Raw genomic sequence first — 136,018 nt, forward strand, 5'->3', positions numbered from 1 at the left:
GGGCATTGTAACAAAGCAGCTTTGCACAAGAAAAAAAAAGAAATTTATGGAAATGTGTATGAGAAGTGTAAGAAAATATATAAAAATAAATATAAATTAAAATGATCAGAATGTCCCTAATGAGCAAGGGTAAAACTCCCTGAGATGGCAATAGGAAGAAACAAGTCCTCAGAGAACAGCTGTCAGCATCAGTCAAGGCCAGGACCGAGGACTTCATGGTAAAACGGAACCATCCCCAGTCACAAAATGCATAATTAACTATCAACATAGCATAAGAGAGGGTTCATAAAAATTCCAGACACATATTGTGCTACATATTATTGTAGATAGTGTCTTATTACTATTAGTGTACAGTGTTGTTACGTGTGTCTGTACTTTTGAAAGTCATTTCAGAATCAAATTTCTTAGGTGTGTGAACATACTGTAAAATTGTAACAAGCAATAAACCTGATTCTGTTTCCGATTCTAATATTGTGGGAAAAAAACAACCAACTCATAGAGAAATAATAATAATAATAAAAAATAATAAAATAAAATAAAATAAAATATAATAATAATAATAATAATAATAATAATAATAATAGTTATAATAGTAATAATAATAAGTTAACATGATACATCACTGCAGGAAGAAATCTCAATAACAAATTTCTAATTACTTGTAACACATCAGAATGTGCTATTTGAGGAAAATTATCATTTCATATATATATATATATATATATATATATATATATATATATATATATATATATATATATATATATATATATATACAGGAATGATAATCTCAAGTGTGAAAAGACGAACAATCAGTACCATAGACAATCACCTACACAACACCAATCATGATATTACGCCCAGCCAAACTATGGGACTCACATTAATCCAACTGGAATAGATAAAAGCGCCTGACATTTTCCCAAATGTACTGGAAGAATCTCTAAATGAAAGTCTAACCTTTTACCAACAAAAAGAAAGGATATCTTTTATTCATTGGGAGTGAGAGAGATGTTGATTTCTAATCAGTCAGTATTAGTCTTCTAGCAAGGAGGACAGCAAAGACCAGGGCATCCATTTTAAGTTAAGTAGGTAATGGAACGAGGGAAAGACCTCAAACAATCCTGTAAGAGCATTTGGCTATATTTTCTCCAATCATTTCTGATAAGAAGTCAACAATTCCAATCCAGTAGTTGTATGGGGATGGACAGAGGCAGAAAATATGTAAAAGGTCTGCTGGAAATGTCGCCATAAATCTAAGACAGCCACAAAGCTTAATACACACGATTTTAAATTGAATAAGACCATGTCTTACAAAAATACAGGAATCATGTACATGCTTTAAAATTTCTGCCCGAACCTGCTCTGGTATTTCCTTCCCCAGATCCTCCTCCCAAAGGGCCTTCATGGAATTTAAGGAATCAATGTGTATAAGATTGATCTGATTATAAATATATAAAATTAAACCTTTCTGGAAATGTGGGAATGCATCTTGCAAAAGCAAGACAGAATATTTTAATTTACAATTTAAACCATGTAAATGTGGGCATTTAAAACTAGGTTTCTATTGTAGTCTGTTTTATCTAAAGTATTATTAGGTAAAAAAATCTATATGCATAACATTTTGGGTCACAATTTAACCTCAAGTTTTGACAGTTGTAATTTTAATTTAATTCCAGTTACTTGCCCAAAGACCTAGATTCATTGCATTTTCTGCTCATGTTCTGGTAAATTTCCTCCATTGTGAGTCACTGTTTTCAGATAACTTGCAGATATAGATAGACAGGAAAAGTCTTTTTATTTTTATTGCTGAACTCCTCCGCTAGTCCCAGTGCAGCATGTCAGTATGACTAAAAAGCCTTAAATAGCACACACACTTTTCATTGAAATTTGGCTTAAAAAAACAACAGCACACAAACTCTGGCTTTATATTTAGATTAATATTCATAATATTAAATGCAGTTGTTAAAAATAAAACAAAAGAAGGACTTTATGAGTGGCTTATTTTTTTATGGTCACATTTACTAATCAAGTGACCACACTCAGAAAGTTGTGATCCCTAGCTCAGGAAGCCCTGATATATATCTATATATAGGTGCATATTATTTGTAATTACTGCCTTTTGAGTGTACAGTCGAGGCCAAAAGTTTTGAGAATTACATAAATATTGGAAATTGGAAAAGTTGCTGCTTAAGTTTTTATAATAGCAATTTGCATATACTCCAGAATGTTATGAAGAGTGATCAGATGAATTGCATAGTCCTTCTTTGTCATGAAAATCAACTTAATCCCAAAAAAACCTTTCCACTGCATTGCATTGCTGTCATTAAAGGACCTGCTGAGATCATTTCAGTAATCGTCTTGTTAACTCAGGTGAGAATGTTGACGAGCACAAGGCTGGAGATCATTATGTCAGGCTGATTGGGTTAGAATGGCAGACTTGACATGTTGAAAGGAGGGAGATGCTTGAAATCATTGTTCTTCCATTGTTAACCATGGTGACCTGCAAAGAAACGCGTGCAGCCATCATTGCATTGCATAAAAATGGCTTTACAGGCGAGGATATTGTGGCTACTCTTCTGCAGAAAGTATGGTGAATGGACTGCTGAGAACTGGGGCAAAGTCATATTCTCAGATGAAGCCTCTTTCCGATTGTTTGGGGCATCTGGAAAAAAGCTTGTCCGGAGAAGAAAAGGTGAGCGCTACCATCAGTCCTGTGCCATGGTAACAGTAAAGCATCCTGAGACCATTCATGTGTGGGGTTGCTTCTCATCCAAGGGAGTGGGCTCACTCACAATTTTGCCCAAAAACACAGCCATGAATAAAGAATGGCACCAAAACACCCTCCAACAGCAACTTCTTCCAATAATCCACTAATTCTGACAAACTCCAAGAAGTGATTATGAAAGAATGGGTTGCTATCAGTCAGGATTTGGCCCAGAAGTTGATTGAGAGCATGCCCAGTCGAACTGCAGAGGTCCTGAAAAAGTGCTTGTAATTATATTTCAGTACATCACAGAAACAACTGAAACAAAGATCTAAAAGCAGTTTAGCAGCAAACTTAGTGGAAAACTAATATTTGTGTCATTCTCAAAACTTTTAGCCAGGACTGTATGCTGCTGACATCATTGCTTGGCTTTCATCCACTTCCTGGCGATCTGTTTTCTGGACCGTCGCCATTTTATTCATTCAATCCTATCGCTAGCTCTGTGACTATAAAACCATAAATGCCAGAGATGTGTTGTGCATCCCGAAAAGAAAAGAAAAAAAAAAAAAAACCCAGACAGCAGATCCAGGTGGAAATTATTATATTGGCCAGTTTAATATATCTAACCTGAGGGACTGCAGTTGACATTGCTCCACCTGCTTTGTGCTTTTAAAGGGTTCTTCTTGTACACTTTAATCCTGTGAACACTTGCTCTAGTGTCTAGTGTCTAGACATAGTTAATCCGCAAGCCTGCTGTTTGTTCTGCATCCTCACTCACTCACTCACTCACTCATTCACTCACTCACTCACTCACTCACTCACTCACTCACTCACTCATTCACTCACTCACTCACTCTTGAAAAACTCATGTAAACTCCGTGCACACAGACCCAGGGTGCGACTCAAACCTGGACGCTAGAGGTGCAATGCAACATTGCTAACCATTAAACCCCCATGCCACCCTTTTTTTGTTCTATTTGAAGTTAACTTTACTACTAAACGTGGTTATTTATGTAGATCAGCAAGGCCTGGGGTTCTTAACTTCAATATTGCAATCATTTTAATGCCAAATCCTCAGGGCTAAATCTAGCTGGAAGGCCAGTGAGCTGTAATTGCAGCATCCGGTCTGGTGACTGCAAACACTCTACACTCTCAGAGGAGGGGTTTGAACTTGTACCCAACTTTGTTTCTGGTGTGATATGCTGAAGTGTATATAATCTAGTGTTTGCAAGGGCCTAGTTTTGGGTTTAACATTGAGAGGATGATTTTCCACCCAGGTCCGAGGATGTTTCACATTTATTTTACGAGGAGACATAAACACTATTGCAGTTAAATAGCATAAAATCATTCACTTTGTATAAAAGGAACTAATTTGTGAAGTATTAGTTTGTTGTTAAGGCATTAGTAAATAGCATAGCAATTTATTATTACTTTGGGAACTGGTTGGTCCTTTTTTTTTCTAGTTGTGTATGTGCTTGTTGTTGGTCACACCTGCAGTTACTTCTGTGTGCAGAGGATGGGATAGATGCAACCGAGACTCACACAGGGATAATTATGGAATTATGGAATTCTTTGCTTACCGATGACATTGCACTGAGAAAGTTATTCACTTTATCATGTTTTATTATAGTTAGTTGTTTGAATTTACCATTATTATATAATATTTGAGGGCGTTGTACTAGGTTGTTTTGATTATATTGTTTATGCCTATTGTTAATTATGCCAATGTCTGTGTAAATAATAATAATAATAATAATAATAATAATTATTATTATTATGATCAAACATACAGTATATAGTGTACCTTTAAAAATTTACTGTTTTAAATCATTTTCAGAACAGATATCACAGCACATCTCCAGAGGGAAATATTAGGGTTAATGTTGTAAGATTTTCATGGAACCCTCCTTAACCCTCCCAAAAACCCAGTACTGCTGCTGCACCTGATAAACTTGTGATATACACAGAAATGCTGGATATGGACTTTTTAAACAGTGGTCCTGCTGAATACCTTCCTGAATGCAGGCCCTTTATTTATTACTTACAGGACAAACAGACACAAACAAGTAGACAGCTTAAGTTAATTTATTGATGTCGGTTCTAGTGAACAACCTGAAGTAGTCTGGAGTTTTTGGCTTTGAATGTGGCACATAAAGATACAGAAACAGGTACAGGAGTGACAAAACACTTTTTTTTTTAAATACATAAAGTAATACTCTTATTCTTCAGACCAAAGACACAATGTCATCCAACAAATGGACACTACAAATAAGCTTGGCAATTTCAGAAATTGCCAGTAAAGGGAATCAAGAGGAAACGTGGCAGATCAGAAAAGTTAGAAAGACATGAAAGAACATAAAAAAGGTGGAAATGGTATGCCGCTTTATACCATACAGGTAATTTCACTAAACTACATTATTATGGCATTGGAGCGCTCTCACATGGTGCATGTGCGTGTGAAATTTGAGTACAGTTTAGTGGCACTTGACTTGGTCAACTCATATCTAAAAGAACCACCTTGTTAGTGTTTCCTCTGTTTAAAATTTTAAAAGACAACAGGGTAGGATTTCTGTATTTACTTTCTGTCATGAAATACAGGAGAAATAAAAAACAATAAAACACTAATTCTACCAATAATATAATTAAATATTATAATCAGTCTGGGTTTTTTTTAACACATTGGCTAGTCATCTACAGTTTTTCCCAAAAATATATGGATTCAACACTTTACAGTTAAATTTGTGTAAATGAAGTTATGTCATTGAACAGCAGAAATAGGGTTTCAGTCAGCTGTCTTGGATCTTGGTTTATCTCTAGCCCTTGAAATGTACTGGAATAATTTGGATCAAATTCCTGAAGAGAAAAAAACCCTGTCAGGATCGTCAGATCACAGATGAATACATGGCATGTCTTAAACTAGGCAGCACAATATGGCAGTTTGCAAGCTGTTAATAATGTGTTTGAGATAATGATGCAAAAACTGGATGTAAGGTAAAACGAATACATATAACCGATACAAACATGAGTGGTGATTTAGAATAAAAAAAAAAAAAAGGTACCCCTGGATATTCTACTTAGCTATACATCTTTTTATCATTTTATATATATAAAATGATAAAAAGTGTATATATACTGTATATATACTGTATATATACTGTATATATACACTATGTGAGACATATCTTTGTGCTTCAGTGTTAATCTTTTAAGTAGTCATTAACTCTATACCAGCAACATTAAACAAAAACACATGGAATATATTTCGACTGAAATATTCAATTTCCCATTAGATACTTGCGACATTGCTAGGAAGTTACATTGAAGTTTAATAGAAGGATTTTTTTTTATTATTATATCAAACATAATGTGATAATTATAATAGTGATAATGATCCGGTTTTACTTTTATCACCTAATTAAGGAATAAAAATAAAATTCTTACTTTTCCTCTTTTTCAGTGAAATTCACTTTCATATCAATGAGAAATCCAGTGTAGAAGTAGAGCGCAGAGCAAATGTTGGGGGACGTGTACGACACAGTAAGCTATAGCAAAAATCAACTGGTCAATGTAAGATGTAAAAAAAAAAAAAAAAGACCTAAATCTTGGATGGAAATGTAATTCACATCCAAAATTTCCTCATACTGTATGAGGACATGACATTTCATCCCAACTACATAGACTTTATATTCGTGTAAGATCTTTATATGAGGGCTGGGTATAATTCATTTGACAACCTTCTTCCTGTTTGAAAACACTGATTAACTTCATAGTTATCAAGTGCTAATAAACGGAAACATAAAGGAAACATTACAAGGTACAGAACAGCAGAGTCTCAGGTGGCAAATTATAAAGACTAATATGCAAATTATGCACAGTGTACTTCTCATTGAAGAAATTCTAGTTGCATCATAGAGTAAAATGATTCTGGCTTCTATTTGCACAGGAAATACGAGACATGAGGGGTGTTCAAGTCAAACGGAACTCGTGATGAAATTTCTTGTGAATGAAGGTGTTCAACCGAAAGACATTTACAGAAGACTCCAAGCACGATACAATGATGAGATTCTTAACCATAGTAAAAAAGAAGGCTGTACGTCCGGAAAAGACCAAAGCTCACTGCAGTCGGTCACCTGAACATTCAGCGAGTGGAATGCCTGATCCTTTAAAAATCGACGGATAACTTGTCACCAACTAGAGAAAGAGGCGCATGTGTCTGTGGCAACTGTGGATACAATCATTCACAAACACCACATGCACATTACAGGAACTCAGCTGGAGTTATTGCTACAAACCCTGTATAGCCCTAACACAAGTCCATTTCCACATGTTTGGGACATTAAAGGAGTTCCTGGGAGGCCAGCGCTTCAAACATCAAGCAGTCTAATCCTACTGTATTTCCAGCGTACTGAGATAACTTTCTACTTTGATTGTATCTAAGCACTAGTGAAACACTAGAATAAGTGCATTAGTGTAGCAGGAGATTAGATAGAGAAATAAAGGTTGTTTTTACTCCCATAACTGTTTTGTTATTCTTCACAATCAAAAGTCCCAGTTTGAATTGAACTCCCCTCATATTTTTTAAAGTTGCAGATAAACCCAAGACCTTTATCTTGTATTGTCTGGATTCTTCATTGCTATAACAAGTTGATTTAAGCTACCATGTAAAGATTCAGACCTAGATCCCTTGTGCCATGACTGGGGATCTTATCTTTAGCACACACACATAAACCCACACATACAATTTTCTTTTTAATGAACACTAACTATTTATGCTGATTTAGAGCAAAGCAGCCTCTTTATCCAGGTGTGATGTTATTAACCATTTAAACAGATTTAACACAGAACGGTCTGTTAAAAAATCTGACTAATTATTCATGATACAAAAAGATGTATGAAGATGTAAAGGTAAATATTAAGGTGTAAGGGTAAATACCAGTGTACATAGGTGATTTTTAGTGGTCTTTAATAAATATGCACTGGGTAATATACAGGGGTACCTTGCTACATTAACGTAGAATAATTATTTATATCCTGAGGTTATTAGTGTCATCATTTTATCTCAAGCTAATATTTGGCATGACTTTCACTTATTCCATTTATCTGATCAAAGTGACTAAAAATATTGAAAAAACAAATGAATGCTAGATTAATTATTTTAAAAGTAAATTAAATGGCAACTTGTCCAAAAATAATGGGATGGTGCAAAAAAAAAAAAAAATCCTAGACCCTGTTAGCTTACTATAAATATTACAATTTCCTCTATAGACAACATGTACATCATTTGAAGGAAGACTCTCCTTGCTTTGTTAAAAGACCCTGAAGAGACCAAGCCATCCTCAGATCTCTTCTCAGTCACCGACCGATCATTACAGCCACCTGTGTACTAGACACAAATGCATCTTAAGAAGCTAGGACTAAAAGGCTTACCTGGCAAGAAAAAAACAGGAAATGTGTGTCTAATAGGTGAAATGAGGAGTTATCTCATTAGCTGGTGTGTGGTGTGTCGCTCACTAGGAGCCTGCTACAGCCACACTTAAGTTCATCACAGATTTAGAAGCAAAGTGTGGCTGAGACCTGTCATTAGGACATCAGTGCCATGCACCTAGCTATGCACATTTTATCTGTTAAATCTCATTCTCTCACAGCCTTCTTGTCCACTGTGTCAGGAGACAATGTCCTGCGGCACCGAGTGGCCGAGCTCTCGGGCTCGTTGTGCTCCGCTTCCTGAGGGCTCTCAGAGTCTGACTCGCCCTCCTCTTCCAAAGTCAGCTCGAACTGGAACTTTTCACTTGTGGACGCTCCGATGGCACCATTCGAGTCCTGTTCCTCAGGCGGAGGCGAGGGACTGTGCCGGATCATGCTCTGGTACCATTCGCGATTGTCCTCCAGAGTGTCCAGGATATCTTGAGCGTCCGGGTGGACGAGGTCAGCCCAGGTCTCCCAGAGGGGGTGCACGATATAGTCAATGAAACCCACCTATGCATGGAGGCAGAAAGTGGTTAGACATTTAGCAAAGGCACATCAGATCACCCAGACCAAAACTTTTTATTTAATATAAGTGCAATAGCTATAAGATACGGTATCTTTTATTTTGTGATGGAATACGGTACTTGAAAAAAACAGAAAGGCTTTTTATATTTATATTAAGGCACTTAACTTAATAATAAAGTACTGAAATAAATGTTAAAAATCTATAGGGAAGTTTGTACTCAAAAATGCACAGATTTTTACAATATCAGTGAAAAACACTTAAACACACCTTCTCCTTTAGTGTTTTTGTTTTTTCTGTTTTCAGTGCTTTATTTTCTACATTCTAGAACAATAATGGGATTTTAAAACTATGACATAACACATATGGAATTACGCAATTAAGCACAAACAGAAATGGTCTATTTTAAGTGCAATAATGGCACAATGAAAAAAGTTTTATATTGATGTCTATCTAAAGTTGTACTTGCGTAATACTGAGACCCACTACGATCAGATGATTTTACAAAACAATAAAACAAAAATGTTATTACACAAAAAACATAATTAAAAGAGTTATCAACCTTTGAACCTGACTATTAGGGCTGTATTAATGTAATTAATAAACATTTTAACGCATTACATTTTTTTAAACCTAAATGAATCATATCAATTAGTTTGACCCGATAAACATAATTTTATTTCCCATAAAAAACATAACCAGCGGTTACCCAGCTGTTTAAAGGTATTACGTTAAAGGTATTGATTTAATGTATTCACATGGGAGAGGTGGCTCAGGCGGCTCATGTAAGTATGAATGTATGTATGTATGTACATATCTATTTACAGTATCTATGTATCTATCTAGAAAGCTGTATATTAGAAATTATTTCTAGTATTGTTCCCACCATATTGTTTTGACCATAGACTCAGACCTTCCATCATTATTGCCAATTTCATCCTTACAGCCAAGGTGGATTAGTCTGCCTATAGGACACTTCTTATGAAAGATTTCACTTGTAATTGACTGATACTACTGTATAAGTCCAGCCTACAAATTAATCACTGGGCCGCTTGTGCTGCTTTGGTACCTGAGACTTCTCCACTGAAGCAGTGTGTTTGTCACACATGGGGCTAATCTCCATGCCTTTGTCTCGCTCCCGGTCACCCTGGGTAAAGTACTCCACCATGATGCGGTCTGTCCACTGCCTGTAGAGCTCCAGAGGCTTCGTGGGGTTGCTTAGGTCGGCACAGTGGACCATGTTTTGAAGAACCTGAAGCCAGAGGATAGTGAAACACAAGCTTTAATACGAATCAGTGGAAGAAATCTACAGATAATAAACAAACTCAGAAGCAGTATTCAGACCTGTATTCTGTCCGAGTAGTTGTCCAGCAACAATACTCCAAGACTGGTTACTTTCTTTGTCTCTACCATGGTCTTCAGGTCTGCTAGGAAATTCATGTGTTTGGACATGTCTGTGGCTAATACCTGTTGCAAAGTTAATCACAAAATAAGTAATAATGTAACTGTTAATTAATGGAAAGGTATGGTGTAAGAAAAAAAAGTTAACATCCAAATAATAAATCAGAATCTTACCATGTCGATGGCCATTGTGCGAAGTGACTGCTTCTGCTTCTTGCTCAGGTTCTGGAAGATGTCACAGTTTTCCTCCTGTAGTAGTTTAAAGCCCACGGCCAGGTGGTGATTCTCTAGTACAGATGCGTCGTTGTACATCAGAGCCAGCTCAGAGTCTGTAAAGATATAAATCAGGGTAAGTAAGTTGGCTAAAACAAGAACACACCAGAGTTGACACTTGTTAAATAATTGATCATACATAATAGATTGATAATAATTGAGCGTAAACGTACTTGTGTTGATGAGAAATTGGTTTGACACTCCAGGATGATCAACATCATGTATGGCACTAGCGAATAAAGCAGCCATGATTTCGAGGTCAGTGAAGACATCCTGGAAAGCAAAACAGGATATTGCTTATTATACTCATTCTTATTATTGTTATGATTCACAGCTAAAACCTCTCAGCTTGTTCGGTTTGCTTGAATAAGAGCAGAAATGAACCTCTAATGCAGGTGAGGAGAGGAGGACGTGTGTGGATTGCACTACATCAGCAGCATGGATGTTATTGTGATAGGCAACATCAGTGTGGTAGTGGCCCTCTAGGGTCATCATGAAGGTGATGAAGGTGTCTGCTGGGATCTTAAAGGACTTCAGTAGGTCTCGTTCCTACAGAAAAAACATAAAAGCGATATAATGATATCGAGTTAGTCATTATGTATAGAGATGCCAGTCAAGGTTCTCAGGATAGGGTAGGGATACATACCTGAAAAATTGTGTACATCATCACCGTCAGTGGCCGATTCCCTGAATACTCTGCTATCTTAAAGATATCAAGGCCCCAGCGATTGATGTCCTCGATTTCCTAGAATTAAAAAGCCTATGAAACATATGAACTCTCGATATATGCACGCACATTGTACTTGTGGCGTGGCTCTATGAGCAAAATCTTATATTAAAAATATATTGATTCCTATATTGATTTTTGGTGTTTATATGTAATGCACTAAAGAGTTTTATGGCAACAGTTGTCTTAAAATGCCTCAAAGTACGAAGACACAGATACTGAAATGACTAATCTTATTAGTATTTCAAATTTAGCATTTGAGGATGTTTAGTTTTGCTTATGTTTTTCTTATAACATAAATAATGGCCATTAAAAGCCTATACATTGATCAACCATGACATTAAAACCACCTGCCTGATACTGTATACGTTACCTTTGTTCTGCCAAAAGGCTCTGATGCCTTGAGGCTTGGACTCTACAAGAGCTCTAAAGGTGCACTGTGGTATTTGGCGCCAATAGCAGCAGCAGATTCTTTAAGTGCTATAAGTTGCAAGGTCTGGCGTCCATGGGTGAGACATGTTTGTTCAGCACATTCCCTGGATGCTCGATTGGATTGAGATCTGAGGAATTTGGAGGTCAGGTTCACAACCTTGCCTCTTAAGCACTGGATCTGGTACCTTTCTATCACAGCTAGCATTAACCTTTTTTAAGTAATCTGTATTACCTCGCTTTAACCTTTTTTAAGTAATCTGTGTTACATTAGCTTTTCGGTGGAATTGGATCAGATGGGCCACAGGAGCCTTTACTGCAAACAGGCACAGATGAGCCTTGGGCGCTCATGAACCTGTCACCAGTTTACTGGTATATAATGGATAATGCTATTTAGTTTACCTGGCAGTGGTTTTAGTTCATTCACTCAGATTTGTTAAAAGATTAGTTCTTTATAACATTATGTAGGTGATTTGGCGATTTGAAGTGCACTAGTCTGGTATATTAGTTAACTTCTACAGATGGAGAAGGATGGCAATGGAGAACATTGGATGTGGAAATCTAACTATACATTTCATCCTATAAAAAACTACGGTATATATTTCATTCAAATCTGCCATTAAAAGGACTGACAGTGTATTATTCTTTTTCTTTATACATCAGGCAAATTGTTTCTCTTAAGTGTTTTTTGCAACTGAGTGTTGTTAGAAATAAACTGGGTAATTGTAATATATGGTATTGTACATGCTTAACATTTTCAGTCTTGCTTTAATCGGCATCAATAATCGTGAAATATGACTGGACTGCTGTCATTTTGTTCATTAGTGCAAGAACGTATGCTTTATTTTTATATCACGTGGCATCGTGCAGTATTAGATATTTGTATAAAATCTTTTTTATGAGTCCAAAAATTAATATTGTGAGCATGATGTCATACCAGTATCGGTATCGGTGCATTCTTAATTTCTACTTTCACTTATTCTCACTGTATATGACTTATTATTTCTAAGACTATGTATTATTTGATACACTGTGCCATGTTAAAGATGGTGCTCTAGCCAGCATGTATGATGTGAGAAGTATAATATACTGTATATATGTGTATGATGCTGTAATAAACCTACACAAACATGTCATTAGCAGTCATAACTGCATTTAGATATTTAACAGAAAATCTTATCCATTTTTATGGATATAACTGAAAATTATGCCTTTAAATAACAAAGCTGTCTTACATTAACTTGCTTTCACCCTTGATAAGTAGTTCAGTACTACTTTGGATCTTAAACAAAACAAATCGCTTTATCCTTAAAACAGTCCAACAAATGAAACAGACTCTCTAGGCTTTAATTTTTGTCCATAATCTTTTGTGTGTAAATGGACTGACCTTGGCCAGAAAGCTCTCATGCTCGGTGTTGACCCCGAAGCGAGGTATGCGGCTGGGGGCCAGGCTCTGGCTGTGCGTCAACTTCTTTACCCCGCTGATCTGAGACATGAGACGCCGTTTCTTCTCCTTCTCCTTTGTCGGCGGAGACAGGATCTCCACATCGTGGGGTTTCTCTACACACATTAGAACGGTTATACTGGCACAAGTACTGCATCAACGTCTATAGTTTCATATACTAAGGTATTCACTTTTAAACATCGTTCACATAACTTATATGCCATTCCCGTACCCGAGTCTCATAGATTCCTCATAAAAGAGGTAAGATAAATATCAATAAAGTAACATCAGATGATAGTGTTTTTTTTTGTTTTTTTCAGCGTGGGTCCTGTTTCCCACAATACTACTGACGCACACTATGCAGCCCAATGGCTATACTGCAGTCCCCATAGCAACAACAGGCAATGTGTTTAGGATTGTTTCCAGCCTTCCTTTTGTTTTCCCATCTACATTCTGTCCATACTACTTACTGTTATACTCATAGGGTAAACTCATCTAAACAGCCATTATTTATTGGTAGGCAGTTCATACAATAGACAAAACAATTTCAACAAGAAGCATATTTAAATATAATAAAGATGCAATCGATATTTAATCATAATCCTTCCTTTATACACATTTACACCTAATCATACTCTAAGGGCAATATGGAAACTCCAATCAGCCTCTGCTGCATGTCTCTGGAGTGTAGGAGGAAACCAATACAACTCTACGTACAGACTGAAGGTGAAATTTGAACTCCCAGCCCTAGAGGCCCGAGGCGACAGTGGTAAGAACTAAGCCACCAGTTTTGTAATGTGAAGATGATTATTTGAAACACAACTTTTAGAGCAAATAATCAATGTAATGTACAATATGATGATCAGTGTAGGACGGGCTGAGACTTACCTAAAAATGTGCTTGCTATGAACTCTGACACTTGGTTTCCTGAGCGGCTCGTCTCTGACAGCTGCGTAAGTTCACGGTTCAGCATTCTTTTAAACTGCACACAGGACACACAACGGATGAGTTAACATCAATTAGTCATTTGGGACAACTTCTTAGAAAAGAAATACCTAGCGGCAATAATACTTACACTGCCAGTTTATTTCTTTCAACATTGCAAAACAATACTAAGGGCGTCCAAAATATGCAATAATCTTATTTGAACAGTTGATATTGAGATGTGTCTGCTATTCATGCTCTGTAAAGCCTTCACAATAGCTCTAATCTGAGGTGCTGTTCGTTAATTGGTGATTTTTTTGTGGCTTGTAATGAACTTTTCCTCTGCAGCAAAGGGAAGTTTTGGTTTTTCTTTCCTGGGATGGTCCCCATGAGAGTCAGTGTCATCATGGTGATTGATGGATTTTGCAAATGCACGTAACAACCTCTGTTCTTGCAAAAACTATTCCAGAACAGCTGACCTTCATGTCTTAAAAAAAAAACGACTGTAAAATAAATTCCTTAATAAATTCCAGTATTCTAGAATGTAGTAAATTAAGCCAAACTTGTGTCCAAACCTTCAAATAATACTGTAAATCCCAGATAGGAAAAAATGCATGTATGTATGTTTGTATGTATGTACAGTATGCATGGACGTTCAAGTCAAACTGGGAGTTGTGATAAAATGTCTTGTGAATGTCTTGCAAAAGTGGTTAAAACTTAAAGACTTCAGACACAGTACAGTGGTGATACTCTTAGCCGCAGTAAAACATCCCCTGTACAGGTCAAGCCATTTCCACATATTTGGGCCCTTAAAGGAGTTCCTGGGAGGCCAGCCTTTGAAGCAGGGTAGTGTACTGAGGAATCTTTGTACCTTGATGGTATCCAAGAACTAGTGAAACACTGGGATAAGTGCACTAGTGTCACGATAAAGAGCCTTTCAGAACTCTCATATGCATATCTCTTATGCACAATTAAAAGTCCCGGTTTGACTTCGACATTCCTGAACCTTCTATTTAGCCCACATTTCTGAAATATAAACAAGGGCAGAAATCGGAGTAAGACATGTACCAAAGTGTGACCTTACAAATCAGGGTGCTGTAGATTATTTTCTCTATAGTTTCATATCAGGGCGAGTTGTCATAACCTCCTTTTTTGACTTTTTTAATCTTTCATTTTTACCTATAATATTTATCAGAGACATTGCTTTTCTGGAGGTCTCGCTTCTGGGATAGACTCCAGGTTCCCGTGACCCTGAATACAGGATAAAGCGGTATAGAAGACGAGTGAGTGAGTGAGTATAAACATAGCATAATACTTGGGCAGGCAATCCTTTAAACTACTATCAAACTTTCTTTACATTAGATTAAACACAATTTTTGCCTAAGTCTTTATTTTGCCTAAGACTTCAATAAATCAAAACACAAACACAATGGAACACAAGCTTCATTCCATGACCACATAACAATTATATGACATACCTCATGGCTACAGGAAGTTGCCTGAACAAGTAACTGTTGCTTGGCATATTTAAAAAAATGAATGCAAACCAAACAAAGTCAAGATATCTTTTCTTTTTAAGAGGTATGAATGATAAACATTGCAGCAGTATATTGTATCTACTAGACTCTTATTAGAGTCATGTCAAGCCTTCATACTGACATACTGTATCTCACTTGACATAAGTTAGTTTTTGAATTTTTAAATAGTTTATTGCTTTTTTTGTTACATCATACAGTACTACACTTAATAACAAAACCTGTGCCTTAAAAACATTTCAACTCATTATGGGATCATTCAGAGATGGTGGATTAATGTCAGTTTTTACTCCAGAAAACCACCCAGATTGAGAGGTGGACAGTAACTAGGTACATTTACATCTTGACTGTACTTACATATTTCATGTACAGTATCTGAACCTTACTTTATTAAATAATACTTTTACTCCACTACATACCACAGCAAATATTTGTACTTTCTACTTCACTACATTCTGCATTCTGTTGTATTATATAAAATTGCATGATTTGACTTCTGTCCAATAAAGACTTAATCATGTAGCTACAGAAAGTATTTACTACTATGACTTTAAGGCTCGGTACTTTTGATACTAAATTTGAAGGTGATTGCGGTTTTACTTAAGGAGAAATTCCAATAGAGAACTTCTCCTTTTACTTAAGTATGTTTTTTTTTTTTTACCAAGAGTATTTCTACTTTTAGTCAAGTACAGGATGTACTTTGACCAGTGCTGCATAGAATACTGACTTACGCATGTGGATTCTAATTATGAAAAACTTTCCTGGGGTAAAATACTGACCTTAAACCATAATCTCTGAATGATCCCATAATGAGGCCCATTTTGAAATGATGATCCTGTCTTTTGCTTCTACTGCTGCTCAGGGCTGGAGCATGACAAACGGGACATACTAAGTAGCCATCGAAGGCGCCATCTAGAGGGTGGGCTGTTATACAGAGTATTCACTTTTAAGGGCATCGCAGGAGGAATTTTGCAAAGGAGTGAAGCTTTACTAGGTAGCCAACCTAGTGCACAATTTTAGAAATAGCTACGATAATCCCAATAGAAGAGACATAAACGAGCTGTTCATTTACTTTTCAACACTAGTAAATTCTCACATTAATATACATTTCCTCACTAGGATAGAAAGACGACTTGCATGTGACATGCATAAATATTGTATGAATTCTAAACCTGGCAGCAGTTTAAATAGCTAGAAGTGTGATAGGAGACGATAAGATATTCAATAGCACTATAGAAGAAAAAAGACACACATTGTGTTTTGCGGTTGCCTTGGCAACTCACATACACAGAGCAGCTATGTGTGGAGATAGGACCCTTTATTCAGACAGTGCTAGCGTCTTGGAGGACAACACCTGCTCAATGAAATCAGCGAGAGCCTCATGCATCTCTGCGGAGGCTGTTACGTAATGAGGCAAGTGTGCTATGAAAGAAAAGTCAAGTGAGACCACAATACACATGCATTGTGCTTGCTAACTCACGCACGCGACACACACATGCATGCATTTCTGTACACCAGTTTCCCCTTCCCTCCCTCATCTGTACAACATGGTAAAAAAACATCGCCTGGTCTGTTCCAGTTTTGGCGAGTCTCATTGTAATAGGGTCTGATGTGATCTTCTGTTGGGGTGCATTCTGAGATGTTTGCTGCTCACCATGCTTATAAAGTGTTACTGAAGCCTTCCATTTAGTCCAAAGTCCAGTTTGGCCCTTCAGTGCCTGCAGAACATCTACTGGACTTTTTCCTCCCACACTACTTTATATAAAGACCAGTTTATGTCCAAACTCCAGAAAATGAACCAGTTCAACTGGCCAAAACAAGCCCTTGTGGCATTTACAAGGTCATGGTTATTCCTCTGTCTCTCATGCCAACATCAATTTAACCCCATACTGGTGTTTGATATGAATATTAAGTTAAATTCTTGACCTGTGGCTCTAGAATGATATATTTTTTGCACTGCACTGCACCACTGCTACATAATTGACTTACTAGAGAATTTGCATGACAAATGCCCCTGATATATAGCTACAGATGTATTTAAATGCAAACATAAGGAAAGTCTTCTCATAACTGATGGTCACATTTTATATATCTAACCTCATAACTAACCTCAGAATCGCATGAGTTGAGCATACTGTAAATACACTTACCAGAATGACGGTCGCTGACATGAGAACATGTAGGAAGCCATACTGAGGTAGGTAGGTTTGCTACTGAGCAAATCTTATGCAAAGAAAAAGTATTATACTCCTTATCCAACACAGTCCTCAATGAAACACTGCACGCAGCAGCTTAGAATTCCACCGTAGTCTGACAGCACGCATAATCCGAGCGGAATAATTCCAGCTGCCCCATGCAGCAAAAACCAGAACAGAAACATACAAATACTACTAGCGGTGTATATACATACAGAAAGATGAGAGAGTACGATGCTTGTACAAGATGCATCCCCCTCCCCGGTTTGCAGCATGCGTTAGAACTTCCAATCAGCTACTCCTGACAACAGAGGTTGAGCTGATCTGATAGGCTGGGGAGCACGCAGGGAGGTGTGTGCATGCACATGGGGCAAGAGGTGTGTGTGCTTTGCATACCTAATGTGCATGAAATGAGGGATGTGCAAAAGGATAAATATGAGAAAAACTCCATTCATGATGGTGTAAAAGAGAAAAAAAAAGATTTGATGAGGCATGTTTATAATAAGATCAAGAACTTCTGAACTCCTTCAACAAGCTACATGTGAAATGATAAATTATTATATATATTTTTGCCATAAAATATGTATTATTAATATATATATGAATAGATATTATATGTATCTATTAAGCCTATGAAATAGGCAATTTATGACAATTACACAAATGATAGCCAAATAATATAACAAAATATATATATCAAATTTGCATTGAGCTCAACTGCAAATAAGGATTTAGCACGAATCCATGGATCTCAGGAGAATCTGTGTATAAGTGGCTTCAGTAAACATCTATGTATGTATTATCCTATACAGTTAATAAATTGCAAAAATCATGAAGATGCTAGTTGATAACATGCATTTCCATGCAGTGTGTTTCAAGAAGCAGGAATACATTGTAATCATGATATTGGCTTACTATTTATAGTATCAAGCTATATATAGCATTTTCAGTACTACATGCAGCTACGTCATGGATCAGTGATCTCCCTTGACATTAGCTCCACATCGGCACACGTTCACATTTTCAAGCACGCAACTTGAGAGAGAGAGAGAGTATGTGAGAGAGCGTGTCGAATACGTAAGCTTCACCAAATGCAAATATCACTTATTTAAATAATAATAATAATAATAATAATAAAAAATCAGCGCCTGACATTTTCAAAATGACTTAGTTTCCAGTGTTTTTATCTTATTTTTCCATTATGTTCATGTTAATTAGGTCATTTTCCCATTCCCACCCACTAACCAACCCTTCCCTATCACATGACCGCTACCGTCCAGGGGAGGGTGAAGACACCTAAAGATATTTCGCATTTTTTAACTGCTGTTCATGTGTCATCATTGAACTGCGCAACACAGTTGGAGAAAAGCGCCCTCTTTCACACACAGTTGCTCTCTTCATAGATGCCAACAATAGTTAGTATTGCAATGATTTATAGATTTAAACAAAAAAAACAAAAATATATTGAAAAAAATTTACCAAAAAGAAAACTTAAGTGTTGAACAGACATTAAATTGAGAGATGATACCTTATTAGAGGCCATCTCGCTGACTGAGTGACGTGTCTGCAAGGTCTCCAGTTGATCCAGACACCAGTCAAGTTCTTCCAGTGTCTCAATGGCCAACTTCTGGTATGTCTCATCTGCAATGGAACAGTTACTAAGCTCGGAACATACGTAAAATCGCTATTTGTAGTTATCAACTTGAACCAATGAAAATTCCAATGGGCTTTCCCTTGGAAATGAGAGTACACGTGTCACCACTGTGATGCAAAGGTGTATTTATAGTTCACATATGGGCCGATATAAAGTATTAGACCATGTACTGTAATTTAGCCTGTCATGCAAGACATCTTAATCCCCAGAACGTATTTGGACCTCACATGAGGAAAAACTAAGCCAATTTTATGGCATACAACATCATGAATTTACACAACCATCAATAAATTGATCAAAAATATATAATAACACAGTATACAATATGATCAACTATAGCTTGAAGTTATACACTGCTTGGCGGAAAATAAAAATGTTGCACACTAATACTTTATTGGAATACCTTTAGCTTTGATTCTGGTGCATTTTTGACAAGCGTATGCAGGATTGCAACATTTATTTATGGCCTTAATCTTTGGCTTAGATCTTACACTTGACAAGAACAGTTTAACCAGAGTTTAACCACTCATTAAAGTCTTCTCCAGCACATCCCAAAGACTTTCAGTGGGGTTAAGGTCAGGACTTGTTGGAGCCAAGTAAATGATTCCTTATGCTTCCAGAATCACTCTTTTGCAATTTGAACCCAATGAATCTTGGCACTGTCTTCCTGGAATATGCGAAAAAGAAACCCTCCATAGATGTGATACTTAGCCATTCAGTAGCCTACATTCAGGTCGTCAGCTGATTTCAGTTTATTGCCTCATAACGTTGCAGAGAATGGACTAGACCAACTGGAGCAACCCCAGATCATACCATTGCCTCCAGAGGCTTGTATATTGGCCAATATGCATGATTGGTGCATCACTTCATGTGCATCCTTTCTAACACTGATCCACCTATCGCTCTAGAATAGGGTCAATCTGACCAGAAGACCTTTTCCTATTACTCCAAACACAATCTTTATACTGCCAATCAGTTCACAGGATTTGGTTTAATCCAAATCCTGTGAATTCCCATCATACTGTGTATGTGGAAGTGCTTTTACTTTCACTTTTTAACATAACTTTCACTATTAACCATAACTTTGGTTTTCTAAAGTAAGTTTTCTTTATTGTGACATCCCCAAGTGTTTAAGTGATATCCAATCATATTTTTTATTCCAATCACATTTCTTTGATTCTTGATGTTACTTTTTCCCAGTTGGTCAAGTCTAGGCTCTGCAACCATATGTGACAATAAACTGAAATCAGCTGAAGACCTGAATGTGCTGGAGAAGACTTTGATGAGTGGTTTAACTTTTCTTGTCATAAGTGTATGATCGCAGCCAAAGATGAAGGCCATAAATAAATGTTGCAACCTTGCATACGCTTATCAAAAGTGCACAGGAATCAAATCTAAAAGTGCTCAAATGAATTATTAGAGTGTCCGACATTTTAATTTTTCGCAAGGCAGAAATTGATGGGGTATCCTTCTAGGTTTTAATACTGAGTTGACCTGCTTAACCCAGTTGTTGCCAGGTGAAATATAGTAACAATAATTACCCAATAAACACCCCAAAGTATTTGCTTATTTAAATTGAAATGGTGACTTGTTTTTAAAAAAAGCTGTGCATTACAAGCCATCTAGTCCATATAAAATTCATATTGCACACTATGCATTCAAGTCTTACAAAAAGCCAATTGGAAATTAAACAAGTCTATACTATTTCGAAGGGTGAGAATCCATAAAAATCCTTAAACATCTGATTCTAAATAAACATTAATGCACTAGAAATTTCTATTAGAACTCACAATGAGATTTCGGTTGAAAATCAATTGATTTTATGGGAATCAATCGGATCTCCATGATTATAATTCAGTGAGCTATTTGTATTCATCTGGAGTCATTTGGGGTCATACAAAATAAACCCAGTGTCCCTTTATCCAAGACTAAAGAGATAGCCACTGACCTGGCACACCCTGCTTGCACACCGAGGGTGGATTACTGACTGATGGCCGTCTAGAAAATAGAAACAAAATGCAGTAAGTGAAATGTATGAAAATTTTCTTTCATTTGTGCATTTTCTATAAACCTTATCTTGTGAATGGTTGAAGGGTGGCTGGAGCCCATCCCAGGGAGTGCAAGAAACAAGACAAGGTACACCCTAGATGAAGTGCCAACCCAGAAGTGGGCACAGCTTATCATAAAGGCAGTATGGTAAGAACAATCAGCCTACAGATCATGTTTTTCGGAGTGTGCGGGGAGGATGGAGCACTCAGTGGACACAGTTTAGAAGCAAAATCGGACCCCTCAACCCTGTAGCTGAATGAGAACACTGCTAACCACTGAGTCACCGTGTCCCTGTGGATAAAACATTTAAATAAAATCTAATAAAAAATGCTGGGCAAATATAAAACAGACAATCTCTCTTACTTGCAACTTCCCCGATCCTGTAGATGAGTCAATGCTGCAAAGTTGGTCCGTACTGTTCGCAAACTGGCCAGGACCTACAGTATGTGGAGGAATATCAGTAAATTGCATGTGCTCTAGAACCAACAAAACGCTAGACATGGTGGCAAATTTAATGGTATAAAACATGCCATAATTTTACTAACCTGTGCAAATGGTGTTACAATCATGTCTTCATGTCTGGAATTAAAGAAAAAAAATACTTCTTTTTGTTTCGGAGAAAGTAAATAAAAACAAATCCTAATTTCTCAGTATGCTCCAGCGTTTTCACGGAGAAGGCTCTTCTTAATACTGATTGGGGTAACACATTATGCACAACATTTTCCTGCTAATTTCACCCTTATGTAAATAGGGGACGTTTTTCTCTAAATCCAGTCAACTTATACAGTATGAGTAATTCGGCATTAAGAGAGCATGATAGGAAGGGGTCACGTGAGAAGAGAAGTGTCTAAACCAGTGTTCCCCAAACTTTTAAAAAAAAATCAAAATAACAAATACTGACCCAGTTTGTAATAGGGATTATTTATAAATCATGAAGTTTATATGTGTGTAAATGAATTTAATTGGTCAGGTTTATTGTCACATCACATTATTAGATTAAATAGTAAACCAACCATTTTTGGCGTCCTACAGTACATATGACAAATCAGCATGTCATGTACTGTACAGTACAGTATATGCATTATTGAAAACATGCTAATTTTTAAAGTTAACAATAGAAATAGACTTTACAAATAGTTATACAAATAAATGCATTTATACTGTAGGTGTTTTTATTTCCTCTACTCTCGAAATAACTGCGGGTGGAATTATGACAGAAACAATGACAATGGAAAAAAACTTAACTTAAGTGTCTATACATTTTTGACAGAGCCTGTGTCTATATATATATATATATATGTGTGTGTGTGTGTGTGTGTGTGTGTGTAAAACAATTGTTACATTGTTAGTTTGTTAGCTATTACTAGACACTTCCCAAATAGTGTACCTGTGTAATTAAATAACTATATGTACAGAAATCATTTGTCAATAAACTTCTATATATTTAAATATATAGCTCATGTTGCTTCAACTGGTGGGTCATGCAGAAAGACAAATCGTTTAACAACAGACAAAGGGACATGCATCACACTAAAATAAGTCCACATATCATCAAATTCGGGTGAGCCATGTGGGGTTGGGAAAAGGAGTGTGTGAGTGGGTCTGGGTGACCGGTGGGGATGTCAGTAGATGGGAAAACACATTATTAGAAACAATCTGTTAAAGGAAAATAGAGTTGCCACACGCTTATCTCACCGAGGCAGGCAACTGACTTCCCACTGTTTCAAGCCCTCTTCCCTTGAGGAAAAAAAAAAATACAAAACAAAAGGAGTCTCATGACCTCACTTGGATGTTTGTGCAAAAAGCCACGGACGTCAAACATGATGTCAACAACGAGGACGAATAGGATAACGAAATGACTATAAAGGACATCACAGTATGTTGATATTCATCATGATGGTCCTAAAAAAGTTTTCAGTCTATTATCAGAAACAGGAAACTCTGCAATACATAGTAATCTCATTCTGAGAAGTGTCAGTAAAGAACCAAGCAGAGTATTAATACTCACAGCTCACTAGCAGTGGAGGAATTTCGAGACATGGCCTTCGGTGAGATGTCAAAGTCGGAGTCCGAGCGGTACAAGAAAGACTCGCGTCGCTGGCTGTGAGGGAAGTTGCCCTGCAGGACCAGGCCAGAGCTCGGGCTGACCTGAGAGTCCAGCGCTCGCCCCACTGACGGTCCATTCTCCACATCAAAACTGAAACAGAACAGAAGGGTCCAAGACATAATTAGATAGCAATTAAGCACTACCATAAAATAATAGTAAAGAATGAATAAGGAATGGAAGAATTAAAAAAACAGCAGCACAATAATTAAGATTCTGGGCTTTACAAAAGTTCTTCTATTCATTTATCAGTAGAGTTAGAAATGGTAAAACCAAGTTATTTTAAGATCATCGTTGTTGTTGTATATACCACTTTATCCTGTAGGCAGGGTTGTGTGGGGCTTGGAGCTTATCCCAGGAGACTTAGGCCACAAGATGGGGTACACCCTGGATGGGATGCCAATCCATCGCAGGCATGTTACTGTATATAAAGATATTCGTTCAAATATTTGCTTAAAAAGTTTCCTAAATATGTGTATAAATATTCTCTAAATGATGTGGACTCCCACCGTCTGTTTAATCAAACTTTGCCTATCTATTTGATATATCTATTTTATTTCATAACGTTGATGAATTTATGAACAGCAGGCTGTGTCCTGTTATATTTAGCAGATTACGCCGCCTGACGTTATACCCAACTTTCTTTATATTACACTTGTGATGTAACTGTACACCTGTTTGTACGGTAAATATTTAACACCTGTATACATTAGATTAATAAAGTATTAATATTGTAGAATAATTGCAATATATTCTATAAAATCACACTGTGCTTTTTTGTTGTTAAGGTTGGTAAATCCAAAACTAACACGAAATGTGTTGGTTTGTGCATAATCAGAATGATCATCTGACTGAGGAAAGGGAAAGGAGCCAATGGGAACTTTGCATTTGGATTGAAAAGAAGTGACAGGAAGGCTGCTGGATTGGTCCAAGACAAAGACCATTTCCTTGTCCTACTCATCTGGCATTTAGAGGGAATAGTGATCTTAGAGGTGAAGGGATGAATATTGTAACAGTGAAGGTCACCTGGTCTGACTAGAGAACTATAAATAGCTTGTACAGCAGCTCAGGGTAGTTATACTCACTCAGGTGAAGCACATTACAACCCTATTTGCAATGCAGTACTGTACGTCTTCTCATGGCACAAACATCTCTGAATGCAGCTATATGTTTGCACACTCATCTTAAAAATCCACAAGGGTCCCTAGAGTATGGGATAAGCATTGCTGAGCATCTTTAACACTCCTTCCAACCACATCAAGGTTTGACATTTAGCATGTTTCAGATGCTTTTTTTCAGTTTCTGCAATCATGTCAGCTTTGTTGCACTATTTTGTAAAATAACAACTCTGGAAGACTCTGAACACAGTCGCATGCAAAAATCCCAGAAGATCAGCAGTTTCTAAAATACTCAAACCAGCCCATCTGGCAGCAACAACCATGTCATTGTCAAAGTCACTAAAATAACATTTATAACTCAGTCTTATGATTGATGTAGCTTTTGTTCTGTATATGAAATACTACAGTCCAACTACATTTGAGTGTAGTTCCACAAATTTATCTTCCTTGGACACCCAACAATCATGGCTACTTAATTAAGCCCCAGCCCATGGATTTAGGAAACTGAAAACCCATTTCCCAGCATCGTGTCTTTAAGGGTAATACCAGTCTAAAGACACCACTAAGTAGTGTTAGTCTGCGCTTCAACTTTTTACATTTTTATGATTTTTTAAAATTAGAAACCAAAATTAATTATTACATATTATTTATAATATTTATAATTTTGTATAAACACTATATGGACAAAAGTATTAAGCCGAACCTGTGTTTTAAACAGGACTCTTATCTTCAAGGAAGGGCAATCTTAATGCTTCAGCATCTCAGACAATGCTATCCTTTCAACTTTGTGCAACAGTTTGGGGGAGGCCCTTTTCTATTCCAACACGACAGTGCCGCAGTGCACTAAGCAAGGACTATAAACACATGGTTTAATGAGTTTGGTGTGAAAGAACTTGACTGAGCCCTGACCTCAACCCCATCGGGCACCTTTGACGCTCTACAGAATGAATGAGCACTAATTCCAACAGAAACATGGCATATAGAAACATAGAAACACAAATATCATGGACAGCCTTCCAAGAAGAGTGGAAACTGTTATAGCTGCAAAAGGGAGACCAAATTCATATTGAAGTAATATTGTCACTGCAGGTTGGGCCAAATACTTTTGTACTGTGTATACAGTACAAGCACAAATTTTTACAATAAAATATTTCTTTCTTATTCTCGGACAAATTCAGAATGTATTAAAAAATGCCACTGTAAATCAAACTAAATGATATGTGGCATGCCAGTGTCATTGCTAGCATTTTACAGCATACAACTAATAATGTTCCTCAAGCCTTTTTCTCATTTTGAATGTATTTAGACTGGATTTTTCTTCCCACTTCTCCTCCCAGTATCATGAAACCTTTGTGTCCATAATACAGCAGCAAAAGATCCAGATGTTTAAAAAACAAACAAAAAACTTTCAGCCTTTTTCAGACCATCTCTTACAGCAAAACCACATTGTACATGGGGGAATTGTATAGCTGTTGGAAAGCAAATAGCCCACGTAATTATGTCCTTCTTGATTTAGGAAAAGATGATCTATATGTTTGTGGCATCTTGCTTAGATCACTGTAAAGCAGGCTTGAGCTAAAATCTTTTCAGCTTTACACTTCATCCTCCCTGGGACATTTGCAATGACTTTAAAATACTGCTGCCTGATTAGTTGGTGGTGTAAAGAGGATCATATTACTCCAATTTTAGCTTTACTTCATTTGAGAGTCCACTGCAGTGTCAGTGTATTTATGAGGTCAGCATTGCATGTATTTGCTATTTATCTGCTTTATTAATAGACACTTGAGGTCTTCTGATCAGCTCTATTTCACCGTTCCTCTCTTATTAGAAAAATGTGGCTGGGATTTTGCAATTGTTGCCTTAAAACTCAACTTCCCTTGCACTGATATACATTTCTTTATTTCCTCCTTTGCAAAATCAAAACTTAAAACCTTTTATTTAAAGCATACTGTACATAAACACTTGTCTATGATTATATGATCAATTTACTGCTTAAATTACTCACTTACTCTCTTTCACTCAATATCACTTATACGGGGGACTCTGGGCACATACTGTACACACATGCACACACTATGGGGAATTTAGAAATAGCAATCAGGCTAATCTTTGGACCTTGGAATTAAACCGGAGTACCTAAAGGAAACCTACCAGGCACTGGGAGAACATGCTTGTGCTACAAGCATTTGTGCTACAGCTACATGCAAACTCTACTAACACAGGCCAGAGGCAGAAATCGAACCGTTGACCCGGGAGGTGCGAGGCCAAAGTGCTAACCACTATGCCACTGTGCCATCACATATCAGACTAACCTCCAGATGTGATTATTTTGAAGGCCTATTGTAATATGTATTTGAAATTGAAAATTTGCTCATATTTTAAATCTAAATCTTGAGCGGAATGAATACATGCTGAAAATGCATGCTGGTCAGCTGGTGGAAGTTCTGCCAGTGTGTACACACAAACATAATAATGCAATTCTAATGTCTAAAAATTGAGCATTGGGTTACTCACTGGGTGTGAAACATGGGTTAACTATTACTTGGTTACTGCTATGCAAAACTGTGTCATATAAATTTGCAAGTAGCCTGTTAGAATGATGGAAAGCCTTACTTCTTCTAATTCAGGTCAGATTTTTTAAAAATCAGATTAAAAAATGTTTACTAGCATTGAGTTAAAAACATGCTAGTTCTAAAGCACAAATATAAATTTTAACATTATTTTTAATAAAATGCCTATATGGGTTTTAATTATGTTCTCACCAAGAACATGCGAAAAAGACAAGACAGATCTGTCCAATACAACATTTAACTAATGTTACAGTATAGTTGTGCAACTAAAAAACGTAAAAAAAAAAAAAAACCACACACAAAAAAGTCATAAATATTAAAGTGGGTATGAATATCCATAAAATCTACAAAAAAGTCTCCAAAATTCCAAACATTTATTAATATTAATGATCAATAAATAAATAAATTATTTGATGGCATAAGGCACAATAAGGAAGGCATTTGTCAGAGAAGCAACCAACATTACAAGGTTAACTTTGAAGTGCCTGGAAACATCTGCAAGTTCAGATGGGAGCAGGAAAAAGTTCACAGCAGGACCTTAGCACCTGCACTCCATAATGTTGGGCTATATGGAATAGCAGTATGGCATATGAACTCCTGTTTTGAATTTTCCCAAACATTCCAAAACATCCACAACATTACTAATCACCTGGAGCACATTATGAGTACTGTGAAGCATCACAGATGTAGCATCATATAGAAAGTGCTATGCCTGATGCTAGAGTATGTGCGGTTACCTTAGAGCTACAGGCTAAATTACTGGGCTGACATATTCAATGCATATTGATTATGAACCCAAAGATCTTCAAATAGTAAATTTATGCAGAACAGAAGGCACATGCTTAATTCAGACTTGTTTCCAAGGCAATGTTTAGGACCAGACATGGGACATTGTGTACTATAGGAAACAAAACAGTTTGCCCATGAGGCCTTTTAGCTTCAACAATGACTGTTTTTTTTTTAATAGAAATTACTATTGCAAAGTTCACAATATAAAAATATGCTGTTAGACTGTGGGGATTAGGAACATAGTTATCTAAAAGTTTGCTCACATCACAGGAAGTTACACTACTGAAGGCATATTTCCTGTGCTAATGTTAGTGTGAAGCATTTTTTTCCAATGTACTATACACACATATAAACACAATTTGTGTTTTAGTACAAACTTTCTAATAAGTTTTTTACATTTTATTATAACACTTTATTATTAAGACAGAACAAAAACATTTCTGATTTTTAAACATCGGTATTCAACCACAAAATTAAAAGTTATAGAAAAATATTTTTGTGCCAGAAAAAAGCAGCACATTATATATCAACAAATTTTCGGGGGCAAATTTTTTTTGGGTAATTTTCTTATAAAGCTGCACAGATTGTACGTGGGACTAAAGCATCATCAAATCATGGTTGCACCAAATATTGACTTTGTTTTCATTAATTACTGCTTTTTGAGTAAAAGGTTCCAAATTTTCCTTTCATACTGTTTTTTTTCCAGCAGATTTATGTTAGATATGTCTATATTTGGTAAATGTAATATAATTGCTACTAAAGTCACCGTCACCAATTCACAGGAATCAGGTTACATCATCTGCCCTTTAAACTAACCACAAAAACTAAAGTTACTTTCCCCCTTTCCATATTACTCAGCAATTATTGCCATTGAACAACCAAGAGAGATGCTAGAACTGAAGCCTTTTCATATACAATTTGATGTAGCAGTTACATGTGGTATTTGTACCAGTCTTATTGTTGTGGTCTTTCGGCTGCTGCTGGCAAGGGGTCGCCACAGCGGAAACTTGGTCTGCACATACAAGCTTGGCACAGGTTTTAACCAGGATGCCATTCCTGACGCAACCCTCCCATTTTACCCGGGCTTGGGGCCGGCACTGCATCCAGTGGCTGGGGTTTGGGCACTGGGTAAGAATCGAACCCAGTCCTTTCGCATGGCAAGCGAAACACCAACCACTGAGCCACTAGGCCCACTTGTTTTAGTCTTATTAAACCTGTAAAAAAAAAAAAAATTACAGAAAGAAAACAGTTGTTGCATGACTGCTCCTTTCCATGAGCACATACATACTGCATGTGCAAAATACACCATTCCAATAGCTGGTAAAAACAAAAGCACAGTGAAACTTTCGAGCGTATTCCTTTTTTTCCATTTTTAGTTATAAACAAATCATCTTTTATTGGTAAACACTGATTTGATGATTTGATTTGATGCATTTTTTAAATGGTCATACATAGGTTATGTTATGTATAATAGTAATAAATTATTAGACTATGTATTGAATATATAAAATAAACTTGCTAAATACTAAAAATCTAATACAGTATATGTTAAAAGAATGTTAAAATATATAGTATAAAGAATTATTCTAAAACACATTTTTAGCCATTGTTTCTTTTTAATTCTAACAGTGGAGGATGAACAAGGGGAAAAACATGTTCAATAAGTTGCCTCCAAAAAATTCAACACTAGGCTACACCCTCAACGCACAAACCTCAACAAGTGTAAAATGTGTGGGGAGTGGGTGTGATGGCTCAACATTCCAGGTTTTACCATCAATACATGTGCTGCTGAGAGGCCCTTAAAGGCTGGCTATGCTCAATACAAAACAAAAATAATAATAATACAGTATAAAAAAGCAACCACATTTCCCATCAGCATTTCATTGTAAATTATTTCCAGGTACAAAAGATAAGCTAAATAACCTGATTTATAAAAAACACTATGAATTTTTATTTTATTTTATTAAATACTAAAAACTAAAATAAACCACCACCAAAAACTGGATGATGATTAAGACAAGACCATTTACCAAGGGGACCATTAGAGATCATTCCAATTCACTGCAAAGATGTTAATTGGGGTTGAGGTCAGGGCTCTGCAGGCCATTTAAGTTCTTCCACGCCAGCATCGCCAAACCATGTGCTCGATGTTGCTTTGTGTGCAAGGGCATTGTGATGCTAGGACATGCTTGGGGCCCTTAGTTCCACTGAAGGGAAATGGTAAAGCTAAAGCACACAATGACATCCGAGACATTCCAAGTTAGTTTCCTACCAACCAGTTGAAAGTGAAATACAAAAAAAAAAAAATGCACAAAGAGAATCAGCTTTAGAGAACCGTTTAAAAATGAGTCTGAATAGAGTATGTAGTAGATGCTAAGTCTGAGGACAGCAGAATGAATTGCACTAGCAGAGATAAGTCACATATAGTCTATGTGTATTAGGTATATGGCTAATGAAAGGAGTGATGAGATGGCGTAATCAATACGCTCTTCGGTGGTGGTCCGAGAAGACTGTTGCGCCGAGCGTGGCATAATTGAGGGTAGCGCTCCTCAAAATAAAAAACACACGGGGACTTGTCCAGAGCTCAGCCTCTCTCCCGGATCCACTATCCCCACTACTGGGCCTGATTAAGCTCTCAGCAGATCCAGGCTTTATTTGGAACGCCATATTGATCCCAATTGGACAGCGTGCATCACTTGCAGAGCAAAAGCAATTAAGTAGCAAAGCGCCTGGCCATGAAGGCTTAATGCACAGGCTGGGGTGAGAGTCAAGAGCAGAAGGGAGGCAAAGGGGACTGGTCTTTGATTTGGTCCACAGATGTGGGTTTAATAGGCACATTTCAATAAACAAGTGATTGCGACCTGGGGTGAAGCAGGTTCTACCGCTTCCCCTTTTAATTAAAGCGTTTACATGAAAAGGTGAAGTATTCTTAAGCTTCTACAAAGGTGGTTACATTGGAGTGCTTTTTTCTTTTTCAGTTTTCTTGTTTTATAACAGATAAATATTAATATAACAAAATCCAATAACAATTAATGGGTTTTGAATTATTTATGATCCTTTTAAAAGCATAAATAATTAGTTTCAGAAGATGTCATGTCTAATTGAAAGTAGAATAATTGAAAGCAGTTACATCAGACAAAAAAAACAGCTGTCAAAACAGCTTTCACTGAGCTGGAGAATGGTATAAAAGTAAAGTGTTTAGACAGTATATAACTAACAGTCAAGGACACTGGGTAAAGGTTACTTAGAAATGGAAAGAGAGAAATGTGAAATGTCTTTCAGTAGGAGGAGGTGTATGATTTTGCTCAGTGGTTTGTTGAAATATGCTGTCGAATTAGTTTTTTTTACTCATTTAAGTAAGATTGCCAGTAAAAATGATTAAACGTTATGAGTATAACTTTAATCCTTAATCGGGTAAGGAAACTTATTTGGTAACTTACAAGTTATCTTACAAGGAAACTCATGAAAAAAACTTTAGTATAGTTATATACAGTTTTGTGCAAAAGTCTTAGGCACCCTATTATATTCTGTAAAAATTTTGTTATATATGTTTATCATGTCTGCATAAATATGTACAAAATCATTCAGTATTTCTATATGTAACTCTATGTAAAATTTATAAATAAATAACATTACAGAAGAATATATGCATGGCTTTAAAGAAAAAAAAATATAGTACAAGACAGACCAGTTTTCAGATGGAAACAAAAAACCTAATGTACGCTCCTGAGATTTGCATAAAAATAGAAAGGAGCGAGTGTGACAAAGTTACCAGAAGAACTCATATTCTCCAGCAAGCTCAGTAAAACCTAACAGCTGTTTTCTTATAAAACTGCACAAATCTGTGTCTACAACCCCTGATTTAAGCAATGAGTTTTTACTCCAAATATTCACTGTTTATTTTATTACTCTTTATTGCTCTTTATAGAAGTTTATTTATAGAAGGTCACTGATTACAATCCTACATGACGCCTACGTAAATTCTTTATGACAACTTATGACATAAACCTAAATAAACATCTATAAAGACACTAAGATCGATAAAGACTAACTCCAACTCCAGGTGTCAGTTGTCATAAGGGTTGCGTTATAATATTATAATTTTTTTATTGAGTCATCGGGTATAGGTTTTGATTTAGAAAAGGTTGTGTTATGACTCTTTTGGGGTGTATTTTTTATTAAATGTTATGAACATTGTGTTTGTGGCTGAGTTTACTTCTGATTACATATAATAAAAATGATGGTGCCAAATTACAAAACTCAAAATCTGATTTAGACTAAGTGAGACTATACGTAAGTCTGGCACAAAAATGTCATAGGTTTTCATAAAATTAATATAAGCTGAAATATAAAATGCATAAAGACAAATATGATCTCACTTGGCAAGCTTGGCCTCGCTATGCGAGTCTGACATACCTGTAGTACAATAAGGCACATGAAAAAGTCACAGCATTTGTATGCACAGTACTACAAGTAAAATAGTTGTTTTTTATTCAGCAGCAGTGTACTGTAAATGCTTAACAAATTACACAATAAGACATCATAATGTTTTTGTATATCTGCAATGTAGGATCGTTTTTGTACCCTTTAGTTTAGCAACTACTCCAAGTAAATTAAAATATTGTATACATGTAACTTAATAGGTTAGTAAAAAAAAAAAAAGTTCAGTTAATAAACTACTGATTTTTATTTTATTTTATTTTATTTTGTTGTGTGTATGTGCTTTAGTTCAGTGTCGGAGGTGGTTGAATTGATGTACCCTAGTTGAGCCACTTACGGTGGCTCAGGGGGTTTAGGCTTTGCGCTCCAGATCAGAAGGCTGTATGTTAACATTTTGGCACCACCAAGCTGCCATAGTTGGATTCTTGAGCAAGACATGTAAGCTTCTGTTTAAATCTATATACTGTACGGATCGAATCAAAGATGAAAATGCATAACATATGGTCAAGAAATCTTCTAAGGTTTCATCATGACCTTATCAGATCATACCTTGTGTAAAAATGTTACTGTCCTGTTATGAACACAAATAGGAAGCATTTTGTGCAGTAAGGGGAATGCACACCAAGTAGGGGGATGCATGCATCAGTGCTCCAAGTAAATGTCAAGCTATTACCTAAGGTCACTGATTACAATCCTACATGACGCCTACGTAAATTCTTTATGACAACTTATGACATAAACCTAAATAAACGTCTATAAAGACACTAAGATCGATAAAGACTAACTCCAACTCCAGGTGTCAGTTGTCATAAGGGTTGCGTTATAATATTATAATTTTTTTATTGAGTCATCGGGTATAGGTTTTGATTGAGAAAAGGTTGTGTTATGACTCTTTTGGGGTTTATTTTTTATTAAATGTTATGAACATTGTGTTTGTGGCTGAGTTTACTTCTGATTACATATAATAAAAATGATGGTGTCAAATTACAAAACTCAAAATCTGATTTAGACTAAGTGAGACTATACGTAAGTCTGGCACAAAAATGTCATAGGTTTTCATAAAATGAATATAAGCTGAAATATAAAATGCATAAAGACAAATATGATCTCACTTGGCAAGCTTGGCCTCGCTATGCGAGTCTGACATACCGGTAGTACAATAAGGCACATGAAAAAGTCACAGCATTTGTATGTAACGCTGAAATATGTTATTTATTTAAGTCTGAAATATGCCATAACCCAAGGGCATTTAATACTTAATACATTTGTTTTATTTGTTTGTTTATAATGACCCGGAAACCCTCTGAACTCTGTCATGAGTAACTGACTGCATATACTTTAAATATGTAAATCTAGACTATATTAATAGACATACGATATTATAACCTACTTTACCTAACTTTACTTTCGCTCCATGAAATGGGGGAAGATGCCGTTTGTATTTTCGAATGATTTTCTAATGTTTTCAGCATCATATTAGATTATTACTATCATTATTATTATTATCATTATTATCATTATATACAGTACTTTGCCTATGATATAATGTTTTATAAAGAATGCTTATAATGCCATATTACAAGGCATGATAAAAGCTGTTCACTTTATAACAATAACAAGGTATATAATGCCTTAATAATGCATTATAACATGTTAGAAATGTGCATTTTACCTACAATTTATGTAGGTTTCAAATCAATTCTCTTTAAACAGTTATGCAAGCTTTTGTGTCCTTAAAAATCCATTTTGTCCTCCTAATTGTGTGACGTTCTAAGCAAAGGTGTGCAAAACTTTTGCAGGAAACTGCACCTTGTCTAAGCGTCCTCTTGTTAGTTTAGCTGTAAAACTCAAGGCAAACATAGTCTTTGACCAGCGGATTACTTTAAATGGTAGATTCAGGAAAATGCCTAAAACACTCAGTTGCTGCGGACACACTTTGAACACACACACAATTTTCTTTTTTTTGAAAAGTGGTAAGAGAAGCTGTGACCACAAACGCCTGTGTCACCATGCACAGCTCTTCGGTTGACGTCAGTTGTGGCTTGGTTTGCACTCCTATCAGAGATAAACAAGCACAGCAGCGTTGGATGTGCGTGAGATAAGAAACCTTGGTATCATAGACAATGTTTTAAATATTACTTCAAAACAACTCCAATGAGCCATCTGGATATTTATGATGGAATATTTAAGCTGATATCGAGGCGATGATTTATGCACATTTTCCGTCAACAGCTCTGCTTTTTCGAATGGTAGTGGCACAATAGTTTGCACTCGGCTTTGACCTCGTTTCAGCGGGTTGCAGCGAACTTGCACACGTGCATAAAGAAATTCCAGCAGGATGGCCGCAGACTGCAAATAAAAAGACAATTCCTGGTGCTCGTTCCATTAGTTTCCTGCCATTGAAAACGTACAATCACTTCTTAAGGAATCCACTCCCAAACGGCTCCCCTCAGTGTCATTTTTTTTTTGTACAGCTTGGGCATTTGCTTTTTCAACAACAGGAAATGACACAAATGCATTCACAAGAGTCTCTTATGAGAGACGGTATGCTGAATCATGGTAAAGTTTGATTAAAAAAAACAAAAAAAAACGTTTGCCCAGGCGGACCTGCTTTTACGTAAATATAAAGCATGTTGTACATTGTTTTGCAATTAAAGAAGAAGCAAAACATGGGTGCTTTAGAAACCTATACTATACATATAGCTGATTGAGTGTGTACAATGCTTTCAACAGATTATACATTATTATTATTATTACCAATTAGTTGTAATAAAAGGCATGTATTAGTATTATATATTTTAGAGGAAGTAATCCTATCAGGATGTCCTTTGGGCCACAAATTTGTAGCTCTGTTTTAAGAGACACACCAGAGCACTACAGTACACAACAAAGGCATCACTTAACTTGTGTTTTACACCTGTGAAAGGAGAGATGGTGTGCATGCCTGGAGAAAAGACTTAAACACTACACTTTGGTTCAGAAACATATTTGGCCATTTCAACTTCATCAACTCCCCACGAAACTTGAGGGTCTGGGTGAAAATCAAAAAACAGAAAAACAGACCCAATCCCTAAAACAGAACACCAGATGGACTTTGTGCAGAAAAAGACACAGGACAGGGCTGTAAAATCTGGTTAGAAACACCAGGATAAGTCTCACTTCCTGCTTGTCCCTGAGGTCCTAAATTATTAGCTTCTTTATTACCTTAATACAGTATGAACTAAAACAAAAGTACAGGGGGACTGTAACGTCTCCATCCAGTAAAATACATATAAAATAAGTATACAGTAAAATGCATGAAAATGTTAAGCATTTTGCTCCATATGTTGGATTTAGACCTTTAAGCAAAATGCACTTCAAATTTTCATGTACTTCGTACTTATTTTATATTGTATGTATTGGATCGGAAAGCCTTTTAAGAAGAGCATACTGAAAAAATTCAATGGTTTCAACATTCAGAAATGTGCATTTCCCAAATATATGGAGACTTTTATGAGACCCTGAATTATTATTATTTTTTTTTTCTTTAAATAAGTGACCATGTGTACTTAGGAACCTAAACAACCTGAGATAAAAAACAATCATAAAAATATAACTACAGTATGGTCTTTCAGTACTTAATATGGAGAATATCTTTTTTAATACTGTACACAAAACCATCAGGTGCACTTACGGTATTAAGAAACTTAACACACTCAACCCTTAATGTACAGACACGAGGTGTCCAGTGTTAAAAGATCCTGCACGGATAGCTTCGTGCAAGAGCACTGGCAGAAATGCCCTAAAAGCTCAGCTTCTATGTGACACCATTCACAAAATTCCGAACTGGCACAGGAACATGTGCTGCCACTGGTTGACAAACTGAGAACGGATCTTGGCAGCTTTAAACCGCACATGCATTACCCCCCCTGTGGTTACATTGAAAGAAAAGTAGGAAAAGATTTACCGCCTGCGTTTCTGCAAGATGTCGATTGGACGGTTTACCGCGCACGGCGATCCGTAGATATTCCCGTTCCGGACTTTGAATGCCCGGTCGGTAGGAGCGAGAAAGACACAGTTAGTTGGCAAACTCATAGTTCCCTGTATTTCGCTTTGTAGCACTTGTCCTCCGGTTGCACTCTTTAGCTTTTCCTTTCGTGTGCCCATGCCCTCTTGAAACCGCACATGGTTCCCATCTCTGACAAGTCACAAACCGAGGAGCCAAAGTCGCATGAGTAATCAACTCCCTTTGAGTCAGTCCAGAAGCGTTGACGCTGAAAGTCTCTCTCTGTTACAGCGTGCATCCCTCCTCTAGGAAAGCAGGTTGATACACACAAGCTCTTTCAGCTGTGCTTGATGTCTCGGAGCCGTGTGTGTGTCACATGTTTTTTCCTTCTCTTCCTGAAATTAGGCTTTTTGTGCGATTCCTGTGGTAAGCCTATTTTGCTCAGAGCACAGCCCACTGGTTTACATATGCAGGATGACACGCAGCGCTTTAGAGAACGATCTAACACCAACACCATCCAAACAGAGGGGGAAAAAAAGAAAGAACTGGCTTCCCTCTTCCCCTGTTAGTGTGTTGATCTGTACCGTTCTTGATCTTCACGCCATTTCCCCACTATTTCTTGCATCTCTTTTTATCGCTCTCTCTCTCTCTCTCTCTCTCTCTCTCTTTTTTTAACCGCACTTCTTATTCGAAAGACCCGCGTCTCCCCCTCATGCAGCTCAACCACGAGCTGACAGCTGAAGTCGTTTGCGAACCTCTGCCTGCCTGATATAGAGCGTATGTGTGTCTGTTTGCGGCGGTGCGCACGTGTTTTAGCGTTCTTGAACCGGTGCCAATTGAACAGTGAGGTCACAGCACTGAAACAGGGGGGAGGACCCACAGGATGAGAGGCTCCAGCCTTCCTGGAAAGTCTCCAGTGTTAACTCTTTGAAGAAAAAGCACCACTGGGTGAAAGAAAGAACACACACACACACACATGTACACACACACGTACTCTACACGAAGCCTAAACAACCTGCTTTAACAGAGTTAGTTTATGACATGGCTGACTGCTTAACTTGAATCAGTCATAAATCAATACCTTAATTATTATAAAAACTAACACCAAGCCAGGTCACCTTCATGCTCGGGCAAAATCGTTGACTGGCAAAGAGGGCAGGAGTCGTGTTTGAGGCTGACTGTTTAATTACATGATGGGACTTTAGTTCCCCCGGGCTGGAAATGGAGCCCTGCTGAAATTAGAATAAATATTTGCTTAGTCAGAAGTGTTACTGGGGACGTGAAGGGGTGTCTTTCTCCTCTGTGGCCGAAAGCCAAAGTCGTACTGGAGAGACAGAATAAGAAGGGAACCTGCAGATTAATATAGACACACGCACACCTTACATTGCACAATACCACAGCTCATGTAGATGTCACCAGAGTTTATTTACTGTACATCCTTCTTTTTTGTTCATCTCTCTTTCTCCCACCATCACCATTATGACCTATTTATATTTTTTTCTCTTTATATTTTTGTTATGCTTGTCATCTATGGCATTATTCTATAGGATTTCGTTACAGTAGGCTCGTACATATGATATTAATGTTTATGCGAGTCGTTCTGTAACTTACAGTAATAACGGATAGGTCACCGGGTTTAATGGGTCAGTAAACTGAGTGTGCGTGAAAAGGTGAAACTATGCAGCGTATAGAACTCGGTGTGAGCGTATACAGCACGAATGATTTAAAAGCAGCCCGTACTGACAAACTGTACTGATTGATGAGGATTGTAAAGTCTCTTTCGTGACCAGGGGAATAGCACCACCTAGTGTGTGTCATAAGTACATTATTTGTAGATGAGTCTGCAGCGGTGAAAATTTTACATCTAATTTTATTGTGAAATCAGCAAACCATCCAGATTGAAGGATTCAGTTGTAGACAAAGTCCATTAGAAATGTTCTTTGTTAAATATAATTAATAAGAATAAAAAGAATAATAATAAGAATAACAACAACAACAACAACTCCTTAGCAGGGTAAAGTAAATAAAAATTACGAACCCAGCCTCTTTGAATCATATCATTTCTTACTCACTCTCACTCACTCATCATCTATACCACTTTATCCTGTTCTGTAACTTACAGTAATAACGGATAGGTCACCGGGTTTGATGGGTCAGTAAACCGAGTGTGCGTGAAAAGGTGAAACTATGCAGCGTATAGAACTCGGTGTAAGTGTATACAGCACAAATGATTTAAAAGCCCAGGGTTGTGGGGAGCCTGGAGCCTATCCCAGGAGACTTAGGGTACAAGCCGGGGTACACCCTGACACCCTGGACTGGGTGCAAATGCATCTACACACATACAAACATGTTGGAGGAAACTGGAGAACCCACAGGCACAGGGAGAACGTACACACACACACACACACACACACACACACACAGACCCGAGATGGGAATCGAACCCACACCCTAGTGTGAGCCATATTATAAAAACACCAAGATTTTTAAAAATACTAAATAAATTTTAATCATACTGCAATCCCTCTCATAAATACTGATACATATTGATTGAAAAGCTGTGCTATGTAAACAAGTCCCACTTATGGCCCAGCAAATGAGATCTCTGAAATACTAAAAGAGAAAAAAATATTGAGACCAGGGATTATAAAGAGATTTAAAACCCCCGGAAAAAAAAAAAAAAAAAAAAACATGATTGAAATCATAAACAAAATCACTCTTAATTGTAAAAAACTAAAAACAATATTTCTATTCTTACTTTTTTCTTAATTTCTCCTATAAAATTTATCTCCATAATTTGTCGCGTCCTGTACACCTGACTATAGGAACATATGACGACATTTCATAGCCAGATTTCCGACAAAGACAGGGAATTCAATTTGGAAATGAGGTGGGTTGGGCACCAGCCTAGCGTGGACTACGTATACACACACCACCATGTCAGAACTTGTCATCCAGTGTGTTAAAGAGAACGGGAGGTAAAAAAACACACACACACACACACACACACACACCAATCTAGACATTTCACACTAGTGGGATGAATACTTTTTGTTTGTTTTATTTCTAAAGAAATCCGATTTCAGTAGTATAGTTCACTTTGGAGGATTCATGACAAATCCAAAATCTACCAGTGATGAACCAAATTATGCTTTATGGTAACTTCTAAAAGACTTGCAAGGTATTTCTGTATTGGAGGTTAATCTACATTCACATGGTGATATTTAGCAGCTGTCCTAATGCTATTCATTAGTATCTGTGAATACAACAAACACGCATCTTGGCTGCTTCCATCGAGGGGTCGCCATAGCAGACTATCAGATCCGCACACGAACTTGGAACAGGTTTTCCCCTGGATACCCTTCCTGACACAACCGGCCTGTTTTATCCGGGTTTAGGACCCGCACTGAATCCAGTGGCTGGGGTTTGGGCATTGGATGGGAATCGAACCCGAGCCTTTCACATGGCAGACAAAAAACCTACCACTGAGCCAGCATGACAATTCATTTAATAATTTAAGCAACTATGCTATTTAGAGCATTTCTAATATGGGAATTAAGATCGACTAATCTCAGAGTTCACAATCTCACCAGAAGAGGTCAGCCAAAGGAGCCAAACTATACTCATACTGTAAAACAAACAAAGAAACAAACAGAAAACAACCCTTCTTTTAAATTTTTTAACAACTTCATGTTAGTTAAATATTCAAAGCTACACCTTTCATGTTGTCTCCTTTAAAACTAAAAAGAAATTGACACAAGCTGCCGAGTGAAAGTCCTTGTGTGTGCTAAAAATGGTACGAGAGAAAGAGACAACAGAATAAATACTTTGTATAATGTGCATTGGATTTGTTCATTAGGGATCAATTGGGAGGTCAACCATGCGGTGACCCGGGATGGAGCATTGACGCAGGCAGACGCTGTAATCACACTGCTGCCTGCACTCTGGGAACTGTTCCAGACACTGAAAGATATTTTGGGACCAGTCACACACTCCGTTATCATTTTATTAATTGTCTCTCTCCTTTTTTCCCCCCATTACATGCAAAGTACAAGAAGTCATGCATCTGTGTCTGTGTATGAGCTCTTTGATGGTATCGGAGCATGTTGTGTAGTAAGTGATGATATGCGAGTTGGAATGCGGTCCGCTTATCTACTAACAATTCAGTCTCTTAAACATATACTAAGAGGAAAAGAGAGATGGTGGCGTGTCCTCTTGATCTTCGCTCACAATTTATTTAGATGACAGGAATGTCCTAAGGGCTCACGGTCGAGACTAGTGTGTACACTGGGACAGGTGTGAGTCAGATTGGAAGCTTGCAAAAAAAAAAAAAAAAAAAGGAGATCCTGTTTATAACTATGAACGTACAGCATTCATTCATCATTACTAACTGGTTGGTCAGGGATACAGTGGTTTACATCAAGCTTGTGATAAACAGATCTAAAGTATAAGAGTGTAGCACTGAAGTATAGTATATATATTAATGTATGCACAGACCAAAAAACTTTATATGAACAAAATAAATAAATAAATACACTAGGTAATAAATATGATCATAGTCGTACAGTAGATAGGAATAGTTGGAGAAATATCCCATTGCCAAATTTCTGTCTGTTTGTCTGTCTGTAGGCGGCACGCTGGCTTGCACCTTCGGGGTCTGGGTTCGATTCCCCCCTTTGTGTACATGGACTTTGCATGTCCTCCCCTTGCTTGGTGGGTTTCCTACTACAGTTCAAAGACATGCAGATTATGCTAATTGGCGTTCCCAACTTGCCCAGAGTGTATAAATGAGTGTGTATGTGTGTGTGATGGACTGGTACCCTGTCCAGGGTGTACCCAGCCTCATGCCCTAAGTCTCTTAGGATAGGCTCAAGGCGCCCCGCGGCCCTGTACTGTATACAGGATAAAGCGGTATAGACGATGAGTGAGTATGTGAGTGATGTCTGTCTGTCCAGACAGATTCTGTCCCAGCATGACGCAAAACAGGCTGGACAGAATTAAATCAAACTTTGCCAGTTCTTTAGTATTTGCCTCAAGTAAACCTGCACCATAAATGAAATCAATGATTTGATTGGTTAGAGAATGAGAGATTATGTGGCAGATTACGAACCGCAAGTTTGACAACATACTGCTCATGCGTCAAACTGTGGGTGCGTCTTAAATCGACTGTTGGACAGGTTATTAAAATCTGGAATTAGTTAATATTTTCACAGCTGAAATAACATGGCTGAAGTGGTATAAGTGAATTTAAAGCACTGGAGTTGTTCCGATCTACTTTTTCGATTCGCTCTCCGATTACCGAACAGGGATTGTATTTGCTGGAGGCTAAAGAAGAACAACTTAGCGTAAATAAGGGGGAAGATACTCAACCTTACAAAATTTTATTTCTTTGTTTTAATAAGTTAGGCATAGAGTTCTGCTGTACAGAAAGACAGACAGACATTTAATCTGAAATAATAATATAATCGATTACTTTAAAACTGATCAGCTTATTTTTAGCGTTAATTGTTTAAACTTTTTACCGTCAATGAAATGTACTTACCCTAGTTATTTAAATATTTTAAATGTATGTTTATTATATGACTATAGTAACATGGATTTTAGTTAGAAGACCAGAGCCTTAAGCAGCCTAAAATCCTAGCTCAATTTGTACATTACTACTTTCTACAAACTAAGTACAATTTCTAGTCATGACACCACCTGCCCCGCAGCCATCTATTTAAACGGTGTACCTAATCCTAATTAAATTTTAGAACTCATCCTTTACATGGAGATTTACTGTATATTTGCCAAACATGGTAAGTTCTTCCTTAAGTTTGTTAGCACTATGAGCATCTGTAGACCATCCAGTGGCAACTATCCAAATAAAGCAGAACCTAATGTCCAGGATGGGTTTTATCTGATGGAACAATAACCATGCAGCAGAAACCTTTATAAGGACAGAGCGAAGCAGTCAGACAACAGCGCGGGAGAAAACAGAGGCTGCTATCTCTCGACTGACTGCTATCTCTCAACCTAATTGGTCTCTCTCTCTCTCTTTTTTCTCTCTTTCTCGTTCTCTTGGGCTGCAATGATGACGTGAATCACTGTGGGAATTCAAACTAAGACCTTGAAAATATTCACTGAACTGTTTGTTCGGAAATACTTACGAACCCTTATGAGCTCTTGACTCATATCCAAGCCATATAAACCTCAATTCCTTTAGGCCTAAAGTGGGAAGGCCACACTAATTATCGCAGCATATTTGCTTTTCTCTCTGCTGGCTGTTAATTCTTTTTAAGGTATGGGACAGTTTTGTGTTGCAAGGTTGAGACTATGAATGTGGCAGCTCTAAAGGCATAGATGTTCTTTCCTTGGGTGGGTAATTAACTCAGAGGTTCGTCATGTGCAAGCCAATACTCTTTGAAGATTCTGGCTTTGATGCATTTATGTCTTTGACATCAGCACATCTGGAAGAGATTAGACAAGGAAACAGGATCCGGAGAGGGAAAATGGGTTGGCCTTTTCCTAAAAAAGGACACATCTAAGAATAACCCAGCTGGCTGTGGCCCGTTTTATTATTACATTTGCCTGTTTTACTTTAGTTACAAAGACATGGGTTTCCCTCTTGACTTCATTAACACTACATGCCAAGTGCTTTTGGGATGTCAGGTGGCCTAAAAAGCATGTATTTCTCTGACGTGTATAAAGTCAAGTTTCAAAGAATACTGTAAGATCTGCGTTTAAATGTATACACCAGGTTTACAGTGAGTCCAGCATGGCAGCATTCTCCAATTCAGAAACATTAACAGACTATCTAATAAACGTTCCCATGAAAATGGCTTTTAGTCATGAGTTGTTTCAGAATGCTAACATACCTCTTTCTGAAACAGATTCGTCTATGCGAAGTCTCAGATAAATCTACACAACTTAGCAATCCTGCTAAATACGGAGTGAGGAGTTTAAGGAAGACAACTGCTGCTAACAGGACAATAAAACACTACTGCCGATAACAAGCTAACAAACCATGCTACTCTTACGCTAATGAGCTTAAGATTTGCTAATCAGAGTGGGACATCCAAACTTCTAGCAAGTACTGCATTTCATTGGTCAAACATTCAGATTTGCATGAGTATACTTTTTTTGTATTTTTTTCCCCTAAAGTCATGAACTATACAAATGAAACTATATATTTTATATATATATATATATATATATATATATATATATATATATATATATATAATTTATTTATTTATTTTTTTATATATGCTAGCATATTGGTGCCCATAAAACTAAAGAAGAGGTACTACATATTTATTTATTTATTTGCATATAGAGCATATAAAGCAATTACTGTTACGTTACAGCAAGTCCCCTACATACGAACATTTGAGTTACAAACTTTTGAAGATACAAACGTGTTTACGCATATTCAGGTGCAGAAGTGTGATCACATGTCAAGCGTACATTGTCGCGTGAGTGCAGCGTGCATCTCAGGATGTCCGGAAGCAAACGTAAAAGCAGCAACGATGAAGTGGCTACTGATAAGAAGTGGCAAGCAATAACGATGGAGACAAAAGTGAAAATAAATAAGAGAATGGAATGAAGTAAAAAAAAAGACACTGCTCGTTCTTTTAACATGAATTGTTCAACCATGGGCACGATTTTAAAGAACAATCACAAGCACAAGATCATGAACAACAACATGTTAGTTTTTTATTGTTAGTATTCTAGTACCTAGACAATGTTTGTTGGACTTAAAAAAAAGCTCTATATTAATCTTTTAAAACCATATTTCCACTCACGTTGGTCAATAACCATGCCCTGACTTCTTGCCAGTTCTTGCCCTCAACAGCTACTAATCAGAAAGTGTGACAACTAACGAGTAGTTTCTCTGAGATACTTCAAGCCAGCTATCACATTATTTTAAACTTTGCTTCATACATTGTTACACAGTAGATGAACACACATTTAAAGGTAAGTGTTATTTGCCCTCTTTTACATGCACGACCTCACAGACTACTACTACTACTAGCGATGCTCCGATGGATTGGAGAGGCAATAAAACCATCCGTTCCCCCACTGTGGTCATGGATGTCTGTGGCATCATGATCTAAACCTGCAATCTCAATGTTGTATTATTTTCAAACGACTAGAAAACTCTTTACCAGGGGTGAAATAAAGGAAATTAAAATAATAATTTGGCAGATGACCGATGGCCGTTAGTGATGCTTTCTTGTTGCTACTTATTTCCTTTTTGTGCCAGGGAAATCTAATGTGAAAAAAGTAAAGAGAATAACAAATAACGAATAGCAAATAACCCCACAAGTTGGTACCCCTTTTTCTGGACCCAAAGACAAGAAGAGTGCTACGGTGCTGCTCTAATTAACCTTAACACTGATTTTTTTCCTCCATAATAAATCTTGTAGGGTACAACTGTTGTACTTAATATTAAAGTCATGTATGACATAGTAAATGTACTGTTTTGGATACAGGACTCGTTGACTCGTGTTGACTGTGTTTAATCGTGTCAGAACAAAGGTCCAGTGTAGAAATCCCTACGCAAGGGGATTATAGTCTCTCTATGCTAATTGGCTATCCTCGGGCTATTGCTAAGTACAGGGTCATGGCATTACAGGGTCGTGGCAAAGGGGGCTGTCTTTCCCAAAGGCAAAATACCGTCTGATACAGATGTACAGCTGATAAATCGGTGCATACCGTACGTACCCCACAAGTTGATACGTACCCTGCAAGAACTGCAGAGAAAAAACTAAAGAAATAATCTTAGATGAACAGTGCAGATAGTGAAATGCAGATAGTATTTAGGTAGTAAAGAAAACAAAGTCCTGTGCAGCCTACAATTTTGTATTTTTCTGCTCTTACATTTCTCAAAGTCAACTTACGAGAAAATGCCCAGTTCCTTCATGAGCTGATTGAGATCTAAAAAACAAATGCTTCAATTCTGCTGAGATATCTCTAGTTACCACATCTGACTAAACACTACTTGTTTTGCCAGATTGTGAAAATATTTCAAGCCTTTTTCTTCTCGTGCCTATACAAATGTTTTTTTTTTTTATGCATCGTTTTTTGCATAAGTTTGCATGTTCCTCAGAGCACAACTGCAGCACCATGGAAACGTAAAACAAGGCAATAGGACAACACTGTGCTTTGTGTCAAAATAGCACGAGCACTTATTCTCTCCAAAACTGACATCACTGTTGTTGTTGTGTTTTTTTTTCATTTGTGCCAGGCTGCCAGTGGGACGATGGTGCATGTGTCCTTATCCTCAGCAATCCCTTCCCCCAATACAGCCCTAGAACCACACACACTAACACCACAGGCGATGACAGCAGCCATGCATTGATCTCCATCTCCACTCAACCCATAAAGCAGTAGGCACACATGCAGACAAGGCAAACAATTTAAACTCTGATACGCAGATTCGCTGCCTGAAAATAGCTCAAAACTCTTGTAAGTACTCACATGTTTATGTTTCTCATTCAAACCCTACATATACAGTAAAATGGCTAGCAATCTAAGAAGAATTAGATATAGTTTTTACATAGTGTTAAACTAGCTGTGCATTCATTGATAGAATCATCCGTGAATCTGGTCCTGGGGTTTCCAACAAGACTCAAGCAAAACAATTAAAATCACAGAAGAAACCTACAACTGCATCTAATGAGAATGTGTCAGTGTAACCTCCTAGCAACAAAAAAGCTGCACAATGTCGGAACACAACCAGTAAATAAAAACATACCCAATGCAGGAGTGTCTTCTTCTTCCAGAACCGAAGTTAAACAGAGAACTTTTACGGAATAAACGGGGATCTTTGTGCGTCATTTCCAACTTTCAGATGACTACCCGGAGAGTTTTATTACCATGGGAGTAAAGACGTGCACTTCGCAGCACTTGTCTGATCAAGGCACATTTTGTGAACTCCTCCAAAAAGGCATGGATGATCCAAGAGAAGCACGAGGTCAAGAGAAGTCTCAGTCAGGTAACGTGTCCAAGTCTAGTCGAAAAAATCAAAGTGCTTCAGGTGCACTTTCTATTTTGCTCCAGGTTTTTCATGACGTATCCTAGGAAACACAAGGCAGCTCCATATCTGGGCAAAGCTTTACATCGTCTCGCAGCAGTGACAGGGAACTTTCTCAGTGCAGAGTCTTTTGCTTCACAAACTTGTCAAGATTCCTCTTCCTATTTTTCCATGAGCATGTGAAAGGGATGGGACGAAAAAGGAAAACGAGTTTTACGGAGCGTCGACCTTTTTCCTCAGCGCAGGGATTTGCACGATCCCAGGAGACGTCTGCTAGGGGTACGAGGTCCTGTTAAATTTCCATATTTGTTTTGCTCTGGTTGTATATCCAAAGTTGGGAAACAGCAAAGGCCTGGGATTATATAATGGCAAAGAGAAAAAGGAGAAAAGGCGACTATCTTGTTTTCATCCGGGACAAGTTGCACATTTTTGAGAGTCACTAAACTGAAGAAACAGTAAGTCTAAAGTACGGAGCACGGTCACAATGTGGCTGTGAGCATGTTTGTGTGTGTGTGTGTGTGTCCTGACTTGTCGGAGCCAGCACTGGGTGTCTCCTCTCTGCCTGCCTACACTGGCCCAGCCTAACACACTGGAGTACACTGCATCCCCATGAGACATTGGCAACACACACACATACACACACAAACTTTTGTTGCAATCCTTATGAGCGCTTTCCATTGATTGCAAATTAAATACTGTGTTATAGTACTGCTACTACTACTATAGTAATAATTCACCTAAATTAAAGTAAATTCCACACACTAATCAGCCACAACATTATGACCACCCGCCTAAGATTGACTAGGTCCCTCTTTTGCTGCTTACACATCACTGAGTTATCAACTCACCCTTTGAGCATGTGCTTTAATATCTAGTTCTAAACTGTCAGTAGCAGATCCTCCAGTCCGGTACAGTAAGTTGCGAGTTGCTGCCCTGAGGGATTGGACTTAGAGCATCATAACTGCCGCTGACGGCCCACCGTTTTCCCATAGTGCATCCTGGTGGCATCTGTTCCCTTGGTAAGCCATGCACACACACCACACACACACACACACGGCCATCCATATGATGTAAAAAAAAAAAACATGTGACTGGTCAGACAAGGCCAGTTTATTAAATTGCACCGTGGTCCAGTTTTGATGATCACATGCCCACTGTAGGCACTTTTGGAGCATGGGCTCCCTGACTTTGCAGATCATACTCAAACTCCCATGCACTGTGTTCTGACCAGGAACATCCCGTAAGAGCTGCAGTTTTAAAGTTGCTCCGACCCATTACATCACACATCACAATTTGGTCAAAGAACCATGTACCAAAGTGAAATAAGTTAAAAGAATTATTGCTTGATGTGTCCGCCACACTTCATGCATGCATGATTTGTCTGCAAAGAGAGAATATATAAGCTTTTGGCAAGACGCCCTGGATATCATTAGAACAAGTCGTTAACAAGTCAGTCATAGAGAGAGAGACCCGAAGACAGACAGACAGATAAAAGGAAACACATTAGCAATTTCAGGTTAGACAAAAGCGTTCCAGCAGACATGCATGTATATACAGTATGTCTGGATACGAGCTATACGAAGCGTTACCATGTAAGGAATCACAACGAGGGGGTTGTTTTATGAGCATAGAGGCATGGGAAAGTTCACATTATATTACAAAACCGTTTAGCTAGCTAGCGGATGAAATGCTGGTGGGAATTTTATAGCTTGCTAGGATTGCTACTGTAGATAGCTCGCTTAAGCTAGTTCTTTTAGGTTCCTATTTACATAGTTAGCATTCTTGCAAAGATGCAACATTATCGGTATAATGTCTTGTATAAAACATACAGTAAAATAATCTGATTAGCAAGGCATGTGGCTTATGCAGCTAGCTAATATATTAACTGTACGTATTTACACTGTCTGGATGCTGAACTGTGATATTGTATCATGTTGTGTTCTTAGGTGACACTACGGGACAGCAATGCAGTGTTCAATTCTTAAAAAATGTAAAAATAAGTAAGGTTTTAAGTGAATGTAATAAAGTAAATAATTGTGGTTTAAAAACCATTAAAAATGACCATTTCCACCCATCCCATCCACTTTTAACTCACCCCAACCTTAACTTTGCTAACCAACAGGAAAGATTTAAGATCTTTTTAAAGGATTTTTAAATAAAAGCAGAACTGATTAAAAAAAAACAATGCTAGTCACTTCGTAAAGAATAAACATAAAGATCTGATAAAGATGCCAAAAAATTAATCATCTAGGCTCTGCCTTACAATTCCATACAAATAGTGCACAAGCTTTCCTGTGACACAGTGAGGACACATCTCAATGCCCTCCTTAACCTCCATCTTACTCATTCCTTTGCCATTTCCCAACCCCCTCGGCATGATCCTGTTTTCAGGAACATTCCTCCTGTTTTAGTGTTTAACTCAACCACAGGTCTATTAGTCAGTTAAACAGAGGTTTGCTGATGAGCTCAAAAGATTAAAGCCTCATCTTATATCTGATGTACATCGGTATTCACAATCCTCCTCAGGAAAAAGGGAGTCACATACTCATCATAATCAGTGACTAAGCCGGACACATACGCACATTGCAGTAAGACATAAAACCAGCTCATTAAAAGGGAAACTTTTGCTCAGAACACAAAAGAAGAAAGGAAGTTGATATTAAAGGTGAAAATGGTCTTGTGTCAACATGTCCTAATTTAAAAGTACACAAGTATTTAAAAGTACAATAAGTACAAAGTAAAGGTTAATTAGAAGTCAGGATTGTTTGATGATTATATGTTTGTGTTGCATTTTGTGCTGCACTATTAATCTTATGAAAATTGAAATATGAACTATTTATTGGAGTATACTATCTATGGACTCTGTGGCTTATGCTAAATCTGTCCAATCAAAAGCCTAATTCATCAATGCATTTTATTTATTTTTTGCTTTAAACTGTGTGGTTTTAGTACATTTACATTTGGCCATTTGGCAGACGCTCTTATCCAGAGCGACTTACATTTTTATCTCATTACACATCTGAGCATTTGAGGGGTAAGGGCCTTGCTCGGGGGCCCAACAGTGGCAACTTGGTGGTTGTGGGGTTTGAACCCGGGATCCCCCGAACCGCAGTCCATTGCCTTAACCACTGAGCTACCCCTGGCTTTTAGTGATGCTGAAAGGTTAATTTGGGGCTTTTCGAGTATTATATAAATATAATTAATGAATATCAAGCACTTGCAGGCATCATGCTGCATGAGAAAAAGTCGAAGAGGCAAGAAAATCACAGATGCTGTCACAGATTACTTAGCGAAGGTCATGGTGTTGTGAAAGAGGGATTTCAGAAACTAATAAACACACGAGACCGGAAATCAAAGTTGTTCTCCTGCAACTACTTCTAGTGTCATTATTTTTTTTAGTCTATTTAAACACATTTAAATAATTAATAGTATATTTAATAGTTCAATATTGTAGTTTTTATTAAAAGTATAGTCTTTACACTTTTAAACGTCAGGACTGTAGGTTGTAGTTGGAGTCGAGACACTGTTTATACCTCTTCATCTGACCTCACGCTTATGAAATACTGCAAGATCCAGTGACTTTATCAGTGTTCATTTTAATTTCTATGGATTTTCATGAGCTTAGATTTACCAAGTAATTTTAATGACGTAAGAGAGCATAAGAAACCCTAATATGGGCCCTTCCCCATTTCCCTGTTCAAACCCAAACTGATGCAATCGCAAAGTTGTCAAAATTCATCAGAAATTTTTTAAGAAATCATCATCCTAGGATTCCCAAAAAAATGCTCAACAGCTTGAATTATAGTTGCTGAAAATCATAGGTTGACTGTAAAGGTTTGTAGATGCTTTGTAGGTGGTGCCCAAACATGCAGATAATATACAATAAGCAAAATGTACAATTCCTTGTTTAGTGTCCACATGTTCAGCTTTGGGGTGTCTCCACTGAAGCGCTCATGAAATATATACTCCAAAAATAAATAGTACGCTCTATAACAACAAGTATGATGATGTTTATTACAGAAGTGCACAAGTATCTTCTAAAACAGGGGACTACAAGTTGTTGTTATCTCAAGTGAGAGCTTTAGAAGGAGCTTTTTAAAGAAGCTTGGTGATTAAGGTGTTGACCAGAAGGTCCCCGATTCGAATCCGACACTGCCGAGCTGCCACCGTTGGACTCTTCACCCCGAAGTGCTCAAGTATAATCAGATGTCAAGCTGGCACAAGTAGCTGCCGCAGAAATGACGGATATACCTCTAGGAGTATCCATCACCAGATAGTCATCATCACTAGAGTGGACGGACCCTTTCACATTTCAGTGTATTAGTGGGGTTCTATGTGATTTGTAAGTACATATTAATATTTCATATTGCAGCTAATGCGGCTGAGTTAAATTTGTACTGTAGGTGATTTAAGGCAAGTGACGGGCAGATTTAAGGCAGAGTGGCTTGACCAAGAACTGGCAGAAATTTAAATTCAGAACAATTTTTGTTCCAGCAAAAAGTTTGGGAATGTGGGAAAGGACTCTAAGAATTTTTGCAAGGTTGGTTTGTTGAACTGTCTGTTGAATTCTTGAATCTGATATGTGAGATTGTTGTAATTTTCTAAAAGCCCAATTTAGTCAGTAGAGCAATCCTGCTGGGTCTGTGTGCGTGGAGTTTGAATGTTTCCTCTGGGGACTCCCACAGTCCAAAGACATGCAGATTAAACTAATTGCCGTTCCCAAATTGTGCATAATGTGAGAGTTAGAGTAAAAATATGTTGTTATTTAATAAAAGAAGTATAAAATGAACGATCTGATGAACCTTTCTGTAAGGAAATATTTATTTTACATTCATTAAAGGAGTCTCCATTGTTTGTATAGTCAGAGGTAAAGCTGTACTTTCTTCCACATGAAATGCTATAAAAACAAACTTTTAGGTAGACTCACATCATAAAATCTGATTCAATTATTTTCCTGCTACAGAACACCGTACTGTATTCCTTGCCAAAAACAAAGAAGAAGCAGAAGATACTGCTCTGGCAACCAAAAAAAACCCATATATTATATATTTTACAAGGGCTGAATAAAAATATAAGGTGTTAACATTATAAAGTTATTTTCATGGTCATGAATTACTGTATAGTAACAAAATTTGTTATTTTCACTTCCGTTTAAATTAATGTACAAAAAAGTACAACAAAACAGGACGTGTACGAATAATTATACTGAAAAAGTATATACAGTATGCTGACTATAACTCTTGCACAGACTATAATTCCTCCATGCTGCTATATGAAAATCGTCGGCTACACTCATTTGTAGAATTGCTCAGAATAGAGAAGCTGATTCTTTCTACAGCAACACTTTCCTCTTACAGAAGAAGAAAGTAGCCAGCTGCTGCAACACACAAATAGCAATCCTACAGGCATGTTTATCTTTAGCTGGCACTGTTTAAGTTTCTCCTTAAGACTCAAATGCTCTCTTTATCTTTTCTGACACTAGAGCTAATCACCAATAATGGAGACACTCTACATTGAGGAAACATGCTGTTTGAGTGCTTCTCTGGAATTTGTCTTTTTTTATTTGCTTCAGCACTTTTTTTATTATAGTATGATCTGTACACTGCCAATTCAAAATAAAAATTTACACACTAATTACAATTTTATTTGACCGCATTATTTTATTGTATTAAATTATTATTTAAACATGGTATGCAAAAGTGGTGGCCAGGTCACGTCATTCATCACCCAGAACCACTCTATGACAAAGTTCTGGAATATGCCGTGCCATCAGAGGAAAATAAATTCATAGGTTCATGGGTTAACCTGATCATTTGGTACTTTTTTTTAAGTCAGGTACTTGCTAAATCTGGATAATAACTGACTGCTTCTAGAGGCCTGTATACTGGGCACTAGACATGATGACATGATGGGTGCATCGTGTCTTATGCTTCCCTTTTACCCTGATGAGCCCATTACTCTGGAATAGGGTCAGTTAGAACTCATTAGAACACATGACCCTACTCCAAAGTCCAATCTATTGAATTGAATTAGACCCTAGTCAATTGAATCCTTTTTTTATTAGTCTCACTCAACAAGTAGTTTCCCCTTACTTTCAATATTAAGCATATAGCAGTTTTTAGTTATAGTAGATTTTTATGATGCAATATAGCCTTCCAAGGTCTAGATAGATAGATAGATACTGTACATAGGTAGATAGATAAACAGATCTCCAAGAAAATTCCGGAATTTTAATAATGCACTGCACATATTTTTTCCTGCCTTAATGTCGGCCAGTAATTTGACCCCCTTGAAATGAAGACTTTTAAAAAAATTACCATTAACTTAAATAGAACTCAAATAACTTACGTTAAAAGTGTTTATTTGTTTGCTTGTGTAAAATAGGGGTTGTGTTAGAGCCAGTTAATATAAATGCAGTACAGAGGCTATATTATTTCATAATATCTAGCACTCACTAAAATATAGCAATCTATGTCTTTGTTCATAATCCATAAAAAACATGGTGAAGTATTATAGTATTAAATACAATTAAATATGATAAAAGAACCTGATTGCATATTATACTGTGAATGCAATTATACAATTAAAATTGATTGCACTAATCTTCCTATTTAAAGAATAATAATATTAATTGTTCCATTACTTTTGCTTCACTTGTGCTCAAAAGAAGAAACATAGCACGAATTATCTATCTGGTGAACCCTCCACTCCACCCAAACTCACCCCACCCCTTGAAGTCTAATCCAGACATTCTTTGGCCACATGACTGAGAGAATAAACAAACAGTCTGAAATACATACATACATACTGTGGACCCGTTTCATTCGTCTTCAAATGAACTTGTTAATTATCCACTTACATTCTGTGAGTTCACAACTAAAATCACATTCATCTGACTCTCTTCACCAGTTCAGAATGAGATCTGGGAGCTGGAACGGTTAATGCAACACCGAATGGGGTTCCTCTAAATCCTTTGTCTCATGGTAGTTTCAGACATTTTTGTCCATGTCTCTGGTGACTAATGAGGACATTTATACATAGGAAATAGTGCAGAGTTGATTAGTGTGAGAAAAATTCAAGTGCTTAACAACTCCAAGATGATGTATAATCAAAAGCCACCAATTCCATGATGATAGAAAGTGTTAAACTTGTTAGGCCAAAACACACACACACACACACACACACACACACACACACACACACATTCTATTATGATACAGAGACCAGATAGCAGAAATGTATGTAAAACTGATTCAAATTATTAAAATAACCTATTATATTATTTCTTACAGTAGTGTATACTGTAGTTATCAAGCAGAAATATATTTATCAATTTTTAAAAGGTTGCTTTATAAATTTTCCTATAGTATTCTGGAATATTGACGGTCATGACCTCGGTGAAAAAAAATCTATTATGTAAGACTCTACGGAAACAGTTTAAGAGCATCCGAGCTATGGAAATGTTTATATGAGGATCAGAGACATGTCTGTACAATTGTACTCATCTGTAAACTCCATGAAGGGTTACAGTACACAGTCTCCAAAGACAGATTGATGGACTGCTACATTCATTGCATCATACTCAAAAGGTTTCCTTGATAAAAAAAAACCTTTAAATCGAGGGATTTAAAATAACGGGCCGTTGCTTAAAACCATCTTGTGTTTTATTCACAAAAATCCAGATTGGTGTCATAATTATGAATAGCGCATACATTAAAATACATTATATTAATCTGAGAAGTTAATAGAATCCATAATATTTCGGTAAATTATTTTTTTTTTAATACAGATGAGAGGAGCAACACAGAGCCTGCTAAAGGACTCTTCCTAGTGAGCAGTGAACTCGAACACCAAAAGGAGAAGAAAACTGCAGACAAAACAAAAGGCTCTTTTCTTTGCTCCTCAAAACAGTTTACTGCAGAAACACGTCTTCGGCGTTTACCAGCAGATTACCTAATCAGCACGACAGAGCCTTGTGTCTTGCAAGCTTCCTCGTGATGCTGAAAGTTGCATGATATGCAGAAGCAAACCGGCTATGTGACCCTGATCATAACAAAGGCCCTACATATTTCAAATCAAGTGAACAAGGTGATCATGCCGCAGACCTTTCACGTGAAGAACTTCTGCTCGGAGGGCAGCAGTTAGACAATACCTGGGTGTATAAGCCAAAGTGAAGCGCCTCTGGAGAACAATGCTGCGGTTCATCAGAAGTTTCCTGAACAGCAATGGTGAGTTACGTGGAGAGTTGCGTGGAGACTGTTTTGAGGTCGGGGATTCACATGGAGAACCTCCTGATGATCTTGGCTTCAGCTTGGTGGCCTGAGTTGTGATCACAGAGCTGTCCTCTTCTTGTGTCTCACTCATCGTCACAGGGTTCTTTGATCTCGTCCAGGCTGAAATAAGCTCAATGGATATCCAGCAATTCCTGATATTATCCACAGAAATCCCAGGAAGCCTGCATAAGCTTGCACAAGGGATTGACAAAGTGTCGAACAGGAATTTAGTCATTCTCCAGAGGTCCCATGTCAGACTCAGGATGATCTCACCTAACACACGAGCCGCTGAGTCGTTTTGACGGACACAGGCACAAGTGTATGTCATCACCCTCCCATCCATCCACGGTTTTATTTACATTACAAGAGTTCGCTCCCTCCCCCTGCCTAAATATGGCGAGATGAATTACTGAGAGGTTTAGGCTTGAGAGGCTGCAGGCAGAGAAAATTAGGGAGGAGAGATGGTGGACAAGGCGAAGGGGTGGCTTGGCCTGGAAGTGCACAAAGGACTGCATGGTCGGCATGAAGGGAAGGAAAAAAAAGTTCACTGCATAATCATTTCCTTTCTCAGACTGAGCGTAGATAAACACTAACCACCCTCTCTCCTATTTCTTCTGGGCCTGTAGCACTTCCAAAGTGCTGGTCTGTGTCAGGCCACAACACACACATTCTCCCAGACGATGTTCTGCCTTGCTAGCACCAGACACTCATGAGAAACATGAGAGTGGAAAAAAGAGAAAGGGCAGCTGTGGTGTACTACTGACAGTCTACTGGCAAATTTCAGTCATTTACAATAAGATGCCGAGTCCTAACCTTTATTTGTCCAGTATTGTCTTACTGACTCAGTGCCAATAATAAGCTTTAAATTGTAGGTACAGTAGCAATTATATATAAATCTATATATAAATATATAAATTACACCTTTTATACTTATATTAACATTGTATTTTCTAAAAAATAATAATTTTATTATTATTATTATTATTATTATTAATAGTAGTAGTAGTATTGACACTATCAATGACAATACAGGCTAAGAAACCACTATCCTTGTAAGATTATAATATTAAATCATTATATTATGTTTCTTTTAGCCCCATTTCCAACTTGCTTAGAGAACAAATGGAGTATTACAAAAACATATAAAATCCCTTTCTCATTTATTGCCAAAGTGCATTCTCATAAAATAAACAGATAGTGCATCCAGCAAAATTGTGCAACAGCCATCTAAATATTAGGATTAGTACCTTATTAAAATGTAAAATTAATTCGAAAGAAAATAAGAGAACACTTTATTAAAGAAGATATACCAAAAAACATAGATGAATGTGGAACATTTAGTAAATGTTAATTGTAATAATTTATTATTTTAAAGACAAAGAAAGTGTCTTACAGTCTTTTTCTGTGCTTTAAAAAAAACAGTTTAAGGTCTTAACATGCTGGTTAGATTTATATGACTTTTTTGTATTAAAAATAAAATGATAAAATTAATTTCTGAGACACCTATCACAACCCAGCGGTAGGCATGAATAGAGTGTGTCCACAGAGTGACAGACAGACTGGATCAAGCAGCCAGTCAGTGGACAGGGACAAAGTGTGTGTGAGACTAAATAAAAAAAATAAATAAATAAAAATAGTCAGTATAATATTATAAATGAAACATAAATTAGTCCTTGTTGATAAACCCTTGTGGATTTTGCACAAGGAGCGTTCAAGTCAAAGTGGGACTTTGATTGTGCAGAATAACAAAACAGTTATGATGGGAAAAAAAAATAATACTTATTTCTCCATATAATCCCTGCTACACTAATACACTTATCCCATGTTCACAGGAATGACTGCAGTGGGCACCAAGTCACCTCAGCTGGGATGATCATTCATACAACCTTTTTAAAAATATTTGCACCATCCAGATGTTTTCCTGCACCTGAGTCTTATCAATCGTACAGTGCTTTAAGTCTTGAAGTCAATCAGTCTCATCCACTTATTTATGAGAAGATTAATTATAAGTCCCTGTTTGACTTGAACGCACCAAGTATTTCGAAAAGCTTGTTTTGGCACCTGCAATTCTTCAGCTACAGTATGTTTTGTCTTCCTTCTTTACATATTGAAGAACAAAATACACAGATTAGATAACGCTGACAATACGAGTAATATACTAGATTGTAAATGTGCACTTTGGACATAAACAAATTTGATAGTTTTATTCTCTATGCTGTATTTTACATAAATAGCAAGTGTTAGTGAGGTAGCTTGCATTTATTAGTGCTGAACGAACAGTTACGCATGATGAAAAGTAAAGCATCCCTGTTTTGCATCAGTCACTCAGCGCTCATTTTGATTTATTTTCAATTCTCATATGACTTCTATAATTGTCCTCACAGTTATAAATACTTGGGCTGCATCCATAATCCATCCCTGCCTTTCTTAATACTGCAAAAAAATGTACTACATCATCAGTATCACTAATATTTATAGGTTTTAATGAGCATTATGCATTTTGAGACTTAAATTGACTGTATTTCATACAGTAAATTATCAATATAGAAAATCCATACAGAATATGTAAAGCATAACTAAAGCAAAGTCATGTACAGCATGACTGAAAAAGAAAAAGGAAAATAAATGTTTTGAATACATATAAAGCACTCTAGGGACATGGTGGTGATCAAAAAAAAGAATTTTCTGACGTCTTTACCTATTCAAACACAGCTGTCGTGTTAATGCTTGCCAAATCCAACCAGCAGATGGGGCTCCCAGAGAATATTCCCAGCCTTACATAAAGCCTAAACACGTAGGACAGCTCTCTGACTTGGCAGTGCGAGCACACACACACACACACACACACACACACACACACAATGAAATTTTGTGGTGGGGCAAAATTAACATAAATGCTTCACTGTCTGAACAGATAAGACGTTCAGCAATTTTAATTTCATGCTTCACCAAAACCTTGTATTTGAGGTATAATTATAGTGAATTTGCTTGAAACTGAACACTTGCTACAAACTGTAACATCAAGAGATTTACAATCATCCTAATCATAAAACACATCATTTAGATACAATGACCATATTATTACAGTACGTAATGAAATAATACACGATTTCTGTATAAATGATTTTTTAAACACTTCCTAGCTTGCTGAATATGTTATACTTGAAATTTTCTCTACTGCGAAAACTCGGTTAGAAAGACAAAAACATGAGGAAAAGGAAAATGTGCAATATATGTTAATAATTTTATCTAATTTCTAAATAAAATGATCTTATCTTATTCTGTAAAAATGTTGAGCTGCCCTTTAAGGAGGCCCAGGCCCATTTTACTTGCGAGTTTAGGTTTGAGTATGGATTCCAAACCACATAATAAGCAATGTCCTCTTCTGCCTTTTCATTTTATGTGACCCAAATACAGTCTAGTACGAACAGACCAGTGAAAAGCAACTGAGAGCTCGGTAACCTGAAACAAGAGTCCCAAGTCCATTTCTGTAGAAAAACATACTATTCTCTGTGCATGGCCTCTTAATTACTAATGGAAACACACTATAGATGGAAAACTACATGTAAATCGGAGCTACAGTTGCACTAATCCAAATATTTCAGTATTTATTTATTTATTTCCGTGAAAGTTATATAGTACAACAATCATTATTTATCAATAGTAGAAATCATAGAATTTTAGTGAACTTGACATGTAGTGAAACAGTATTCTTGACAGCTGTGAAATCTGATTGGGTATAGGGCCCAATTTAAAGCAGTTGTGCCATCTACCGAACCCTGTGACTTTTAATAAAAACTTTGTTACATGCTAGTCTTTTGGACAAAAAAAACAGAATGGAAGCTGCTGGGTTAAATCCTCAGATGAACTGTGGGTTGTTCTGCAGGATACTCAGTAAAACTTATCTAAATTCCTCCTTAAATTGCACAACTTGTACCTGAGAATAAACGGTCCACAAAGCATTGCTGTTTACTAGGCTTTAGATGTTTTTTTAAGGCCTCCTTGCCCTATAGCATTTATTTGATTCATGTACAGTACCTAAGACTTTTGCACAGTATTGTACATAATTAATAAGGCCTGGCCTGGCTGTGAACTTTCATTTGGTCGATTATCTTCCATAAGGTTGCCCTTATTAAACGGAGGACAAACTTTTTTTGTAATGACAAAAGTTAATACCGCTCTATGTCCATCTGTGACATATTAATGTTTCATTGTACAAATGAAAAACAAATTTGCAGCAATTATTGGAAAACACTGCCCTCTTGTGTGTGATTAAAGCTAAATCACATACAATAAAATGCCTTCAAGAACACTTGTGTAACTCTAAACCGGTCACGTCTCTTCCCTGTAGGTAGGGGGAGAGGAATAAGGCAGACCGAAATCTGTGCCGTGACAAATTTGCCGCTGAGAGCGAACTCTGCAATCAATTCCTCTCAAGCCATGACTTAACAAACAGCATGTCAGTATCTCTCAAGAACATCATGTTGACTGAAGTCAAACAGTGCCAGGGGGACAAATGACACATCACTCATCACAGTGAAGAAACAACAACAACAACAACAACAACACCTTGGAAGACACACACAAGGAAAGATGGGTATGTCTCTGAATAAAGATGCTTAGTAAAGGTTACCCTTGTCTGACATGAATATTTTGCCAGCTATCCAAGCATCTGTATCTCAATACAATACAATATTATACAAAGTAGTAATGTTTAAGATAAGAAATAATTTCAGCCTCAAGTATTGGACTCTATTAAAATCTATTAAACTCATTTTCTCTATAACGGTTATGATTATGATATTAATATCAGAAATTATTCTTATTATATAATTATAATTATTATTTTAGAAGCAGAACTGTTAGCTTAAAAAAAAAACATCTTAAGCAGGCATATTAAATCAAGGCAACCAGGACAACCAGGACTCATGAATAAAGGCAGAAAACCAACTGATATTCATAGAAGATTACGGGCACAGTACGATGATAAGATTCTTTAGAATGGTGAAAGCGTTCTAAAAAAGGCCTGGCAGAAGTGGCTCAGAGCCTGCTGTAAACATTCCCATAAACATTTTGCAAATGGAATGCCCGGTCCTTAAAAATCAATAGATAACTTGTCGCCAACTTGCAGAAGAGAATCATCTACAGTATGTTTGAGAACTGTACACATAATCATTCACAAACACCACTTTACAGAACAGTACAGAAACTCTGCTGGAAGTTAATGCCAAATCCTTCATACAATCCTGACCTAGCTCCAAGCCCACATGTTCGGTTTATTAAAGGACTTCCTGGGAGGCCAGACGTGAAGACGTTTCAGACGTGCAGCAGGCGGTCTGATCATGGCTTCGATGTACTGAGAAATCTTTCCACCTTGATGGTATCCAAGCACTAATGAAACGCTGGTATACGTGCATTAGTGTATCAGAGGAGATTTTTACTCACATAATTGTGTTCTGTTATTCTGAACACTAAAAAGTCCTACTTTTTCGTAGAAAAGTAAAGAACTTTTTAGGTGCATGCTACAGCTACAGACTTTATTCTCCAAGCAAGAAATAAGGTACAGTTAGAATTTGATGATTACCAATTAAAAATAATTCTAAAGATTGAAATTGTTCTTTAATTAATTGTGATTTTCTTTCATGTGGCGTAGGGACTAAAATGCATAAAAAAAAGAGTTCCTATTTTTTTGTACTTCCTTATTAGGATTAAATGCTTTGCTTTTGAGCAGTTAATGTGTTCTGCTCTCACACTGTGATTTAAAGTGCCTCCAGTGGCACCACACTGCCCAAAATCCTACTAGGCAGGTGCCCATGGTGACTATCCACTGTATATCAGTTGTCACACGACACCCACATGGACACCTTTCAGAGGATTCAAATGCTTGAATCTTTAGCGAGTTGGAACTTGTGCCGCTGTAACTGAGACAAGGGTGTGTCTCTTTGGTTTAGCCACAGACTGATACCTCAAAACGTCCAGGAATAGAGCTTGGTGGGATCTGAAATGTTAGGAACAACTGAATATATGTTAACATCTGGCTGATGAGCCAAGCTGTGCATGACTTCAGAATGCTGCATGGCTGGTCCTTTCTAGCTTCTAAATCCTGTTTAGCCCCTGGAGAAGGGGGATTATCCTGGAGGTATTATATAGGGTAGTTTTTGCAGGGTTGCCTTAGCCACAGATCCACTGTTTGGATAGATGGTGACGTGTGGTAAAGAGAGAAAGAGCAGAAGAGTGTCAAGAGAGTGCGATGGGCTATCGAAGCCAAAGCTTGCCAGGAAAACGCAACTCTTCGTGCATGTTAGAACACTTCTGTGCATGTTAGTATAACTGAAACTTTTTTAGAATCACTCAGTATACTGTACATTCACAGGCCTGCAGGTCACAGATGGATATGGAGATGGTGGGGGAGTGCCATACTGTTCAACAGAACTGAATTTTATATCAGATCCCATGCTGTACAGTCACTCCTTAACTCTGTGGAAGGAAGTGCCATTCTTATACACACAAACACGCAAACACGTATGCTTATGACTCTCATTGCCCCTGGCAGTTATGACAGGTGGAACAGACAAAACAGGTCTCTATTACAAGTAAAGCATTATGTTCTTGACTTCAAGTTCCAGTATCCACCAACATAGACCACTATTATGAAATGGGATGTTAGTTTTTTTTTTTATCTCAGTGTGTAAGACACAGTATAAATGACGGTGCTAAACATGATATTAAAATACTGAAAAATTCATTATTTATTCCAGAAATTATATACTGTAGATAAGGGCTTACTTTTGTGTTCTTGGATCAGACTGTATTCTGCAGGAGAAAAACTTTGTGAAGATCATCTGGGTTATTTAATGGGAGTACACGAGTTAATAGCTGAACACTGTGAACACGGATACACTCCTTAATGTGTATCAGTAAGCTGGGTATCATGGGAATTACTGTTTGGGGTTTCGCTTTCGGTTTAGCTCAGCGCAGAATGACTCTCTCTATCCATTTTTACAGGAGTTGCTTTCGAGAAAAGACTTTTTCTTAAGTCCTCAAAAGCAAGTGGATATTATTTGTCTATATTTAAGATAAAGTAGAGGATACATTACCAGTGTTGGGGGACGTTACCTTTTAAAGTAACTAATTACCTTACAAAATTACTGTCTTTCAGTTACATTACAGCGTTACTTTCTGATAAAAGTAACTAGATAGAGTACTTTTCCAATGCAGAAAATTAAAACTCCTTTGTGATTCCTCAGGCATGATGATTTAATCAAGACCTTTATAATTATTCTACATCACTCAGCAAAGTTTGACCCATAATCTGTTAACTACTAATACCCCTATCTCACTTACGTGGTTTCTTGCGGTGGTCGTAAGTACGGTTCATTCTGATTCACCGCGAGTTTTGGTGCCATGATTAGGTTTCCATCTTTCAGCGCATCGATCCTCGCATGGTCAAACCCCATAGGTGAGGGGGCGAGGCTTGTAGGACGACTTTCACACACGCGCACACACACACACTAACGGATTGAAAATGACTGCTGTCTTGCTCACAGATTACATAAATTGTCTGAATAACGGATTACATTTTTGAAAAAACAACTAAATAACTGAGTACTTAAATGGCGGATTACTCGTTACATCTAAAAGTGATCCAAGTACTCTAACGTGTTACTTTGTAACATGTTACACCCAACACTGTACATTACAATAAAAAATACATTATAATACATTATATATTACCAAAAAAAACCCTAAAATTAATAATTTAAAACACATGATGCAGGGCATAGAAATGAAAACTAAACTAATTTAATCTAAACCAGTCATATTTTTTAGTTGATGATGGAATATGAATGTCCGTTTCCTAACCTTGTAAACAAAACGAACAAAAAGAAGAACAAAATGAAGAAAATTATGTAAATGGCGTTTAACTCAACTCAACATGGTGTTTTTATTATTATTATTTTTTTTAAATAGCCATACATGTGTAACTTGTTGTGGTGGCTCCTTTCAGCGTTTCAAATGCAGTCTGATCATGGCCCCATCGGACTAAGAAAACTTTCTACCTTGATGTATTATGTATAATAAATATAATCTGTTTTCTGTTATTCTGCGCAATCAGAAGTCCCGGTTTGACTTGAATGCTCCTTATAGGTGGGAGGTCAAATTAGTTCGTAATATTTGGTATTTAATGTGAAACTTTTGTTTCATACAAAACTTTTGGAAAATTTCTAAGAAGAAACCTTTTAAAATGTGCATATTACATTTCCGGCCTAAGCAATCTGCTCGATCTCATAACATCTGTGAGAAAATAAAACATAATTTTGTTAGCAGTATAATGACCCATGTGTATGAGACCTACTGAGCAAACATATAATAGTGAATATTTCCAGCCGCAGAACAACCTATCATGGGAACTTTAAACTCATTTACATTTGTAAAATTCAAACTCGCCGCTAGCTAACAGTCCCACTATCAAAGTGAGAAATAACGGCAATTTAAATTTGGATTGCCACTAACTGGTGCTTTATATAAGCCCCCAAGGCTCTTCCTTTCCTAAACAGGAATGTCAGGTGTGATGTTGATTCATTAACACTGCCTGCTCCCGGAGACTCACGGATTGCTTTTAGCATTCCTGTCTGCACCATGTAGTCAGGCTTGTACTGCCGTAACTGCTGTGTTATCCACCAAAAAAAATGGATAAAAAGTACAGCAGAACAGGATACAAGATGTATTTACAATGGTTTAACTTTTATATAACCCTTATAACCTAATAACTGAAATTTGCAGATCTAAAGCATACTCATGACATTGGAATAGGAAATTGCTTATCAGGGAGCAATCACGTTAAAAATGTCATAAATATTCAACATTGTCTCACACAATCCAATATACTTGATATCATTGCTGTTTATTCTTCATAGAGGGAATGAATTTCAGTGCAATCCTATTTAGTCCTTCTTTAGACAGATGCATAATGTTTTAATATAAGGAAATGTTATAAAGTAACAGATTATTCATAGTTTGACGTGTCCGACAGGAAGCCTCTGATAATGTTTTTAAAAGTTTAGTTTTGGTTAAGGAGTCATTTGTCAGCCAACTGCTCTTAAACACTACAGAAGAGGGAAATAAACACAAATACTACTTAAAGCTACCGTCATTACTGCTGTAAACAATATAACATAAAAAAATCTGGTTTCTGCATTCACTTCAAATAATTCGCTGCTGACAAAATTCTTTCAAATTATTTTTCACTTTTGTAAAACCAAATGCAACAAATCTACCAATGATCTGGCCTACAGTCATGTTTAAAAGTTAGTACCCCCTATTTTAATTCAGTTGTGGGTTTTTTGTTGTTGTTGTTGTTGTAAAAAACATAATAAAAATCATCAGCTCAATCAGGCAATACTAAATACCCATTACTGCTCCCACAATATTAAAGAAGGTAAGGTACAGCCAGGTGCTGCTTATCATCTGCTCTTTTTTAACTCATCATCTTCAGATGTGCAGACCTCTTTAAAAGCAGAAGTTTTGGCAGTTTGCCTACAGTATCTGCTGCATTCAGGTGTGTGAATGCCAAAAGGAAAAGACATATGCAATGGTCTTGGAGAAACGATTGTTGCTGCACATCAATTTGGAAAGGGTTTATAAAACCATTTCCAAACAATTTTGAGTTCAACATTCTACAGTGAGAAAGTTATTTATTTAGTGGGAAGCATTCAAGACAGGTGACAATCTTCCCAAGAGTGAACATTCCAGCACATTCACCAAAATGTCAGAGAAGTACAAAATAAAACCACAAGAGTTACAGGAGAAGCCTCTAAAAGAAACATGGAAGCACAATTTGATTGTGATGATTTGGGTTTAGTTTGCAGCCACAGGACCTGTCAATAAGCCTCGGTATACTAGAGTTTTCTAGAGGCAAATCTGTCTGACAGCTAAAGCCTGGTCGAAATTCATGCAACAGGTCATGCAACAGGACAATGATCCAAAGCACACCAGTAAATCTTCATCACAATGGCTGAAAAATGAAAGAATCAAGGTTCTGAACTGGCCTAGTCAAAGTCCACACCTCAACCCAGTTGAAATGCAGTGAATGCTCTTAAGAGAGCTGTGCATAAGCGAATGGTCAAAATGAACCTCAATGAACTGAAGCAATGTTGTAAAGACGAATGGGCTAAAATTCCTCCAAAACAATGTGAGACACTGATAGAGTCACAGAGGAAACAATTATTTCAAGTTACTGATGCTAAAGGTGGATGTACAAGCTATTAAATCTTGGGTGTATTTAGTATTGACTGCATACTTCTTTCCTTTTTTGTTAAATTAATAATGGCATGGCCAAAAAAAAAAATCTGTGGTTGTATTTGCCTAATACTAAAAACTGCAACGATCAGATAATTTTTATTTTATTTGTACACAAAAACACATACAGTTAATAGGGGGTACTTTCAAACATGCCTGTATTTGCAATCACACATCATTTTCATCAGTGGTACTTGGGTACATTTGGGTTCATGTATTTTCGACCCAAGTCACTGACAAGTCAATGCCACATCATCATCATCATCATCATCATGATCAGCGCTTGCGAAGAAACACATGCAAATGATAGTCACAGGTGTAATGAGCGCAAATGAGTTGAATCACCCCCTCCTCCCCCACATGCCTGAGCTAAAAGTTGACATCCTGCCCATAAGCTGGGCAATCAAATCACACAGAAGCGCTGATCTCAGACACAGATTAAGGTTCTTTGGTTTGAACGACGAGTGTTTATACATTGCGAATGCGGTAAATCATAAGTGCAGCTGCCTCATGAAGAACTCATCTGTTTCCGAATGTATGATCTTGCCTCTGATTTTATGATCATCTCCTAAGATTTATTTGCTAAAGCTGGCTTTCTCTAAATTCCGTATTATATGAGCTTTTCTTAATTCTTGTGTTTTGGTGTAATGTGTCACTGATACTAAACGCATCAAGGTCAGAGATGTAAGCAGATCCAGCATTAGCCAGTATTAGGCCTGATTTCCTCTTATCCCTCCCTATTCATTTACTTCTTTCCTGTTCCATAAAATGGCATCTCCATAGTGAGAGTGAGCTGGTGAAACCTTCCTGAAGGATTCTTCAAGCACTGTCATTGTCAAGCTCACTCACTTACTGTACTCATCATCTATACCACTTTAACCTGTATTCAGCGGCCGGAGGTAGCTTAGTGGTTAAGGCATTGGATTACGGTTCGGAAGATCCCAGGTTCAAACCCCACAACCACCAAGTTACCACTGTTGAGATAAAATTGTAAGTCGCTCTGGATAAGAGCGTCTGCCAAATGCCTAAATGTATTTAGGGTCACGGGGACCTGGAGCCTATCCCAGAAGAGGGAACAGGCTCCAATTGACAGGGTGCCAATCCATCGCACACATACAAACTACGGGCTTTTAGCCAATTAGCCTAACCTGCATATCTTTGGACTGTGGGAAGAAACTGGAGTACTCTGAGGAAACCCACCAAGCACAGAGAGAACATGCAAAGTCCATGCACATAGAGCCGGGAATCGAACCCGGGCCCTGGAGGTGCAAGACGACAGTGCTAACCACTACACCATAGATATTACATTTTAGATACAAAACATGTGCCTAATACTACTTTGACGAATACTATTATGATTACTTTTAAAACAATGACTACTACTAATAATGTTACTTACGGTATTTTTAAATATAAGATAAAAATACTAATAATTCACAGTACTCATATTAGTCATCAGCAAATAAGTATAATGCTAGCTTATGAATCATCATAAAAAGCAATGCTTTTAGGAGGCAATTTGATGATCAATTAAAAGGAAAAAAAATTGGCTGTGGTTCTATTCCTGGAAGCCTATTAATAAAATATTGAAAACCTTTTTTAGGGTTCCACAGGTTAGTGTTCAATAGAACTACAGCTGTTATGCTTTAATAAACTTTTATATATTGGTTGTCACTGGGGTCAATCGCAGCATATCACTGGTGCTTGGAAACGCATCAAGGTAGAAAGTTTTCTTAGTATCCCAAAGCTATGATCTGACCACCATAATTACATGATCATCATGGTTCTCGTCTGAAACTGCCAAACGTGTAAATGGCTCGATGGTTTGGAGAAAGGTCAGGACTTGTGATAATATTCTGCTTTCTAGAATCATGTGTTTCACTCACTGAATGTCCACGGAAATGACTAAAGAGGGCTCTGAGCCAAGATTGTCATTCACCGACCTACAGTATGGCTTTCTTAAAGGCTTGCACCATTCAGATGTTGGCTAAGAGTCTTATTCGCGTACATAAGTCTGTTGATGTCAGTTGTTTTTTTTCTGTTTTTTCTTCCTCCTTCATTCAGTAGAAAGTTCATCACAAGTCCCGGTTTGACTTAAACGTCCCTCGTTATTAATGAATTAAACATAAAAATTCTTTTGTTTCAGTGTGTGGCCCATAAGCACTTCTCATGTGCCTGCAATAAAATACATAAAATGCACTTGGAGAATTTGGTGGTACCTTCCCGAAGTCAAGCAAGAACTTTTTTTTCTCAGATTGAAAAGGCTACAACAAGAAAAACATCAGAGTTCAAGGTAGTCTACACAGAAACAACCCACAATACAACTAGTTGCTTATCTGATATGAACTCCTATTTACCCATTTGTGTGAACGAATTGTGAAAAATGCCCTGCGTCTAAAGACATTCAGTCAATGTCATCACAGGTTCCAACTCCATTCATTATATTTTATATAGCTTTTGACAAATAATTACATTTATAAAAAGATAACAGGAGATAACAGATGTATGTATTTGGCAAGAAGGAATGAAGGAGGCAAGCTGATCTTCGGATGACAGGGTACAGCTGGCTCATTTAAATAAACTTGATCAGCTATCGAACAGAGCAGTAATGGATGATTATGTCATCAGTTTTGCCATTTCAGCCTTGGCCATGTATCAAAGACTCCTTATAAGAAAATAGACGAGAAATATCTTTTCAAACACACGACAGAGGCTGGCATGTTAGCTGATGCAGCAGAGGAAGAGGAAGTGTTTTTCTCTAGTGGAGGATGGGGATGTGGTACAAATGTTCAGATGATTATCTTCATTGCAGCATATATCAGTAGAAACCAGATACATTTCTGAAAACGATTATTCTTCTGTATTATCTGTCTGCGAGTAGCCAGCACAATATTGTATCTTTCTGATTTACAACAAAGTGCCTTTGCTTATTCTGTTATGGTTCTACTTCAGGGTGAGAAAATACTTTTATGGAAAGAAGGATGTCTGTGATTCAGGTCATCTTTATGACCATGAAGAACAAAAAAGTACAGTACAACACAAGTTAAAAATACGTACATTAAAAATAATAGAATACTGTGCTTTAATAAGGCTGCATATATCATTTTAAAATCAATTTTAACAGTACACTCACTGCTCACTTAATAGGTAAACATGTACAGATGCTCATTCATGCAATTATTCAATCAGCCAATCAGATAGAAGCGCAGCGGTGTAATGCATAAAATCATGCAAATAGAGGTGAAGAGCTTTAGTTAATGTTTTCATCAATTCTCACAGGGACAAACGTGATGTCAGTGACTTTAAATGTGGCATGGTTGATGGTGGTAGATGGGCTGGTTTGAGAATTTCACATACAACAGTCTCTAGAGTTTATAGGAAATAGTGAGAAAAACAGAAAACAGTGGCAGTTCGTGCTTTGGTCTGGCATATTTTGGGTTTGATGTGACTTTCTCTCCTTGTACAACCATGGTCTTGTGTGCAGAATGTCTTTGCTTAATCTACGAGGTGCATTCAAGTCAAACCAGGACTTTTGATTGTGCAGAATAGCAGAACATAGCTATGAGATTAAAATCTCCCTTTATTTCTCTATATAATCCACTGCTACACTAATGCACTTATCCCAGCCTTTCACTAGTGCTTGGATACCATCAAGGATAACTCCCACCCAAGTTCCTATAATGTCCCAGCCAAGTTCATAAAAGTGGTGACAAGTTATCTGTTGATTTTCTAGAATCAGGTGTTCCACTCGCCGAATGTTTACAGGCACGACTGCAGTGGGCTCTGAGCCACCTCATACGGGATTATTATTCACTGATGTGCGGCCTTCTTTAACACGTTTACACTGTTCAAATGTTTTACTGTAGCTCGTCACTGTGCTGTGTGTATGTAAATGACAATCATATTTACAGCTTCAGTCATGAGAAAGTTCATCACATGTCCCGGTTTGACTTGAACATAATTTTTATTAGCATGACTACATGCTTCATACAAGTTGCTGGCACATGTGTGCATACAGTATGTTCTTATTAAAATGACCAGTAAGAATAGCTGAGGCTGTTATTTGTTTATGACATTTTAAAGAGCTGAGGAGAAGACTCAATTCAACCAAAATCATGAAAATAATTCAGTAAAAAACAGCAGGGTGGAAAATGAATAAAAGGCAAATGGGCTTTAAAAATAAGTGTGCTTGTTTACAGAGCAAAATGTTCTCTCAGTCTGTTAAATGTTTTGCACAGACAAACATCAGACTAGCTGATGTGTGTGAGCTCAGTACAACAGCGGAAACATTACAAAATACACCAAATGTCTAAAAAAATGGTTCAACTGTAAGTACAGTTTTTCACAATTGACTGTGAGTAATAATTGCGTATTTAATTTTTTGGCAGTCCTCACGAAAGCTTGCAGAACCTCGAGTCAAACTGCATAGGTGAGATACAGGAGTTATACACTTTGACACAAATAAACACTACTTTGTCTCAGAGCTGTATTGGACTGTGAACTCTCTCCGGTTGAGGATTTTCCGAAATTAGAATAATTTACCACTGGGACAGCTTTACAAGACAGCCATTTTCTATCATTGTGCTCCCAGATGATTCATTGAAATTGGTGAGGCCGGGTAATTTCTCCCCACATACAAAAACATACAATATACCGGACTTAAGACATTTCATACATTCACTTACACACTAAGAAAATATTATATATAATTGTAAATATTGGTATCTGGTACACTGCAAAGTCTATTTTTGTACAATACACTTGAGCTACATCAGCGATGTGTTCGCATTCATTTCTTCGAAAAATAAGTAACTCGAATGTTCAGGGAATTACTGTACTGACAACTAAGTTAAGTTAAGTTAAGCCTTTATTTGTCACATATACATTACAGCACAGTGAAATTCCTTCTTCGCATATCCCAGCGAAACTAGGGTCAGAGCACAGGGTCAGCCATGATACAGCGCCCCTGAAGCAGTTAGGGTTAAGGGCCCAACAGTAGCAACCTGGTGGAGCTGGGGATTTTTCACATACACATTATAACTGACACATGGAATATACTGTATTATGGAAACTATACAATAAATTAGCGCTTTGTGAATTGCCTTAAAGTTGCAATTGTGTAAAACTGACAGTTTTTTGAGAAGTTGATTATATTAAGCACATGAAGGTCTTTGATTCAAAACATGGGAAGCATAATTAAACTGGAAGAGGAATAAAATCCTTCTTAAGCAATTCACGAAGATCTATTAAACGGCTCATTTAAAAATAAAACTCGTTTGACAGGGTGTTATATAAACTTTTTAATTAAGGACCACGTCTACTAGAATTAATATGCGGTCGTTAGCCCAAGGTGTTGGCTAAAGGTTTTTAAAAAAAAAAAAAATTATTAGAAGCAAAAAAAAAATAAAAAAAACGAGAAACTTAAACTAGGCTCCACAAGCAAGCCATTCCCTCTCAGCAAGCTTAAGGAATCTTTATAAATGCAATCTTTCTTTATTCACATTGGCCCTTATTTACTGCCGTATTGTAGAAACCAGAGCGCGACATCACAACATGCTGAATTTCAGAATAGAAGATAAATCTGCTTCAGCTACTGTATGTGAACGCAAGCTCATCTTTTTATTTTACATGATGTAAAAATGTAACGAATCAAAACCCTTGAAGATGTGCTAGGATGGTAATGTAATCACAGATGATCAAAAACGAACAACGTTCTTTAAAATCTTCAACGTGCTGAGTATTTTTTCATTATCCTCCCTTTTATTTAATCTTTTTTACGTTTTACCAACCGACTTCACAACCAGTAGAGAGAGACACACACAGACAGACAGACAGACAGACACACACACACGCACGCACATTCATGCATATTTACACACTCCCCGGACATTTCTATTTAAATCCCATTTCATCTCCACACTAAAACACTGAAGTTTTCTATATTTTTCTATATTTGTACAGATTTTTATTTCTGTATTTGTACAGCCAGGATTTTGTTTATTTTATATTTTTTATTTGTGCACTTAGGTTTTTCTTATATTTTATATTTTATTTTACCTTCTTTAGCTATATTTTCCTTAGCTAAAGTTTTTCTATATTTTATTTCTTATTTTATTCCATATTAATTTCCTATTAATAATCTTTTTTAATGTCATGGGTGGTCATTTAGCATTTCACTGCATATTGTACTGTGCATTACTGTGTACTGTATGTAACAAATAAAATTTGGAATTTGAATTTGACACATACACACAGCATGCATGGCATTGTCTGAAGGATCTCTGTGTTTTACTTATAGGATAGACAGAATTAAAGTTTTCAGCCAAAAATATATTTGTATCACATACATCTGTTGCCTCAAATATACAAAGCTAATTAACGTGTTCCGGGCAGAACAAAGGGAGAGAACATTTCTTGGACATGCGTCCGGACACTGGCTATAGGAAGTACTGCCATATAAGGAATGAGGAAGTGCTTGGAAGGATTTAACACCATCTATGGGGAATCTAAGAATACACAAACAGAGGATGAAGAAAGAAAGAAAAGTCTGGGAAATTTCACAGTCTAGGAAACGTGTCAGAAAAATCCTAACAGCACGCTCAAGCAGAAAAGAACAGTTTTACATCTTAGTTTGAAATGTAAAAAAGGCACAATCCTATCCAGTCTAAGTTTGGAGTACACATACACAAAGCTCCTGATGCACATCCTCGGCTAAACTCGTCTTGTACACTAATGTACCCATTACTCACTTTGCATGTTGAATCACATTCTCAAATTACGTTTTGACATTTAAGTGTATTACCTACATTGCATGATGATATTAATATCGATTTTGATTTTTAAACTTCTGATCATGCATCAATTAGGATCTCATTCTCAAGTGTCTTGACTTTGCTTGTACATATATGGCAAGCTCACTCAATCACTTACTTACTCCTCTATGTACCACTTTATCCTGTATACAGGGTTGCAGGGGACCTGGAGCCTATCCCAGGACATTTAAGGGGTGCGAGGCGAGGTACACCCTGGACAGTGTGTCAATCAATTACAGAATATGACAAGCTGTTTGTTATAACTTGATTTGCCATCAAATTTACACAGAACAATAAATATCAGGACATCATTATGGAATCAAGATGTCCTAACAGAACCTCACTTTATGTCTTTTTTTAAGTGATCACATTAGAAAGTAGATTATATTACAATAACTGATGTTGTCCTCCTAATAAAATATTGTTATAATGTCCATATTAAATCACAAGTTCTATGACTTCTTTCATTCTCTTAGCACAGATAAGAAACACATACAGAGGAGTTAATAGGAAATTGGAGATTTGCATTGCATTGCAATTTGCATTATTTCGGCTTTGTTCTCTATGAAGGGCTAAGAGATTAAACTATCTGTCTTGAGCTTATTTATACTATTGCAGGAATTCAAAATGTATTTTTCATTTTGATAAATCCATAAATAATTTATTTAACATATTCACCACTTGCTTTCAAATCTAATTTGTCTGCACTTGGCAAAGCAAAAGCATAAGACTTCTGCAATTTTCTTTTTTGGTTGTCTTTTAGTCATATACACATTATATTAAGCCCTTTTCTTTTAAATACCATCATGCTTAGCATAATTTTTAAATAATGTCACTTAATGTGGGGTAATGCTGAAAAATGGCATAATTTTTACAAAGATCTCATATTGTTTAGTTTATTTATCTGTTGTTTCCCCATCTTGATTTAATGAAAGCTATTAGTCTTTCTTTATTTATTGCTTAGAATAACAGCCTACAGGCATGTTTTCTGCATAAACAGAATAATATTTTCATCCTAAAATGATCTTTCATGAACGACTATTATTGTGAAATTATAATCTTCAATAAACATGATGCAACTATAAATAGTGTCTATGTATAAATGTATTTTCTATAACTATTCCTAGAAAACAGATGGGCTTCACATCCACACCACCTGTACCTGATCTTCGAAATATATTGCAGTGAGAGTTTAGTGAAGTGGACAAACGCAAGCTTTAGGGTTGACGAGGAGAGGGCTCTGGAATAGCAGGAGACTCGTATAAACCTGCCTGTCCGGAAAGTGTAGCCTCAAGTAAGGACCCCATGTGGCGTTACTGCTCGATATGTTATAGGATAGATGACAGCAGGGAACCAGGGGGCTCTTGTTTCTATAGTGCGTGATCTGAAAAGATCTGTGTTGCCCAACATGTCAGAAGAAACGTGGGGAGAGGTTGAAAAACTCTGATGCAGTGCTAATTCCCAGGATCGTTGAGTTCCAACAGAACAGTGCATTTAAACAAAAGAATGGAAAATTTATTATAATAAAATTAATAAACTGTTCATTTAGAACTATCTGCCTAATAACATACAGCCACCCCAAAATATTAATTCGCGCCAATATTGTATATTGTACAGTATTTTAGAGCGACTAAAGTGAGCTAGCTGATGATGCATTATACATATGTCGAATGACCTCAAATTGTTTCCCACACCTTGTCCATGTGAACTGAGTCATCTTGTGTGGGGGATATAAATGTCATGGGCCTATAGGAATTCAGCATTAATATATAAAAATAAAAAAAAGTACATAAATAAATGAAGACAGAGCACTGTGAGTCATGTTCATACACCTACCTCTGGCACTCTGTGATTCAATGCTATTCAAAACTCAATGCCAAACAAACGGCACTGGCAGGTTTCATCACATACTTGCAAAAAAAAAAAAAAATTTGCATAACCTGTATTTAATGGTGCGCAGATGCACTAAACTATTTCATGGGAAAAGGTAAGTAAAATTTGGCTTTACGTTGTACGGCATTACAAGTGTTACCAAAGAGAAAAATAATAAGCGGCACTTATAAACGTGTGAGCCACAAATCGAATTAACAGAAGCACTGTCTGGCAAAGCTAAATGGCAGCGGCTGGCACACGCTTCTATTATGCTCGCTCTCCTTTCCGCTATTGTCTTGTAATGTTCAAATATTGTCTCACTCTGTTATGATCACCACCAAATCCCTAGTGTTGAATTATCAGTCCCGGTGTTTGTGTCCAGCTGGATTTACACTCTCTGGAACAAAAGGGTTGTAGAGTTAATATTACTTTCCCTGGTCTCTCAGGAGGTACTCTACCTTCAAGGCTGTACCTATACAGCTTTCGAACATGGATATATGTTTTCAAATCAAATGATATTAAATTTTACGGACTGTACACAACTATACACATTATGACATGCAGTAAAATGCTTCATACAACTATAAAAAGGTATATAAAAGCTATTAAAAAAAGTATGAACTGTATTTGGTATAAAGTGAAGATATGTGCCATACAGGGTAATAATAATAACGGTAATGATGCTATTTAAATATGGCATATGATGCTGTGTGCATTGTTGTGTTTTACGGTGAAGTGTAAAGTCTTCATAACTTTAAACCTATAACAATAATAATAATAATAATAATAATAATAATGTTTTGCATAGCTGAATTAATTGTATTTTTAAAAATAATTTGCAGTAAAGGATACCCTAGTATAGGGTTTGTGAGGGATATTTTGAAATCAGGCAAACACAATTATCAATCATGCGAATCAGGAAATCCTGAGAGTGTAATAATATAACATTTAAGACATTTATACCCAAACAAGTGTTAGTTCAACATGTTGTTATTCAGGTTTGGGGGAAATTATAGTGAAAAGAGAGGTGCAAACCTCCTGGGTAAATTGATGCAATGATGGAATAGTGCAATAGCTCGTCTAATATACAGTAGCAGGTGGGTTTCTGTCCCTAACTAAAGACACAGGGTGTGTGCGCTGTAATTCTCTCAAGACTGCAAGCACCGGACAGTGAAGAATCATTTTACCGTTTGTGCAGAGATGACGGCCAGGACATGCGCGGCTTTTTGAGTCCGGGTCGGGGGGGCTCCACAGGTTTGTTCCGACCCAGGTAGCGCTCGGTGTCTGAGTGGTAGCGCTGTTTGATGCGGATGTGAGTCCGCGGTTGTCTCCACAAATGTTTGGGTGGTTTGGCGGAACCGGCGCCTTCGCGAGTCAGCGCCGCGCACTCCATACTCTCCGCACTGAGCTACACACACACACACACACACACACACACTCTCACACACTCACTGGCTAAATCTAGTTTGTGTTTCGGATGAAGTTAAATAGATGATCGCACGCACGGAGCTGTTCACACGCGGCTGGTGCTGAAAGGCGCGAAGAAAAAGTTGTCCGAAACTAAAGTCGAGCTGATCTCCAAACAAACACACACTGCGTCTAACACATATATATATCTAATGTCTCAGTCAGCGAACTGACTCAGCTGCTGTTCTGCTTTAGAGCTGAAGTCAGTCCTCCGGTCTGTAGGAGAAGTGCAGAGACTGAATCAGTCTGATCAAACTCACGCCCAGCCTGCATTACATCAGCGCACACACTAACCCCCAACTCCATCTGTGTGTGTGTGTGTGTGTGTGTGTGTGTTTGTGTTTGTGGTTAAAAAAAGAAAAGAAACAGCTCTCACTGCGGTGTGTATGCAGTGCATCACTGACATGCATTAGAAGCAAAACAGAGTGAGGGGGAAAAAAGTTAAGTGCAACACAGACAGGTTAAGTATAGTATAATAGCCTATGATCAGCCATGGTAATGAACACTACATGAACTCAAATCCTTGTAAAATGTTCTATAGTTCTATAGCATATGTAGAGCCCTACATACTGTAGCTTGAACACTGTCTTCTCTATCTAAGTGGAATCATTGTCAGAGGTCCTTTTTGAGGGGGAGATTTTTGAACCATTGAATAAATACCCTCAAGAAGCATTTACCAGGCACAAGGGCAAAACGAGTGTAGTTACATACGGCATTTTGTTCACAAAGCTGATCCTAAGAGCCTTAGATGTCTAGAAGCAAAAGCAAAATAAAAAAATAAAAATATAAAAATACTTACTCACTCACTCACTCACTGACTCATTCATTCTCTACACATCTTATCCTTGGGTGAAATACACCCTGGATGGGGTGTCAATAAAACTAATGTTAGATAAACAACTAGAAACAAAGAAACAAAAGAAAGTGAATAGATTTATGGATGTATAAATAATTCAAACAACCCTTTTCCCTAGGTCACAGTTGTCATTTTGACAAACATTACATTGTAGATTGAAAATATACGTTTTAATTGAAGAAGCATTTGGTCCCTGATGCTTTAGTCATATTTTGTCATAAAAAACAACAACAATTGAATAATTATTTTGGAATCGTTAAAGAACAACAACAACAAAAACTACAACCCAGGTCTAAAGAACCTTTTTCCAGCACCTTCGCTTTTATATCAAGAAATGTGGTTGTGGTTAAAGTAATGTTTTTGATGGTTTTAAAGGTTATTTGGAAGTTTGAGGTTTTTGGTTCTCCTTTAAATGTTCTTTAAATGCTTACTGAATTATTAAAGAGTCTTAGATCCCAAAAGGGTTCTCCTTTCCTGAAACTCTGTTCCATGGCTCTACATACACCCTTCTGTCCTCAGTAGTGGGTCAATAATATATATGAGTGGTTACAAAGATGATTAAATTTCAATATATTTAAATTAAGGGCCGAATTTTCACCCCAAGTAAAATATGTAAGTTAAACAAAAATAAATAGTGGTAAATAATTGTAGAAATAATAATAAGCATGTTTAGGGTAAATCCATGTAATAGAATTAATTTTAGTATAAAATAAGTATATTTACAAACTTTATTTATTTCAATAAAATAGACATAATATCTATATGTGAAAACTATACAAGGCAAAATAATTAATGAGTGCATTATTCAATAATAAACAAAAATTTCTAAACAACTAAATAAATGTTAAAGTATCATTATAAATATCCTTTTTAAAAATACATTAAATATACGGTATGCTGTTTGTCTTTTAAAACATATGTTAGGATTTGTATACTATGAAATAAAGATGCGAGAATGTACTGTACCCTGGTGATTTCGATCACTGTGTCTGGATTGATGCTGTTGCTATAGGAAAAACTAAACATGAACAGCTTCACAGTGAGTGAGTGGAGGAAATGCACCTGAAATGCATAGCTACCTTGTAAACTGTCTTGCTGACCTTTCTTCCACTTAATCTCCCTGCCATTTGATCCGACAAGTAATTATCATTCAGTTGAGTGGGAGGGGGCCCGGATAGAGAGTTATGAGAGCAGCTGCAAAACAAGCCATTCAGGCTTCCTGATGTGTGTTCTGATCTGGTATCTACATTGCAGACAGGCACTAGCCTTTGACTCCAGCATGGCTGCTTTGCGTCAGCGAATTTCGGCCATGCTGAGTAATGTGATGTATGAATGCATGCATAAAAAGCATAATAAAAAGGCTGATTTCTCATAATCTCTGCCAGCGAGAGAGACGGCACCAGTTGGTGGATGTAACCCAAATGCTACTTGGCTAATATTGGCATCAGCTACCATCTAGCACTGAGCTTGGTACTGAAATGAATAACTATACAGAATGATATTTGGATTTGTATTCAAATTTATGTGTTTATAAAATTACATTTAGAAAGACTGTATGAAGAGAACTGTCTATTGAGTGTATATCCTGAAAACCGATATTGGTTCTAGCATTCTATTTTGAAAACTACAACCTGTCTAAGTGGATAAGTTATAGGGTAAGTGAATTTCAGTGCCCCAGGGTTTTTTAAAGCAGAACCAGGGTCTGTGTTTTTATTCATTTGATTTCTCATTGATTCGTTCTTTCATCTTTGGTAATAGTGTTGCATCTCAAAAACACTACGTGCAAACAGAGAGTACACCCTGGATGGGATACAGTTTATCATCATGCACCACGCACACACACACACACACACACACACACACACACACACACACACACACACACACACACACACACACAGTCACATTGAATTTTGCAGAGTCAATTCACCTCAGGAGGTGAAGGAAAGTGGAGAACTCTGAGGAAACCAATGTGGACATTAAGAGAACAAAGTGAAACTCCAAAAAGAGTTAAAAACAAGTAAAAACAAGAATGACTGAAAATAATATAGATTTGAAATTGTGACTATAACCCATAACCTTCAAAAACCCCTAACAATTTTTTTTTTTATAATAATAATCATAAAACTGTACAATGCCACCATTTACTCTTTACCTCTATTTAAAGTTAAATCTACGTCTAGAACTATGGACAATCACTGACCTGGGTTCATTGATAATAACATTCGGATCTTGTGCCTCAAGGTTTGCCAAAGCTGATTTGTACAGGGCCTCGAGGTCCAGCAGCTTCTTGGTGTCCAGAATGGAGTGGCGACGGGAAAGTGGAGGCAGCAGCAGTGGCCCCGAGAATCTTCGGCGCACAGCATAGCTTGGCTTGGGCACCGACTCTGGTGCACAAAAGCCCAGAGAGTCACGCCGCCTCTGTAGATGAAAACAGATACACAAAGAAAAACAATGTGTATCAGGACTGTGATCCTAAAGAACTGTGTGTATAGCGGCAAAATAGCTTTCTGATTATATTATAAAAAAAGACTTGTTTATATGAAATACCTTAAATGTGGTTATTCTGATATAGGATATTTTATATAATAAACACTTATTCACAAATGTCTATATAATAATAAGATAAAAGTCTAACAGAGATGGTGAAACCATCAGTAATAAGACATTTATTTACCATTTATGGAATGAGTGTCCAGTGTCAGTGCTTTGTAACTGTCAGTTCATTTTTCACCCCCGAAGAGACCTTAGGTCAGTTTTATAGATCTATATTTCTATTACTTTATTAGAATATAAAGAAAAGAGGTTCCTCAAGGTGTCCATAAAAGGGTTTTATTCTGTACCATCTTTGATATGAAAAGCCTCAGTTATAGGCCTCTATATATACTAAAACCATATGAATTCCAATATGAAAGGGACAAAACAAAGAAACCTTTAGCGTTCTAGATTGAGCTTTGTTTAGGAATGCACATGAAAAAACTTCTAAACCTGAATATTCAGTCTCAGTCTTGTAGATTTGTAAGAATTAAAAAAATGCAGTGAAAAAGATCTGTGATAAAGATTAAGTTTATTCTTTAATTTGATAAAAACATAATAAAAAACATAATAAAATCTTTCAGACTGCTTTTCCTGTACAAGGTCATAGGGACATGAAGCTTATGCCATGATACTTTGGGCACAAGTACACCATGGACAGGGTGCCAATCCATCACAGGGCACACACAGGGCCTGGAGCCTATCCCAGAGGACTCATGGCACTATTCGGATGGGATGTCAGTCCATCGCAGGGCACAAGCACATACACTCACACACAACCGGCAATTTGGGAACACCAATTCTAATGGTTTTGGACTGTAGGAGGAAAAAAAGCAGGTATTGAACCCTGATTAGGATTAGTAAAGGAATATTTATTCAAATTTAAATTTTATTTGTCACATACACAATCATACACAGTACGATATGCAATAAAATGCTTAGACAACTGCTCGTGACCTTAAAATAAAAGACTATGAATAAGAAATAAATATGAAAAATAAAATAAAAGATTAATTTAACTAGGAAAGAATAAAATAAAATATAAAATTAAAGTTAAAATTAAATAAAATAACTGTACAGCAAGGCTGTAGCTTAATGACAAAAATATATAAATGCAAGTCATATACTGTCATATGATTAAATCTAACCAGAGAAGTTACACCTCTAAAGGAAACGCCTTAAAATGTAGAACTTTCCCTTGGAAAGAAATGTCACTGCTAATTAACACAAACCCCATAGGCGATTTTACATGATTGTGCTAGATAGCGCTCTTGGCAACCTGGGAAATATCTTTTGGGAGATACATCCTCCCATTATACACTTCCAAAGATATAATCTTGACCAAACATGTTGAAACTGGTCTACTGTCTTGTTTCGGCCCAACACCTTACTAATATACTTCATAGTGCTTTGTCCTTCTAGATAAACTCATGTAGCTATAAATATTTCGATTTCAGAACAGTGTTACTGAACATAGTAACACTGTCACTTTCACATATGACCATTAAAGACATTCTAGTTGTGTGTCATAATGTATTTATACTATATGACTGACATATAAGGACTGTAGACTGGAAGTGCGACTATAGAAATGGTTGGTTCAATATAAATAAATAAATAAATAAATAAATAAACAGATAATTAAAATGCTAGAATGCAACGTATGTATAATTATCATCAAAATTTAGTGACATTGTAGAATAGACTGTCATCAATGAGCACAACTCACAAATCTTTCTCATATGACTAACCTGTTGTTTTTTTTAAAGACATCTTATATGTATTGCTTGCAATAAACTGTACAGTTCTACAGAAAGAGCAATTAAATCCAAGCCCAGCCTGCCTTCATAAAAAACTGTGTGATCACAGTTTTCTGGAAATAAATAAAGCAGTTCCGACTGGCATACACACTCACACACATTCACACTTGCAGATACACACACACACTACGCTCTAACCTTCTCTTCCACATTGTGTCGTCTCTGTGGGCCTGAGAGGTGTCAAACTATTAGAAGTGTTAAAGCTACATTACAAACACATAGAATAACGAAACAATTAGAAAAACTAGACAACGACATGACGGATCATTTTCTTCAAATATTACAAAAGTAAATTTTACACTTTGTCTCATTTTATTAGCGAGATACTCCAGTGATGGATTAGCTGTCATCTAGCACAAGAGTGAACATGTCACATGCTGCAACTTCTGTCTGTTTTGTCAGTAACTTATGTTGTTCAAAGAAAAGTAGGTTTTAATTTTTCATTTCTTCGAATCAAAAAAACAAGAATGCAGGTTTCAAATGTGCCAAGCAAGCTGTGCGACCATATTTTGGCTACAGCTGGCATGTTGACATGTAAGCCTACAGGAGAGATCTGAACAGACTATGGTTGTTGTCAACCAAAACTAGCTTTATGAGGATCTTTCAAAACTTTTTTTTTGTTCTTTTTTATCTCTAATTGCAAGTCGGTATCCTGAAGTAGGCTAATCACTGGCTGTGAATAATTGCCTTAATCAGACATTTATTTTGCACTATAAGGGAACAGAAATTATCTGTCATTCAGTTCAGTTGAAGTGTATTAAGAACTGCTGCAGAAGAACATTCTTGAAACTCAAGGCTTTTCTATGCCATTAGATATTAGAGTTGCAATAGAAATAATATAATGGCAGAACAAATAATTATTGATGGTCATCTTAAAGAGCCAGTGCAGGTGACTGATATTAAAATTACATGTAAAAAATTCCATCTTTTTAAATCATAAACTCTTCTAAAACCTGCAATGATCATTAAATATTTCCATAAAACAAATATAAGCATTAATCTATCAGAAGAGCTCAGGTTATTTTTCATTAAAGTCTACTGTACACCCAATATAAAATACAAGCTTTTTAAAAATGGTCTAGAGGTGTGGATTTAAAACTCATAAAACAAAGAAAGCCCACATTGATTAACATAAAAGATTGCACCCATGCAGTGACAGTATTCATTCATTCATTCATTCATATATTCATTCATTCATTCATTCATTCTTTGAACCTGGCTAATCAGTTAATGTGGCTTAAAACGAAGTTATGTATTGTGGAAAACAGAACCATCCTTTGTTGTTATAAAACATTATAGGCAGGTTATGCCACCTAATATAATAACCCAACATTCTGGTTTAAGTTCAGGACATCTAACTTGATAGCACATGAGTTTACATCTCTGCGACCTTGAATGAAAATAACAGACTGCCTTGTACTTGGAGCACTCTCCCACATTAATTCTTTGACTGTGGATCTGCTTGTTAAATTTTTTTTATTTTGTTAGCCTTTGTCTACTGCTATTACTTTTGGTACGATCTAATTATTGTAATGCAGGGAATGCATTACAATAATTAGTAATTGGAATAAGTTTTTCCAGTACTAATCATCCAGTTAAAAAGAAAGAAAAAAAACAGACTGTCCTAAATCAGACATTATATTATATTATATCAGACACAATATTTAGGTGAATGTAAATACATTATCATATGTTTGTTAATAGTTTTCCTGCTCTGCATACTGAAAATTATTACCTGGAACATGAGTACCAAATCTCACAACCGTTACTTTCCGTTACTTCTGCAGGCCAACTGAGCTAAATCTAGTTAGTATCCTTTAAATGTTTAATTAAAGATCTTTAATCTATCAATCTTCTGGGGAAGGAAAGAAGTTCACACCAAACACACAGCGTAACTTTGGAAGACACCAACTCACTTTAGCTCAGTTGGATTGCAGAAGCTTTATATGCATCTTAGGTTAACTTCGGAACGCATTTTTGCATGGAATGAAGGTTGTGAAATTTGACCCCCTATTTCTTACTATGCACTCATGTTCCAGGTGACAAACTTCATAGGCAGGGTGCAGAGCAGGCAAAACCTATGTAATGTACTTACTGTATAATATTTTAATATTTTAATTTAAGACAGACCTAAAAAAAAACAAAAAACATCTGAACTATGAAGCAAAAAAAAAAAACTTAAATAAAAAATAAAATTTGACTAAACCTTTGAACTTGTATGTTGATACATTCAAATTTGAATACATTATTCAGAACGAACGGATGTCATCACAACATACCCCAAAATACTGTAGATAATAATAGGAGATATGGCTTGTTGTTGACATGGAACAAGACTTTTTTCCCCCATATGCAGTCGGATACAAATGTACATACAGTGCTTATTCAAATAATCAATAGACTTAAATAAATTAATTTAAATATATCATAGGCAGATACAAAAAAATATATTTGCATTGAGTTATATTTAGTTTAGACCAATAATACTAAAGAATTTTAAGGACCTTTTACTGTCAGTTTTTCCAGACTCATTTCTGTTGTAGTGTTTTCGATCTTCACTGAAACACTAAATAGATACAGATATAGATACAGATACAGATATAAATAGTGGATTTATGTTACAGCTCTTTATGCAGCATCACAGTGCCTCTGTCATGAAGCTTTGCAAATTGCATCCTACAAGCAGTAGATAACATTCGCAAGCTAGAACAAGTTGCTCATAAAAACAGCCACAAAACTAAGTGAAAACACATCTGAAAACATTTCATTAATTTCATTGAACCGTTTATTCAAAACACCAGTATGCTAATTAAGTCATTTGTATGTATATGTTTTAGCTGCATTTTTTTTATTGTTCACATTTGAGTACTTTTGCTAGCAAGTTATTAGCCAGTTACTTGGTTATGCTAATACGTGCTTGATTTCATCTCGCCTTGCCTTAATAACAACACATAATCCTTTCTGGTCAGAACGCCAGCCATGTCTCAGATGTCTTCCTGTCGATTTTCAGCCCACTCTACCTTTATCTGTACTCAGCTAGGGTTTCCCACCTGCTGTTAAAAAGACCTATGATTTCTATCGGAAAGCTCTGGTAAGGTCTGGTTATCTAAGAACACTAAGTCTCCTAGTGTTCATGTTCACTGAACAAATCGAACACAGATTTGCCTCTATGCACCCTACGGTTTGGACATAAAGCACTAAAAGGTAACCTCAGAGCCTGGCAAACAACTGATAATACAGTTTAATGCTAAATCATTAAATGTTAAATCTGTGCTGCACTGTAATTATAAATAAGATGTCAGTATTCGCATGAAATATTCAAATCTGACCTACTTTAATGCCTCTCTTCAGCACGATTTTCTGAAAGAATGCCTGCTGTGTAAGAGTCACTACAGAATTTGAGTAAGGTCTGACTGTGCCTCCATCTGCTCAGCAATAAGGCGCAAGATAAGGCAACATTCATTTCAACATTAACATCCATGGCTGGTTCTACTTGGGAGGTGGGGGACACAGGGAGGACACCTGGGGCTGCCCAAAAACAAAAAACAAAAAAAGAGGCCAACGAATAGAGCAAATCTGGATTTATTTTCAGAAGGTTGCTCCTTACAAATGTTTATGCTGTTGAATTATGAAATCTGATTGGTCACAAGCTGTTTTTCTATAACAACCAAGCCAGAGAGTCATGTTAATGTGCTTGTTCTAGTACATAGTCCTTTATAGTAGTAACAACACATTTACAGCATCAAAGGAACTTACCTTTTTGTGAATGACAAAAATGAAAGTTTACCTTTAACTACACCACATGTTCTTTTTTTTTTGTTAATAATTTTACTGTACAAAATGTATACTTTAAATGTACTCTTTAATCCACTGAGTCATGGAGGGATACTTAATGGACTACCAATGTAAAAGTACAGAACATCATACTCATAGACCAGACTCAAACAAATCATGAACATGATTGATGCATTTGTCATGCCATAATAACAAAGCTGAATCTAGAAGTGACTGGGGGGAACAAATTAATTTTATTTAATAAACCCATGGCTTACACAGATTAATACCAAATCTTAAGTGTGTTGAGTATGACTGGGTGATCAGTATATCGAGCAGGTCTGATTGGAACGTCAGTGTAAGGTGATCATGAGGACTTCATCCAGAAGCTTCATTTTTGGATATGTGCATCCAACTGGTATATTTGGAAATTAGCCAGATCATGACAACCACTGAGTCTATATCTCTGTAATAAAGTCCTATGGAGGAGATTTTCTCTTCATGATGGTTTCCCACCCATCTCCAAATAAAGGAGATGATTGAAAAGCAGAAAATATTTAGGCAGAATGGTCCTTTTTAACAGCATTTATTTTTCTAGATACCATATATTCTAAAATACCTAGACATATTTACAACACTATATGTGCTGAAGAATAGATAGTGTGGCAGTGGAGATTGTATCATCAGACACTGATGTCGCATAAGGAGACTTGGAGGTCAGTCCTCCTATTCATCTCCAAAGTATTCAGTGGGATTGTGATCATGTGCAGGCCACTAGACTTTTTCCAGTTAAAGAGGGAAAGACAGGAAGGCAGCAAGGTTCTGAACAGCAACACTGACCCACTATCACCAGTGCTTACTACTATTTTAAAGTCACAGACTCGGTCTGTTTTCCCTTCATGGGAATGCTTTAAGAGGTCCTCTATCATTTCTGTGCCCAAGTTATCCACTTCATCCAAGCTGAATGATTACTGTCCAGTGGCCCTGACCTCTGTAGTGATAAGATACTTCAAGAGACTCAGGCCATGTCCACACATAGCTGGGTATTTTTAAAAAACGAGATTTTTATCTGCCGGTTTCGTACTGTACACATGCCAAGGTAGTTTTGGTTATTGAAAATTCTTTGTAACTCTGTCCAACGTAAATATTTTCCAAAACTCCATTTCATTTCCTTTCTGTAACGTCTACAAGGTGCTTTCTGTAACATCACCTTGTGTGCCAATGATGTCAATGTCTGTGTGCTAGTCTCCTTGATTTGACATCAGCTTTGTTTATGAAAATATTGGCGTGCAGTAAACTAGTGACTGTGTTAATGTTGCCTATTGGACTTTTTACATGCGTGAACATACACGCGCAGTTACTCACACATTATGTTAACAAACAAAGGTGCCTGACTGTACTACGAAGCTCGTTGCTGCTACATACAAAACTCTGACGACTTCTACAAGGCGCAACCAGTATTGACGTTTCTGGCTTCTGATTGGCCCCCTGTTGATAAGGGATGCTCCTAGCAGCACTTTACAGGGCGTTTTGCGCTTTCAAGTGGACTAAAATATTTTCAAAAAGTATGTCATATGGAAAGATTATTTTAAAAAACAAGGTAGAAAAATCTCAGTTTTTAAAAATACCTGGCTACGTGTGGACATGGCCTCAGGAAAGACGTCTTTACTGAGCTTACTACATCCAATCTAGCTCACTAAATATTTAAATAGCACCATCTCCTATGTCCTACGCATGACTCTGGGGTCAGGTTTTGGACTTTTTAATTGTTCAGCCACAAGTGGAATATAGGAAGCTTTCCCTCCGACTCCCACACTTTCCGGGTCCTCCGGTTTCCTCGCACATTCCAAAGATATACAGGTTTGGTTAATAGGCGTTCCCAAAGTGCCTATAGTGTGTGAAAAAGTGTGTGAGTGTGTGTATGTGTGTGCCCTGCGATGGATTGGCACCCTGTCCAGGGTGTACCCCGCCTCATGCCCTAAGTCTCCTGGGATAGGCTCCAGGTCCCCGTGACCCTGAATACAGGATAAAGCCGTATAGAAGATGAGTGAGTAAGTGAGTGAGTGGCCTAAAGTTACTCAAAATCATGAAACTGGTCAGGTACAGGGACTGGCCTAAAAATGAGAGCTAAAGACTTGCCAAAAATAAAGGACTATTCCTTGAGACTACATTACCGAAAGAAAGTCAGGCCTTTTGAAAGCAAAACAAGGAGAAATAAGGACTGGCATCTTGTTGACACTAAACTTTGAGTATATGAGTACACAAGAAAAAAAATGTAAAGAGAGAAACAATGTTAGCATAAGTTAAACCTCAAAGAGTAGGCAGTGGAGCTTTAATTCAGCATAAAAACTGGAAAACAAAGAAACCCAGCTTTTTACACACTAAAGTAGGGAAGATATTAAATGTAAATAAGTTAGAATATCCATATTTAAAATTTAAATATTGACAGTTTTCTAATCGTTCATACTCGTTCTTGCTACTTGTAACCCAATAACTACTGATATACTCCACATCCAGGGCACTCAAGATGACGTGATGGAAACAAGAGAGTTTTGTACAAGAGAGTTTTAAACCCAAACACTTCGATAAACATGTATTTTGCATCTATTATTTTTTCTTGAGCCAAAAATGGATAAACAGACAGGGCCCGAATATGCAGTCCACTTATGAAGATAAACTACTGTTTTATTTATTTTATGAGTCAAATAACTCAGACATGACATCTCTATCTCCGTTTGAATTCAACAAGACAGTAAGTTGTCTCATGAACTCTGCTCCTCAGGGAACATCAGCAGGGCTCTTCATTAAATGTCCTAGTCAAAACAGATTTGATTAAAGACTAAATGAATGCCATTACAAAGTAGATTAACATTGATTAAAAACAGGGCTTATCAGTGTTTGATGATTTGTAATGATTATTAACAAAATATTCAAAGATATGCAATGTAACAACTAATTAACCTACATCAATCTGATTGTTTCGTTTGTTCCTCTGATATCAAGTACGGCCTTTCCGTGTGTGATTAGGCTACATTCATTATCCGCAGAGACATTTTTTTTAAGGATTAAGAAAATTACTGATGCTGATTATTCTGTACTTCGCTTGCACATTTCTACTGCCTTCATAATGGATTGTGTAGGAAATAAACCATAACAGAGCATTCTGTTGTAGAGAAATAATCAACAGCAAGACACAATTGTGAGTTATTGTAACCAAATTATTTTCCCATAAGAGCACATCTGGAAGTATTTCATTCCTCCTGTATTATAATGATTTGTCATAGTTTTTAATTTTATAGTTCAAGTTGATGTTGGCCAAAAAAAACAAAAAAAAAAAAATTCTGGAAGCTTTCCCATTAAAGAAAACTTGTTTCCAGTTACAATGAGCTTAAAGGGATGACTACTCCTATAAATGTTAAAGAAAGATGTCTTGACATTTACCAAAGTCCCTTTTTGGCTTGAACACCCCTCATAATACAGCTCCCAGAGACTAAGAGATTATTTTTAGTAAGAATTTTTTTTTTTTGAAAGACAATTAGCCTAATTGTTTAATTATTTGAATTAGTCTTGTTAAAACAAAGATTAATAGTTCATCCTATGGTTTTACTGCATACGCTTTTTTTAATGAAAGAACGCTTTTTACATTAGAAAGAATGTGCGGGATGGTGGAATAAATGCTGTTTATTACAACTTAGAAAATGCAAAATATGTCTGGAGCATCTAAAAGAAATTAAAGGTTGTTATAGTATCAAGCAAGCAAACAAGTTATTAGAGAATATTTAAAAAGGAAAACGTGGACATGATGTCATTTTAATAATTATCAATATTAATTCCATAGTATTCCACACGTACTTGAAACTGTTACTTATGACAGTAAAAGAACATCTACTGCACCTGATGCACTAAATGTGTTGTTAACACATCATAAATCTTTTCCTTCATTTTTCCCTAACTTGTTTACTTGGCTAGAATCAAATGACCTAATAATCTATATCTCCATTTACGCAACACCTATAAAATGCAAGTAGGTGTTGGCTGCTAACTTGAGACCTTTGACATAATGTGTAACGAGTGAGACTGTTCTTGTAACTGCATGTTCATATCACGTACGCATGACTCATTTCTCCTGAAGAGTGCATAAGCAACATATTCTTTCGAATCCGCTCTGTTCAACTTCCTGACACAGTGACAAATTTCCAATATGTTACAAAAATGAAAGCAAAAAGTTGCTGGCCAGACCTTAGAATCTGCTTAAGGATTTCCGCTGCATAATTCATCAGTTAACAGTTGGCACTTCTCCAATCGCTAATTATTCAGTGTTGACTTTCCTGACAACGCGACATATTGCTGATATTTTCTTGAAGTGTTAATTTCAGGTTAATTGATTCATACAATCTAGCAAGTTTAACAGATTGGTGTGTATGTGTGTGTGTCTGTGTGTGTGTGTGCGTGTGTGTACTCTGTACTGGTTTGTATGGAGGACGTGATTGTGTGTACGCCTCTAATATGTGTAAGATAAGCCTTTACGACAGCATGACACCCTCCTCCTACAATTAGAGAAACTTACATACATATATGTCTGAAGGAAAAAGTCGCTCTTTGCACTCATAAAAAAATTCTTTACTTTACAGTTTTGATTTTAGGTAGTAAAATGTTATTTTATTTGGGCAAAGTCCTACTACGTGCTTTATGTGAATATCTATTCCATATACCATTTTCCTCTATAAGATACAGTCATGATGATGACCACCTTCTATTTATTAAATAAACAATACAATAATTTATTTTTTATTTGCCAATCATTTTTTTTTAAAACCTCACTTTATCATTGTGCTTTCAGGGTGATTTGTATGATTGATAAATGGATCAAAATGGATTAAAGTCTTATGAGATGCACATTACCTCTGTTTGCAGACGGGAAGACATTGACATGGAATTCCTCCTGTATATTGTCTGGACTAAAAAAATAAAGGAAGAGTATGAATTACAGGAATAACCATGCATCACATCATAGAGGTCAGATTTTGAACATACAGCCAAAATGTGCACACCCAGCAAGGTTATATAAACACACTTTTATTGATGTAAAGAAATAAAGCGTATGAAAACACCTTTTGTAATAGTAACCCGTTGCATGAACTAAGGCCTTAAACTGTTATCATTTATCACTAGGTGTCATAAAGTACACTTATGATTTCGTTTGAAGTGTCCTGCACACTGACGCAGATTAATACTATTGGCTGGAGTAATAAAGAGGACTGATTCATAACAGACTCCAACTGCTTTAGAAAGTGAAAGAAGGCATCAATTATGTTATGTTATTTTGTAAAAAAATAAAAATAAAATAATAATAATAATAGTCATACAAATCAAGCAACTTGTTAAAAAAAAAAGGCACATTATTCAAGAGTAAAATGAACCACCAGACAAGACAATCATAAAAGGGTGAGCAGTCCTGTGAGACAATGCGATGTGAAAAATATTGAATGCACAGTGCTGTGCTCATCAAGGCAGCTCAATTAGGACACCGAATGAATAAGTGCTTGACCTGTTTCCAGCTTGCACTCACAATGTCTTCTAAATTGAGTGCAGTGATTTGGAACCTTTTATAGAGTCTTTGACTGAATCGCTTAATGGGCCTCCGTTAAACAGATACTTCATTACTTTTTCCATTATGGCAAGGTGCTGATATTCAGATTGGGAAAAATAAAAAAGCATTCACTTAATCTTTTTTTTTTTCTCCTCAATGTTGGCAAAAACAGCAAACATGATTGGAGTTAAAGTAAAGTAAATTCTTGTCAATATCATTTCCAGTGAATGTTTGAATATGTAACTACACACCAAACTACATATTTTGATAACAACAAGGTGATGCCTAGGATGCGTTTCTAAATGCTGTGTTGTTGTTTTTTTTGCAAATGAGGATGTTCTTTCGATGGAATTGATTCCAGCTTTCTCACTTGCACACTAAACAACCATGTTCATGGTCATAACATTCATGCATCACTCCAGATGTTGCACTGGGAGTGATTTTTGTGAATTGGCTAAAAGCTGTACACTTAAGGGCTGTTCAGATGGTCTCCATTGAACATTTCTTAGAAAGGGAGTTAGACAAAGCATATTGATTTAGGAGTTCCCCAAGGATCAAACCAAATAAGGGTATAACAAAACAGGAATGAATGAAGGTGAGAAAGGAACAATACAATCACAATGCAATGAGAAGATATTTTCTAACTGGAAAGTTTTTATCGCACTTCTAATCAAAAGGAAATGTATTTCTAATGACACTAAATTTCAGCAAGATGAGTCAACCAGATCTGTAACATTCCGTTAAATAATACAACGCAAAGTTCAACAAAAACTTACTAACAACTTACTTTAAAGTCTTCCGGCTGTTTTTTTTCTGCTGTGATGAAAGCCTGAATGAAAGCAGCGCAACAGTTCGGTCGATTTTTTTTGTTTGTTTGTTTCTTTCTTTCTTTCTTTCGAGCCGCTAATTTGCACTCAGTCTATCTGGAAGTCACACGGAGTGAACAACAGCTGGCTACATTGTTACGCGCCGCGGTTCCTCGCTGTCAAACTTCAAACTCCGAAGCAAAAGTTCACTGACGCGAGAGTGTGTGGTCACGTGGCAGGAAGTGAGTAACTCCCGATGTAAACAAAGCGCACGCGCTACAGGGCGCAGATGGATGTTTCTTTTCTGGATCTTTCGCTGTTAAAGTTAAATCCAGCAGCAGCTCAGCGTTATGACATTACTTACGACAAGGGAAGCTACAATTTGATAGTCTTCTTTCCTTGAAATTTCCTTTTTTTTTTTTTTACTTTTCGACTGTTTATTTGGTGTGTTTTTGTGTCAAGTCAATTTAAATCAAGTAGGCTTTTATTGTCATTTCAGACATATACATATACAAACGTTCCTCCAGGACAAAGGTGCTACATACAAAATAAATTAACATAAACTAACTTAATAAGCTGCCTCACTCGGGTTGTGTGTGTGTGTGTGTGTTCGGGGTTTGATGGGAGGGGGGTGCTTTACCCTATCCCAGGAGACTTGGGGCAGGGTACATGGACAGGGTGCCAATCACACATGATCAAAGACTACAGGCATTTTGGAAACAGTTAGCCTAATCTGCAGCTTTTTGGACTGTGAGAGGAGACTCACCAAACAACAGGGAGAACATGCTAACTCCATGCACACAGAGACAGGAATTGAACCCAGACCCTGTAGGTGCAAGCTGACAATGCTAACCACTACACCACCGTGTCACCCCAATTAGCTGCCTATCCAGGAAAAAACAAATTGACACTATAAATTAACAAAAACTATTCATATATAAGCGTCGCTGGGGGCCTGGAGCCTATCCCAGGAGGCTTAGGGCACAACCTGGACAGGGTGCCAATCCATCGCGCACTCACACACATACTATGGGCAATTTGGAAATGCCGATTAGCCTAATCTGAATGTTTTTGGACTGTGGGAGGAAACCCATGGAGCACGAGGAGAACATGCAAACTCCATGCATACAGACCCGATGTGGGAATCGAGCCCAAGACCTGGAGGTGCTAACCACTGCGCCACTGTGCTGCCTTATCTCACTCTCATTTATCTTCTATACAGATTTATCCTGTATACAGGGTTGCGGGGACATGAAGCCTATCCCAGGAGACATGAGCCATGAGGCATATCCCAAAGCATGAAGCGGATTACACCCTAGAACGGGTGCCAATCCATCGCAGGCCACACACACACACATATGCTCACATGCTCATTCACACACTACGGGGAATTCGGGAGTGCCAGTTAACCTAATGCAATTTTTTGGAATGTGGAAGGAAACCCACCAAGCATGGGGAGAACATTCACACACGCTCAAAGGTCGGAATTGAATTCCAACCCTTAAGGCACAAGGCAACGGTGCTATTTTATTTATTTTATTTTATTTATACATTATTCCCCATGGCAGTGCCGATTCCAAGCCTGGATAAAATGGGAGGGTTGCGCCAGGAAGGGCATCCGGTGTAAAACCTTTGCCAAGTTGTTGTGGATCAGATGGTCCACTGTGGCGACTCCTTGAAGGAAGCAGTTGAAGGTTTACTGTTGTGCACTCTAAGATTCATTTTTAGCTCACCACTGTTGCATAGGATGTTTACTCAAGTTAAAGGTCTTTAAATCAGCTCAAACTGGCCAGTCCCCTTCGACCTGTTCATCTCATCAGCATCATGTTTCTGCCAATAGAACTGCCAACTGTTGGTGGTGGTGTTTTATTTTTCCTTAGACTCTACAGAGTGTTGGGTGTGAAAATCCCGGGAGATTCTGAAACTCAAACCAGCCCATCTGGCAGCAAAAATCATGCCACAGTCAAAATCACTGAGATCATGTTTAACACAGTTTTTTTTTGCGCATATCCAATTCAATTCAATTTTATTTGTATAGCGCTTTTAACGATTTACATCATCACAAAGCAGCTTTACACAATCAATATCCCAGGTTGTTAAAAAGGGTCACCCAAGATATAGCACCAGTGAAGCAGACAGGGTCAAGGGCCTTGCTTAAGGGCCTAACATCTGATCAGGAATCCAGAGCCCTAAGCATTGAACCAACGCTGCCCTTGAGAAACCACTTCCATGTCCCTAATATTAGATATACACATTAGCTTACTCTCCTTTGCAATGGTTTCATATGACTGGCACATGATTGCTTTAAATTACTTGGAATACGTATTCCAAGTAATTAAACACATGTTTAAGTGGCTTGTGAATATTATATATAGTTTCACTAGGCTTTCTTAGAAAAATTATACTGTTTTCTTGTCACAGGGATGGGTGTGAAAATGGGTATCTGAGAAAAAAGCATTGAAACATCATTTAACATGAAGTTTTATTCCAAGTTAAATATATTTTTTTAAATGGAGACGTCACAAAGCTACTTTAAAGAAATATATTATTTATAGATATAAATTAATTACTCGGATACATAATGTAATAAACATGCAAGTTGCTCTAGAGAAGTGTGTCTGCTAAATGCCATAAACATAAATGTAGTTAATTTTTTTTACTAATGAGCAAAATAGAGTAAAGAAATAATAATAAATTGAGTCTTGGTTGTCAATTTTAATTAGTCTAATCTGCAGGTATTTGGACTGTGGGAGGGAACCTATCAAGCACAGGGGGAACATGCAAACTTATAACATACAGGAGCATAGCCTTGATCCTGGTGGTGTAAGAACACAAGAGCTAACCACTACGCCACTGTGCTGCCAATGTGCTAGAGTGTCTATTTAAATGATTAGTATGCCCAGAAGAGAATGTAGTGTTTTTATAATAAATATCAGTCCTAGAGCTTACATAATATGCTTCCATTTTCCATTTGGGTCTCCAATTTATGCAACTATTCATTCATTCATTCATCTTCATTAAGCAGTGTATCCTAATCAGGACTGAAATGGAGATAGTGTCTATCTCAGGGAAGCTGTGTGTAAGGTGAGGATGGGATATTACATGGTGCCATGCACACACATTCACAATTAGGGGTTATGCAGAGTAATTGATCCACTCATTGGCACTTCTATGTAAGTTGGGAGAAAAACAGAGCCCCCTAGAGGAAGTTAATGTGCACAATATAAGAACATTAGAAACTCTGCATAGCTAGTGAACTGAAATCAGGGACCCTGGAAATGTCAGGGGGTAATGCCACCCTAAATAATGTATTGATTATTACATAATATACTGATTATTGATCATATAAGAACAATAGTTTCTTACTAGGTTTAAAGTACATAAAACTCATCAAAGCTACGGGGAAGCATGTGCAATATTATTTATAGTTTTATCACCTCTTGTACTTATAACACAAAATAGTTTCAAGTTAGTGAATGAACAGTAGAGTGGGCAAAAATTTAAGCCAAAAAAATAAAGAGAAATGACTCAGTTGTTAACCCACATGCTCTCCTACACATGCACACACCCATGCTTTCTCTCTTTCTCTTTCAAGCACTCAGATCATTTGAATTAATTAAACAGGCTTATTCAGATAATAAAATATCTTAAAATAGAATTTATATGCAATTGTTTATCTTTCTTAATTCATGTCTGATATGAAGTAGGGAATTTGGCACTCCATCCATAATGCCTGTTCCACATTGTAATGTCTTGTTTATTTTGGAGGGTATCGAGCAAATGGTGCATCCTCGTTCATCTTGTTCTAATGGGAGGGAAAAAAAATAATGACAAAATACATAAAATGAATTTGCACATTTGTGATATGTTTTAATGTAAGCAATTAGAACCTCACCATAGGAACCTCATCCAGCCTTTCAAACTGTGAGCTTTTTTGGCTGCTGATGAGCTTGGCGATCATAATCACACACAACAAAGCCAAAATTATAAAGAAAATGCATAGAATGGCCACAAGGCCTGGGTTCTTCGCCAAGCTGTCTCCTGTATTACTGGATGCTGTGTCAAAATATAAAGTTCGTAATACTTTGTTGTAGCAGCAATTATAGTCCACATGTTTTACTTTCACTATAGTCTTAATTAAAACTTACCTGTAACAGTACCTGAACTCTGGGTTGTATTCACTTTTTCTGGCGAAACAGGAGATTTACCAGGATCTTCAGTAGATGATAGGCTAGGTATTACTGAAACAAGTTCAGTTGACCTTAATGTAGTAGTTCCACTACTCTGACTGGACACTGAATCTGTTTTGGTTTGGTCAGTGCTGGTGATTTTGTCATGTGACGATGTGTGTGACTGTGAAGATGTGGATGTTGGATGGAGGCTTGTTTCAGTAGATGTCCTGCTTGTTGGATTTGTTTCAGTCGAAGCTGAAGTTGGTGTGCTTGCAAGAAAAGTCACGCTGGTAGAATCGGTGGACCTCGAAGCTGTGCTTGACGGGAGCTGCGTTTCGGTGGTAGATTTTCTTGTATCTGCCGTTGTTGTGCCAACTGTCGTTGTGATTTTAAAATTTCAGCATTATCTTGAGCAGAAATATGTGTCACTGAAGTGTATGATATAACAGCTATAGCTAAAGAGAAATGTTTTAATGTACTAATGAAATAGCATAATGTTGTTTAATGCTTTAACACAGAAAATGTAGCATCAGTTATACAGTAAAGTTTTCATGATTAGGAATGTTTATTTAACTTTAATGGAAGGATCCTCCAGTGTTTCTGCACAGAGATACATTTCTGTTTAATGTTAAAGACAAGCTGTTATGTGTGTTATTATCAAAAGAAAAAAAAGAATGAGATTCGTGAGGGGTTAGTTTATAGATATATACTTTTGATTGGTCAAAATTACAAAGCACAGTTATGAGTTTCTGTATATAATACCCTGATACACTAATGTACTTATCCCAGCATTACACTAGTACTTGTATACCATCAAGAATTTTTTCACAGTTTATTAGAGCCATAATTGGGCTGCCTACTACACATCTGAAACACTGGGCTCCTTTAATGGCAAAAACAATATGGAAATTGCTATAACGGAAAGTCTTTGGTGATCAAACCAAGCCTTTTCTTCCCTGAGATGTCCTGCTCCAGTCACTGCGCGTTTATAGGAATGACTTCAGCGGGCTTCGAGCCACCTCGACTGGGATTATCATTCACTTAAAATTAATTCTTTAAAATGTTTCCAACATTCAGATGTTTTACTGAATCTCATCACCATACTGTGCTTAAAGTTTTCTCTAAATGTAAATTGGTTTTATATGTATGTTATACAAAATACACTTCCACGCATAATCTGCTACTGTTTTTTTTATTTTCAATGTACAGTACTGTACATATCTATTACTTAATTTTCCAAATAATACTTGCTTATTTTCTTCATACAGATGATCTTTTCTATTATATCAATGTAAGTGTCAGTTTCATAGCATTATCTATTCTATAGATTGTGTAAATATTTATTGCCCATAGCCTTGTTCAAGGATATTTACAGTTCCGGTTTGACTTGAACGCCCATCATAGTTGCGATAAATTAAATGACTTCTCTTGTAGATGTCCATCATTAAACAAACCAAACAAATGTTTTAAAACATAAATTTCTATTATTTATAAAGTCAAAATTGTACTTGTTGACAAACAAATTGCTGTGGAATTAAAGTTATTTTTTTATTTGCAATATTTTGCAATGTGTTGCTATAAAGCCGGTACCACCCTGCAGTGATTTATTTTCTATAACAGCACACTATTTATGTTTTTCTTTCTATTTGTTGCCTATACTATCATTCTGTAAAATGCAAATCACTTCAAAAAAGAAAATTAGCCTGTTAAAATAACTTCACTGTGAGAGTAATATTTCCAATGTGGTAAATACTCTTAAACAAACGAACCATTTAGGTAAACCTAAATTGGTGAACCTTAGCAAATTATCTATGTAAAATATATTTTTACTATTTAATACACTGATCTTTTTGCAGTCAGGCATGAGATTATTGATTTGCAGAATTCGGAAACAGTAGAACAGTCACATGAACTTAAAAATAATTTCTCAGCTAGCTTACCTTGTAATATGTTGCAAGCGATTGTTAAAACTGTCATGATTTGTAGTATTTTAGCCATGTTGTTGGGTAAAAGTAGCTGATATACACTAGCAGCAGCAATGAAACAGATTGTTGGCTGATATGACAAACCACACTCTTAACAGGATGTGGCTGTATAGCAGAGGTGTGGTTTCTTCAACAGGAGCATATCAATAAGCTGGTTAGTCACTGTTTGCACTGTTACACTTTATATTATACGTAAGACAGAACATATTATTGTAATAGATCATGCTATGCAGGCCTGCTAAATACGTTTAAAGAGACATTTTTGGACAGTGGACATAATTTTAGAACACTGTTGATAAATCTAATCACAACAGATTTATATAGAAAAAAATCATGACATAATTTTTAATAGTTTGTAATAGTTAATTCCATACATTTATTTAGAAACCTCTGTAGTCGATCTAGGGACTGTGGAAGCCAATGGTGACCATTGTATTTATTCCCATTTGTACAACTGTGGTAGGACCTCTGGTCAACATCCACACACTACGGGAAATTTGGAAATGTCAATTAGCCTAATCTGCATGTTTTTGGACTGTGGGAGGAACCTGGAGAACACAAAGAAAACCAATCAAGCACAGGGAGAACATGCAAACTCCATGCCCACAGACCTGAAGGTGCAAGGTGACAGTGCTACCACCAGTAATTAATTGATTAGGACTAATTTAAACTCTAGATTTACTTTTGTGAAGTAACAACAACAACAATTACAACAATAACATACCCTGTGACTAAAACCATCACTGTTCAAGCAATGCAAAACTAAGCAGGCATACCTTGACATATACTGAAAACAATGATTTAAACTGCAAGAGCATGTAATACTTTAGCCAGGCTGTTGCGGCTGCACAATGAAACGGCATTGTCAAACAGAATAGCACACCTTCAACAGGATGTGGATATTTGCAGAGGACTGCACAGAACAAATACATCAATTCACCATAACATTAAAACCATTAACATTAAAACCACCTAGGTTCTCCTTGTGCCACTTGGGCAGCTTTGGCCCCTTGGGGCCTGTTTCTGCAGGGTCTCTTGGGCTGTGCTGTGGTGTCTGGCACCAGGATGACAGCAGCGGATCCTTTGAATGCTCTGGGTTGTGGGGTGGGGCATCCATGGATCAGATTTGTTAGCTTGGTATACCCCATGGGTGCTTCATTGATTAGGATCTGTAGAGTTTGGAGGCTGTGATCCAGTGATCTGGAGCTCTTTGCCTGTCGGGCCTTGTGCATGGAAGGCTGTAGTACAATGTTCTGGTGCGTATCTACCATGGAGAGCATTGATATTTTTTGTGAGGTGTGCTGCATTGGCCTTTCTGTGGGATTGGACTTGACTGGCTGTCATTGGGTCCCCGTTTGCATGGTTGGGCCTTGGGTGGCCGTGATGCTGTCACTAGTTGGCTTTTATATATTTGGTGATCAGTGTTGTTCACTTCACCTGGCGGTGGTGTTCATGTTATGGCTGATCCAGTTATGTGATTGACACTTATGGAGGTTATGTAGGTTCCCAAAATCCTGCCCCTAAGTGATGCAGGTACAATTAGGGGGTACAGTTAGGGGAGGTACAGCAAAAAAGCAAAACAAAGCCCAATAACTGGTAACAAACCTTGCATAGCAAGACATGCTCCTCTGAACAAAATGTTTAAAAAAAAAAAAAGAAAACACGCTACCCGTTAGACAAAACTTCTTTCAACATAAATAATTATACTGCAAAAATGGTTATCTAAGCAAGTGAAGGAAAGGTTATGTAATCATTCTCATTATGATTTTTGAACTAATAATACAACATTTATAAATCCATTAAGCTTATTTGTTGACGTAGTCACGTGTTAAAAAAAGTTTTGTTACATAATAACATTTATTTGCTTTCTTTGTAAAAAGAAATACTTGAAATAAACTAATTGCTAGATTTCTGCTAGAACTATACAACAAATTTAGGCCTAAATTTCTTTAGAAAAAAGTAGCAAAAATAAATACTTGCTATGAAATTTTGTGTGCGGGTATGCATGTGTTATAAAATAAAATGAAAATATAAGGAAATCTAGACTTGATGTACAGTACTAGTACTAGCAAAAAAATAGAAGCTAGTATAGTAGTAACAATAAATACATATTCATACATAATTGTTTATGATTTATTTACATTAAAATGTATTTAAATTGTTGTTAGTCTTTCGGCTAATAAGACTAAAAACCCAGTAATCATTTCCCAATATTCTGCCTCTAAGTGATGCAAGATAATGCCCCTCATAACTCATTAGACTGCTCGTGGACATTTTTTACCTACATTAATTGGTTAAAATATTTAAAATATATGTGGGTTATAGGGTTTAAAGCAGTGCTGTACAAGGTTTAATGTTCAGACCAAAGCTTCATTAGACATTTCCTGGCTGGTCAATTAAATCTACTCCTTGGTCTCTGGTCTTCTCTACAGTTTACTGACTCCCGAAAAGGTCACCATGTCATTGTGATGTGTGTGAACATTGTCTCTAAAGAACGTGGATAAATCTAATTGCTTCCTTTTTTCTCTGTACTAAAATATTCCACCTTTTTGGCATTCCTGAAAGTGCTGCATCAACTTCAACAAGTGTGGAAGGTGTTAATTAAATAAATTTATGCATAGAATTCCTTATAAGATGTGTACACTATTTCAATATGACACATTTTTAAAGAGTGGTAACTGAAACACTAAATTGGCAGTGATATTATATAGGTACTCGATTTTGCAACTGGATGCGGTGCTGGTCCCAAGCATGGATAAAATGGGAGGGTAGCGTCTGGAGGGGCATCCGGTGTAAAACCCGCGCCAAGCTTATGTGCGGACCAGATGGTTTGCTGTGGAAACCCCTTCTCTGGACCACCAACAAAACTTCTAAAATGTCATCAAGCAAAGCTAAGCTGTTTGCTTTTTTTGCCAAAAGTGTGGTGAAAAACTGCTGGAGAGCATGCCAAAACTCATAAAAGCCGTAATTGCAAATCGGGGTAATTTCACCACATACTGATTTCTTTATTTTATTTAGTTAAAGCATTACCACAATTTGTTTACAGATGATTTGCATTTTGTTTTATTTGAGTTAATAAAGCTCTGCAAATACTGCATGATCTTGCTAAGACCTTCAGAGAAGGATTTTCCACTTGTACATAGATGGCCTGTTTCACTTTTCTGTCAAACTATCCATCCTCTCTGTCCATGATTTGTACTTTATCTTTTGGGTAGATGAGTCTCTCTCTTAGTGTGTCGATGGGTTTGAAGTGAACTAGTGTGTGTTTTCCAAAAATCCTTTTTAGCTACTCTGACCACATAAGGGATGATAATGTTTTTCCTTTATTTGTCGATCTTAGCTGTCTCTGTTCTCCTTTTGTTGGATCTGGAAGCTATTTTGTTAAAACAGCCTTAAGAGCTGTGTTCAGATGCCTGTATTCCTTCTGTTTAGCTTCACTGGAGGTGGGATGTTTTCTTTTCTGTGGTAAAGCATGTGTGTGATGGAAGCAAATTCTTAAGCAGAATTTTGCAGCTGGTTCTGTAGTGTAGTGGTTATCACGTCTGCTTTACACGCAGAAGGTCCTGGGTTCAATCCCCAGTGGAGCCATTTGTTTGAAGAACAGATCAAAGAGTTGGAAAAGTTGTGTCTGCAGGGACAAACGCTAGAAGAGATTTTAGAATAGAAGTTTGTAGATGATTACGGGAACAATTCTAAGAACACATTACCAAGATGTAAAAAGAAAACACCACAAACCGCTTAAACTTTCAGGGTTGATAAAATTTAGTTTAATTAGTTTGTTTTAAAGACTAACAGCATTCTACCAATTGAGATTTATCCTTCCATCTAGGAACCACTGTAGAGGACAATGGTACTCCCATTGATTTCACTACAATTTGGGAATGCCAACTAGAGTAATCCGCATGTCTTTGGACTGCTAGAGAATCCAAAATAAACCCACCAAGAATAGGAAGAACATCCGAACAGACCCAACACAGGGATCAAACCTAGGACCTTCAGGTGCAGGGCACCAGTGCTAACAACTACAACACCCTGCCACCACTAACTGTCATATGCAAGTCATTATGGCTGATCAGCTGGTTTCATGGTGTAGTGGTCATTAAGTCTACTTTACATACTAGTTTTTGAAAACTAGTTTTTGAGCTTAACTGCTTGGGTACATTTTAGACATGGAAATTGTAGATAAGCAATCAAACAGTGTTGAGAACAGATCCATGAGTTGAATTCCACTTTTAGCATGATATTCAGTGATAAGGAAAAAATTTACATTTGGCAGATGCTCTTATCCAAAGCAACTTACTTTTTTTTTTAAATCTCTTTATACATCTGAGCAGTTGAGGGTTAAGGGCCTTGCTCAAGGGCCCAACAGTGGCAACTTGGTGGTTGTGGGGTTTGAACCTGGAATCTTACAAACCATAGTTCAATGCCCTATCCACTGAGCAACCTCTGACCCAAAGTCATCTCAAACTGAAACATCTCTTGAAAAAGTCATCTCAAACTGTTGACAATGAGTTGACATGTTCTTTACGGGTCTGAAAATCTTAAATCTTAAGGGAATGTTTTGATTATTTTGTAGAATGCATGTCATAAATAATTGAGGCTGTAAGAGAAAATGGAGAGCCTACCCAGTATTAGTACTGTATAGTGTTTCTAATAAAGTACTGAGTAGAAAAGTACTGAGAACAAAGTACTGAGTTGTGTGAGTCATAAAACCTTGTGACGTACCTAACATTGGAGCAGTTCCAAAATTTTCTATGGTCTGTTAACAGTATCTTGTGACATGTATCCACTTTCAACTTGCATAGTGTAGCAACTGCTTCCCTAATGTAATGATCATCATATTTACTTTACACGCAGAAGGTCCTGGGTTCAAGCCCCAGTCGAATCGATTGTTTATGAAACAGTAAAAAGAAAGAATCAGGGTGCTTGGGGAAATTTTGGGATTCATAGATGCATAAACCAAAACAGTTCTAATAAACAGATAACTAAATTATTAAAACAGAAGTGCCAGAACAATCTCACACTGTTGTGGTGATCAGATTTCTCGATAAAAAAAAAATCCAATAAATTTTTTTTTAAAAATAAACAGTATCCTATTAGCTAGGATTTTCACACACATTAGTTTCCCAGTCACTAGATCTAAATCTAAGAGAACATTCTGTGGTATGTGGTAGAACAGGAGAATGAAGAATTTAGGATGGTGTAAGAGCAAAGAGAGGCTGTACCCAGTATTGGTTCCTAATAAAGTGCAGTTGGAACATTGTATTCTTGATTGAAGTTGTGGAAGTTGTACCATTGATTGTGTGGTGGTCTGGTTTGTTTCTGTGTTATCAGAAGTGCAAAAATAGAGAAATTAGATAGAGTTAAAAAAAAAAAGTAGTTACAACCTCTGGTTCAAATGCAAATCCTGGATTCAAGTCATTTTTGAATCACATATTTTTTTCTGTATTTTTGAGAAATCTATGCCTTACAGTTTAGACTACAAAGCCACTGTGATTTAATCAGTGGAAAGAAGGAAACCCCTCCTTTTCCTCAGCCTGACTATCATGTTCTCTGCCATAATATGGCCTGATTCTACATTAGGGAGGAAAAGGAGGAGGAGGGCTAGAGGATATTACCTCAGGTCGCCTGCAGGGGGAGCAGGAAAAAAACACACATATAGACTTATACAATGCAATTAGTAAAATCACGCACACTACGAAATGTACTGAATACAAACTGAGTAAACCATAGATCATTCAAACACTGTGAATATGTACTGCACTGTTTCACAGGCATATTTCATTATTTTGTTCTGTGTGACATTATTAAGAATAACATATACCTCTGAGGTGAGATGGTTTTGTCATTGTCTTGACTCTTAATTAGGGTGTGTAATGTCCTCCTCGATGCTCCTCGAATTAACAGAAAAAGAAAGAAAAGGTCAAAGTCATTATGGTCACATTTTAGAAAATAAAGGAAGACAAGGGAAAAAAAGGTATGTATGCTGTTATCTCTTTATAATATAATGTATTTGATAAAATAGGACAAATATAACACTTATGTTAGTTAACCTGCCTTGCTGTTGGAACTTTGGAATTTCATTTCCAATAAATCATGTCAAAACGTTAGCAAAGTTAAATAATTTTTTTTTGTGGGGCACTGAAGGGGACGTTACCCAATTCACCATACTCACTAGATTCACTGCACTCTAGGACTGAGTGTTCCGCAAGACAAGCAAGTCTTGGTTTTGTGGGTAATCGTCTCTCTGTGCACGTCTTTACTGTTTACTGTACTGTTCCGTTAATGTGTGTGGAGAAAGATTTACTGTGCAAGGTGAGAAGGGGAAGGCTGATTCCTCCTCTTACTTCACACACACACAACACACACACACACAGCGCAGACAGAGTTTTGGAATACGAGCCCACTTCCGTAATGAATTTTGCTCGTAATCCAAGGTTTTTGTTCTTATTTATTTATATAATTTATTTACAATAATAATACATACATGCTATGTACATCTTTGTTACAAATCCAAACATATAGTATAGATATGAAAAATAATATAAAAAGTGTGTAAACCTCAAACTTGGACTTGCAGCAAAATTTCTAATGAATAAGGTGTAAAGCCAATTGTCGCCCACAAAAAAATTATTAACAAAAAGCTAATAACAGCCCTTCTCTGCTTTCCCCACCCCCTTTCCTTCCTATGCTATGCAGCAGAGCTCCATAGTGTAGTGGTTATCCTGTCTGCTTTATGCGCAGAAGGTCCTGGGTTTGATCCCCAGTGGAACTAAGTGTTTAATAAATACAACAAAAGATCTTGTCTTTGTGACTCATGATAAGTACCAGTTCAGAAATAAAGCTTGTTAAAGTAGTTACAGTTGCAAATTCAACCTGTCTAACCCTTAACACTAGAACTACCAGGTTTTTCTGACCCCTCCCCTCCTCCTACCAGAGGTAGGCCAAATGGCCCCTTGGTTTTAAACTATCACCGACAATTGACTCCCATTCATTTGTAAATGGGTGGCCGATTGGAATGTGTCACTCCCCTTCCCCCCAAGAAGTGTACTCTAAAGTCCTTCACACATGGCTGTGGTTTGGATGACTGTGGGCAGGGCTGTGAACTGATGACAAGCTAAACTTGAGAATAAAAGGGATAGTTTACTACATGCATTCACAATCTTCAAGAACTTATAGGTACGAACAAGCTGCAAAGATGCCAAGACATTACACTGCTGCTGAAGCTTTGGCTCTGCTGCAAAACATGGACTCTTGTGACTCGGATGGTGGGGAAGTATCCATTCACTTGCAAGAGAGTTCCGACTCTGACATGTCTTCAGGTGATGAGATGTGTTCCGGGTTAGAAAGTAGAACTCCTCTTAAGAAGAAAAGTCGGCTGGTGACACAGACCACACAGAAGAATTCCAGCTATGAGACGGCAAAAGATGGCACAGTGTGGGTTGAGGAAGAAGTAGGTAGGCCGCTCCCTCACGGCCGACTAGAAACATATACATGTGATGGAGAGCCAACAGAAGAAGTCAGAAGAACCATCAAAAATCGCTTGCAGAGCTTCTTGTTTTTGGTGAGTTGGGACATCCTTCACACTATAAGAAAATGTACAGTTGAGTATGGCCGCAGGATGGAAGCAGATTGGGACATGTCTGTCTATGAACTGATGGCGTTCATCTCCATCCTTCTCTGGAGGGGGGTGATCAGAATTCCGTCACTGGCTGATGCATGGTCGGCAACATTGGGGATCTCGCACGTCAAGAGCACGATGGCCCGAAACCGCTTCCAGGACATCATGAGACACCTACGCTTCGATGACAAGGACACACGCACTCAACGGGTAGCAACGGACAAGTTCGCAGCAATCTCGAACATTTGGCAGATGTTTGTTACTAACTGCATCAAGTCTTACAACCCGGGCCAGCACATCACTGTCGGCGCGCAACTTTTTCCAACCAAGTCTCGCTGTCCTTTCCAGCAGTACATTGCCACAAAACCTGACAAGTTTGGAATCAAGTTTTGGGTTGCATGTGACTTGAAGTCAAAATACATGTGCAACGCTATCCCTTATCTTGGCAAGGACCTCAGTCGTCCCTCTGGGGAGAGACTGTCCGAGAATGTGGTCATGAAGCTGATGGAGCCTTTCATGGACAAGGGAAGAACTGTTACCACTGACAATTACTCCACTTCATTGTCACTTGCTGGACGACTGCTCAGCCGGAAAACTACCCTTGTTGGCACCATAAACAAGATTCACCGTGAGCTTCCACAATCAGCCAAACAATCTTCGGACCGCAACGAATTCACCACACAGGTATGTTGTCGTTATTTTAATCTATTTTTATATAAAGCGCTGTATTATTTATTTGATCTATATTAATATAAGCATTTATATAAGTGCTGTGTTTTTTTCTTTTCTATTTTGAACCTAGAGCAAGAGCTCCCAATTTCATTGTGCTATTATACTATATATAAAAGTGCAATGACTATAACGTTTTATCTTTTCTTATCTTACTTATCAGGTGTTTTCAACAACTGGCACTACACTCACAGTTTATGCACCCAAGCGGAGGAAAACCGTCTGCATCCTCAGCACCATGCACAACTTAGTTGAGATTGGGAATAACAGAAAGAGGAAGCCAAACACAGTGACTGACTACAACACCATGAATTGTGGCGTGGACATTATGGACCGGAAGGTTCGACAGTACACCGTACGGGCAGGAACACGGCGATGGCCAGTCGCTGTGTTTTACAACTTGATTGACATGGCAGCAATGAATGCTCATGTGCTGTATCAGGCATGCACTGGAGTGAAGGAGAGAAGGGTGGATTTCCTGGCGCAGCTTGCAACTGAGCTTGCTGAGCAGTTTATGCAAGAAAGGATGGTGGACAAGGAGCAGCTGCTTAGGCAACAACCTGCCACACCACACCCAGGGAAAAGGGCCAAGTGTCAGGTGACCCTCCAGTGCAATAAAAATAATGCAACCTTACGCTGTGTAGCCTGCTACAAGTACACATGTGGAAAATGCAAAAAGGAAACTGAGTGGCAGTGCCAGATATGTGCCAACAGATCACACCAATGAACTGCTAAAATACTGGTCACTCACACACACATACACAAACACCAGATGTTGCACACTTATGTAAATATATATTTTTCTATTAGTGGTAGTAGTTTTTATGCTGGGAGAAGGCTACGTGGAGATAAATGAGTGGAATTTACATACCATTTGTCTTCAGTTTGCCTCTTCTATGCTTTTTTTAAATTCTATTTTATTGTGTTTTCTTATTGTGTCAATTTGTTGGGCAGTCGTGCAATACATTTCACTTCATGCCGTACCAGGTATATATGTGAATGTGACAAATAAAATTTGAATTTGAATTTATGTTGTGTGTTTTTTGTTTAAGAAAATAAACACTTTGAACTTTGAATTTTTTCTACACCAATTGTACCCTTGGTATGGCCCCTTACATATTGCTCCTAGAAGACTGTGATCCCTGATTGTAAAGTCAATAGCACCTTGTACGTCGCTCTGTAAGTAATTACCACATTTACAGAACAAAGGCAACTTTTCACACGTGATTAAGGATATTAGGTAAAAACAACCGGGCCAAATGGCCCCTCTCTGGTAGTCCTAGTGTTAAGGGAAAAAACCCATGACACAACTCAAGTTATAATATATAAATTCAAATTCAAATATTATGTCACATGCACAGTCATACACAGTACGATATGCAGTAAATTGCTTATCAGTACACTGATGAAATGCTATATATATATATATATATATAGAGAGAGAGAGCAATACCCTATATACGAGGGGCGTTCAAGTCAAACTGGGACTCATGAAATTTGGTGTAAATAAAGGCATAAAACTAGTTGACATTTACAGAAGACTTCAAGCACAGTACGGTGATAAGACTCCGGACGTGTCCACACATAGCAGTGCCTATGATGTCCTTGTCTATGTGCCAGTCTCCTTGATTTGATGTCAGGTTTGTTTATGCGAATATTTTGTGTGAAGTGGCGGACAAATTGTCCTCATTGCTGACGTACAGTAAACTAGTGACTGTATTAACATTGCTTACTGAACTTTTTACACACGCAGTTACGCGCACATTATGTTAACGAACATAGGTGCCTGAATGTACTACGAAGCTTATTGTAGTGACGTTACTATAATAGCAAAAAAACAAACAAACAACTATGACAGAAGCTCCAAAGCTTGTATGGACAGAAGGGGGCGTGTCCAAATGAAGCCTTGCTTTGCTTTGCTTTGTCCCCGAGAGTCACGTGACCAACGACAAACGAAGCCTCGCGTTTGCCGGAATCACCTGACCAACTTGTTCGGCGCTGAAGTAAAGGCTCGTGCAAGATTTAGAGATGTTGATTATTTGCATGAACATGTCCTTAAGCAGTGCAGCTACACGTACATCTTAATTGTGTTGCTTGTGATGTTACAATCTAGTTGCTACAGAAAATCTGTCCACTAGATGGCAGTACAATGAACCTTTTGGTAAAACTATTGCCTCGGAAGCCTTGACACTTAAATGAGGCTTCAACTGGCCCTCACTAGTTCACTTCTGCTACATACAAAGTTTTGCCAACACAGAACTTGCAGATAGCGACAGCAGTTTTGGACGAGACCCGGTCAGGTTTCTACTGGCGGAACTGGTGGTGATGTTTTGGTCTAGGCTCCTGATTGGCCCCCCTGTTGATTAGGGATGCTCCTGACACTGAACAAGTTTGATCATTAGAATTTCAAAAACACTCTCTTATGCACTCTGGTAGTGTAAAAGCCTTATCTTTATTATTATTATTTTTAACATAACCATACATTCTGCTAAATGTATCATATTTATCTTTACTCTATAACCAAAACTGATGGCCTTTGGTAGCTACCGGAGGAGCACAAACAAGGTGTTAAAGTTGTAGTAGTCCTGGAGGGCCTGGGAGACTATGCTGCAGTTTTAGGAGTGCTCTTTGGTCAGGTCTGTTCTCTGTAGGCTGAATTCCAACAGAACTGGACAGACAGCCATTCAAACCATTTCTATTGGACTTGGAGAGGCATGCTTCCCTCAGATTTACATGTTAAGAAAAGTCTTGTTGCCATTGACTTTTTGTTGTGTCTGACACATGGGGCGGGGGGCTGTTTATCATAGCTAGTTTTGGTTATGATATTGTAATATAAAACAATCAGTTTATCAGCATCTGGTGTTATGCAGGTATTTTGTTAACCTTTGGGTGGCTCAGTGGTAGGTGTTTTGCCTGCCATGTGGAAGGTGTGGGTTTGATTCCCAGCCAGTCCCGAAACCCTACCAGTGTGAAACCTGTGCTAAGTTATTGTGCGGCCAGGATATTCTGCTGTGAGTAGATATCCCTTGCTGGGAGCAGCGGAAAAAATGTAATACTTAAGTAACATTTTTGTGTTTAAATTGCTGTGGCATTTGGGCTATTAGGTTTTATGCCAGTTAGTTTTAGACTTAAATGCACTTTCAAGGGACATTTGTAAAGTTGGTTCCATAGTGTAGTGGTTATCACATCTGCTTTACACGCAGAAGGTCCTGGGTTCAATCCCCAGTGGAACCAAGTCTTTTAAGAACACAACAAAAGGCATGAAAAATTACCTTGACCCAACTACATCAGTACATTAGTGGTCCACAATGGGAGACAGCATACTGTTTGGAGTAGATGAAAAGTTAGACTAAATCACCCTAGGAAAATATAATGAATTAAGCCCACAACCAATACTACTTAGTTGAGTAAACTAACAAAAACTGTGGAACTCATTACTAAACTTTTTATGCTGAGAATTAGTTTTTTTGTGTGTGTAACAAAACCTCAGTAACTTCATTTTTGAAGCTCTTTTATTGATGTAGTTGGTTCAAGTAAAGCAGCTAATGTCTTTTGCTGTGTTTTTTTATATACTTGGTTCCACCGGGGATCAAACCCAGGACTTTCTGTGTGTAAAGCAGACATGATAACCACTACACTACGGCACTTGTCAATTTTTTCTTTGATGTGCATTTAAGTCCTAGGATACGGTTAATTGGCAGTCAACTGAGAGAGTCTTGACAAGATTAAGTAGTTACTGAGGTTTTGTTACACAACAAAATAAAAATTAATTCTCAACATAAAAAGTTTAGTAATGAGAAAAATTTCACATTGCTGTTTAGTTGGCATGACATGTACTGTACCCAATTCAAATTCTTAAGTTGACTCAACTTGTAATTCAAATATTTAAGTCATCTTAAGTAGTATAGGTTGTGAGCTTAACTCATTATTATTCTCTCGGGTTGACTTAGTCCAACTTTTCATCTAGTCAAAACCACACTTTGTCTTCATTGGGGCCCACTGATGGACTGATGTAGTGGGTTTAAGGAAAGTTTTTCATCTCATTTGTTGCGTTTCTTAAACATTTGGTTCCACTGGGGATTGAACCCAGGACCTTCTGCGTGTAAAGCAGACGTGATAACCACTACACCATGGAACCAGCTTTTCAGGTTTTACTTCAATGTGCATTTAAGTTCTAGGATATGGTTAATTGGCAGTCAACTGAGAGAATCTTGACAAGATTAAGTAGTTACTGAGGTTTTGTTACACAAAAAAAAAAAAACTAATTCTCAACATAAAAAGTTCAGTTATGAGTTCCACAGATTTTTTAAGTTTACCCAAATTTCAGGGGAAATTTACATTATATAAGTATTATTGGTTGTGGGCTTAATTTATTATATTTCTCTAGGGTTGATTTAGTCCAACTTTTCATCTACTCAACGGTATGTTGTCTTTTATTGTAGCCCATTGATGTACTGTAGTTGGTTCAAGTAGGGTTTTCATGTCATTTGTTGTGTTCTTAAAAGGCTTGGTTCCACTGGGGATTGAACCCAGGACCTTCTGCGTGTAAAGCAGATGTGATAACCACTACACTATGGAACCAGCTTGTCAAGCTGAAGTAGTTAATAAGGTTTTGTTACACATTAATAATAATTAAAAAAAACTAAGACTCAACATAAAAAGTTTAGTAATGAGTTCCACAGTTTTTGTTAGTTTATCTTCATCTTCATCTTGACTGTCATTTCAAGACCTTTGCAGAGGTCAGAGGTTATTTTTTATCAATCAATCACAGTCCTTGAATTGCTGCATCATCCCTAGCAACGGGGTCAACCACCCCTTCTTACTAAGATAAAGGTTTTTGTACTTTCCTTAGTGAAAGTTGCTTTAAAAAGTTTTCTAAATCACTTTTAGTCTAGGACTCCCAGCTAGGACATTTTATGCTAAGATAGGAGATCTCTAAAAGAATTCTAAGAAGCTTTGTGAATACTTTAGGAGTGATCTTTGGTCAGGTCTGTTCTCTGTAGCCTGAATTCCAGAAGAACTGGACAGACAGCTTTGGAGTCATCCAAACCGACTGTTTATCATAGCTAACTTTGGTTATGATATTGTAATATAAAACAATCAGTAGGTCACTTATAAGCATCTGGCTACTACTTAATACTAAAAACTTAATTAACTACTTAATCTTGACTGTCAATCAACCATACCCTAGGACTTATATGCACATTCAAATACCTCTTGACAAGCTGGTTCCATAGTGTAGTGGTTATCACGTCTGCTTTACACGCAGAAGGTCCTGGGTTCAATCCCCAGTGGAACCAAGCCTTTTATACACAACGTATACTACTTAAGATGACTTAAATAATTGAATTACAAGTTGAGTCAACTTAAGAATTTGAACTGGGTACAGTACATGTCATGCCAACTAAACAGCAATGTGAAATTTCAAAAACTGTGAAACTCATTACTAAACTTTTTATGTTGAGTCTTAGTTTTTTGTTTATCAATGTGTAACAAAACCTCATTAACTACTTCATCTTGACTGTCAATTAACCATACCCTAGGACTTAAATGCACATTCAAGTAAAGCTTGACAAGCTGGTTCCATAGTGTAGTGGTTATCACATCTGCTTTACACGCAGAAGGTCCTGGGTTCGATCCCCAGTGGAACCAAGCCTTTTAAGAACACAACAAATGACTTGAAAACTTTACTTGAACCAACTACAGTACATCAATGGGCTACAATAAAAGACAGCATACCATTTTGAGTAGATGGAAAGTTAGACTAAATCACCCTAGAGAAATATCATGAATTTAGTCCACAACCAATAATACTTATGTAATGTGAAATTTCCCCTGAAATTTGAGTAAACTTAAAAAATCTGTGGAACTCATTACTAAACTTTTTATGTTGAGAATAAGTTTTTATTTTCTTGTGTAACAAAACCTCAGTAACTACTTAATCTTGTCAAGACTCTCTCAGTTGACTGCCAATTAACCGTATCCTAGGACTTAAATGCACATTAAAGAAAAACCTGCCAAGCTGGTTCCATAGTGTAGTGGTTATCACGTCTGCTTTACACGCAGAAGGTCCTGGGTTCAATCCCCAGTGGAACCAAGTGTTTAAATAACACAACAAAACACATTAACTGCATTACTTGAACCAACTACATCAATAAAAGATCTTGTCAAAGTATGTGAAGAACTTCAAAAACTTAGTTTAAGTATGTATAGCTGCAAATTCAACATATCTCACCATAGGGGATGAAAACCCATGACATAACTCAAAATTATAAAGTTTAAAAAAATTTACTCTGATTGGTTGATTTGTACCATTCTACTTAGACTACACAGTGTAGTTGTTATCACGTCTGCTTTACACACAGAAGGTTCTTGGTTTGATCCCCAGTGGATCCAAGTGTTTAAAGAACACAACAAAAGACATGAAAACTTTACTTTAACCAACTACATCAGTACATTAGTGGGTCGCAATGAAAGACAATAGCCCGATTCAGACGGGACTAGTTTAACAGGGGGTCATTAAAGAAATTTCTGTTTCACAGACGTACTTTGTGATTTTAATTCAGTCCGAATCTGCCATGTCTGTCTTCATCTCACACGAATTCCAGAGCAAATTACCAACTGTTTTTCAGCAAACTCGGAGGTCCTCTGAGAAATCTAATCCCGTCCGAATGCGAATGTCTGTGATTGCCGATTTCAGCAAGGAAGAGGTGAAAGTTACAAGAGATTTTTTTAATTCATTTTTTTTATTCATTGTTTTTTATTCATTTTTGTTTATGAATAAAAAACTTTGCATTCAATATGATAAAATTAACAACAAATTCGGCAGATGGTAGCTTTGGGTTTTCTTAATAAAATATAATATCCTTGAGGTCAAAGGTATGGGTCACATTTGTAAGGTTAGAAACATAAGCACTTAAGTCAATCCATAATTTTTTAGTAATACCACAATCAAAAAACAGGTGAGCAGCAGTTTCCTCCACAATTCCACAAAAAGAGCAAGACTCATCAACATCAGAATATCTAGAAATGGTCGAATTAACTGGATAAATTTTATAAAGAATTTAAAAGTGAATCTCCATAACTTTGTTAGAAATACAAAACTTATTTGGTAACAGCCAGGCCTTTCTCCAATTTACATTTGTTATAAATTAACCCCAGTAAAATTTCCCTCTTGGAGTAATTTTTCTTTTTAACTGAAAAATCTTGCGAATATGTTTATTGTTACATTTTCGATCTAAAATATTAATTCCATCCAAGCGTAAAGATGGATAAGCAATGTTGCCTTTATTAAACTTAAGGTAATTTTTAGTCAACTGAATCAAGCCAGTTGGTATAGCTTTCATTAAGGTATTATATATCTTCGGTGGGACTGGAAAATTATGAAGATTTATAAATTGCTCATAAGTTAAGATGTTACTGGAATCATCAAACACAGATAGAATACAATTAAAGTCGTTATTAAACCATCTAGGGGAAAAAAGAGACCTATTTCTGACAGTTATATCTGCATTATCCCAAATTATGGAAAATTTGGAATATGGGGGGGGGGGGGGGTGGGGGGAAGCCATGATTAAATCACAGTTTTCATGAAAGAAGGCATTGCTGATGAAAATTGGATAAGGAAATAGGTAATTTACTGGTTGCATTTTAATTGTTACGTCCCCTAGTGTATTTGTTGTTTTTGGTATTGTTTTGTTTTTCTCTATCTGTTTTTTTTGTCTTCTCTCTTTAAAGTATACTGCAGGTTCATCACATTGGTTGTCCGGGGTTCGCCAATCCTCCAATGAGACCAGAGCTGTCGTTATAAAAGAACCCTATTTTTTTGTTAATAGTAAGTAGGGAGTGACAACCACCTTTTGTATTTCTGTTTTATTAATTAGAGTAGTTTAGTTTGGGCGCCGCATGCGCCGAAGCTTTCGGTTTCTTTTCTACATTCTTTGTTTGGTAGTTAGAGTATTTGGGTTGGGGTTTAGTTCTCAGAATTCCTTTTGCTTTTAATAATTTCTTTGTTTTGGTGTCACTCAGTTTTCTCCTTTCCTTTTAATTTCTCTTGTTTCACATTTTGAAATTGGTTAAAATTAAACGGCTGTTATCCTTATTCACTTGCCTCACGGATTTTCTTCATGGTTTACCCCTGTGGCAAAAACATCTCACTTAAATGTTACAGATCATCCCCAATAACATCTAACACGTAACATTAATAAAAAAAAATTAAAAAAAAGGTAAGCCACCAAGTTGGTCAAAGATCTTATTTGGAATAAAAAAAACATACAGACATTGGATTTTTAAGGCATCTCTTTAGCCAATTTACTTTAAAAGTATTCACTGAATCAGCAAAATCCAAAAAATCCTGACCAGCTTCACTCCTAGAGTTAGCAAGCACTTCTCTTTTTAATTTGTATGGTCTATTTTTCTAAACAAAATCCAAAAATAGTTTATTAATTTCCTTTATAGTTTCATCGCTGACAAATAATCACTGAGCTATTAATACCCTTGTAAAACATGGTAACAGTCTCAATAAAAGCTTTACCAAATAATTCTAAAGTATGAAATATAAATTTGTTCTATAGAGTCAAAAGCTTTATGAAAATCAAGAGTATGAGACCATCTGAACAAATTGAGTTGGAATAATCCAGCAAGTCTAATACTAACGGCCTTTCATAAAACCAGACTGAAATTCTGAAATAATGTTTCCTAAACTATAGCTTAATCTTTTGGCATACACAGAGGCTAATATTTTAGAATCTAATATTAACAAAGAAATGGGCCTCCAATTATGGATCATTAAAGGATCCTTGTCTGGTTTAGGTATAAGTGAGATGACTCCCTGTTTCATAGTATCGGTCATTTCTCTCTGACTAATGCATTCCTTGTACATATGAAATAAGGGTAATTTGATAAATTCCCAAAAATGAAGATAAAATTCAGCTGAAAGCCTGTCGGGATTTAACTTTTTTCATTTTATGTAAAGCTTGTTTAATTTCATCAATATTTAAAGGTGAATCACAAATTTGTCTGTACTCTAAATCAATATCTTTAATATGATATATTTAATTAAATCAATAAATTCTTCAGAAATATTATAGTTAAAATTAGAGGTATAAAGGCCACCATAGAATTTAGCAACAAAGTCTGATATTACTCTTTGGTCTTCTGAAATGACTCCATTTATAATAAGTGCAGAAAGAGTCTTCCTCTGACCATTTCGTTTTTCCAGGGTAAAGAAATATCTAGAATTTCTTTCCCCTTCCTCCAGCCATTTAGCACGAGATCTTGTATATGCACCTTTGGCTAAATCTAAGTAGGCTTCATCAAGTGCAGAAAGAGTCTTCCTCTGACCATTTCGTTTTTCCAGGGTAAAGAAATATCTAGAATTTCTTTCCCCTTCCTCCAGCCATTTAGCACGAGATCTTGTATATGCACCTTTGGCTATATCTAAGTAGGCTTCATCAAGTGCAGAAAGAGTCTTCCTCTGACCATTTCGTTTTTCCAGGGTAAAGAAATATCTAGAATTTCTTTCCCCTTCCTCCAGCCATTTAGCACGAGATCTTGTATATGCACCTTTGGCTAAATCTAAGTAGGCTTCATCAAGCTCAAAATTTAGCCTATTTATTTCTAAAGTATCCTCTTCTGTATTATCACTTTTAGCTAGTAAAGAATTAAGTTTATTAACCAACTCCAAATCAGTTTAATGTTTACTCTTTTTAATTTCTTTACTTCTTTTAATTGCTATATGTCGAGCTTTATATTTAAAGAACTCCCATGCTTTTTATAATCTTCAATTGAAGGTTTAGTGAATAATTCTTTAATAAGATTGATAATACCATCATTTAATTTTTTTCTATCTTTTAACAAAGTATTATTAAGTTTCCAAAAGCCCCTAAGTCTTGGGTTATCATGGATGTCACTCAGCTTTAAACAGACTAATTTATGATCTGATAAAGGGGCAATAGCATGAGAAATATCTTTTACATAACTGACGATGGAAGAAGAAATGAAAAATAAATCAATTCTAAATCTAAGAGAACAAGTATTATTTGACCAAAGAAAATCTTTAGTATAAGGATTATAGAATCGCCTTGTATCAGTCAGAGAGAGAACCGTACAAATCTAAAAAATTAAGTCATTACTCATCCCACCGTGGAGTCTAGGGGGATGTCTATCCAAATAATTATCTGTACTTTCATTAAAGTCCCCTCCTAAAATAAAATAAGCATCAATATATTTTTTATTTAAATTCTGAAGTTTATCAACTAGGTGAGAAAACATTGCTCTATTGGATGTATTAGAATTATAACCATATACGCAGCAAGTTATGAAAGTGGTATTATCTTGTTTGATTATAGCTATAACCCATCTGCCTTCTTCAGAACTTAAAGTTTCTAAAATAGTACCTTTAAAACGGTGTAACATAATTGCAACTTCAGCTGAGTGATTGCTACCATGACTAAAGAAGATTGAGTTTCCCCACTGATTCCTCCAAGAGCTAACATCCGTAGATGATAAGATCAGCTGCACTTTTTTTTACAAAATAAAAAACTAGCTTTTCTTTTCAAATTGTCCCGCAAACCTCGAACATTTAGTGTTACAATAACTTCGATTGCAAAATTTTCTGAAAAGTCTTATCGTGTTTTAAAGCCAGTTCGCAGATTGCAGCAGACATCTTCATTACCATTACCACCGACGATAGATTCCGCACCTGGTTTTTGAGGAGTGTCTGTCAGGGCAGCAAGAACGAAAGTCTGGACAAGTATCAAACCATCATGATTCTATATCTCTCTGTGACATAAGTTCAATGTTATTAGAGGCCGAAGCTGAATCTTCAAAGAGTTCAACCCCATCAGACGCGCTTGAAGCCATGCTGTCAAGCGCTTGTTTAACTTTCTTCTTTCCTATTTTTTCCCATGCGTAAGTATGTCAAAGGGAATTATATCACTTTTACAGTTATTGTGTGTGCATTATCACCAATTTAAACAGTTGGTTATATCACCACTTCACCTATATTTCCCCGAAGAGCAAACACACAACCGCCTACATCCTATGGAAGTATATTAGTGCCAAAATTCTTCAAAGCAAAATAGCAGGTTGAATTACATGAACTGAAATAAAAAAAAAAGTGTTGCAATAAAAATGTTTAAATTTTTCTGCATTGCAATTTAATCTGAATTGAAAAAGAAATCCATAGAACATTTACAGTGTTCGAAATTTTTGCCACTGCAATTTATTGTGGTTGTATATTTCAAGTGAAAATGTAATTCAAGCATTTACAATTCAGTGCAAAAATATTCAAGTTACTAAATTGCAGTTCGAAAATATTTTGAAGTGTTAAAAATACAATCTTCATTATTTTTTAATCGTACAAATTCAGGTAACAAAATTCAGGTTGCAAAAATTCGGGTAATAAAATTTAAGTCGCTAAAATTCAGGTCTTCACATCCGGGATATCACAGGAAGAGCAGTGGAGTGCCGCAGTGTACTTTAAAGTGTGCTTCTTGCTCCCTGTGCAGTCTACTTCTCAGAAACTACTTACCGGTCGGAACGCAGCAGTCTTAACTAACAGGCTGGGTTGCCAGTTGCACAATAAACGGTTAAAATGACCCCTCTGCCGTAAACGCTATATTCAAAGCAAATTCCAGATATCCAGCAGCATTAGAGACAATAACAGTAAGACAGGTTATAAACTGCACACTGTATATCTTACATACAGTCAGTATACACAGGGTAATGTGAGAACTGACCAGAGTTACTAGTGCAATGATGGACAAAAACTATAAGATATATAAAAAGGATATAAATAAAAATATATATAAATTACAATAAAAAAGAGAAATAGGGTTAATTGCAATGCAGCCATAAATGTACAATTTTATATGTGACAAAGTCACAGTGCGACAGGTATTTTGTAACAGGCAGTTGTTTTAATATTAATAGTAGCGAGTTTGTTACTGTTACGGCTGGCTCGTGAGTCGTAACATAAAACAGGCACAACACCACATTTTTGTGGGAAAACTCTATTTATTTACCCCAAATGAGAAAAGTTTACATAACAAAACGAAACGTCTAGTGGTGTAAAATAAAATTATACACGCGCGAGTATTTAATGGGAAAACTAAGAAGAGAGGGAGAAAACAGACAAGCACATACAAAACCTGCTCCCCGCACCAAAGGCAAAAAAACAGGTTGTTATACATCGTGACCATCCCAGAGGCTTAATCAGTGATTAATATCACCTGTTGCCCAGCCAGCGATTGCACTTCCAGCAAAGCCAGCAGAGGGGGCAATAAACAGGCGTAACAGTTACACATACAGTATACAAAAAATATTAAATCAAAAATCACTCATGCACACACATATGAAACGCTTGCATCAGGGGCGTAGATTTCGGTTGGACAGAGGGGATGTGTCCCCACCAATATCCTGCGACCATTGAAATGTCCCCACCAATAATTTAATCCAAGTAAAAAAAAAAATCGTGCTGTCAACATTAACCTAGACACGCAGAAAGGGATAAATCACGTTCTCTCCTTGAGTCCTCCCGCCCCCAAAACACATAAGAACATTTTGATTGGCTGTGCCTTTCCCTGCTATCATGTGAGCGGCTATGGCTGCGTTCAGATACAAGCAGCGCCAAATGCAGTGGATTTCTTTTTCCCGTGCAACAAGATGTGTTGGGTGATGTACTTGTGAGGATGGCGGCAGCAAAAAAAAAAAAAAAAAAAAAAGCTGGACATAAGGAGCTTTTTTTTTTTTTTTTTTAAAGAAAAGTGTAAGTCACTTTTAGTGAATCTATCAAAGTCCATCAAAGTAACGAGAACAGTTAACGTTAATACTAGTGGGTTTGACGCACATTCATTATAGCAGGACAGGCTATAGTCTGTGAACACGGACTTAAAACTAACAGCAGATTAAACAGCTAACTGTAAAGGTATAAATATGATCCCTGTCAGTTCTCCTAATCTAATGATGACTATTTGTCAGAAATCAGTCTTGTGAAAGAAATTGATATGCTACATACTAATATTGCCATGACTAGAATATTGTAGACAGTTCACCAATAGACAATCCACTTAGCACAAATATTTTTAAAAACGCATTCACTGACTTGGCAAACATTAATGATATGATTCGAGATTTGCACATTAAGACTTAGAAAAAGTGAAATAAAATGATTGCTGTTTAAATGGCATGTGTTTATCCTGTTTTGTCAGGTGACAGAACCTAAACACCTGTAATCTACTTTTATATATACTGATGTTTGAGATGTTTCATTTGCACTATGGATAAGACTAAGAATAGTCTTCTATCTTTTTGTCAGTTATTAAACATTCCTTTAACATTACACTATTCCCTAATTTAACCTAATGAATTGCTTTCGAGTGAAAGAATACTAATTAATACTAGCAATCGAAGCAGTGCCAGGCAGGGGATGGGTGGGTGGGGGACGGGGGGCTTGTGGAGTCATAGGTCCCCACCAATGTCCAGAGCAAATCTACGCCCTTGGCTTGCATACACATATATGAAACAGTCACACATACATATATACTACTAACTGCTCAAACAACTACATAAAGACTTATGACTTTATACTAAATAATAAACTGAAATGTTGTAATTGCGTTGCATAAAATAATTTGTGACCAAAAACATTTTTTATTTTATTTTAATCAGACTGACATTAAACCGTACTATCCACAACTTACGTTTTTCTTAATTACAAAGTTTTTATGGTTACCTTTATTTATAAGAAATATAAATTTAACAAAGTGTAAACAGCATGTATGTTGTTTCTGCTGCTGAATAAATTAATCCCCTCTCGTTACTGAATGTGACTGTAGTGTACATTACCGAGCTCAGGGGCGGGAAACCCATCGCTCTCGCGTGTGAATGAAAGCTTTGCTTTGAATATAGTGTTTACGGCAGAGGGGTCATTTTAACACATTACATCCTTTATTGTGCAACTGGCAACCCAGCCTGTTAGTTAAGACTGCTGCGTTCCGATCGGTAAGTAGTTTCTGAGAAGTAGACTGCACAGGGAGCAGGAAGCACACTTTAAAGTACACTGCGGCCCGGACAGCAGCAATCGGCTCTCCACTGCTCTTCCTGTGATATCCCGGATGTGAAGACCTGAATTTTATTACCTGGATTTTGTTGCCTGAATTTGTAAAATTAAAAAATAATGAAGATTGTATTTTTAACACTTGAAAATATTTTTGAACTGCAATTTAGTAACTTGAATATTTTTGCATTGAATTGTAAATGCTTGAATTACATTTTCACTTGAAATATACAACCACAATAAACTGCAGTGGCAAAAATTTCAAACATTGTAAATGCTCTATGGATCAATTCAGATTAAATTGCAATGCAGAAAAATTCGAACATTTTTAGTACAACACGTTTTTTTTTTCAGTTTATGTAGTTCAACCTGCTATTTTGCTTTGAAGAATTTTGGCACTAATATACTTCCATATACATCGCCACAATCTTGGCCCTTTACGGAGATGTTAGTCCCGCCCCAATGTCTACATGAAATGACAGACGTCATCTGAAAAAACTTAAACGTCGTTTGGAAAACTAGTCCCGTCCGAATAGGGCTAATGAGTAGAGTAGATGGAAATGAGTTTGAGTAGATGGAAAGTTGGACTACGTCAACCCTAGAGAAATATAATGAATTAAGCCCACAACCAATACCACTTAAGATGACTTAAATATTTGAATTACAAGTTGAGTCAACTTAAGATTTTGAACTGGGTACATGTCATGCCAATTAAACAGCAATGTGAAAATTCTCTAAACGTTGAGTAAACTTTTTTTTTTTAACTGTGGAACTAATTACTAAACTTTTTATGTTGATGCTTAGTTTTTTTTTTATTGTGTAAGTAAACCTCAGTAACTACTTAATCTTGTCAAGATTCTCTCAGTTCACTGCCAATTAACCATATGCAAGAACTTAAATGCACATTAAAGAAAACCTGATAAGCTGGTTCCATAGTGTAGTGGTTATCACATCTGCTTTACACGCAGAAGGTCCTGGGTTCAATCCCCAGTGGAACCAAGCCTTTTAAGAACACAACAAATGACATAAAAACTTTACTTGAACCAACTACAGTACATCAATGGGCTACAATAAAAGACAACATACCGTTGAGTAGATGAGAAGTTGGACTAAATCAACCCTAGAGAAATATAATGAATTAAGCCCACAACCAATACCACTTAAGATGACCTAAATATTTGAATTACAAGTTGAGTCAACTTAAGAATTTGAATTGGGTACAGTACATGTCATGCCAATTAAACAGCAATGTGAAAATTCTATGAAAGTTAAGTAAACTAACAAAAACTGTGGAATTCATTACTAAACTTTTTATGTTGAGTCTTAGTTTTTTGTTTATTAATGTGTAACAAAACCTCATTAACTACTTCATCTTGACTGTCAATCAACCATACCCTAGGACTTAAATGCACATTCAAGTAAAGCTTGACAAGCTGGTTCCATAGTGTAGTGGTTATCACGTCTGCTTTACACGCAGAAGGTCCTGGGTTCAATCCCCAGTGGAACCAAGCCTTTTAAGAACACAACAAATGACATGAAAACCCTACTTGAACCAACTACAGTACATCAATGGGCTACAATAAAAGACAACATACCATTGAGTAGATGAAAAGTTGGACTAAATCAACCCTAGAGAAATATAATAAATTAAGCCCACAACCAATAATACTTATATAATGTAAATTTCCCCTGAAATTTGAGTAAACTTAAAAAATCTGTGGAACTCATTACTGAACTTTTTATGTTGAGAATTAGTTTTTTTTTGTGTGTAACAAAACCTCAGTAACTACTTAATCTTGTCAAGATTCTCTCAGTTGACTGCCAATTAACCATATCCTAGAACTTAAATGCACATCGAAGTAGAACCTGAAAAGCTGGTTCCATGGTGTAGTGGTTATCACGTCTGCTTTACACGCAGAAGGTCCTGGGTTCAATCCCCAGTGGAACCAAATGTTTAAGAAACGCAACAAATGAGATGAAAAACTTTCCTTAAACCCACTACATCAGTCCATCAGTGGGCCCCAATGAAGACAAAGTGTGGTTTTGGCAAGATGAAAATTTGGACTAAGTCAACCCAAGAGAATAATAATGAGTTAAGCTCACAACCTATACTACTTAAGATGACTTAAATATTTGAATTACAAGTTGAGTCAACTTAAGAATTTGAACTGGGTACAGTACATGTCATGCCAACTAAACAGCAATGTGAAATTTTTCTGAAAGTTAAGTAAACTAACAAAAACTGTGGAACTCATTACTAAACTTTTTATGTTAAGTCTTAGTTTTTTTTTTATTAATGTGTAACAAAACCTCATTAATTACTTAATTTTAACTGTCAATCAACCATACCCTAGGACTTAAATGCACATTCAAGTAATACTTGACAAGTTGGTTCCATAGTGTAGTGGTTATCACGTCTGCTTTACACGCAGAAGGTCCTGGGTTCAATCCCCAGTGGAACCAAGCCTTTTAAGAACACAACAAATGACATGAAAACTTTACTTGAACCAACTAAAGTACATCAATGGGCTACAATAAAAGCCAACAAACCGTTTTGAGTAGATGGAAAGTTGGACTAAATCACCCTAGAGAAATATAATGAATTAAGCCCACAACCAATAATACATATATAATGTTGTAATGGCGATCTACTCGTTTCGGTTCTCTGGCATTTCTATAGGGGATCGGCACAAAGGATTTGACGCGTAAAACCACAAAACTTGTCTTGTAAAAGTTTACTTTTCGTTTGTCAGGATACAACACAATCCAACTTTAGAACTATTTACACTTCTTCAAGCTTCAAATTAAATATGGTTTCAAAGAACAGTCAAAAGACTGTCTAACATCAAGCCCCTTCCTTCTTCTTCCCCGGACCCTACGTATACGTATTACGTATGGGACTAAATCAACCTATGAAAAGTATGCACTACAAAAATAACAGAATATGTAAAATATATTAAATAACAATAACAGCCATTCTTAATACAAATAATCCTGTAGAAAAATATTAGAAATCACTTGGTTCCTTATAGCTCTAACAAATGTAAAATTTCCCCTGAAATTTGAGTAAACTTAAAAAATCCGTGGAACTCATTACTGAACTTATGTTGAGAATTATTATTTTTTTGTGTGTAACAAAACCTCAGTAACTACTTAATCTTGTCAAGATTCTCTCAGTTGACTGCCAATTAACCATATCCTAGAACTTAAATGCGCATTGAAGAAAAACCCAATATGCTGGTTCCATAGTGTAGTGGTTATCACATCTGCTTTACATGCAGAAGGTCCTAGGTTCAATCCCCAGTTATAAGCCTTTTAAGAGCACAACAAATGACATGAAAACTTTACTTGAACCAACTACAGTACATCAATGGGCTACAATAAAAGACAGCATACCATTTTGAGTAGATGGAAAGTTGGACTAAATCACCCTAGAGAAATATAATGAATTAAGCCCACAACCAATAATACTTATGTAATGTAAAATTTCCCCTGAAATTTGAGTAAACTTAAAAAATCCGTGGAACTCATTACTGAACTTATGTTGAGAATTAGAACTAGTAGTAGAATGTAGTGGTTATCACGTCTGCTTTACCCGCAGAAGGTCCTGGGTTCAATCCCCAGTGGAACCAAATGTTTAAGGAACACAACAAAAGACATAAAAAAAACTTTCCTTAAACCCACTTCATCAGTCTATCAGTGGGCCCCAATGAAGACAAAGTGTGGTTTTGACTAGATGAAAAGTTGGACTAAGTCAACCCGAGAGAATAATTATGAATTAAGCTCACAACCTATACTACTTAAGATGACTTAAATATTTGAATTACAAGTTGAGTCAACTTAAGAATTTGAACTGGGTACAGTACATGTCATGCCAATTAAACAGCAATGTAAAAATTCTTGAATGTTGAGGCTTATTTTTTTTTTTAAAATTTTTATGGTTAATTATAACTAGAACCAGAAAATCTGATCACATCATATCAGTCCTCAGGTCCTTACACTGGCTTTCTGTAACATTTAGGATAGATCTTAAAGTACTTTTAATCGCTTATAAATCACTCAATGGCCTAGGACCTAAATACATTGCAGATATGCTTACTGAATATAAAACTAACAGACCACTTAGATCGTTAGGATCAAGTCAGTTAGGAATACCAAGTGTTCACACAAGGGGAGACCGCTTTTAGCCATTATGCTGCTCGCAGTTGGAACCAGCTTCCAGAAGAGATCAGATGTGCTAAAACATTAGTCACATTTAAATCTAGACTTAAAACGCATCTGTTTAAGTGCTAAGTGCATTTATTAAATGAGCTACGTTCAAATTGACTGCACTTTATTTTATGTTTCTTATATTTTCAACTGTTTTATTTTGATTCTAAATCAAATTTTAAGTAGTTTTCAAAAGTGCCACTACAAACTGTTTTTGTTTTTTATTTTAAGTCAAATTTAAATAATTTTAAAAGTCTTAGTGCTTTCATTTTATTTTTTCTCTCTTTTATGTTAAGCACTTTGAATTACAATTGTATATGAAATGTGCTATACAAATAAACTTGCCTAGTCATGCCTAGGCTAAATTCCAGAAGAACCGGACAGACAGCTTTGGAGCCATCCAAACCATTTCTATTGGATTTGGAGAGGCATGCTTCCCTAAGATTCACATGTTAAAAAAAGTCTTGTTTCCAATGACTTTTTGTTGCGTCTGACACATTGGGGGGGAAAAAAAACTGTTCATCATTGCTAGTTTTGGTTTCGATCCCCAGTGGAACCAAGTCTTTGAGGATCACAACAAAAGACGTGAGCACTCTTAAAAACAAAGATTAAGTATTTATAGTTGCAAATTTAACATATCTAACCTTAAAAGATGAAAACCCGGTGCAAACATTTTAAAAACAGTCATATGTCTATGATTGACAATCCCGGCAGAGATGTCTTTTAAAGCACACTGCAGTCATTCCTGGAACTCCTGCTCCTTGAAAATTGATAGAAATATTTTTCAGCGACTTGTGTAAGAGACAAATCTTTCTGAGGGAACTGTTCACACAAGCATTCACCACCACTTGCACATTGACAATAACTGCCAGCCAAGTTCCTGTATATTCCTCATATACAGTAGTCCTGACCTAGCTTTGAACTATTTCAACGTCTGGGCCATTAAAGGCGTTCCTGGGAGGCCAACGTTTCAGACATGAAGCAGGCAGTCTGATCACAGCTCCAGTGTACTGAAAAAATGGTCTATCTTGATGGCATCCAAGCTTTAGTGAAATGCTGGGATAAGTGCATTAGTATAGCAGGGGATTATATAGTGAAATAAAGGACGTTTTAACTTTCATAACTGTATTCTCTTATTCTGCACAATCAAAAATCCTGGTTTGACTTGAATGCCCTTAATAGTTGTAAGCAATATAATTAAACAATGATGCCATAATTTGGAAGAACTTTTAATGATAGAAAAAACATTTTAAGGAATTAAATGAAAGTCCTAAAATCACATTTACATTATATAATTTGTTTATTTAATTATATTTACAATGGCACAAATCTTTGGTAAAGCACAGCTTCAACCGTTCTAAAATTCTGATTAAAATATTCCTGTAAACAACTTTAAACACAGATAAACCAGTGCAGAACTAGTGTAAAGATAATTACTATTTGGACTGCTTTGCACATAAAGTACAGGACAGATATCTGTTAGTATATATGCTGTAATTAAAAAAGGAAACAAGAAATAATAATAATAATAATAATAATACAGTTTAAAAATGAATCATTTCTATTTAATGTCTTAAAATAAATAATTTCTAATAAACGTTTTTCTGACTAGACACAGGTCAACGCACAAAGCATTTACAAACAGTGTCCAATTTAATAGGAACATTGCTATACCTGCTCATTTATGTAATTATCGAATTAGCCAATTACATGGCAGCGGTGAAAAGCATAAAATCCTGTAGATTTTATCAAGAGCTTCAGTTAATGTTCTTATCACCCCTTAAAATGTGTAACATGTGATCTCAGTGATTTTTACTGTGACATAATTGTTGACGAAGGACAGGATGGTTTGAGTATTTCAGAAACCGCTGACCTCCTGGATTATCACACGATTCTATAGATAGAATCACCTTGTTTATGAGCGAGATCTGAGAAGAATGGTGAATAGAATTGATCTGACAAGAAGACTATACTAACTCAATTGAGCAATCTTTACAACTGTGATGAACAAAAAAGGCATTTCAGCTTGCCAAATCCTGATCACACCTTTTTTTCTGTTATGGTGTATGATGTAACCATTAACTGAAGTTCTTGATCAGTGTCTGAAAGGCTGATTGGATAATTGAATAAAGTGAAGGTGTAAACATTGTATAAATTAAGGCAAAGGAGACAAATAGAAGCAAAAACATGAAAAAACAGCCATTTGCAAAAAATAAATCATTTGCACACAAATCTTCGAAAATACTACTTTACACTAACAATTTATGTAACTGTTTTGTCAACTGTAATAAAGGAATGATTGTTAAAAAATCAGCAAGGATTTGCAAAAATCCCTGAAAAAACTGACAGTTGTGGAGTGTTACAGGTAACCGAGAAATTCCTTAAAATTGCACAGTGTAACAGAACTACACTTCAGACAAAGCTCATTGAGCATGGAATATGATTTTACAATTCAAATGTTAAATAGTAAAAAAAAAAAAAAAAAAAATCACAGCTTTTTAACAGTTTGATTCATTTTACACTCTCAGTACCAGAGAACAAGTGATATGATTTAGACTTCTATAAAAGGGGATTCGCCATCTCGAGTTTTAATACTGTACACAGCATTAGTGTATATACAGTCTGCAAATGGACTGTTTTTATTTAATGTTCAAACATTAATTTAATTTTTGTGGATGTTGCCAATGCTGCTACTCTCACAGTGTGATTTAATCAAAATGTCTAGTGCAAACATCTATGTTGTTCAGTAGTCTGAATGGTAAGGGGTGTTTGACTCTCAACTATGTGTATAAGGCAGCATCAGAACAATCCACTGCACTGCTTTTTTGCATGTAGACAAATAAATTTGCTGGCCACTTAATTAGGAACACCTGTACTCTTGTCATGCAGCAATTATGTGCAGATACTGTTCAAGAAGCAAGACAGATCAAATATGGGAATAGGGTAAAAGACTTCAGTGATGTTAACTGTGGTGTGCTTGTTGGAACCTCATTGACTTGTTTGAATACTTTAGAAAAAAGAGATTCATAAAATGGTGCAAACAACCACCAACCAAAAAAACTAATGACTGGCAGTTCTCGGGCAGAAACATATTGTTGTGGAGAGAGGTGTTCAATATGACAGAAAGGCTACATTACCTTCAATATCTGCTCTTTGCAACTGTGATGAAAAAGAAAGCATTTCGGTATGCACATCATATTTAACCTTGATGTGGATTCTACAGCAGCCGAAGTTGACAAAGTCAAACAAGAATATAAAGCTACAGTGGCAGGGTCTCAGCCAAACGCAACAGCTTCTAAACTGCTAAAATGTCCAAGTTGATATAAACATGGATGAATGTACACATATGTGCAATCTACCTCTGACTTCATGGGCTAAAGTTTACTCAACTCATAATGCTGCTTCCAGCATGATAATTCATCATGTCACATTGTTATCTGGTGAAACTGGTTTCTTGGATCTTGGATAACACTTTTAGGATTTGGCAGAAGGGATTCACAACATGAAATTGCAAATGAAACCATATAAATGCACCATTTATATTTTATAATCATGTCAACATGGACCGCAATCTCAAAGGAATACTTCCAACATCTTCTGGAGTTCATGCAAAGAAAACCTAAGGCCTGAGAGCTGAGTATGTGCTACCCACTAGTTCCTAATAAAGTGGCCAGCGTGTATCATTCGCAAGCTGCCCTAAATGACACTGAAAACAGGTATAATTTCCTTCACTAGTAAAAATGTGACCATATCTAGAAATGTTTTGAGAACACCTGATAAGGCTCAGTACATGTGTATGAACTTGTTTACACTGACACCTTGAATAGAATTATGGAGTTAAATAATTTATTTATTCAATTAAAGGCTAAAGTATTTTAAGAGTTAAGTAAGAATATCTGAAATATGAAATTTAAGCTCACATTGGTGGGGCCCTATAGTTTATCATCCAGTGGTTTGCTTGAGGGAGGAGACATTGATGAGTCCTCTGGCTGTACATCAATTTGCTGGTCATCCTGTAAAGAAATAAAAATAATAATAAAATAAAATAAAAATAAAAGAGGAAAGAAATGCAGATAATACTGATTGGGGAAAAGCATGGAAGCACTGAAAAAAAAAAAAAAACAGCTGGAAGATTTATTTTCAACAGGTGCAGGTAAATAGTTGTTTATGGGACTGGAAAAAAAACAAAAACAGCCTAATAATTAGCATATCAGTTCCTAGCAGCTTGCTTGGGCAAATTGCTACAAATACCAAAAAGAGCACAGACACTAGCACATTTAAACTTTCGAACCGTGTACTGTATGTGTACTGTATAACCACACTTGTTCTTAAGTAATGGAGATTAAATGTGAAAAAAAGCACATAAAAGCACAACTAATTAATCTTATTTGGTCTTAGCAACCTTACCCTGTGCTTGAGATATGAGAGGTAAGTGTCCCATCCAAGTGTAACTGTATTTACGTACAACACCCGAAACTTAGCTGGCAAGAAGTAGAAGTTGAACACCTGTGCAGTTGGCCAGACACACCAGTCCGCCTAATGAAGAAACATAACATTTTTAAAGATCTGAGTCTCTGTCTTGGGTATTATGGTCTGTTTTCCAGCTCTTACCCTATAGAACTCCCAGAATTTCTCTTTAAACTCAGAGCAGCCATGGAGCAAGCCATGACCCTCCATCATGCCCATACCTGAAACATGCATACACATACATAAATAATACAGACTACAGTAGAACGAAAATCTCAATACTTTAAAAAACTATTCTACTTATGTACACATATACTTCAGTACTCGTTAAAACTGACATTAATACTGCTATTGATACTTATTTAATATTAAGCAATTGGGGACATCATGGTATACTCTATTTAGCTTTAGTTATGTTGGTTGCTGTGATATGCTGCTAGCAAAGGGAAAAAAAACATGCTGAGTTTTATATTTATGTAATATTGGCAATTAACAGTCTTTTTTATAAAAAGTGTGAATATCAATGAATGCTACGGGTGTTAACAATTAATTATTAATGCATTAATGATGCCTTGACTTTTCGGATTCAACTGATTAAAAATGCATTAATTGAATGTTTGTTTTGTTAAAGATTTCTTTGTAGCCACCATCTATTAACTTGTAATCCACACTTTCTAACTCCTCTGTGCACCCAGGTCTATAAAGGATAACCATAATATAACAAATATTTTCACCATCTTGCATTAAAATTGAACTTTGTTTTGTTTACCAATAATAATTAATAAGGATGTCATTAATAGAGTTGCCAAAAACTATCAGTGTAACCTTATTTATATGTCCTTATGGGTCAAATAAAAACAGGTTATTACTTTGACTGAGAATAAGACCCTGTCTCTAGAATGAGTATGGGTATGTAAATGTACAAGACATGTTCAAGTCAAACCGGGACTCATTAATCAAACAAGCTCCGTTTATTTCTCTATATAATTCCTTGCTACAACAATTCACCTTTTTCCCAGTGTTCTCCGTACACCAGAGCCATGCTCGAATCGAACTGTCTGCTTTATGTCTGAAACGCTCAGTACGTTCCTGTACTGTGTTGTTTGTGAATGATTGAGATTAAGTTAATTTTTAAGGGCCAGGCGTTCCACTAACTTAATGTTAACAGGAACAACTGCAGTGGGCTCAGCGTTACCTCGACCCGGGGTCTCATCACTATACTGTTTTAGGAGTCTCCTGTAAATGTGAATCCTTCATTCACAAGAAATTTCAGTTCTTGTGTTCAAAAGTCCTGGTTTGACTTGAACGGTCCTTGTACATTCATAACATGTATTAAAACAGGATTTTACACAAAACCTTGGTCCATACCTATGAAGTACCATGCTCCAAAAAGTGGTGAGGCAACAAGCTGGTCTATCAAGACTTTCTTAGCAACAGTCTTTATGATTCTTCCAGAATAAACCCTGTCCAACCACTGATACCAGTAGTGCAGAAACGGTCCCATGGTACATCCAACTGCAAACATTCGCCCTGCAGAACAGAAGGAGGATTGAGTATAGGCTAAAAACAAACTATATATATATAAACTCACTCACAAATACTGTATACTAAAAAATAACAGTTTCAATTTTCTGTTAAAAATAGTGAGTTTAAAAGGAGTTGCATGGTTTAATGCTTATACTGTGAGCAGACAATCTGGACTTGGGGTTAAAAAGACAATGCCAGTCTTTCAGTAATGAAAGTGTAAGACGCAATAACGTGATGTGACACTGGTGATGAAATCACGAGTAATGTTATACGAGTCGTGTCAAGTCGTTACCTGTGCGCTGCCAGTCCCTGGTCTTAGCCGGTGTTTGTCTCCTCTCTCTGGTCTGCTGAATGCAGTCCCCAACCGCGAGCATGCCTCCACTGCTGACAATGTTAGTCACTAACAGGTATTTCCCTGAAAAAAGCGGCTTCCAGTAGAAAGCTATCCGCACGAGGAAGCTCTTACTCTGAGGTATCATGACTAGACCGAAATGTAAAAAATCATTTATAATAAAACATTAAAAATATGAAAAAAATTCACCTCGCAAAAACTTTTAAAACACGAACTGTATACACAACATAGTCCGGATCGTGTCTTAACATCTGCTAATGAATGGTTCCTTTTGGAAACAGGAAGTGATAGTCTTCCGAGAGTTTGGTCAGGATTTCAAAATAAAAGTCTTTATAAACTTTGGTAATGAATAAAAGCGAATATATTCACTGTGAGAAGATTTGCAAAGAAGAATGGAAAGCCCCCAATTCAAACTTGGGTGCACGTTACATCCAAAAAGACTTGAATTGTTAATGATATGATGAACTGTACTGTATTGTATATATATATATTTTAGAATATATATACTTTCTGAATGCCGTGTATATTTCTCGATTAAGAATACTTTTATATATGAATGTATATCTGCAATAAACAGTGAATGAGAAGGCTTTTAAGACAGGAACTAAAATGCTAAAGTGTGTAGGGAAATTAATGTCAGCCCACATCCGCAGGATAAGTACAAGGAATCATTTAAGCCAAATATTTGAATACATATTTTGCATAGCATTTAGAAAAAGTCAGTTCAACTGTCGTTTCTCAACCTGTCACCTAAATTATGGCTCTGTGCCTCACATATGCGTAGAAAAAAAAGACACGTGACTGTTGACCGCTGGTGTGAATGCAGAGTCAAAGAAACTAAATGAAAAAAATAAATAAATAATAATAATAATAATTAACTTAAACACCTAAAGAAATTAATAAACATATTATATCATATGTTTACATGTTTGTATATGAAAATGTTTGTTTACTTGTTTCTGAAATGTTTTAGAAAGCTGTGCATCTGCATGAACAATATTGAGTTTTGCTCAAAACTACTGTCACACATTAAAACCAATACATGAGAAGTAGTGCTTATTTATCTGCTGGCTTGCATTACTTGATCATCTTAATGATGCACATGAAATCTGAAATAGGATAAGCATCGAATTTTGCATGAACTTACCGATGGTTTATGGTGTTTACTAAATAAGAATGAATGTTACATTGTATGCATTACACTTTAGATACCTAATCAACTAGCAATATAGTTTTAAACTGTATTGAGTAGTGTATGAATGTAATTATATACTAGTCTTGAAATAAGTATACCTTACTGTGCAGTGCATGGTGCAAAACATACAGCTATTCTTATGGTTTGCTACTGCTTACAGAATGATTCAAATTCAAATTTTATTTGTCACATACACAGTCTTATATGACCGCCAGTGACCTTAAAAAAGAGAATTAAAGCTTATGATAAGAAATAAATATGAATAAAATAATTATGATAGAAAATTAACTAGGATACAAAATAGAAATAAAAGTAGAAATATACTGTACATAAAAATAGAAATAAAAATAGAAATATACTGTACAATAGAACATGTAACTATATATTAACTGGATATGGGGGAAAGCTATCATCCCTGGTTTATCTACTAGCTGTTGTCGGCTTGTTTTATTAATGGCCAAAAGCAGTTAAAGCAGTTTTTTATATATTTAAAAAAAAATAATAATAATATACATAATATACATAATAATAAACATAACAACCCTATTTGGCTCCCAGCGTGTGGCAGAATTTAATACATCAAGGACATAATAATGACAGCACCAGTCATAGTAAAAATGAAGGATGTTTTTATATAACATTTTGAGATAAATGATACTGCTGTGATGCTGTAGTAAATGACAACAAGAGATTATAGTAATTTATTATAGTATTTGCACAGTATTTAAAATTACTGCAAATTATTGACATAATAAAAACATCACACTGAGACATGCCAGTCAATATTTTATATTATAAAGATCCAGAATTTAGGCTCTTTTTGCTCAACTACTAAAATGCAATACTTGTTTTTTTTTAAAATGTCTTCATGAAATTAAAAGGAGACCCATAATAGTGTTGTCGTAAAGACTTTAAGTTCTCTATTTGAAAATAGTGTGTGTGTGTGTGTGTGTGTGTGTGCCTGTGTTTGTGTGTGTGTGTGTGTATCTAACATTTCCAAGTATCTGCCTTTCAATATGTTTTTTTATTCCAAAAATGATAGTGTTGTGTATAAATTATTGGGATAATGCATTACATTTTTACAAGCTGCTGAATTATATTTGGACATTTAAAGCCTGGCCTCAGCATAAGAGTAATATGTGACTGAGACAATCAGTTGGTTTATGTGTGGATGTGCCTCACTCATGTCATTACTTTTATAGACACTCACCAGTACCCATTTACTTTACAGCACTCTTGGCCATTCTCACAAAGTGTCGGTCAAATTTGCTTTCATGCAGTGGAAAGGGCCAGTGTGTAGCTACAAGCTCATAACTGCTTATTACAAAGAAAAACTGGACAGTGAAGCCACTCATGATCATTCTCATAAAAGAATATGGGATTAATTTTGCCGAATAAATCTGGCTATCATGCAGTTCGAAACTTGAGTGTGCTTAGACTAACTCTAGGTTATTGGAATCGTAAAGTTTAAAAACTGGAAGATTTCAGCAAACAAATTTATTGAACTAAGGAGGACAAAACAGATGGGACTGCATTTGCATAAAGAATAGTTTCAATATGAAGTATAGCATGAACATAGTTATATTGGTCTGTTTTTTTAATAACCAACTTGATATTGAGGGGGGAAAAGGCTTCAGGTCGATAGAAAGCATAAATATTGGACTTTGAATCAATGGAAAAAGGCCATTTGGTCTGATGAGTTCAGACCGACCTTATTCCAGAGTGATAGGCGTGCTAGGGCTAATGTACAATCCTCTGGAAACAGTGTTATGATCTGAGGTTGCTGCAGTCAGTCAGGTTTAGGTTTAGCAACATTATTTGGTAACATTAACTTAGCTTTTCTTTAAAAACTTCTTCTTATTCTTCTTTTTCTTATTGTAAGTAATTTCTTTGGATTAAGTATATTGTTGAGGTATTTTCTCTGCATTATTTACCATTGTTGATTTACTTCATGCAGTATGTATACCTTATCTTTTAAGACAAGAATTATAGATTTTATTTCTTTTTTAATTTAATACAGTTTACAGAAGTAATGTCTACCTCATTACCTTATTATCATGTTTTGTTTCAAATATACTGTTAATCATTTGAGCTGAATAGTAAATCCAAAAATAGTGCCATACTTTAATGAAATGTGCACATGAAGTTCCAAAAAAAAAGAAAGAAATTAAGCATAATACAACAAGCACTTGAAATTACAAGAAAGTTCTATCTGACAATTATGTGAATATAAGATATTGAGTCATAAAATGTTCACTAGTAAAATCCTAGGAAGGCTTTTCAACATATATACATCTCCAAAAAGATTTCAACTCATGGACATACAGCTTCTTTGAAAACGTTTGCACCATTGAAATGCTTACTGAGTCTCATCACTATACTGTGCTTAAAGTCTTCTGTAAATGTCAATCCTTTTTTGTTTGCCTTCCTTCTTCTGCTTATGAGAACACCCCAATTACTTAAAAAAAAAATAAGGCCTATAATTTGTTATTTTATTTATTCTTGCTCCAATGCAGCCGCTGTTGTGTATAATCCATCAGGCTGTGTTAGCACACTTCTGGCTGAACAGACCGCCAGTTAATCATTTTGACGAGCTCTCTGTATCAGCTTTGCATCAGACAGACCTGTGGTTTCAAATGATCAGGTCACTGTGGAAATTATGTGTCTGACCCCTGAAAGCCACACTCATAACAGGCCAGACAGATTGTTATGGATACCCATGTGCCATCTGTGATCTGGCTGTTTGCAAACAAATGAAAAAGATTTCAATATAGTGTGAAATAGTAGCCATCTAATCCCTATTTGCATAGGAGTTTATATTGTGCAGAAACTTTTTTTTATAACTTAGGAAATTTTACTGCTAGAGGTTCATTTCTAAGGTATACTGTATTATATAAGAAGCACATTATACAATTGTTCATATTATAAACCATATGCATATGAACCATTAGTCTGCCTGGCCTTGCAGATGAGAATTTGCTCATTTTCTTATCTTTTCACACTGCCTGGCCCAGAAAGTCACCAATTATGGATTTAAATAAGCAAATACTCAAAAGTCTTTGATTGTATAATTACTGCAGTAATTTATATGTTTCAGCTGGCAACAATTATTTTAACATTAACCGATGTAGTGAATAGCTCCCTATTCTTTATACAACCATGTCAGAAGACGAATGGTTGGGTGCATAAAGTTGCTGAAACATGGCAAGTCATGACAAATATGGTGCTGTAATCAAAGTGACCTGACAGAATATTAGAGTGTGTGGGAGTGTAGTTATGTCATTAAATATCTTTTAAGTAACCTTACTAAGAGGATATTTTGTTTGAATAGAGTTATATTGGAATGGTCAGTGAACAACATAGCTTGAACATATTCTATGAAAAAAGAGGTAACAACTTCAGGTCATATGGTAAGAGCAGTTAGAGATTTTGTGCTTATATCTACATTTACAGTATAACCTGAATAACATTTCTTGCACATTTGAAATAGAAGCTTAAGTATAACCAACGTTTTCATTAAAGTATAGAAAGTAAAAAAATATTACTGGCAGAACAAAGTCTATTTTAGGTCAATTTCCTTTCTCAATTTTTCATATGAAATTAAATGAAATTATTTACATAAAAATGTGAACAAATGTTTACTGTGACAGGGTGTAAGAAACATACAATTTAAACTGCTTGTTTATAGTAACAACTCCAGCAGCAACCTCATTTCCCCTTTTGTCTGTTCCAACCACTCAGCATTTAGCATCACCAGTATACTAATCATCGGCCTGATCATCTGTCATCATCTGTACCTGTTTCACACTGGTTTATGCCTTAACAAACAGAAAGAATCCTCTAAAACAGGTTAGGTACAGGGACCTGGTCAGGAGAGTCAAAGACTTACATCAGCATATATGACCATATGTGTAAGATTTATTAAAAAAATATTTCACTGATATATGTACATATATTAGATTTCTGCATGGGCGAATGCTGGCAACATCTTAAATTCAAATTCAAATTTTTATTTCACATACAAAATCATACCGAGTACAACATGTGAAATGTGTACATGACAGAAACATAAATAAATGCAAAGTAGTTACTGTTAAACTAATGTTTGCAAATAGAAAAATTGTATGAAATTTACATAAACTGAGAATAAGAATAATATGTGAAAATACAAATAAGAATAAACAGAATACAATATACAAAAACTCAGTCAAATATGCGTGTAGTAATGTGATGTTATAGTGAACACTGTAAATGGCATAAGGATGTATAGGTAATGTTTACTGTTACAAAATGTTTGCTTAACCTAAATTGGCATAACTGGTGTTGATATTATAAAGTTTGGAGGAGATACCAAGAATTTGTGGAATACTGCCTCCCTCTGTACACACAGTTTAATTCAAAATTTAATAAGGGCTAGAATTTACAATTGAAATGCATATGCTCTGGGATTTCGTTCATCTTGACATTTAGAAAGGCACACGATATGTGAAATTAGAAGCTGCTTGTTGTTAGTTTCAAAGGCATGACAATTTACAAGCACAGATAAAAAAAAACATCTCCATTTTACCATTTTCAAAGATTCAGATTAGTTAATTGATACGTATTTTTAAATTGAATACAGGTTATGTACAATAATAGCTTTTTAATGAGGTAGTAAATGCAGTAAAAATCTGAAATCAAGAACTATTTAAGAGTTTACGACCTTCCATCACTTCACATTCCAGTGCAATTTTCCAACTGCTTCACCGCAATGGGAGTCAATCTTACATTCATCTTCATTTTGGATGTTCTCTCGTCTTATGATGAACACACTGGGCTTTGCGGAATGTTTTGCTTTTGAACACCTCCCTCTGGTGAATGTCTGTAGTGACCGAAAGCTGGATAAATAAAACATCAAATGCATCAAAGTGCTTATGTTTCTCTTTGATTTGATCCTAGCTGATGTCTTATTCATTTCGGGAAAATACCTGTTGGGAAAAAATCTCTGAATTCAATGCCAAAGCTTGAGATAGGTGAGCTACTACAGCACAAGAGCACTTGGGTTTTACAGGGAACTCATACAACAGAGGATACAGTACTTCATAACTGGACAGATGGAGATTAAACAAAGACAAGACAATTTTTCCCCAATTGTCAACTGTCTATTTAATCTACACCAGTCATATTTAAAAATATTAAATGAAACAATAAAGTGGCAGTGGTGGGTCAGGGGGTTAAGACTTTGGGATGTTGATGGAAAGGTCA

At 36.6% G+C, this 136,018-nt stretch overlaps 3 protein-coding genes and 11 non-coding genes across 20 annotated transcripts; 9 read left to right on the plus strand and 5 right to left on the minus strand.

The window, feature by feature from the left end:
- Positions 1-4,776: 4,776 nt before the first annotated feature.
- On the minus strand, positions 4,777-90,633 carry LOC128542626 (cAMP-specific 3',5'-cyclic phosphodiesterase 4D-like). Of its 6 annotated transcripts, XM_053512562.1 has the most exons (18): positions 90,440-90,633; positions 88,965-89,020; positions 78,137-78,354; positions 23,336-23,524; positions 23,023-23,064; positions 21,873-21,906; positions 21,691-21,764; positions 21,227-21,276; positions 19,153-19,265; positions 13,859-13,952; positions 12,914-13,086; positions 11,017-11,115; positions 10,755-10,919; positions 10,544-10,643; positions 10,272-10,426; positions 10,041-10,163; positions 9,766-9,948; positions 4,777-8,683 (listed from the first exon to the last, which is right to left on the minus strand). In XM_053512562.1, the coding sequence occupies exons 2-18, from the start codon at positions 88,992-88,994 to the stop codon at positions 8,339-8,341; spliced, it is 2,187 nt and encodes a 728-aa protein (XP_053368537.1). In that variant the 5' UTR covers positions 88,995-89,020; positions 90,440-90,633; the 3' UTR covers positions 4,777-8,338. The 6 variants fall into 6 exon arrangements, with proteins under 6 accessions (XP_053368537.1, XP_053368540.1, XP_053368535.1 ...); XM_053512565.1 differs by lacking the exons at positions 78,137-78,354; positions 88,965-89,020; positions 90,440-90,633 and adding an exon at positions 61,414-61,494; XM_053512560.1 differs by lacking the exons at positions 78,137-78,354; positions 88,965-89,020; positions 90,440-90,633 and adding an exon at positions 54,507-54,969.
- Positions 90,634-92,982: 2,349 nt separating this feature from the next.
- LOC128543280 (putative protein TPRXL) lies at positions 92,983-96,688 on the minus strand. Of its 2 annotated transcripts, none has more exons than XM_053513655.1 (4): positions 96,571-96,688; positions 94,619-95,005; positions 94,354-94,514; positions 92,983-94,263 (listed from the first exon to the last, which is right to left on the minus strand). In XM_053513655.1, exons 1-4 carry the CDS (start codon positions 96,626-96,628, stop codon positions 94,216-94,218), a joined length of 654 nt encoding a protein of 217 aa, XP_053369630.1. In that variant the 5' UTR covers positions 96,629-96,688; the 3' UTR covers positions 92,983-94,215. The 2 variants fall into 2 exon arrangements, with proteins under 2 accessions (XP_053369630.1, XP_053369629.1); XM_053513654.1 differs by having other exon boundaries at positions 94,607-95,005.
- Positions 96,689-100,130: 3,442 nt separating this feature from the next.
- On the plus strand, positions 100,131-100,203 carry trnav-uac (transfer RNA valine (anticodon UAC)). Its single transcript has one exon. It is a non-coding gene; the product is annotated as a tRNA-Val (tRNA).
- A 7,923-nt stretch (positions 100,204-108,126) lies between these two features.
- On the plus strand, positions 108,127-108,199 carry trnav-uac (transfer RNA valine (anticodon UAC)). Its single transcript has one exon. It is a non-coding gene; the product is annotated as a tRNA-Val (tRNA).
- Positions 108,200-109,030: 831 nt separating this feature from the next.
- On the minus strand, positions 109,031-109,103 carry trnav-uac (transfer RNA valine (anticodon UAC)). The gene has a single exon. It is a non-coding gene; the product is annotated as a tRNA-Val (tRNA).
- Positions 109,104-109,473: 370 nt separating this feature from the next.
- Positions 109,474-109,546, minus strand: trnav-uac (transfer RNA valine (anticodon UAC)). The gene has a single exon. It is a non-coding gene; the product is annotated as a tRNA-Val (tRNA).
- A 646-nt stretch (positions 109,547-110,192) lies between these two features.
- On the plus strand, positions 110,193-110,265 carry trnav-uac (transfer RNA valine (anticodon UAC)). Its single transcript has one exon. It is a non-coding gene; the product is annotated as a tRNA-Val (tRNA).
- Positions 110,266-110,544: 279 nt separating this feature from the next.
- On the plus strand, positions 110,545-110,617 carry trnav-uac (transfer RNA valine (anticodon UAC)). Its single transcript has one exon. It is a non-coding gene; the product is annotated as a tRNA-Val (tRNA).
- Positions 110,618-110,989: 372 nt separating this feature from the next.
- trnav-uac (transfer RNA valine (anticodon UAC)) lies at positions 110,990-111,062 on the plus strand. The gene has a single exon. It is a non-coding gene; the product is annotated as a tRNA-Val (tRNA).
- An 8,888-nt stretch (positions 111,063-119,950) lies between these two features.
- trnav-uac (transfer RNA valine (anticodon UAC)) lies at positions 119,951-120,023 on the plus strand. Its single transcript has one exon. It is a non-coding gene; the product is annotated as a tRNA-Val (tRNA).
- A 436-nt stretch (positions 120,024-120,459) lies between these two features.
- On the plus strand, positions 120,460-120,532 carry trnav-uac (transfer RNA valine (anticodon UAC)). The gene has a single exon. It is a non-coding gene; the product is annotated as a tRNA-Val (tRNA).
- Positions 120,533-120,900: 368 nt separating this feature from the next.
- Positions 120,901-120,973, plus strand: trnav-uac (transfer RNA valine (anticodon UAC)). The gene has a single exon. It is a non-coding gene; the product is annotated as a tRNA-Val (tRNA).
- Positions 120,974-121,414: 441 nt separating this feature from the next.
- trnav-uac (transfer RNA valine (anticodon UAC)) lies at positions 121,415-121,487 on the plus strand. Its single transcript has one exon. It is a non-coding gene; the product is annotated as a tRNA-Val (tRNA).
- A 2,979-nt stretch (positions 121,488-124,466) lies between these two features.
- Positions 124,467-129,832, minus strand: mpv17l2 (MPV17 mitochondrial inner membrane protein like 2). Its single transcript, XM_053512519.1, has 5 exons — positions 129,520-129,832; positions 129,069-129,230; positions 127,845-127,921; positions 127,641-127,769; positions 124,467-127,246 (listed from the first exon to the last, which is right to left on the minus strand). Exons 1-5 carry the CDS (start codon positions 129,704-129,706, stop codon positions 127,166-127,168), a joined length of 636 nt encoding a protein of 211 aa, XP_053368494.1. The 5' UTR covers positions 129,707-129,832; the 3' UTR covers positions 124,467-127,165.
- Between the last annotated feature and the right edge of the window lie 6,186 nt (positions 129,833-136,018).

The sequence above is a fragment of the Clarias gariepinus genome, chromosome 15 (assembly GCF_024256425.1).
Source record: "Clarias gariepinus isolate MV-2021 ecotype Netherlands chromosome 15, CGAR_prim_01v2, whole genome shotgun sequence".
Lineage (NCBI taxonomy): Eukaryota > Metazoa > Chordata > Actinopteri > Siluriformes > Clariidae > Clarias > Clarias gariepinus.

Excerpts from the sequence above, each read along its gene's own strand:
- mpv17l2 (XM_053512519.1), bottom strand. The coding sequence starts at position 129,706 with ATGATACCTCAGAGTAAGAGCTTCCTCGTGCGGATAGCTTTCTACTGG. Across the intron at positions 129,231-129,519 it reads CAGGGACTGGCAGCGCACAG|GGCGAATGTTTGCAGTTGGA; the intron begins GTAACGACTTGA and ends TCTGTTCTGCAG. Across the intron at positions 127,247-127,640 it reads TCTCATATCTCAAGCACAGG|GATGACCAGCAAATTGATGT; the intron begins GTAAGGTTGCTA and ends ATTTCTTTACAG.
- LOC128543280 (XM_053513654.1), bottom strand. The coding sequence starts at position 96,628 with ATGGCTAAAATACTACAAATCATGACAGTTTTAACAATCGCTTGCAAC. Across the intron at positions 94,515-94,606 it reads GAGTTCAGGTACTGTTACAG|CATCCAGTAATACAGGAGAC; the intron begins GTAAGTTTTAAT and ends ATTTTGACACAG. Across the intron at positions 94,264-94,353 it reads GGCTGGATGAGGTTCCTATG|AACAAGATGAACGAGGATGC; the intron begins GTGAGGTTCTAA and ends CCCTCCCATTAG.
- LOC128542626 (XM_053512560.1), bottom strand. The coding sequence starts at position 54,955 with ATGACATACACTTGTGCCTGTGTCCGTCAAAACGACTCAGCGGCTCGT. Across the intron at positions 23,525-54,506 it reads ACTTTGGCTTATACACCCAG|TTTTGATGTGGAGAATGGAC; the intron begins GTATTGTCTAAC and ends GTTCTGTTTCAG. Across the intron at positions 10,164-10,271 it reads GCACAATGGCCATCGACATG|GTATTAGCCACAGACATGTC; the intron begins GTAAGATTCTGA and ends ACTTTGCAACAG.